This window comes from Halichoerus grypus, chromosome 8 (assembly GCF_964656455.1).
Source record: "Halichoerus grypus chromosome 8, mHalGry1.hap1.1, whole genome shotgun sequence".
Classification (NCBI taxonomy): domain Eukaryota; kingdom Metazoa; phylum Chordata; class Mammalia; order Carnivora; family Phocidae; genus Halichoerus; species Halichoerus grypus.
In genome coordinates, this window is record NC_135719.1 from 22,351,630 (window position 1) to 22,495,070 (window position 143,441).

General features: G+C 45.4%; 1 protein-coding gene and 3 long non-coding RNA genes across 13 annotated transcripts in view; 3 read left to right on the forward strand and 1 right to left on the reverse strand.

Moving 5' to 3' along the window:
- Nucleotides 1–10,662: 10,662 nt before the first annotated feature.
- LOC144382856 (uncharacterized) lies at nt 10,663–45,736 on the reverse strand. Of its 3 annotated transcripts, none has more exons than XR_013450300.1 (4): nt 40,279–40,374; nt 24,562–24,652; nt 19,723–19,869; nt 10,663–12,030 (listed from the first exon to the last, which is right to left on the reverse strand). It is a non-coding gene; the product is annotated as an uncharacterized LOC144382856 (long non-coding RNA). The 3 variants fall into 3 exon arrangements; XR_013450301.1 differs by lacking the exons at nt 10,663–12,030; nt 40,279–40,374 and adding exons at nt 19,310–19,615; nt 43,895–45,736; XR_013450299.1 differs by lacking the exon at nt 10,663–12,030 and adding an exon at nt 19,310–19,615.
- On the forward strand, nt 42,890–55,899 carry NR2F2 (nuclear receptor subfamily 2 group F member 2). 5 transcript variants are annotated; one of them, XM_036082888.2, is made up of 3 exons: nt 42,890–43,279; nt 51,123–51,650; nt 54,420–55,899. In XM_036082888.2, exons 1-3 carry the CDS (start codon nt 43,237–43,239, stop codon nt 54,692–54,694), a joined length of 846 nt encoding a protein of 281 aa, XP_035938781.1. In that variant the 5' UTR covers nt 42,890–43,236; the 3' UTR covers nt 54,695–55,899. The 5 variants fall into 5 exon arrangements, with proteins under 5 accessions (XP_035938781.1, XP_035938780.1, XP_035938783.1 ...); XM_036082887.2 differs by lacking the exon at nt 42,890–43,279 and adding an exon at nt 48,933–49,534; XM_036082890.2 differs by lacking the exon at nt 42,890–43,279 and adding an exon at nt 50,782–50,881.
- A 15,683-nt stretch (nt 55,900–71,582) lies between these two features.
- On the forward strand, nt 71,583–111,856 carry LOC144382739 (uncharacterized). Of its 4 annotated transcripts, XR_013450121.1 has the most exons (5): nt 71,583–71,737; nt 106,139–106,379; nt 108,711–108,792; nt 110,479–110,629; nt 111,320–111,856. It is a non-coding gene; the product is annotated as an uncharacterized LOC144382739 (long non-coding RNA). The 4 variants fall into 4 exon arrangements; XR_013450124.1 differs by lacking the exon at nt 110,479–110,629; XR_013450123.1 differs by lacking the exon at nt 106,139–106,379.
- A 26,927-nt stretch (nt 111,857–138,783) lies between these two features.
- The window catches only part of LOC144382740 (uncharacterized), a 13,422-nt gene continuing 8,764 nt past the window's right edge, over nt 138,784–143,441 (forward strand). Inside the window, exons 1-2 of the long non-coding RNA XR_013450125.1 lie at nt 138,784–138,918; nt 141,549–141,645. This is a non-coding gene — a long non-coding RNA (uncharacterized LOC144382740). The remainder of the gene's footprint in view (nt 138,919–141,548; nt 141,646–143,441) is intronic.

Consider the following 143,441-nt stretch of genomic DNA (forward strand, 5'->3'; position numbering starts at 1 on the left):
CCACAGGCCTTCCTACCTACCCTCTGCCCCTGGCCTCTCCACATACAAGAGTTCATCTTGTACCCCATTTGGTACATATTCTGCTATCACCTCAGCGTTCTGGAGAATGGATATTTCATTCCTTTGCACTGATTACTTCATTGACTTGCATAGCTCCAAGTAGACAAGAAGCTCTTCTGGTTTGAAGGTTGAGAACACGTGACATCGTGATTGGACATTTTAGCAGTTTTAAGACAGACACAAGTTCTCGAACACTCCTCAAATCCATAGGAAGGGTCTATATGCCTTCTCCTTGAATCTGAGCTGACCTTACTGACTGGTGGACCCACAGAGTATGTGCGTGGGCCAGCCCAGAAAGAAGGGTTCAGCTTCTACCTCGTTCTCTTCAGATACTCATCTCTGGAGCCCTGAGAAGCCAGGAAAGGAGCACAAGGACGAACTGCTGTGAAAAGTGACCGGACATTCCGGCCAATGGCCCTAGCTGAGGTTCCTGCAAGGGCCAGCATCAGTCCCCACGTGTCAGTGGGGAAGCCTTAGAGGTGACCCCAGCCTGGGCCACCCGCAGACCTTATCCTCATGAAAGGCTGCATGAGACCCACACTGCTGAGCCCAGTCAACACTCAGCACCACGACAGATAATAATAAAATGATTGTTGCGGTTTTAAGTAAATAAATTTTAGGGTGATCTGTCATACAGAAATCGAGAACTGGAACAGACATAGTTGGTTCTCAAAATATCTGTTAAATTTAATTTAACAGCAGGGGCGCCTGGGTGGCTCAGTCTGACTCTTGGTTTTGGCTCAGGTCATGATCTCAGGGTCGTGGGATGGAGCCCCACATTGGGCTCTGCCCTGGGCATGGAGCCTGCTTAAGATATTTTCTCTCCCTCTCTGTGTGCCCCCCCCCCCCCCCCCCCCCGCTCAGCGCACTCTCTCTCCCTTCCTCCCTCTCAAAAAAAAAAAAAAAAAAAAAAATGGAATTCAACAGCAGATAAGGGAAAGCAGCATTATCTCTTGATCTTTTTCTCTCTCTTTGTCTAACCCTCCAGCCACTATCTTTTCTGTTCCTTAATCAGGTTCTTCTTGTACCCTGGTCCTTTCCCCATCCCATTTTCCTTCTCTCTCTCTCTCTCTCTCTCTCTCTCTCCAACTTCGGAATTCTCCCCTTTTCTTAATGGCCAGGGGACCTGTAGAAGTGAGAGCCACGTTCTCTCCATACCTATAAAAGGCTTCTGTTTTCTCTTTTTGGCACAAATAAGCTTAAATCCTTTAAAAAAAAAACAAAACTGTTCCCATTTTTTCATTCTTTACTGACTTTACTCCTCCTTCCTGAATGATCTCTGGGTCTTGTGTGCACTTTTTAGGTTGTAAGAACTACGAATAAGATACTCTCCCCAGTGATGACCTTGGCTAGACTCTCGGCCCCCTCTGGGAAGCATTATTGTTTTGGCCACCCTCGGATTTCTCGTAGCTGTCCTGCCCATCGGCTGCAGGAGTCCTGACTCGCTTCCCCAGCCAGGACAAGGATCTGCGAGCTGCAGCTGCATCAGGGGCTTGGATGGGAAGAGAGCAAGCAGGGTGGTCAGGATCGCTGTGAGGATGCCCCCCGAGGACAGCTTCAAATGAGGCCTCCCAGGAGGGGTGCCCAGACGCTGTGGCCTGGAGACCGCCTGGTCACCTTGCTCAGAGAGGGGGTGACCCGCACAACGGTCACTGAGCAACTGATAAAGCATGGAGGCTGGGGGACAGGCAAGAACCCAACCAGGAAGGTTCTCCTCCCTCCGTGGAAGGAAGTGCCTTCCATCTGTGCTGCCCCTTGGGGGTAACCTGCGTCACCCCCTCAAAATGTCACCTGGGACAAGCCCCGGTGGGTGCATGTGGCCAGATTCGTGCCCTTGCACACACGCACAGAACTCAGGGGGAGCGCAGAGCAGCTCCACGGAGAAACCAAGAAGCGTCCACCAGGAATGGCAGGCATGTTGCTACAAAGACCGCGTGCAGGGTTGGCCGACTGCGCGAACGGCCGGCAAAGTAACATCATCTCAGGTCAAGGAGAAAGCCCCACAGCCCAAAATAGCCACCCTTCCCAGTTGCCACAGGCTCTAAAATTATACCATTGAAGATTTATTCCTTTGCACACCTCATTTTCATTGGGGGTCGGTCCTGCACGGGGGGGGGGGCAGGGTGCGGGGCAGCGGAGGGGAGAACCCACAAATGTCTTCACATGAAGGTGTAAAAGGCCTGCCAGGTCCACAGAGTTCTGTGGGGGCGGGAATGGAGGGAGGTGTTGAAAGGGGAGGAAGAAGGCAGAGGACGTGTGGGTGAGGGAAACCAAAAGGAAACTTCTCCTATTTCAGCGTTTTACCCAGAAGGAGCCTGGCTGGCAGCTACCTCATAAAACCGAGGCCTGAACAATTTGCCAGTAAATTTGAACCATGCATGTAAACAACGCTAATAATTTATTCCTTGAAATGCCTTTCTAATACATGATTATGCAGAGCTGCATAATCTACTTCAAACTGCCTAAATGGAAAAAAACAAAAAAAGTAAATTAAGGGGCAATTAGAAAGAATAACAGGAGGAAGCATGAGGAAATGCTATATGCCTATCATGCTGGAACGCAGAGGGAAGCTCCAAGCAGGTAATCAGATCATTTCAGCCAAAGCCTCCATTTTCTGGGGGGGAAGGATCCCCTCGGAAATTCAGGCAAAGCCTCTGTCTTTTTGTACAGAAGTTTGGTTAACCTGACCCCGAAGGACCAAGCAGTAAACAAAATAAAAGCAAGCAGTCACTACTGGAAATACACCTCCGGTCCCCTGTGTCACCTAGCAACAGCCCCCACCTGATTCCATTTTTATTTTTTTATTCTTATTTTTTTAAAAAATTGTTTTAAAGTAGGTGCCATGCTCAGCGTGGAGCCCAATGCGAGGCTTGAACTCACGACCCTGAGATCAAGACCGGAGCTGAGATCAAGAGTGGATGCTTAACCGACTGAGCCACCCAGGCGCCCCCACCTGAATTCATTTTTAAAGCCCTTAAGAAATAGGTATTATCGCCCCCCCTTCTACCACCCTCCTATCGCTCCCCCTTCTACCACCCTCCTCACCTAAGCCACTTCTGGGGTAGAAAGCTAAGTACCACGGATGCCACTAATGAGCTTTAGGCAGAGGCAGGGATAAAAATAGGGAACAAAGAAAACCAGGAAGGAGAAAAACGAAAGGGTGTTCAGGGCTGAGAACAACCCGTTCCCTCCAGAATGACCAACATTTCTACACCATTTGGTAGTTTATAAAGAACTAGCTCTACATAATTTTATCTCCAATGCTCCAAACCCCATGAAGCAAGGAACATTTTTTTTTTTTAAGATTTTATTTATTTTTTTGACAGAGAAAGAGAGAGAGAGCACAAGCAGGAGCAGGGGGAGAGGGAGAAGCAGACTCCCCACTGAGCAGAGAGCCTGACACGGGGCTCGATCCCAGGACCCTGAGATAATGACCGGAGCCAAAGGCAGACGCTTAACCGACTGAGCCACCCAGGAGCCCCAAGGAAATTTTACTCCCATTTTTATGAATGAGAGCACTTTGGAGGAGAGAGCAGGTGACTTCCCCAAGGTCACACAAGGAAAGTAGCTGGGGACGTGGGAACGTGGGAAGGGCTTGACGCTGAGCCTAACTCACTCTATTTTTTCTACTCCAACAGTCTTTGGAGTTACAGGGCATAGGGATTCAAGATATGTTACTCCTGGGTCTATGAGTAACTTACTGAATGATTTCTGAAACTACAATTTCCCTCCTCAACCTTGATCCATTCATTCACTCAGTGAGTAAGGATGGAGTCTCGCCTCATGCCTGGCATTGTCTAGGAGCATAGGTTCACCTTCATGGAGATAGCATATAGATGATTCCCTGATGGCCAACTCAACTGGCCCCTTTTCAGAGAGCGGCTCTCTGACCATACAATCTGAAATGGCCCCTGCCATCCTCTGCCAATCACTCTTGCCCAATTTTCCCATAGTACTTAAGACCACCCAAAACCATGTAGTTCATCTTTATTCACATTATTTCTGCTTGTCTTCTCTAGAAAATTAGGTCTTTCAGAACAAGGACCCTGCCTCACTCAAAGCTGTCTCTCCAATACTTACAACAATTCCAGCACACAATACGTGCTTAATAAACATTTGTCCATCAAGTGACACTGAATGTCAAAGAGACCTTTCTTCCGGGGCCTACTACGTGTCCAAAGTAGTATGAGACCGTTTAGATCAATCATCTCATTGAATCAAGATGATATATGCCAAAAAAGGAAACAATATGAAGAAGGCAGAATTTTAATAATGGCGGAGTCCTGGGAAAAATTAAAGCTGAATTTGTAATGCCTGGACCTTGGGCCCCTTAATGCAAGAACAAGGGCCATGTTGTGACGTGAAAAGGTAACAAATTTAAAATGAATAAAAGGAAATACTTTTTTTAAAACAGCATATAATCTACCTGTGGAATTCACTGCCGCAGGATATTATTGAGGCAAATAGTCTAGCAAGATTCAAGAAAGGATTAGACATTTATATGAATAGGAATAATATTGGCAGTTACACTAACTAGGTTAAAAAGTTACAAGGCATGTCCGTCCTGGGCTCCAGGGCATAACTGTTCACCAGCTGGGGTGAGGAAGGAATTTCCCCTTGTGATGGAGCATTGCAAAATTGGCCAGATGCACATTGGCTCATATTTTTGCCATCTTGTGTAACAGAGGCAGAGACCACTGCCCAGGGGAAGTTCCTGAGAAGACAAACCAATGACCTCTTACCCTGGTATTTTTGACTCCCTTCTTTTTTTTTTTTTTTTAAGATTTTATTTATTCATTTGAGACACAGAGATACAGAGAGAGAGAGCAAGAGCAGGGGGAGAGGCCAAGGGAGAGGTAGAAGCAGGCTCTCCGCTGAGCCAGGACCTCGACTTGGGGCTCGATCCCAGGACCCCGGGATCATGACCTGAGCCTAAGGCAGACGCTTAACCATCTGAGCCACCCAGGCGCCCCTCTGACTCCCTTCTTGCACAATCCCGAACAACAGGTACAGAGAACACATAAAATCTTTTGGGACTCATACCTGAAAATGTTTCCATTTGGGAAACGGTGAAAAATAATTTTCTTCATCCTGATGGTGAAAAGATTTCATGGAATGAAATCAGGCCCCAGCGGTAACCTTATTAGTAGCACAGCCAACCGTGCCTGGAAGGTGCCCGCCTGAGCATTTCCCAACCTCAGCACACTGGAGTCCTGGGAGAATCTCATCCCAAGTCCTCATCCACCCATTTTTCACATCTGTCTACCATTGCGCCTTACACACATGCACTTGGTCCCTGTATGTTTAATGTCAGCGCATTGCTGCAGGTGTGGGAAATAAAGCTGCTCCTAGGAATGTCCACTAACATTCCAAACTTTTCCCAATTACACTGCCAGGCACAGCCGTGGATTCTCGGTGATGTGTGGCTTGCATTTTTTTTTTTTTTCATCCTAACATGGAAAATCCAAAAGGCGGTTGTTTAGCCATGCGTCCAAATGCAAGCGTTCACAATAACATGCTGTCACTTTAAAGAAAACAGTGAAACTAAGTTATTCATTATACTCACTTTACAGACCTTATGCAGGTGTAGACAAGGCTCTGAAGAAACCGTATCAGTGTCCGAACCGCTAACGAAAGAACATTCCCCAAGTCATGAGACAAAGAACATTCTGCAAGCCAAAACACAGAGGGAAATTTTAATTTAAATCCTCAAACCAGCAATAAGCCTAAAAGATATCAAAAGTAAATAGACATAGAACAAAATGTGGCATACATAGAAATAAACGTGTTTTTACTGGAGACAGACATCATCGATGCTATTAATATTTTCAAATACGTTCTCACACAGAATAAGGTAAGAACCACTGGTCTAGGCCCTAGTCCTCAAGATAATTCTCAAGTCACTCTGGGCAAAGTCCTTTCCACCTAAATGCAAGATTTGCTTCATTTTAAGATTTACTTCCTTAAGTTGGCAGAAGAATATTAATTGGATTGTCTTAGTATAAGATCATACTTAAAGTATCTAATTCCCATCCAGAGAAAAGACCTTAACTTTTAATTGTTGCTTCATATAAAATACCTGTCATTTTATTGGCCGGTTGCAGATAAGCTTTTTCAACTTGGGCTATTTCTCTTGGTCTAAGCTTTGCTATTTACTTTTCCATGTGATTACCAGAAGAGCAGAGTTTGTCAGATTTGTGTTTGTTGGTGCTGGGTTGTTTTTGGTTTGGAGTTTTGGGGTTACTTTCTGGGGGGCAGGGGTTTGGTGGCTAATATTTGTTTTTTACTTAAAATTATCCACATATCATGAGGAATGATAAGTTAGGAGTGTGAGCTCTGTAGTCAACCAGGACGGGGTTCAAATCTCACACTAGCAGTTTGACCTCATATAATCCAGTTAACCTTCCTCTCTCCTCATCTGTAAAATGGAGAAAAAATAAAATCTAGCTTAATCTAGCAAGCACACCAAAGGAGGCAGTGACTACAAAGGATCTGACAGATTGCCTGTCATATATTCAGTAGACAATAAATGTTATCTATTATTATGACTGAGCATAGTTTGCCCACGTATCTGTAATCATTAGGAGTATATATCCTATTCCGATGTTATGACATAATTTGCATATCAACATCAGGAAAATATTTAATAGTTCCATTGCCCATACTGTTAGGTTTATAGTAAGGCTCTAAGTACTGTAACAGGAGTTTAAATAACATCTTTGAGGGGCACCTGGCTGGCTCAGTGGGTGGAGCATGTGACTCTTGATCTCGGGGTCATGAGTTCGAGCCCCACACTGGGTGTAGAGATTACTTAAATAAATAAAACCTTGGGGACGCCTGGGTGGCTCAGTCATTAAGTGTCTGTCTTCGGTTCAGATCATGATCCCAGGGTCCTGGGATCGAGCCCCGCATCGGGCTCCCTCCTCAGCGGGAAGGCTGCTTCTCCCTCTCCCGCTCCCCCTGCTTGTGTTCCCTCTCTCGCTGTCTCTCTCTGTCAGGTAAATAAAACTAAAAAATAATAATAATAATAAATAAATAAATAAATAAAACCTTATACATAAATAAATAAATAAATAAATAAGTAAATAAAACAAAGAACATCTTTCAGCACTCTTTTTGGTACTGAGAATGGATTCCAAGGAGTAAAAATATTTGATCAAGGGTTACGAAAATTTGTATGGTCTTGACACACACTGCCAAATGAGTTTCCAGGAAGGATTTTGATACCCTACCACACAGCTTATATAAGACTCACTTTTACCACTACCTGGTGAACAATGGGAATTGCCACATATCAGGAATAAAAAGGAAAAACATTAAAAATCACAGAAAGACCTTGTACAGTAAGCTTTTGTCTTTCCAGATCTAGCCAAAAAAAAAAAAAAAACAATACTGTGAGCGGTGCAAATTTTCATGCCCTCCACATCTGCCTGTTTCCTTCCAAGCCCTTTCTCGAAGCATTGTACTCCACCTCTCAGAAATGTCTCGTCCTCCAGCCACACACCTCGTAGTTTTCCAGCTGAGTGAAGTCAGAGGGGGAAGGAGCCGGTTCCTCTTCGCTGCAGATGCCCAGCGGTCCCGTGGAGGTCGGCCATTCAACTGCCCCCCACTGGCATGAAGACCGCACAGTCAGGAGCAATCCCAGAGGACATGCAACCTGGTGAGGCTAATATATAAATATGTTCTCGCAAGGTGGAGTGATGTAGAATGACACAGCCCACATCTGACCACAAAACATAGACGGTGTAACCCAATGAGGTGTATCACCTGAGCTCTAAAAGGCATATTTTGAGGAGGAACAGTTGGTTTGTGCGGCTTTGCCAGATACCTAAATAATACCTGGTTTTGTGGGAAGAAAGAAAGAAAGGAAGAGCAAAAGGAAAGAAAAGAGAGGGAAGGAAGAAAGAAAGGAAGGAAGGAAGGAAAAGAAAGAAAGAGAGAGAGAGGGAGAAAGGAAGGAAAGAAGGAAGGAAGGAAGGAAAGAAGGAAGGGAAAGAAAGAGAAAGAAAGAAAGAAGAAAGAAAGAAAGAAAGAAAGAAAGAAAGAAAGAAAGAAAGAAAGAAAGAAAGAAAAAGAAAGGAAGGAAGGAAGGAAGGAAGGAAGGAAGGAAGGAAGAAAGAAAGAAAGAAAAAGAAAGAAAGAAAGAAAGAAAAAGAAAGAAAGAAAGAAAGAAAGAAAGAAAGAAAGAAAGAAAGAAAGAAAGAAAAAAAGAAAGGGAACACTTTGGCCTTTGGTAGTAAATTTACCTCACATAAAAGGTGAGGGATTGACAATGTTGAAATGGAAATTTTCTAACTCAGGGCAACCGAAAAGTGGCTTTTCCTTGCCCCTTCTACACCAATGTCCTGATGACACCCTCTTTAAGACTCTTGAAACAAGTCCTGAGGAGCCCCGGAAGTTCATCTGAAGTCCGTATGGGCATTTTTCTAATAAGAGATCATCCAACCCCCCGCTCGTCCACATAAAACTCTCCAAGGAGAAATCTCTCCCCAGTTGCTATCACTGATAAGGCTGGTTCAACTGCTTCTCCTAGCTCAGCTACAATGCAGTATTCACATAACAGGCACAAATCAGAGTTGGACTCTTTCGACATTTGTGGATGGCGTGGCATTATTTGCTAAATTCCAGAACGTGGTGCTGGTTAAACAGGCTGAAAGGATTAGTTACTCCAATGATGGGGATCATTGGCATGGCCTTTGGTCCTTGCTCCATGGACGTCTGCACACCTGGGCATGAAGCGTCCCCACAGGCAGGCAACAGGGTTGGAGGAATAAAGACTCAGCCTCCCATCACTTACTACCTGTGTGACCCTATGCAAGAAATCAACCACTCTGGGCCTTGGCTGCATCTCTGTTAACTAGAAATAGTAACACCTGCCTTGCACAGTGATTGCGGGGCAAGCCCCCGTGCCTGGTACTCAGAGGTTGTAATGTACACACACACGCACACACACATATGTGAATACATGTGCATGCACTTGAGTTTTTGAAAATCAATTACTCCTCTCCATCTTTATAGCTCACAAGGTGATTTTTGAAAAGTCAATCAAGAAAGGAAGGAAAGAAACAGATTTTCCTCTCCAACAAGAAAAAGCAATTAAACGTCAAATATTAACTGTTCCTGGGAGTAAATTTTTTTAATGGGTTAAAGGCTTGGCCATTACAGGCCTTCAATATGTAATTTCTAAGAAAGGACTAGGTAATTTTTTTTTTTTAAATTAAGTGGAAGATAAAATGCTGGAACCAGTGTATCTCTTCAGAAACCACTTTTTTATCCATTTTCCAGAGCTTCCCAATTGCATCACGCCTTTTAAGAGACCCAATCTGTTTAAACAGCACTTTATTTTAAACCTTCACTTGTGAAAAGCACTGATTTATGATAGGGCTGATTTAAGCAATGGTGTCTTAAGCAATAATGATTTCAATTATAGGACTTTCACCAACGTGCATTATTCTGATTTACTCTCCCCTTCTTCGGCATGTTTATTCACTTAAGGGAGGGAGTACAGGTAGGCGGGGTGTAATTTTGAATAGTCCCTGGACAAATTTAATATCAGAAAGGAACGTATACACAGACTGATGTACCCTTTTTGATGATGTGAATGCATTGTATTTTAATATGCTCTGACAAACTCGAACAACTCCCTGATGGGCTCCTACCCGATATCATTAGGGTTATTTAGAGCTCCAATCCTGCTCTGTTCCCTCTGGGGCATATGGAAGTTGTAGGAATGTGCACACTACAGACTCCCTCCGAGCATAGTACAGTCTCGAGCTGGAGAAAACCCTTAAGCTCAGTGTTAGATCTTTCACTCATTCACATCTAACATCAATAGAACACATATCAAATATCCTCTCCTTACCTGAGTGCCTATCCCGTGGACCAGGCTGGTGAGGAAGAAATTCATGTGGGATACATTCCCATTAAAATCCCCAACAGCAATTGGAACGGAAAATTCCAATCATACCTTGACAGTTTTTCCTCCTTTCATCAGATCAACTTTATAGATTCCTTAGTTCGGTGCTATTAATTGGACTCTTGCATGATTTACATCTAGCTCTTAATCTCAGCTATACTATGGTGCTGTAGCCTTTACGAGAGCTGACCAGCAAATGCTTTATGCATTAATCCCTCTGCAAAAATCACCTTAATAAATTTTTAAACTTTTTTTTTTCTTTTGGAATTTAGAAGTGCCAAGACACAAATGAAAGTGTTTGGGTCCAGCCATTAGAATTTTCAGCTTAGCCCTTAAAAAAATGATGGACCTAATTGCTTTACAGAAGAAAATCAGATCAAAGTCAAGATTCTTCCTTTTTAAACTTTGTAATTATTTCTCAGACTCCTCCTTGAAATGCCTTAAAAATACTTCCATTGAAATGTCTATGGGCTTCTCCCCTCTTCCTTTCAAATATGCTCTGTCTTGACTTTGCCCTGTGGCCTTCCACTGCCCTCTTTGAAAGGAAAGTTCTCAAACATCATCAGCACTGGCAGGTACAGAGGCAGACAAAACAGGTGGCGTACTGCGCTAACAACGAGGCATCGCACCGTTTTGTTTTTTTGTTTTTTTTTTTTAAGATTTTATTTATTTATTTATAGGACAGAGAGAGACACAGCGGGAGAGGGAACACAAGCAGGGGAAGTGGGAGAGGGAGAAGCAGGCTTCCCGCCGAGCAGGCAGCCCGATGTGGGGCTCGATCCCAGGACCCTGGGATCATGACCTGAGCCGAAGGCAGACGCTTAACAACTGAGCCACCCAGGCACCCCGCATCGCATCGTTTTAAACACAGGATTGGATACATTCTGTAGCTCAGAAACAGGCAATTACAGGAAACCTCATTTCCTTCTTTGCATAAAATTTCCCCAGCCAATCCTTAGCGCACAGATCTCCTTTCTGTCCTCTCCTTCCCAGCCTGTCTCCGTAGCAAGCCCACGTCATGTTTCCCAGCAAGCACGAAATTGCAGCTAACATGCTCCAACTGCTCTGGGCACTGGATGTCGGGGGAACATCAGAACCTTCTCATTTGCTTTACGCGGCAGCCAATTCTTACAAGGCTACGGACTCCCTTAGTTAGAAGCTACCTTGGTGATTCTCCTCCACCCCCTTTGTTTAACAAATGAAGGGGGAAAGACCCAAGGAGAGAAAGTGACTTGCCCAGGCTCCCACAGCAGGGCTCTGTGACTTACCCTCTGGTGCTCTTCCCACATCCACTCACAGCCATTGGGCGGGACCAAGAACAGTTCTCCAAAATAGAATTTCACTTAGGCGTCACCATAAAAACGGATTTATTATAAAAGCACTGATGGGCCCCCATTTTGTGCTAAGCACCCACTTCATGTCCCAAAACTTGACAATGACCCGAAGGCATTCTAATCCTAATTCGGTCACCTGCTAATGATTCCTCCTCACTAAGTGCGTGCATAGAGCGACCACTGACTGAACATTGCAGAGACGGTGAAAGCTGGGAGGAACTTTAGAACCTTCATCCCAACTTCTCGCTTTACAGAGGACGGAACTGAGGCCCTGAGAGGCCTGAGAGCTAGTTCGTGTCCGAGGTGGTCTAGAGCCAGTTCATGTCCCAGGAAGTTCTAGAGCTAATTCGTGTCCGAGGTGGGTCTAGAACCCATGATGCCAATCACTGAGTCATGTTCTCTTTGCTTCAGTACATTCATTTAATTCAGAATACAACCTACCATGGGGGCTCAATCTATCACATTGATCATCAATCTCTTTTTTGTGACCCTTCAAGTAAGTTAGTTTGTCCCTATGCTCTGCCCCGAAGCTCCACTTTAATTTGAGGACTACTCTCTGAGTACTAAAGTCCATGTAGGATACGTTCCCATTAAAATCCCCACCAACGGGGCGCCTGGGTGGCTCGGTTGGTTAGCAACCGACTCTTGATCTCAGCTCAGGTCTTGATCTCACGATTGTGAGTTCAAGCCCCGCACTGGGCTCCGTGCTGGATGTAGAGCCTATTAAAAAAAAAAAAAAAAAAAATTGTCACTAGCAATTGGACGGTGGTCCCTGGAAAGCAGAGTTTAGCTGCTGACACAATAGAACTACAGTGACTGGCACCAAATGCATGGGAAAGGCGTACACCCGTACCTCTAACGCGTTCCAGATAAATCCAAAGAATTGATGTGATAAGCCATGTCAACAGAAACACCACGAGCAGTGTTCGTACCTTCACCATACTAATGGAATTTTTAGGGTTACCACAGATCTATTTAAAATAGTAGCTGCTGTTTATATATATTTTCAATACTCTTGTAAATCAACAGTGTTCCATAATCTTAGCTGAAACTATAAATGCTAAGTGGACCCATTAAAGAAGAAATGTTAGATCTTCTTTTTCTTTTTTTAAATATGGTCTTCCAGGAAGCTGCCTTTGGACATAACTGCAGAAAATTAACACAATAAGTAAAGCATTATCGAAGAGCTATTAACTGATTACACTAATAAAAACCAAATGGGGGCCTTAATTCTGCCCCTCTGGGAGAGAAGGACAGATAAAATAAACAACAGAAAAAGAACACAAAGTAAAGGATAATTGACTTTAAACAATAATAATACAGAAACCTCCCATCAAGTAAAAAAAAAAAAGAAAAAATCCAGATCGCTAGCTTCACTTTGGGAAAGATAGAAGAAAAACTTTATCCTGCCTTGTTAAGACCTAAGTTTGATACTAATAAGGGCGTTTTCCAGGCTAACAAATTGGAAAAATTAAGGGGGGTTGACAAGGAAGTTCTTAAATGCCTGGCACATAGTCACAATGACTATTTTACTATATTATCAAAATGAGGAGGCCTTCTGGTCCTGCTCAGAGGCCGTTGAAATCTAAACATTCAGAGCTCATACTCTATCAGGGTGGGATGGAAAGCGGGGCCCAGTGATGTTTGGCATTCACATAAATGGCCAAACCAGATAGAGAAGAGGAGGACTAAGGGTTTCCACTGCCTTAAGGTGGAGACTGGGGGCCTTTAGAACCCATGGCACATACAGCACTACCTGTTGGCTAAATCCTGAAATTCTTTTTTTTTAAGATTTTTATTCATTTATTTGAGAGAGAGAGAGCACGACAGAGGGGTACATGGAGAGAGAGAGAAGCAGACTCCCCGTTGAGTGGGGAGCCCGATGCAGGACTCGATCCCAGGAACCTGGGATCGTGACCCAAGCTGAAGGCAGACACTTACCCGACTGAGCCACCCAGGCGCCCCTAAATCCTGAAATTCTTAAACATGCTTGGGGTTAACTCTGTGTAGCAGAGAAAGGTCTTTTCTTTCCATTTTATTATCTATAACATGGTCCATCATCCTGCCTTCAAACCTAGCCAGAAGCTTACAGTTTCTCTTAGTAAGTGCCTGATAGGGGCCACGTGTCTTACCAGATGCTTTACACTCATCGTCTGTCATTCTTACATTATACTTGCAAAACAGGTGATGACCCCAAACTTAGAGTTGCAGAAATGGAGTCTCAGAGTGATAGAGAGACCATTCAACTTCCCACGGTTATTAGGCCTGACTCCTCTCCAAAGGCATGCACCCTTCTCCCTCCACATAGGTGACCCCCACCATTGCTAACTGTTACTGTCACTCTTTCTCAGTCTGTTTTTACATATTGTTCTAACCCATCTAACCCACGGAACCAACCCTCTTAGCATGGCATCGGCAAAATCCCAGGTTCTTTTTGCTTTTTGCTGGCAAAAAGTCAGCAAATTCAAATGAAATAATTCCTATGTGAGAAAATAGTTCAGCATTTTCTTAAAATGCAAACATTAAAAACAAATTCTTCCACAAGACGCTAACTTTTAAGTTGGCAGAAAATAGCCTGGTCGTTTCATATGATGTACTAACTAAAACAGTAGTGGTTCGGATTTGTAATGAATGTGTTGGTCTGAGAACTGATCTCCCACAGTGAAATGTGGATGATAAGAAAAAAAAGCATCAGTAGGTAAGAGGTGGGGTTGTCTGTATAGAGATAGAACACTTTTATGTATGAAAGGGTAAAACTTGGGGTGCCTGGGTGACTCAGTTGGTTAAGCACCTGACTCTTTTTTTTTTTAAAGATTTTTTTTATTTATTCGTTTGAGAGAGACAGAGTACAGGAGCAGTGAGGAGGGCCAGAGGGAGAGGAAGAAGTAGACTCCCTGCTGAGCAGGGAGCCCTGTGTGGGGCTCGATCCCAGGACCCTAGGATCATGAACCGAGCTGAAGGCAGATGCTTAACCGACTGAGCCACCCAGGCACCCTGGCATCCGACTCTTGATTTTAGCTCAGGTCGTGATCTCAGGGTCTTGAGATCAAGCCCCACACCGGGCTCTGCACACTGTGCAGAGTCTGCTTGAGATTCTCTCCCTCTCCCTCTGCCCCTCCCCCAGCTCACGCTCTTTCTTGCTCTCCCTCTCTAAAATAATTAATAAATAAATAAATAAATAAATAAAATCTTTAAAAGAGAAAAAAAAGAAAAGGGTAAGACTTGTTAAGCTCTGGGCAGAGAGGGTTGGGAGACATCCAAGTGGACCAGTGAACAAAAGGTTCAGGAGCGAGATAGCCATTTGAAGCCAAAAACACTTTACAGAAGCCAGAGTTCTTCAAAAATACAATGTATTCAGGCCATCAAACTTAGTAGCGAAATACTGGAGGCGTGTCCAATAAAGAATATTTTAAAATAATTTGAAAGTTCTAATCTTTTGCAATAAGAGGAAAAAATGAAGAAATTACGTCATTTCGAGGAAGAGGAAAAAATTATCATTATTTGCAGATGATAATATTTACCTATATGGTTCAAAAGAATCAACTGGCAAACTTTGTGAATAAAAAGCAGGAAAGTGGCAAATGCCAAATAAAAATATGTACATAGGCAACTTTCCTCAGCAGTTTTATAAAATTTAATAGAGAAACAGGATTCACAACAACAATCAATAAACTCGAGACTATATTGAGATATGACATGAAGAAACCACAACTTGGCAGAAATTTGCAGGAAAAGATAAATGAGAGGCATGTTTTACTTGTAGCCAAGAAAACTGAGTATTAAGGACTTCAAGTGCCCACACATTAATGTATAAATTGTATTCACGTACATTTTGAACTGGATGAGTTCTTACAGAATAATAAAGAGGGGAGTATAACCCAGAAAACTAATTGTAAGGATGACAAACTTGAATTACTGGATATGAAAGCATAGTCTTAAATTGTAATAATAAAAAAAGGGAGGGTTTTGGCTGAAGAAGCAGTGGAGATATGAAGATAATGAAATAAAATTGAAAAATACAGAAACAGGCCCAATAACATACAAGATTGAGATCAGTAAGGAAAAGAGGCTTCGGTATATAGATTCTTACTACACAGACCAAAACAAATTCCAAACAAGTAAGAGATTTAAACATTTTTTTAAAAAATAGTCATAAAAGCAGTAGAAAATGTAGATTGATATTTATCTGACCCTGGGATGTACAAAGCCTTTCTGAACATAAAAGCAGAGGAAGAATGAATAAAGGAAAATATTTATGTACTTGGATTTATAAACATATACATTAAAAATCCATTAACTATTGGGGCACCTGAGTGGCTCAGTTGGTTAAGCATCTGACTTCTGACTTCAGCTCAGGTCCTGATCTCAGGGTCATGAGATCAAACCTCGGGTCTGCTTGGGATTCTCTCTCTCCCTCTGTGTCTCCCCCTACTCGCATTCTCTCTCTCTCTCTCTCTAATAAATAAATAAAATCTTCTTAAAAAATCCATTACAATTAAAAATCAAATGATAAAAAGGACAAAATGCTTGCAGTGCTTGATAGTGAAAGAGTTAATACACTTAACATGTAAAGAAGTTTTACAATTTAACAGAAACTCAATTTTGTAAATTTTTAAATAAATAAAAGTGTAAATAACAGGCAAATTACATACTCACAAAACAAGCCAAATAGCCAAGAAACATGAAGAAACTTAGCATCACAAATAATCAAAAAAATACAAATCAAAATAGGATTCTAAGTTTCTTATCTTAGTTTGGGGAGACTTAATGATGGTTTTGTGAATTCTGCATTCTCATTCACTGCAGGTGGGAATATAAATTGGCATAAACACTTTGGAGAGCAGCTCTGCAAATCTTAGACAAGAAAAAAAAAAAAAGGCTTTTTGACCCAGGAATTTTGCTTATAGTAATTTCAAGAAGAAATGGAGATACACACAAAGATTTTATAAAGGCCAAAAGTTAATAAACCACATGAATATCTAACCAGAGGTAAACTGAATTATGATACCTACAAATAAGGTAACAGGATGCCAACATAAAAATCATGCTTTACAATAGTTTCAACACAGGAGCAAATACTTATTATGACTTGTCAGATGGGAAAACCAAATCACAGGGATGCCTGGGTGGCTCAGTTGGTTAAGCATCTGCCTTCAGCTCAGGTCATGATCCCAGGGTCCTGGGATCGAGCCCCGCATCAGGCTCCCTGCTCGGCGGGAAGCCTGCTTCTCCCTCTCCCACTACCCCTGCTTGTGTTCCCTCTCTCACCGCATCTCTCTCTGTCAAATAAATAGATAAAATCTTAAAAAAAATTAATCACAAACTAGTGGATGATAGCAGGGCCTCAATCTTACTTTTCAAGCATACATGTCAGTAAAAACGTGGAGGGGCACCAGTGTGGCTCAGTGGGTGGAGCCGAGGACTCTTGATTTCAGCTCCAGTTGTGATGTCAGGGTTGTGGGATCGAGCCCCACCTCCAGCTCCGAGCTCAGCATGAAGTCTGCTTGAGAGTCTCTCTCCCTCTCCCTCTGCCCCTCCCCATACTCTTGTGTGTGGGTGCATGCTCTCTCTCTCTCTAAAAAAAAAAAAAAAAAAAAAAGTAAAGAAAGAAGTAGTGGGACTATAGTCTCTTTTTTTTAAAGATTTTATTTATTTGACACAGAGAGAGCAAGAGAGCACAAGCAGAGGGAGGGGGAGAAGCAGGGTCCCCACTGAGCAGGGAGCCCGATGCGGGGCTCCATCCCAGGGTCCCTGGATCATGACCCGAAGGCAGACACTTAACCGACTGAGCCACCCAGGTGACCGGACTATAGTCTATTTTTATTTATTTCTTCACGTGTTTCCACAATTTCTAAACGCTCTACAATGGACATGTATTACTTTTGCAATCGAGAAAAAATTGCCTTGTGTGTTTTCACTTCTAGTTTGCCGGAAGCGTGGAAGCCTACAGGAGATTGCCCAGAGAGGGTGCTGTAGGAAAATAAAGGGGAACCCAGGCTGCAGGGCTGCTCCAGCCGGTGAGTCTGTGCCTTCACCCTATTCTGGCTTTTTTCTGTTGTGGTGGCTTTTTTCTTTTTTTTTTTAATCTGTTCTCAGAAAGTTTGCAGCTTCCCCCACTATTTTATTTGCTCCTCCTAGGAGTGACAGAGCAGAGTGTTCCAACAATACTTACTGTATTTTGTGTCAGGGGCCTGTGGGTCAGCAAGGTTATTAATAAACATAGCCTCTTGTTCTAATTTAGGCCCCTTCTCTCCTCCGTGCCTCTCCTCCTGCCCTGCTTTTCCTTTCGCTTCTCTTTCCGTCTGACCCTCTTCCCCTTCTCCCTGATACCAAGGATTCTGCCTTGCCTCTCGCTCAACTTCTGGCACTTTTCCCAAAACGCTTTTCTGATGTCCTTGTTGGTCCTGTTTTCATGCGGAATTTCATTTTCGAGGAAACACGCCGTGTCCTAAATCGATTCCATGCAGGCTGATGTGATACCATGATTGGCCACACCCGGCTGAGTGGAGGGATCCCTAGAACTGAGGCGAACTGTGGTCCAGCCGGGGGACTACCTCGTTTTGTAAAAAGAATGTCCGTTAAACAAGATTCACCGACACAAAATGAGCCAGACTTGAGAGGCCCTATGGTCAGCCCCACGCAAAAGAAGTGAAGTGGGAAGGCACAAGGCAGCTCTAAATTCTATTATTTTTCTTATTATCTCGGATAAGACAAAGAACATCTAAGGAGTTCCTCGTGTATATTTGAAGTATGTGCATATCAATTTTCTTTTCTGTTAAGAGCTTAATTTACTACCCAAACTTCGAGTAAATCTTGTATTTTTGCTGACTTGATTACCTGTATTTTGCTGACTTGATTACCTCACTACCAAATTCGTAGGCCCAAGCTCTGCAAATTCCCTGAACTTTGTACAAATCCTGTTCAATTATTTTTCACTGTCAACATTTTCTTTATTTTTTAAGCTTTATTTATTTTGAGAGAAAGAGAGAGAACAAGCGGTGGGGGGGGTGGGCAGAGGGAGAGAATCTTCAAGCCAACTCCCCACCGACAAAGGAACCCTACCCGGGACTCGATCCCACAAAGCTTGAGATCAAGAACTGAGCCAAAACCAAGTCACTTAACCCACAGAGCCACCCAGGCACCCCCATGGTCAACATTTTTTAACTGCAAGTTCAAATCAGAGAAGATTACTTTGTGAACTGAAAAAGTCAGTTCCTACACACACACATACTCACACAGGTCTGCACGTGCTCTTTCCAAACATATTAAACTTCAGTTGTTACTTTATTCTACTAAACACAATATTGCATCTCCTATCAGAGCTTTCAGGGAGTTACATGCACCAGTGGGAGTTTACTTAACAATGATAAAGCAACAGTTTTATACGGGAAAATATGTAAAAAGAAATGCATGATTCTGTGTTGAATTATTCATACTTTTCAAATTAACCTATTGCACTTTTTCCTGTTCGAGAACGCGTTAGTTTTTAAAAATGACCTGGACTACCTTTTGTAGAATGAGTGGAAGTCTTTTGGGGTGATGTAATTTTTTTAACACATGATTAATTCTACTCCCTACTAGGGTCCTCATATTGAAGAAATGAAAAAAAAAAAAAAATGAAGAAATGACAGGAAAGTACATTTATTCCAGAGAAAGATAGTTTTCTATATCTAAATTCATTATCACAAAACATACCAGTTTTATAGCATTAACAGAATTGTACCCAACTTTTGGTCTTTCCAAACTGAGAAAGAAAATCTCTGTGCACTTTGAATGAATTAGGCATTCGACTTCTTAAAATGGTCACCCCTAACCACTGTACATTAACAGTCAGAGGTGCAAGGATCCTAAACTCAGCTAAAATCTCCATTGGAAGTAGCCATTAATCAGACTTGACTGAATGTCTAATTTGGTTCCTTATTTTTTATTTTTTCATTTTCCTTTTAAATAGATCACTCTTATCTTCTCTATAACAACAATCAAAGGATGAGTATAGCTTTAAATGTGTTCTGTTAAATGTGTGGTCATTTGTCATTCATAGAATACTATTTAATTAAGTCATTTTCTTTAAAGGCAGTATTTTTCTTAATAAACATAGGCTTGCATGAGCATTAACTTATGAGACTGTGGTGGGGAAGAAGAGAGGAAAAAGGAGGAAGAGGAAGATTTTATTGAGTGACTACTACGTATCATACAGTGTGATACCGCATCCATTCATTCAACAGATCTTATGGTGTGCTGAGTGCTTCACACATCTTTTTTGGTGTCGTCCACACAGCATCACAACAAAGAAGATATTAGACACCTCAGGATACAGATGAGAAAACTGGGGTTTAGAGATGTCAAGCAGCATACCCAAGACACACAATTAGTGTGGCACAAAGCAAGGATTTGAACCTAGGCTCTGCTCACCAGACAACAGCATTTTCGATGATTAGGAGTAGTAGACTTCATTGTTGGCAATGGCAAGGACTCGGAGTCGAAATTAAAATCCTGAAATTTCCTGCATGCTTGAGATCAGTGATGCCCGATCACTTATAAGTTCTGATGTGGGGATGTCTGAAAGACCAAGAAAGAGCTCCCAGAGAATCATGTTAGATAACATGGCGGACGGCACCATGAAGTGACTGACGGAGCAATTCCCACGTTAGCATGACGATATGTGTGCTACTTATCAGAACACTCATGACACTGTGTGACTCAAATGGATAGACCAGTAACTTTCAAAAGCGGGGCATCTTTGTACTCTTGCCTTATATATTTTAAATATTCTATATTTAAAGAGGGCCCTTGGTTCCAAGATGTTCCTTTACAGTTTGATAAATAAATGTTCTGAGGATCACCCATGGGGAATTCTTCCCTCACATAATAAGGTTGGATGCGAAGCATTGTTTTATGCCCTGTAGCAGGCCTTTTTTTTTTTTTTTTTTTTAATGCCCACTCTGTTTTAGCTTCTTCCAAGTCCCAGCCTGGGATCGGCAGGTTGTGGGATGAGGATAGTGTGGCGAGTGTCAGGCTACAGTTCTTAACGCTCTAGGGATAAGATTTCTTACGAAAACTGGCAGCTTTTTTGTTCTTCCTCCGCCTTTTTAACACATAGCCAGGTCTCTCTGTTTAGCTGCGCCCGCTGTGGTTGTGACGGTCCCGGGCTAAATTTATGCCGCTGACGAGTCCCATTGAAGTGGCTCAGTAGCACGGAATCAGTGGGAGTTGTGCGTATATAAGCCCCGGCAGACCTTGGCCCACTGAGTGTAATAGCATATCTGCCTTGGGAGATTATGGGTATGATACGGGCGATGCGTAATGCATAGGGCAGTCTGTGTACAAATTTCAAATGACTTGCTACACCCCTTTAGGATGGTTGCTGTCAAAAGTATTAGCACTTTACACACACAACAACCACGTATCATATTACCGGTGGCCCCTGCTCCCACAGAGTGGCTCCTCCCACGTCTCCCAGTAGGTAATTGCTTCAAGGGTACCTATTGAACACATACAAAGGAGAAAACACTGGTGAATTTCCTTCTTTGAGCCCGACTGTATTCATATAGAAGGAGGAAAATACCGAACGTGTTTAAAATTAGCATGGACGGAAGTTCAAAGGGAATTACATGGAAAAGAGATCTCGGAGAGATTTAAATTTTCAATCCAACAAGAACCGGATTTAATATACTGAAGCTGAACCCAGGGGAGCGTTATGTTGTTCTGTGCTTAAATCAAGACCTACCCTGATGTTAGCACTTAAGGTTTGGGCGGTAATGGGAAGGTAGGGAAATGCAGGAACTTCCATGCCATGGATGATGCTTAGGACATTTAATTTTTCGAGCAAGTATTTTTGAATGAGTCTGCCCAATGCTGGGGAATCTGCAAAAGTTTAAACAATGTGGAGATCTGACTCAGGAACACTAGCATTCTTTGGTTAAGCTTCTTTTCGTGTCCCCTCTCAGCTTGGTGCAAGCAAACTAAGCAGAATCTTTTTTTTTTTTCCCTCAGTTGAGACTGGACTTACACGTGTGACTATCCTGGCCTTCCGTGCTAAACAGAGACGATAGATTAGCATCACGAAAGACACAGGTGACACTGGTGATCATTCACAGAAAAATTAGCAGCAAAATAACCACCATGATGATCGTCTGAGGTTGAATAGACGTGACCTCTTTCCATAGTCAGGATCTTTTTTATAATAATATTGAAAATCTGGGGGTGCCTGGGTGGCTCAGTCGTTAAGCGTCTGCTTTCGGCTCAGGTCATGATCCCAGGGTCCTGGGATCGAGCCCCGCATCGGGCTCCCTGCTCAGCAGGAAGCCTGCTTCTCCCTCTCCCACTGCCCCTCCTTGTGTTCCCTCTCTCTGTCTCTCTCTGTCAGATAAATAAATAAAATCTTTAAAAAAAAAAAAAGAAAAGAAAACCTGTTAGCATTAGAAACCCTAGCATTGATTATATTGTCTGCTTGCACCAGTGTCCAGAACACTATGGAAACTCATTTGTCTATTTACCCAGTATATTGGCCCCAAATATATTCCAGGCACAGTATTAGTCTCTAGAGATACAGCTATAAATGAGATACTGGTCCCTATCCGTAGGGAGCTTGTCTTGATTTATTTTCTTTATATAATAAATAGTACATGCTACGTGCCTGTCACTAGTCTAAGTGCTTTACATATATTAACTCACTTAATCTTCAAAACAACCATATGTGAGAGTTACATTATTATCCCCATTTACAGATGAGGAAACTGAGGCACAGGCAGATAAATCAGCATGCTCACGGTCACACACTGGTATATCAGGAGACTCAGGATTTAAACCCAGGCAATCTACTTCCAGAGAGCCTACTATTAATCACTGCTTATGAGCTAATTGAAGAAATAAACCGGCAACTATTCTCAACATAATGACTAGTGACATCAAAGACCCTAGAAACTCCAGAAACCCTGGCTTCTGCAATATTCAGATCAATGATTGGGCAAAACTTTGTAAAAGACGGGCACCTGGCTGGCTCAGTGGATAGAGCACATGACTCTTGATCTTGGGGTCATGAGCTCAAGCCCCACGTTGGGCTTGGGTGTAAAGCTTACTTAGAAAGACAAAACAAAACAACAACACACAACTTTGTAAAAAACCTGCTAGTCAATTTGTAAAGGAACCAAAGATGAGACAGACAGACTCTATAAGCTACCAAAAAGCCAAATCAAAATGCAATTTAATGGGAATAAACATAAGACGATCTTAAATGCAATAAATCCCCTGAACAGCCCTACACGGCTGAGATCTGACTCCATGGCTGAGATCTGACTCCATGGATCTGACTCCTCCCTGACTCAGGACTCTGTTCAAAGCCTATCACATGACGTGGTGGACAGCTCTGGTCATGAGACTTCTAAGTATTTTATTTGTTGCTGGACACTTCTTAAGAAAATCTGGCACACCAAGGCCAACCAAAGAAAACAAAACCACTGAGTCCCGGTCATATGTGGAACTGGAGAATTTTGCCAATAAAACAAAAGTGGTGGCCTTGAGGGGGTGAGGAGAGCAAAAGTTATCTTCCAGTGTTTGAAAGTCTGTCGTATGGTAGAGGGATGAGGTTGAGTTATGCTGCTTCTGAGGACAGAATCCAACCCAATAGAAAGATGGTCCAGAGACACAGATTTTTGCTCCCATGGAAGGAACAAAAATTTCTAAAAACAAAGTTCCAACAGTGATAGCCTTGGGGAGAGTGAGCCCTGCCCCTCCCATCTCTCTAGGGGGCTGGCCCTTCACCCAGACCTTCACACAGATATGCTACCTGCCTTAAATGTACAACTCTTACAAATTGCTGAATCCATGTCAGCCTGGCCATCTGCCTATCTCCAGACCACTGGCTTCAGTGAGAAGCTGGACCAGTGTTCTCCAAGCTTCCTTCTAAGGAAAAGACTCAAGACTTCTTGATTCCATTATGGAGCCTTGAATTCCGAAACATTTTTAAAACCAGTTACCCCTGTTTTACAGATGAAGAAATATCTCACAGGGACTGAATAACTAATGGAATCAGGGGCAGATAAAATCTCCCCTTTTATACCTCGATTCCTGCTCACACTTAAATCACTATTTCTACACAACCAACCTCAGCATTGTTCCAGAGCAACTTAGTCCTAACCTTATTCTAGAAAATTGGTCTGGTCCCCAGTGGCCACTAGATCATTTAGCTGAGAGCTTACTATCATTTCTAAGTTAATTTGTGAGTTAATTGTAAATGTCAGGAAGCTCTGACACTGCAGAAAATGATAAATTATTGAGATAAACCAGGGTCAGAAAAATCCCTGTTGGTTGTTGATCAGTTTTTATCAGAAAAATGTGTTGACGTGGGAGGGGGACTGGAAATTGCATCAAATAGGAGTTGTCTCAGAAGACAGCCTCCATTAAGGGGACACCGGATTCTTGAGTTAGGAGACTGCTTTGAACATCAAAATTCCCATACTACTCCACAGTCACCACCTCCATCATGTTTTCTCCTAAATGACTATCCAATCTAGAGAACTTGAAAAAGAACTTGAAAATCTCCATGCCTGTGGATATTTCCAATGGGATGGTCTAAATGTGGTATTAGAATGGTTGGATTATACATCTCTGAAAACATATGCATCACGCCTATCGGTAAAATAATGGCTTGTCTTTTCCACACCGCTGTGTTTGGCAGGCCTGTGCCTCCCATTTCCCCTCCTTGCTGTTTGACCTTTGTGGTTCCTTTCACCCGCAAGGTCAAGCCCTTAACATCAGGATTATGTTAAAAGAAAGACGAAAATTTTCGAAGAAACTTCTGGAATTATCAGGGTTACTCCAAGTGGGGACTGGTCCTCCTTTGTAAAGGGAGGAACCTAAATCTCAAGCCCAAATGATTCAAATCCCTACCAGCCTCTGAGTTTTGGACCAAATGGTGCCTCTTTTTTTTTTGCCCACAACGGCTATCCTGGCCACCATCTACCTCTGACCATGCTCAGCAGCGCCGCTCTCGCGACGTAACTTCATGATCTCCCATTTGCTACTGATTAATCTATGGTATTTTGGAAAATGGACCTAAACTGGAATGCTATGGTTAACTAACCAAAAGATGTCAAGGAGCCTTTATTTTTTAACTTCTTTTGCAAAAATGATTTTGGAGGGGTAGCAGACTGAAAAACGCTATCATGACCCATCATACACAGTCAGACCCCTCCCTGAGTGATAAAAGAATCCACTGCTTTCATTGCAGGAATGTAAGACTAAATGTCTTACCTGGAAGAAAACATTCAGTTCCCCATCTGATGAAGCTTTAGGGCAAACAGCAACCAGGCTTTTCTATCCGCTTTTCTCTACACTCAGACACCTAGGTCAAAAGAGAAGTCAAGTTAGGCTGAAATTTGTGTAATTTACAATCTCCTGCCTGTGGGCCAGAGCCAAAGGGCTCTTGGCTACAAAGTGTAAACAGAGCATTGTTGCCTCTTAATGTGGGTAATTGGTCCCAAATGCTGTTGCCACTTTTCAGATCAGACGCTTTACATACTTTTTAAAGGACCTGGGAATTTTCTCCTTTGGCAGGGAAAAGTTTGGAGTGTAACTGTCTTTTCATCAGCACTAAGACTCCTATAAACAGCCAGGTGATTTCATCTGGGGGCCGGTAAACACAGGAGGCTTGGGGCCTGCTCGGGGAGATCCATTCTGTTTTCGGATGTTCATTCATCTATCATTTGCTCCCACACCCGAGCCGACATCCGGGTGTTTACCTAACAGGCTCAGCTTCTCCAAGAGCCGAGCAGACAGGGCCACCTCTTAGAGGATGCCAGCCAGATTTCAGAAGCTGGGCTATGTCTCATCTTGGCATAATGTATTCTTATCGGTACGTTCCTTGAGGGTAACGCACCGTGATGAATTTGGCCGAAAACCAGTTGTTTTATGACATCATTTTCTGGGTAAAGTCCTAGGGATGCTATGCAAGAGAAGCCAGTGATTGTGGTGTTCTGGGAGGTCTTAGTCCAGGATTGGGAACAGTCGCGGGGACTATAGGCTGCGTGACCCCGGACAGGCAACATAACCTCCCTGAGCCTCAGTTTCCATATCTATAAAGTGCAGACGGTGATAGATACCTTGCAACTCACCGTGAGGATTAAATTAGAATATGAATATAAAGATTATGGGGCATTCCACATTATTATGATTATAGATTTTAAATATATATATATATACATTATATATTATGTAAAGCAGTTTTTAAACCATATTTTTTTCAGCCTATCTTTAAGTCAACCTACACAAGGCAGGGAACAAAATTTGTCTTTCCTGTGAAATCTCTTCAGGATTCCAAGAGAATATAGCTTTCATTATGGATCTGGCAAGTCATTGACAAAAATCTGAGTTCCCTTAATTTGCCTTTCTCTTAGAATTTCCTTTTTACCTATTTACAATATCCTTCATGACATTTTTAAGTCTTCATTTCTCCTCTAAATATTTCTGGAATCCTGTTGAGTTCTACATTAACTAATGTTTCTCCAAGTTTTACTTATTTAGTTTTTATTATTTTTTAATCTTTCCTCCCCAATCTCTCACTGGGTCATTCTTGTACTTTTTTCCTTTAAATTCCATTCCAGGGGCACCTGGTGGCTCGGCTGGTTAAGTGTCAGACTCTTGGTTTTGGCTCAGGTTGCGATCTCAGGGTCATGGGATGGAGCCCCAGGTCAGGCTCCGCACTCAGCACAGAGTCTGCTTCAGATTCTCTCTCTCCCTCTCCCTCTGCCTACCTGCCCCCCCTCCACGCACTCTCTCTCTCTAAAATAAATAAATAAATCTTAAAAAAAAATTCTACTCCATTTATCTCTATCTCCTTAGCATAGGGTATCCTACTTACGTCACATTCTAAGTGGAAGCTCCACAAAGACCTACGGGAGATTTGCGATGTCAATTCCCTTCCCACTTCTGGGATGAGGTTAGACAACACTGAGCTTTCTCTACTTGAGCCTTTCCCGTTAAATTTACTACTGTTCTTAGTAGTTTAAAAAACAGGAAAATATCTCTCCCATCCATAGTCTCTAGCAGTTTCTTTCCCCAACAACATGGTAATTCCATTTCCTCTGCAGGGTCAGCATGGCGTGGTGCTGGAGTGCGGATATTCCAGAACCAGACATTCTGGGGTTCAGATCCCCTTCGGGGCCATGTAACCTTGGGCAGTGCAAGTTATGTAACTTTCCTGTGCCTACTCTTTCTTATCAGCAAAATAGAGATAATAGTGTTTGTCTGGTACTATTATGGTAAACCAAGCTGAATCACCACAGGTAAAGTGCTTAAAACAGTGCCTGATTACAGTAAGCACTCAAGAAATGTTGGTTAGCAGTATTTTGCCGGGATTCTCCTTTTTAAAAAATCCTATGTGTATTTCACGGTCAATTTCCCCCTCTGTCTCTCCTAAGTGGTCATCTCTCCACATACATCATTGAAAATTTGCTTCATATACTGTTCTTCCCTACTTCTGAACTTTACAGGAAATGTGGGGAAAAAAAGAAAAAGACAAAACAGCCATTGCAAAAACATCTTCTGGTTCTCTTCCCCTGCCCATCATCTATTCATCATTAGCTAAAGTGGGATGAAAGTTTCGCTATGAAGCCACAACACAACTGTAGTTTACCTAAAGTTAGTGAGTCTGGGTCAGGTTTAGGAAAACCTGGTTTGAATTTTCAGTGAACCTCCTTTCTACTCTCAAATGCCAGAAGAGGATTTATAGTTTCAGGTGGATAGCAAATGAAATTTGGTAAGTTCATCTGGGTTTTACTTTGGGTTTATCATTCGAATGAACTCAAATTTCATGCAGCCTTAATCCTTATATTTATGGTTTTTCTGCCATATTCACCTCAGTTGATAAAAAAAATTTTTTTTAAATAAAAATTGAGACACGCTGTTTGGTATTTGAGCAAATAGCAATATTGCGCAATGTATGCATTCCTTTGTCTTAATGATAAAAAAATTATGAGGAAAATATATTTTGGGTAACGTGCTTTAAGGAAAAAAGCTATTTTGGCAAATATTCCTCCTTCTTTCATACTGTGTTTATTAACCATGAAATTCCAAACTGACCAGATGATAATTAACAAAATTATCTATTTCTGTCGACATTTCAAGATCTGCACTGCATCATCTTTTATCACTGGCTCAGTTAAACTGTGACTTTAAAATCAAATTTGTATAATTTAAGCTTTCTCCATTTTTGCATTTCATCCCCCAGAAGTCAGAAACCCAGACTTTAAACTAGCTAATTTCCTCAAATTATAGGCTAGAGGTTTGAGGAGATTTAAGGATAGATCTTTTATGTCAAAATGATAGGTCCACAGTTTGTGATTGATGATCTTGTACATATAAATGATATATGCCCATTAGATAAAGGGGCCTTCTGGGATGAGAAAATTAGGCAAAAGTGAGCCTAGAGAAATTTCTAAATCCTACATTTGCCGAGATAGGGGCAACATGCTTCCAGCTTCTCTTTTATTATAAGATGAAATAATCTTAAATAACTTGCATATAGAGATTAATATATCAATGCACCCTAAAAAGATTATTAACGTAAAAGTGCATTTTTCACTCTAACAGTTAAGTGGAAGCTTTCTAGTTACATTACTTTGAATATCTACTTCGTAATTTAACCAAACAAAGTTATTCTGGAATTAATTTTTTTCCTTAAGAAATGAGCACTAGATAAAATTCCCCCAAATACTACTAATACCTTTTCATAAATTGACCATATTTTACGTTATTTTAAAAATTAAAACCTAAAAACAGAAAATGTCATGGGTTTTTTTTCTTCTTCTAATCTGTAGTCCCCAAATGACTGCTCATAAAAATAAACTTTACAACATCTTTGAGAATCCCAAAGAAGCCTGGTCAAGATTTTTTTGGCTGGAAAAGAAAGCAGTTTTGATATTCAAAAATTTGGCCTCCCTTAGTCAATCCCCAGAAGGGAAAAAAAATCAGCTAATCTTAGAAAGATGGTAAATTTAAGTGATTCTCTAATCCAAGTTAGTCCTCAATCATGTTTTGAAATATGATCAAACAATAAAGACTGGGAAGAGTCAGAACGTTTCAAAAATAACTCAAAATAGAAAAATTGAGCATTTCTTTAAGAGGCTTTTCTGTTTCTAAATTAGAGGATGAATAGCATCTTACGGGAAAATAGCAAAGTTTGCGCTGGTATGCCCACTTTATGGTAAAACACACACAAAAAAGATCCACTAACGTATTCTATTACTGCACCCTTTAAGACAGTATTAAACATCAGATTTTTGTTGGTCAAGTATTCCAGGTGTCATACTGGGCAGCAAACCCAGCTAAACACGGACACATCCATACACAGCTCTAACAGCCATCCTATAAACAACTCGGCAGGCACGCACACTTGCACACGCATGCGCACACACAAACATGCATCCACGAAACCTGACCAGGCTTTGCTCTGAGTCCCTGATAACTCTGGCCCTAGAAAGAATTTTAATCTACATGGTTTGAAAATAGGGGCCTTTTAAATATGCTGCAAACAATTTGTGATGGTCATCTCTAAAATGCTGCTCCATTATCCTTTTCCATTTGGAATGAATGAGGCTAATTAATTTCAGGCCATACTTGATGAGGTCAGCACCATACGAGGGGTGCGTGCTAGACATTGCTAATCTCTTTCAGCTGAGAGTGATGAATTAAAGATGAAGCATGCCTTTGCAGGCCTAATTTAGAATGTATATCAAAAAACCTACAGCAAATAATACTATACCCTACAACAAAGGAAAACTTGTTCTCTGAGGCTCCCTGAGTTGTGTTGATTTTAAAGACATTTTCAGTCTTCTTTGGAATTCCAGCTGTGGATGGCTGAACCATATCAAGAAAATCAAGCCATCTCTCACACATGGCCATGTGGACAAAAAGTGGGATTAAAGGAAAGAAAGAAGGAAAACAAAAACAAAATACAACAATCAGGGTTTGATCCCCTGTGTATTAAAATTCCACCTACACATTACGCTTTTTTTTTTTTTTTTTTTCCCAGAGCTACCAGACTGACAAAGATCCCAAATTAGCAATACCTGTATTCAAGCAGTGACCACCCAGCTCTGCTGGGACATTTCAAAGCAACATGCTAAATGAGGCAGCCTGTTGTTTTTAAAGCAGATATCCTAATGAGGCTTATTAGGTTTTTCCATGTCTCTATTTTGAAAGCCAATAGAGATTGACCAGGTAGATAATGTGATACCTTTTATTAAGCCAAGAAAGAAATTGTAATACAGATGCCTCCAGGCCAAAATGTTCTTATGAAAGTTAAATGCTAAGCCAACTTCCCAGTCGTGAAAAGGGGAGGTACTCAACTGATCTAAACTCTAAAGAGAAGGAATTAGTCATGATTTCTCAAAGATAACAACCACGAGTCCCTAAGGGTAACAAAGAAGGTGGCACAGCCCAGAGACTAGAGCATACACCTTGCAAAAAATATTTCAGCAAACCTAGCAAGAGAAATCCTGATGATTACCCTAATGATTTCGGAATTTCTAACTGGTGGCCACAACAGCTCTGACTCTATCCCAGTAGCCCTCATTAGAACAAAGCTGCTTCGAATTAGGTCCAATTTACATGCTGAATCAATCTTTCATCCCTTTGATTGCTTCTGAAAATATTTATATTTCTTAATAATGCACATTTTGTCTTGCAACTTCTGATGAAACCCAGACAGGGGGTCCCAAAGCAGGCAAATGTATGTGGAAGGGTGACTGGGGACAGGAAAGGGAAGATAAAAAACACAGGTTTTTCCGACTGGGGAACCATTAGAGAATATAAATCTAGCAAGTTTGGTTATGTAAGCATCAGAGGAGGGTTGTAATAAATACAGATTGGAATATTATAGTGGCCTAATGGAGATTACGGCATATTCTTATTATTGTGTGATTCTTCATTGCAGTTTCGACTATTTGGCTGGTTAACTTAATAGATTTTATGAAAAGTTATTGTGGGATAGATCCAGGAAGATATCATAGTGCAACCAATAATAACCCACATGACCCCTCATATCAAAAAATAGAGTAATACTTATAAAGGATATGTGACCAGATGATCTAAAGTATGTTTTCATTGAATAAGGAACATAGCATTGGGAAGATGGGTTTTTTGGGGGGGTGGGGGAGCAGTGGGAGTGGATTCCTGGTTTGGGGGGCTGAGAGAAAAGGAGCCCACTTTCTCCCTGTCACCAGTCAGCTGGGTGACCTTACATAAGTCCCCTAACTGCTCCAGACCTCGGGTTTTTCTTCTTCTATCTGGGACAGTTTTTCTTGTAAGTTTTAAATTGTATGGTTTTCTAAAGAATGATCATTGTCTTAAGTATTCACTGCCCTCTGGAAGCAGAGAGGAAGAAAGCACAGATCTTGTCTGATGTTAAGTGTCTCCAGTCTGAGGGATGGGGGCCATACCTTCTCAAAGTGCCCTACATGTCCCTCATCCCCACTCACCTCTTCAAACATGGCTGCCATTTCTGTTCCTCATTTTTTTCCCCCTAGGCACCATGACAGAATAAAGCACCCAAAACCAATGCCTATAGTTTCATTGACTCCAATCACCCCATTTTAGAGATGAGGGACATAAAAACCAAAGACACTGAAGTCACACAGTAACTGGTAAAGCTAGAACCTAAACCCAGGTCTCCTTGTTTCCAAACCAAGGTCTATTCGGCTATGACAAACTGCCTCAGAGTCTGAGGGATTTTTAGATTCCAAAAATAAGTGGGATTTCTTGTGACCACCCCATACTACTGAAGACTCCTTACAGTTAGGAACAGGAGCATAGGAGAGGACAGTGGCTTTGAATGTAGGCTTCTTGGACTTGAATAACTTGTCCCCAGTGTAGAAACAATGCGAGTTTCGGGTGAGTCCCTAAACTCTGTGAGACTCTGGGTTTTTGTTTTTTTTGTTTTTTTTTTTTCCCCGCTTGGATAATGGAAATAATAACTGTATCTACCTCAGAGAGCTGGATAGAGATTAAAATGAATATATTTATATGAACGTATTGAGATTAAATGAAGTGGCATATATGTTTCCCATAGTTGTGGTCTATAGCAAATGTTACCTGCTATTCGTTCCATCATCATCATCTTCTTCATGTACATAATGACTAGCAGTAAAGAGACACTGAAAGGTACCTAGGAAATGTAGTTATGAATTCTGGCTGAGCTCCTGTTGGCTCCATGCCTCAGATAACTCTCAGAGCCTCAGTTTACTCATCAGCAAAATGGGAATTCAAACTATCTGCCTGTGAAGAACTGCAGTAAAAATCAAGTGGGTTATGCACACAAGATAATTTTTAAGCAGGTAGAACCTGATAAAACCTCATGGGTTCATGGTTCTATTAAAACATTATTCTTCCTAGGTTGGAAACCCTCCGGATGCCTGGAGTTGGTTAACAGATAATAAAAGAGATAATGCCACTGTTTTACTTCTCAAATAAGCCACCTTAGACATAAAACACCATTAAATCATAAAAGAATAAATTCATTTCCTCAATTATCACCATTATCCACTTAATCCTATTCTACTGTTCTCTACCTAAACTTGTGGTTCTCTCATAATTTTCTCTTACCAGAGGATTAGATAGCAAATAGCTCACAGGGACGAGTTTAGAACAGGAAAACAGCAAACCTACTCTCCTCTTTGCCTTCCAAGTAAGGAAGAGAAATATCTCAAGGCAAAGAAAATGCATTTTTATGAAATATTAAATGCGGGCTTCCAAGAAGCCTTTATACCCCTGTTAAAATACTATCAAACTTTGCTATTGACTAGCCAGCTGTCTGTTGCATGTGAACTTAAAAACGTATTCATTATTGAGATATAATTTTGTTCAAGCTAAAGAAGCATCATGGGCTTGGGAATTGTTTTCTGAGTGGGATTATTAAAGGGTTTGAGGCCTAAAGGTGTATGTCTATTTTAAAAAGAAATTTTCTGATTGCAGATAACTTCTCAATTTGATTTAGTGTCGAACGATAGTGATGGGGTTGATAAGTGAGCGTTCATCGGTAATTCATCTTGTGCTGGTAGAAATTTACAGCAAAGCAGTGCTTTCCCACCAGTGACAAGCCCTATTAATCTTCTTCAGACACATTTCAATAGGTGTCCCCATCTGTGGCCAACATCTAAACACTCTGGCATCGCCGGTGACTTGAAGACACCTTCATTTCAAGTTACACTACTGAAAATGTGATACTAGATTGTACTCTATTTTTTAACCTAATTCTCTCTCTTCATTCAATTAGCCTTTCTTGCCTGGATTTTCTGCTCATGTGTAACATCATTTCCCAGGGAGAGCTCTCAAAGATTTGGTTTCTTAGAGATGCGCAATCTCCTCCAAGGTTAACAACCAACAACTTTTTTACAAATTAAAATTGCATAGATCCCAGTCCTGACAGTCACTGGCCTCTGATTGCATATATCCTTAGAAAGTAGAACCTGCTCAAAGAAAGCCTGCCTGTGCATTTGAGAGGGCTTAGCAAAAGGGGGGAGGCCATAAAATCCATTTGTGTTCATATTCGGAATGCAATTTATTATCCTGATCTATGATGTTTAATTTCAGTGCAGGAGAATGCTGAGAAAAGGAGAGGCAATTAAGAAAAGAGGGTGATGGAAATGCAGCCCCGCGTTCAAATAGCCACATTTACTCAGCAGATTCAGTCCATAGGATAAACCCCCTCTCCTGTTCCTTTGCATCTGTTGGGGGACCTCCCGTTAGGGAAAGAAATGCAATAATCACTTTAGGGATAGATTATTTCTCCTAAATTGCCTTTATTCTACAGGCAACATGCTCTATCTGGCTGCAAGTTTAGTCCCGGCAAAAAATGTGGAGGGAGTGTTTGATTTTGGATTGCACCTAAGTGCTTTTTTTTGTGCCATTTTCAACCTCATAATGGGTTTGGTCTTGCAAAGAAATAGGATTTGAACAGCATTTTTCTTGTGCACTTTAGAAACCTTTCAAATGAGAAAAGTCCCTGACACATTCTTACTTCAGAAAGGTTAGATACACCTGCATAATGAATGGAATTATTCTTAACTTCATGGAACTTTTTGTCCATATGTGATCTGAAATATATATGTGTTACTCACAAGTGTGTGTGTGTGTGTACGATAAAGATATGCATTCTCAAAAAAGTCTCCCTCCCTTCCTGAAATTATTCTTCCCAATGATCCTTTAAGTTTCTTATAGATCTCAATAACCTTATTGTAGGTGGCAAGTTTAAATGTGCCATATTAATAAGTTGTTATCCAAGACAAATTAAGTCCTTATGTGTCAAAAGCACTCGGCACTGGATTATCTACAAGACAAGTATTTATTGAGTAAATGTTCAGTCCAATTTCATTTTAATGTGGCTGACTGTATGTTTCAGCCTCTTAGGCAGAGATAAAAACACTCAGACCTATAACTGTTTGCAACATTACACCTAACTTGTCTATTTCTATTATTGTCTCCTAATTTAGAATATGGAAAGAAGGCTTTTTTGGGGGGGGGGCGGTTGTTGTTGTTCTGAAGAGCAGGGAGAGAGATAGAAAAAGGGCTGGCATTCAGCCTAAAGAGAAATCATTGAAACAAATTAATCCTATGCCGTTTAAATTGACATGGTAATCCATCATCAGAGAAGGCAAACTCTGAAAGCAATCTAGAATCTGCCCTGCTCTTTCACTGGCCCTGGAGGCACAAAGACAGATAGTAAAGGGGGGGGGGGGAGGATCATAAAAGTTAGGAATGACTTAGAAAATAATAAAATTGATTATATCAGCTCTCACTGTCCAGCCTCTGAAAACCTCCTTTGGAAAGGCGAGGTTAACTTTCAACAGTTGCTTTCAAAGTTTGCTTCTAAGTGGTAGGTCATCTGCAGTGGAGTTCCGACAGTTTGCCTCCTTCTCAAGGCTGCCAGGTTGCTGACTAGTGTAACCGCAGCCTGCCGCATTTAAAAAGTAGACCAACTAGGAGCTCTGGCAGGACCCACACTTACACAGAAACTTTCCCTACAGTGGTAAGGGGATTCTTATGTGGGGTTTAGGATTGGGATTTGTTTTTGTGTTTTGTTATTGTTGTTTATTGGTGGGGAGGAATGGGAGGGAATCTTTTTCTTCTTCTTCTTTTTTTTTTCTCCTATAATCATCTTTTTTTACACTCAATGAAAGTGCATGTTATTGTAATTTTTAAAGTATAACTTTCATAACATCTTTAAAAACAGAGGCAAGCCACCATGCCCTGTCTCTTATTTGTGTCTTTTATTTTGGAGGCTGATTTTTCTAATCTTCCTTCGCTTCAAAAAGCCTGTGATGATGATATGTTGTTAAACCTTGTTCAAAATTCATAAATTATATATAAAACTGAAGTGTCACATCCTGGTTGATAGTTAAGATGAAAAAAACCCTTACTAAGAGCTCCATTGTAAAAACAGTGTGCCTGTATTTTCAACACACAGAATCCTAAGTTGTTTTTTTCTTTCTCTTTAGTGTATTTATGTAATGTTTTTATTTTTGTTTTTGGGGGGCAGGGGGGTTGCAGAACCTCGCCTCCTCATTATTGCCTAGACATATAAACTTGAACACAGAAATGAATACTATTTTTAATAATGCATTAAGCTATAAAAGCAAGAGAATTTGAAGATTCTTTTTTTTAATCTCAAAATCTACTCTAACAATAGACAGTGTGTGAAGACAAAAACCCAGATACCTTAGTGCCAAAGGCAAGAAGGCAGAAGGACACGAATATAAACCATACCCCACAGCTGCCCTATTTAAATTTATCTAGGATAGAGTTTCTTCCAGTTTATTAAGAAAACTTTATATGTTCCTGAAACTTCAAAGTAAACATCACACCTCTTTTCTATGAACAGAATTTCTATTCACTGGTTTTTAAAAGAGGGTGAATAATTCTTGCATATTGACTAATGCTTTTTAAAGCACGTAAGCACAAAAGACAAATTAAATGCATTTCCAGGGTAAATAGGAAGAGAGTTAAAGGCTTTTATATAAAATATTCATCCACAGCCATGCCAGTAACAATGTTAAGAGTTATTAGCAAAGAAGAAGGAGGTTTAGATGTTTGTGTGTTTGTTTTAAATAGAACCTAGGAAATTTAAATAGTAGTTCTTCAATAACTGAACATTGAATTGCACTTTCTGAAAAAGATCTGATGCCTTTGATTTTGTTTTCTATTTAGAAACAATGTAGGTTTTAGCAAAATAGTGTATGATTTTAAAAGCCATTAAATCAACCAGTATCATATGAAAAGAATCAATGAGTAAATAAGCATTAAATCTTGGAGACTGAAAAAAATTACTGTTTAGCCCCCACCCCTCCACACCCCCCATGCCCCTTACATCTGACCATGCTCTAACTTCCTTCTAATTGTATGGTAATATGGCAACAAAGTATATGCAAAATGAAAATCTGCATCATAACTTGTGGAGTCAATAAATGAGCTATCAACATACATTCTGCAAAGAAATAGGGTTGCCTAATTTTTTAACTTCCCCCTGACATATGATATGATGTGGTCCTGTCAAGAAATACCCAATGTGACATTTTTCACTGAAGCCAACATTCCCTTCCTTTTATGTTTTCACTTTTGCTTTAAACTGTTTTAAGTGATATCATCTAAATCAATTTACCTCAGTCAAGCACTTCGTAATCTCTTCGATAAGGCTGATTAATTTATTATAAATTGTAATGGACAGATGGGAAAAGTACCTTTCTCTATCCTATATTCAAAATAAAAGGACCAGTGTACATTTTATTTAAATGTTATACTTTGTAAACTCTCAAGATGAAACTTCCTACGCTCAAGGAGCTGAATATCATGTTATAAACATCCTCCACTTAATTTTGAACAGAAGTCCTTTATTTCTAATGCGTACCTTCAACATTTCAAGAAATCAGCCTTTGAAGAGGAGAAATGCAGTTGGTAAATTAATTAATTAATTATGTTTTCTAAATTCACACATAATGTTTTTCTATTATGGCAGTGTGTCTGTCTTTGTTCATCTACTTCTTTAATTATATGCTTTATGTTGAAACTTTTCTTTCAGCCTTCTAAAAACCAGTAGAATGAAAATTAATCCTTAAATTATTTTCCTCCTTGCAAAATGCACCTTGAGTTTGTGGCTAAAGGAAATTAAATCAGATAACCCCCCTTTGTTGTTCTGTTTGTATTTTATTTAAGTACACTGATGCAGCTAATCAACAATATTAATTTATCTGGATACCTGCCTTACTAATACTTTCGCATTTAAGTGACTGGCACTTGATATCATTTGAGTAATGCTTTTTTTTGACATACCAAAAATGAACTGTCATTTTAAAGATTTCATTACCAGGCTCTTGCAAAAAAGGGGAAAAATATAGAATTAGATGATCTTTCCTCACTCTGTCCACTTCTAAATAAGAGCTGATGTCCACATGGCTTTAGATGTCTTTAGAACTTTCTCATCGGGAATTGCCTTGCACTGTAAAATTAAAAGCATGTATAGCCCACATGAGACTTGGTTACATGGGCAACAAGGCTATCTGTTGATCTAGAACCTACTCTCTTTTAATTCTTCAATTCATTGAAGAGTAAAATAGAGGATCATGTTGTTGAATTTTTTAAATATATATTAAGCAAAAGATGCTCATCTTTTGTTTAAATGCCCTGCCAAAGCTGCCAAACTGAAAATTGACATTTTTACTTTGAAGTGTCTTTTTATGATTCTGCAAGGCACAATAGCCTTACCATTACTAACTTGCTTCAGCTTGTATTTCAACAATAGTGATTCCAAGGAGCTCATTCAAGACTCTTTTTTGCACTGCTTTCTGAAGCCAGACCCCTGCATGTACACATGAGTGACAGCCTCTATCTAGTGCTTGAGTATATGAACCTTTAATCCATCAAAAAACTTCTAACACCATAAGAATATATACATACCCATGCGCATACACCTTCATGCAAATAACTATTATATAACTACCCATTAAAATGCCACCAGGTTTAAAGCCAGCAGAATGAATATTTTCCTAATCTCATCCAGATTTTATGGCTATAATTTGGCTACTGGCAAGATTCTAAATTAGCTTTTACTTAAATGAAAGAAGGTAAAATATGTAGTAGATTTGGGGGTTTTGAAACCCCCTCCCACGATAATCTCCTGTTGTAGACATGTTAGAAATATTGTTTAAAGTGAGCTGGGTGGTCAGTTAAATGGAAGAAAATATTTCACTACATTATGTTTTCCTATTCCCTAAAGTCCACCTCCATGGAGTGAGCTTCCTTGATGGATGAGACTGTTGTCTCCCTGAATGGAAACCTGCTTTCCTAGGACGGATGGGGGTGGGGGAGACCAGTGAAGGGCAGGGAGCTCTAAATCCCTGCAACTAGAGTGAATTTTCCTTCCCCGCCCTCCCCTCCCTCCTGTCCTTCCTCTCTGCCTTCCTACCTTCCTCTCTTCTTCCCTTCCTTCCCCTTTCTTGCTTCCTTCTTTGCTACAGCCCCTTTGGTATATTAGTGTAGTTAACCTTCGCTCTGGCCAAGACCAAGAAGGGCTAATGGAGACCCGGTTCGTGACCGCCTCAGGTCAGCGATACTCTAGAGCTGCCATCCCAGGAATTAGAGGATTATCAAGGAAGGAATTTGAGGCACCAATCGCCTCACACCTGAACACATCGCTCCAATCCATTAAGATTCATAATAATAATAATAATAATAATAATAATCCCTTCTGAAAAAACGGTTAATTGGATCTGAAGTTATATTTCCTGTTGCATTGAGGGGCCAAGCAGGGCAACCTGAACTGAATTCCTCAGGCTGCCAAGAAAATCGAGCAATCTGGGGGGTGGAGGGAGGAGGAGGGATAAACAAACAAACAAACAAACAAATAATCTATCAGCTTCTTCAGAAAGAGCAGATTTTTAAGAAAAGGTCAGGTGCTGGAAAAGGAAGAAGAAACGAAAGAGATTCTCCCCTTTCCTCACCTTCCGCCCCTCCTATTCCCCCCAAAATTAGTGTCCTCTTGATTATTTGCAGCTGTGTCGAACCTCGAGGTTTGTTCACAGGAGCCAGCGAGACTCCCGCTTCCAGAAGTGAAAAGCCATTTTCACGCCAGGACTTTGCTGCTTGAGTTTGGGGAGAAGGTCTCCTCTCCCTCCCAGCGACCCCTCCCCCCAAAGCCTTGCTAACTTCAGCGAGCCCTGGAAGCCTTAGCCCCTCTGCCACTTGAGGCTCTTGCACCCAGCCCTGGGGGCCACAGACCGATTTCCATCGCTGGAGCGTGGCTTGATTCCCCCAAAGCTAATTTCCCGCCCTGGAGAGCACGGAGACGCGCTGGGGGCTCCGCTGGTGTATGTCACCCTGCCCCTGCCTTCCTCGTCGGCCTCAGACTTCCTCCCACCTGCCCAGGAGCCCCGAACCTGCCATCCACTTAGCCCTGTGGTCCGCAGCGGGTTCCGCCACCCGGCGGCCGCCCTAGACACTGGGTAGGTGGGAGGGACAGGCAGCCAGCGGGGCTGGGCCGCTGCGTCCTCTTTGGGAACATCAAAGGAGAAAAGGGACAGAGATAAATCAAGGAGAAAGTTCGGAGATGCTGCGGGTCGCGGCTGGGGCGGAAAAATACAACCCGTTTGGGTCACACCTTTACTCCAGGAGGCTGCCTGGAGAGACCGCACTGTGGGGGGACCTGCCACCGTCCCCGCGCCGGGCCTGCGTTCCACTCCGGTGGCCACCTGACCACTGTCCCTCCTAAGCGTGGAGCCCGTGGCTCCCAAGCCCTTGGCCCCGTGGCGGCCCGGGCAACCCTTCCCGGGCGGCGGCCGGGAGAAGCCAAGGCGGGCCGCGGCGGACTCCCTGCGGATTGCCGCGCCCTTGCGTCTCCCGTCGAGTAGGGAGACACGGAGGCCTGCGCCCGGGAGCTCCCTGGCGGTGGTCCGGCCGCCCCCCTCGAGGGCTGCTCCCCCTTCTCAGCCTCGCCAAATCCCTGAAAGCCTGGGCCCCCTTCGTCACCCCGGGGGCTTCTAATCACTCCGTATCGATTTCCCTAACTCTTTTCATCCCGTTGAAGACACATCTTAAAACACTCCAGCCCGGAGTGTGCTCTGGGCTTTATCCACACTAATAAAATGATTTACCCTTCTCTCTGCGCTCTCCTCACAGAGGAAAATCGTTCGAGCCCCGGCTACTTGTGTGTGATCAGTAAATATTTAGTGCGGTGACATCCTCAGCTAGGCTTCGGATCGATTCGGGGACCACCGGGAGGTGCGCACGGTCCGGGCGGGGCCGCGCCGAGCCCGCCGAGAGGACTCCTCCCGCCCTCGCCGCCCGCCGCTGATTTACGGCCTCGGCAACCAGCAAAAGGGGGCGAAAGCGCGCCGGGAAAATTGGCTTTTCAACCTTTTTACTTTTGACATTCAGCCACCTCCCCAGGCTCTAATTCTCGCCTCTTCTCCTTCCCACCGCCCTCCGCTCCCGGCCAAGGGCGCCCTGTGCGCCCCGCGCGCCCTTCCTGCGGCAGCGCGCTGCGCTCGCGCCCCCGCGGCCCGGGGACCACCTATCACAGCCCTGCGCCGCGACGCGGGGAGGCCCAGGCCCCTGCTCTGGGGGTCGTCGCCTTCGGGGCGAGGTGCACTCTGCCCGCCCACACCTCAGAGGGCGGAGAGAGGGTGGAGAGGCCCACATCTCCATTCGCCGAACGAGGAGCCACTCTCGCTACCTTTTCTCCGACCCTCGGTCATGCCCCTATTTCTGAGGCTGGTCCTCGACGCCCCTTGGGCCGGAGGGCGTCGGGTGGGAACTTTGCTTTCCTCGCAGAGAAGCTCCCGTTAGAAGCGAAAAAGCGTTGGGCGTGGATGTGTTGGAAGGGGGGCCTCCTGCCCTGACCTTGGGTGCTAGAGGGCTGCGGGCCCCGCAGGGGCAATGTCCACGTCCCCCCGGCCCTCCCCGCCTCCCCTGGGAGCGCACACTCACTGCAAGGCCGCGCCCTGGACCTGGACCCCAGGCAGTGGGCCCGACCCGGACTCGCCTCTCCTTCGGGACCCGCCACCTCGGACGACTACATTGTCCGAGTAGAGAGATGTAAGGGCTTCTAAGGCTCTAGGTTTCCACCGCTCTTCCGCCGGGGGGGAGGGGGGGGCGCGGCTGGGGCCTGAAAGACTTCAACACTGTTGCCCACCTGTTAGCGGGCCTGCTCTCCTCTCACCTGGGGCCCGGGACTCTGCAGTTCCCTCGGGCCCAGGGAGGAAGGTGAGCGACCTTGCTGGGTCCGCGCACCCCTCCCCAAAGCTAGCGCCCTCTCCTTTGTCCTACTCCTGATTCTCTAAACTGCCTTATCTGCAGACTATATCTTTATACTAATGCATACTTAATTGGTCCGTCTTGACTGTCCATATAAAACAATTTAATTAGGGTGCTTTCTTGCTTTGGAGAGCAAAGAAAAAAAATCTGCCCAGTGCTTATTGTATTTAGCACCAATACAGGCAGAAAATGTAGCACAAGTTTTTGGTTGAAAGAGCACCTCTGTGCCCATTGAAGGGCGTTGATCCGAAAAGACAGAAAGGACAAGTAAAATCGATTTGAAGCGACCCTCTCTGTCCCTTTCACACCATTCAGAAACTCCATTCCTTCTAAGACAAAGACCAGCGCCTTGGGAATTCTCAGGGAAAAAGAGGACTCCAGTCCCACAAGCCTAGGGCACTTTTTAAAAATCCTCAATATTGCACTTAAGACCGGCTCTCGGTTTTCTGTGCCCCCCGCGTGTGGGTTTCACAGACACCCCCTCCGAAGCGCCAGGGAGTATGGCTGACGACACCCCCACCCCTCTGCGCGTTCGGCCTTCTGGCCAGGCCAGACAAGCCTTTTAGGGTTAGTGCAGCCCTCACCTTTGACCCCCAAGATCGGAGTGACTGCCACGGTGCAGAGTGCAGAGTTACAACTCAGGCCAAAGTTAAAACAAGACCAAAAAAAAAAAAAAAAAAAAAAACACTTCTCTACTCCCAACCCAGGGAAACCGGTTCTGGTTCCGCCGCCTGAGCCACCTTACCCAATAACCCCCTCCACCTCAACTTTTTTTTTTTTCTTCTTCTTCTTCTTCTTCTCTTGCAATGAACTGCCCTAGCCACCTCTGAAGGAAGGAACTTAAGTTGTCAGGGCAGCGTCGCTGGGTTGCGGTGAGTTGTCCTCCATAAGGAACCCGAATGCCAGGTTATCCGACAGGCGCCCAGGCTGGGGAAGGCGGTCATCGATCAGACCTGGCAGGGAAGGGAGGAGGGAGAAGAGGAGAGAGGAGGGCAGAGGAGGAGAGAGGCTGGGCAGTGATCACCTTCACCTGCCCGAGCCCAGCCCCCCTGTTGAACTATCCCTCGACCTCCTGCCGGGGTTAAAGGGGGCGGGGGCGGAAGGGAGGTGGCACCCCACCCCAGTTACACAAGTGGCCTCCTTCTATAAGAGAATGAGTTCACCACCTCCCCAGAGAAGCCTCACCATCCATCCACTCAATATAACTGATGAGACAAACCACAAGGAAAAACTTCTGTAGCCCATATTTATGGTATTAATGAATAGTTAAAAAAAGATTTACACTTCTTATGATCAATATTCTGAGTTATTTCCCTCAAAGTATATAATTACAGTGTCTTCAGAGTTTTCATCATTGTTTGAGGTGGCAAAACCATTTGTAATTTTCATTAGCCAGTAAACATGTAATTAACATTCAGCACTGTGTTTAACTTAATTCCTGTTTAAGACAAGGACAAGAAGCAGCCGAAGAGCGTTAGTTCCATTTGTCAAGTCTGACATACATCTTACCATAACAGTTTCCTAAAATAAAAGATCCGTGTTTCCCCATTATTCTTCTCTTAAAACAAAAAAATCCATTAGTTAAAACTGTATTAAAACTGCAAGAGGCAACATAGTTTATTCTCAATTTTGTCTAGTTACTGTATTCCTGCTTCCTTTTTTCATTTGGGAGGGTGGGTGAAGGGAGGGGGCTAATTAAACATTCATTATTTGAAGACTTGAAATTGGGAACCCCTCCCCCCAAAAGAAATAGGTTTCCTCCTCAGGAAAGTTCTAGAATGGGGACTGGGAAGGGGGGGCATCTGCAGGGGAGAGGGAAAAATCACTTGGGGGGACACGAGTTAAAAGTAGAAAAATGAGGATTCCAACGGATTCCTAGGAAAAATGTTGCCCTCCTGTTTCAAGTTCTATCTTTGATCCAGGGTGAGGGGAGCCTGTCTGCCAGTCTGCTAGGCTGCTGCTTTTTCCCCCTCCTCTCCCACCTCTGTTTTTTTCCAACTTGCTTTAGGATTAGCCTCCATCCCTCTCGACCCCAAACAGTGGAATTTGGCTGTGCCTCGGGCCGTCTTGCTTTGCAATATCGCCTATAGTTGTTGGCGGTTTTCTGCTGAGGCTGAGCCGTTTGCTCCAGCCTCCGACTAAACTCATTAAGTTGGGAGATTTTTTTCAATTGGACGGGTGTTTTTAAAGTCTCGTCTTTCCAGCCCCAAACAAGGTGTAACAACGCACTCTTCCTTCTAAGGAATGAGATGAGAGACAAGGATCACTCCAGACATCTCCTACCTACGGTTTGGGGTTTTTTTTCTTAAAGGCGAGGCTTGCATTCCTCAGCAGCTATGTACAAAGCTCCCTGAAACCTCGTCTCTCTAAAGTTAGTGTGCAGGGTTTTCCAAGGCTGAGAACGCCTAATACATGGGGAAGCACTTCCTTGAGGTGGAAGATTTCTCCCTTCACCTTTCCTCTTTTTCCCTGCAGGCTAGTGCCTACTTTTTATCAGTTTGCACAATCGCTTAGATAAACACCGAGGAGGAGATTCTCTTTAATTATCAAAGACACATCTTTTCAGGGGGCCAACAAAGCGTTTATTTCACCCGCCAAACTAAAGGAGAGTTATTCCAGTTTAGAAGGAAGATGCAAGCGGTTTGGGACCTTGAACAAGGCAAATATGGTTTTGGTATGTTTACTTACAGTATTTTCTCTCTCTCTCTCTCCTTTCTCACTTTTCTCCTTGTGCTGTGTGGGGCTGGGGATGACTTGGGGCTTTTCAAAATATCGGTTTGCTAACGTGTATGAAATGCCTAGGACTGTGGTTTCAGAGGTTTGGGGAGGGGGGGCAGTCAATTCAATGCATTGCCATATTTTATTACATGTGTGTGATAGGAGAGGTGGTGGAGGGGGGAAGAGGGGGAAAATACAATTGCAAAGCTGCCAAAATATGATTAAACCGAAGCGTAAAGACTGCGGTGCCTCCCCATCTCCTCGTCCTGTCTCCTCAAACTCATTTCCTTCGATAGAGCAAAACTAAAAGCCAGTCCTATAAGGGTGCTTTTTTTTTTTTTTTCCAAGCAACAGACGACTCGGTTTTCTAGCAAAGGAGCTGCGAGGCTCGCACTAAGTATCAGAATTTACTGTTCGATTTGCCTCTGCGCTTCATTTTGCAACCTTGTGCAACTGACAGCCAGCCAGGCAGGGAGGGAGGAAAGCTCTGCCCGGCGCCCTCGGCCGCGGCTCGGGGAGGCGAGCGCTCGGTTAAAGCTAGGAGGAGAATCGCGACGAGAAGGGTACTCACCATCGAGCGGGGTGGTGGAGCTGGCGTGCGGATTTCAGGCAAACGTTTACCTTTTTGCTGTCTATTGCAACCGCGTCGGGCTGACTTAAGAAGCAATTCTGTGCTCTGTCCAGAACGTTCAAGGAACGGTTCCTCATTTTTAAAAAGCCAGCGAGAGAGACGACAGAGACAGAGAAAGAAAAAGAGAGGAGGGGGTGAGGGGGACGCACATAAACCCAGTTCAAGGGAAAAAAAAAAAAAAAAAACCATCACCTCTCCGCCAGTGACTCGGGAAACGCAGAGGTGGCGAGATCCGAGTCCGGTCCAACCAAGCTAGAGCCAATTAATTTTAAATCCTGAAGAATTATTCAGATTAAAATGTACAGAAGTTTCATTCTCCTATGCCTACGTGAGCTCAAAGTCGTTTCCCTTTAAGAGCTCCTTTTCTTTTAAAGTTGAATTTTAGGCAGCGAGGACTCTTACACTAGGGGGCAGACAGATACTGTACTTGCTCCAGTCTTAAGCAATTTTTTCCCTCCCAGCATATGCTCTGATTTAGCACTGTAAATTTTTCAGAGGACCCAACTCTGACAGCCCCTGGTGATTTTCAAAGTACCACAAGCCAGTGGTTAAAAATTGCATTGACTTGGAAGTTCAGAGGGACACAATGGAAGCCCCTTTCCCTATTCATGGAGCTCCAGTGTGGTGGAAGAGAAAAACACACACAGACTAGATTGAGGGAAAGGAGGAATTCAATGAATCCTGGTGGACAGAACTGGTTTCTACTGAGTTCAGAGTTAAACTCGGCATTTGCTGGGGTCTGTATTCATATTGTGATTTAATTTGGGGAGAATTACAGCCATCAGGCCACTTTCTGCAAGAAAATCATATTCCTGGGTGGGTTTACTTTTCTTTTTTTCTTTTTTTTTTTTCACCAGAGTAAAACAAATGTTTTTCCAACTTTCTCCAGCTAAATTAAAGCTTGCCATTCCTCTCATTAAAATAAATTTACATCTACAATAAAAGACTGGGCTGGATTTTTTTTTTTTAACAGTAACGACATATTGATATTTATCTGTTAGTCTTAAAGCTGTTTATTCAAGGGAAATGAGCATCTCTGAAGAAGACATTTTAAAATATTTTCCCCTCTTTTTTTTTTTTTTTCTTCTCAGTCTGCAGTCCTTTCTCTTCTTCTCTGCAGTAAAATTAACTATAATTGATAGGGTCATTTATTTATTTATTTATTTGGATTTTTTTGATAGCATCCCATAACTGAATGAATCCTAAAATGCAGAGTGAAACACCTCTGACTTTCATGGCAGCCCTGTGGTCGTGTGCTTTAGCAGGCTTCAGTTCTGTAAGAGATTGGGAAATTCTTCATTTTAAATCTGAGACCATCAGAGCGCACTTCAAATACCAAAAATCTCTAAGTGTACTGTGGAGGCTCTTCCTCCTCAAAAATTTCCCACTTCATGTCTGTAGAAGGTGATCTTACTTTGGAAGTGTCTGCACTCAAGAGGCGAGATTAAGATTTCCCTAGAATCAATTATTCCCATCTTCTATGAAATTGAGATGGGTATGCCCATTAGATTTCCTATTTCAACACAGTTCCGCCACATCTCTGTTGAGTTTGCCCCTAATCTACTGACATTTGTAGCATTAGGCAATCCCTTGAATCATAGGGGTTGAAAGGCAAGGAAAAAAAAAAAAAAAACCTTCTCTGAAATGATTTCTTTTCCATCCTTCTGTCCTCTTTAAGAGAAAGTTATATTGTGTCTCTAATCAACCTGAAATTCTCAGCCTGCCTTCTCTCTGTGGCAATCTCATTACACACCAGGTTTATGATAGTTCAGTGTCCACTATAGTTGGGTTGTGGGGTTTTTTTTTTTTTTTTTTTTACAACTTTCAAATAATCCCAGCACCTGCAGCTTTAGTGAAATACGTGATTTCAGCGGAAAAGGGGTGAGGGCTAAGAAGCTTTCAGGAATGAAGTGTAAGGGGGGGGGGGTTCCTCCTTCCCTAAAAACCAGCCCCTGTCTGTCTACATCTTCACTTAGTACCTACCTTGTATTCTGCCTGTGTGTAAAGGGTACTGAATGCAAAGTGCACACCAGCACAGGTCAATTATATGTCTGGTTTATGGTTTTTTAAAAATCTTTCATCTCGTCGATTTTTTTGAACTATCAAGGATGCTTTCCTGTGGTCATTAATTTACCCTTTATGTGTCCATGTTTCCTGAAGCTTAGCGTGTTTTATGTCAAATATTTTAATTGTTCATAAACCTGGTTGGCTTACCAGTTTACAGCTTTTCTCGGTGCAAAAATGTGTATGATGGCGTCAAAATTTTGTTCCATAAATGTTGAATAATCACAATTCACTAACTTCTCATAATCAAACCGAAAGGTTACTGCGTTGAAATATAGTGTATTCTGTGGGGGCAATTCTAGATGTTTGATGTTTAAAACCAAACACCCTGGAATTCAGAGACACATCCATGTTGATGATTTTAGCACATTGAGCAGAATGGCACAGGCTATGAAGTTGTTCTTATTGCAGTGAATCTCTTGAGATAGACTATGGCTTGTGTGTGGTTTTTGTGAGTTGTACTTGGTATTATTCCCAATTTGGAGCAGAATTTCTGGTTGTGTTTTAGTGACTATATGGATGCTTAAAAGGAACTTGAGGAACAATGAAGTTCGTACTCAACTGGTCCATGACCTAGAAGCACAGTCGCTGAAGTCTTTGTCTGTGTACATTGACAAATGTGCATCTGATACATGTGCGCTTACATGTGTGTACAGAGGGTATGCACAGGGGAGGTTGGCAGGCTGCTTCCGCTTGTCCATCAGCGGGCAGAACGGTCTATTCACCTCTCTCCACGATTGGGTGTGTGGCAGGACGTTGGCTTGTGAGTTAGCTATAACTAATGAGAGAGGATAAAGTTGAGGAAAATTGATTTTAATTGCGTCATGACAATGAGATGAAGTCTACTTGGGCTTCTCAGCATCCGAGAAGCTTTATTTGAGCAATTAAAATGTCAGGCCACATACCTGTGAAATGTTAACCCTACAAGGAAAAGATAGACGCTAAACGACTTTTTTTTTCCTCGACAAGGGAAAAAAGAAATAAGCCTCAAAACCAAGCAAGTGATCAGAGTTGATAAAGAGAAGGGTCCACCATCACCCGGATTTGACCAAATCTTTCGTTTGGTAAATGCCTCCAAGCTCGGTTCGCAGCACCTTCCTGCCCCCCCCAACCCATTACCCCTCTGCAAAGAAACCGGGGAACTTTTCTCTTTCTCTGGCATTGTGGGCACAAAGATGCGCCTGGAGTCCCGGGTGGTGCGCGAGCGGCGGATTTCGTGGCATCGCCAAGTTGCGGGAGGCGAAGTCCTCGATTCCATCCAAAGCCTCTCGCGGAGCCTTTAAGAGGCGTTGTGTGTGCGCGCCGCGCTCCTCTCCCCGCTGGGGCGGAAACCTCCGGTGCGGGGTGCGGAGAGCTCGGGGGCCGCGTGCCCGGGGCCGGCCCGGGCCCATCCCCCGCCTGGCGGTGGTGGCGGCGCGGCCGCCCCCTCCCCGCCCCTCTTGGCCCCCCGCGCTCCCCGCGCCGCGGCCGCGACGACACTCGCGCTAGGACCGGGCTGAGCCCGCGGCCGCCATGGCGGGGCCGCCGCGCTCCGGCCAATGACGACGAGGGGGCGGCGCGCGCGCGCCTGGCCAGGCCAACCCCGGCTGCTGCCTTATAAGGCGCGCCGTCACCATGGCAACGTGCGCTAAGTTGCAGCAGTCGTGTCAAAGTTCACTATATAGAGAGCTCAGTGAGCTGATCGCGGAGAAGCCACTTCTGCCAGCCCCGGCGCCTATAAATCGCATTCCCTCCCGCGCCCCCCTTTTTAGCATATTTGATCACTTTGATTCTCTGTTCTTTTCTCTCCGCGGTGTGTGTGTGCGTGCGCGCGTGTGTGTTTTCTTCTCCTCCTCCTCCTCTCCCCGAGTTGCCTCCTTTCTCCGGGTGCCGTGCTGCCTTTTTTCCCTTCTTTCATTCTTTCTCTCCGTCTTTTTCTCCTCCCTCTGCGCACGAAGGATGTGCTTCTAGGTGGTGATCTGCCCTCCTCTCTCTCTTTTATCATTTCTCCCCCGCCGCCGGCGAGTTGACTCTTTCCCTATGTGTGTGAGGCGGCGGCGGCAGCAGCAGCAGCAGCGGCTCCGGCGGCGGCAGCAGCGGCAGCAGCGGCTTCAGCGGCGGCGGCGGCGCTAGACGCGGCGGCTCCGGGCCCGACCCGGCGGCTTCGGCGGCGGCGGCGGCGGCGGCTCCTGCGGCGGCGGCGGCCCGGGCGGCCCGCAGGGAGCGGCGAGCGGCCTCCATCCGGCGAAGGCGGGCGGCGGCGGCCGGAGCGAGCGAGGCGCGCGCCGGGCGCCCGTGGCAGGCGGCGGCGGCGGCCCAGCGCCAGGACGACGCCGCGCAGCGCCCGACGCGGACCACTTTCATGCTGATTCCCCCGGACCCGGGCAGCGCTCCGGCCACTCCGCGGGCCGCCGGCCTCCGCCCCGGCCTGCCCGGCTCTCTGGGCGCGCCCGCGACCGGCGCCTCCGCTCTCCCAGTCCTCCTGATTTCGATGGCTTTCCTGAATGGCTGACTGTGGGCTGCCCTGGACTTGGCCCCCGGACAGTCGCCTCTCCTCCTCCTCCTCTTCCTCCTCCTCTTCCTCCTCCTACTCCAACTCCTCGGCACACCAGCTCTGAGAGCGAGAGAGTGAACGAGAGAGGGAGGGAGAGAGTGAGAGCGAGCGAGATCTTTGGAGAGATTTTTTTTTTTTTTTTTTTTTGCCTCCTACTTGTGTCTTGAAGCCAGACAATCGACTTGCAGCTCTCCCTCCCCTCCCTCTCTCTCCACGTTCTGCTCCCACTCTCTCTCCCCTGGCCCCTTCCCCTCTCCTCCGGGCGGAAAGCCCCCCGAAAGCAACAAAGCTGAGCCGAGGGAAACAAACAAAACAAACACACCGGGCCAGACAAGCAATCGACAAAACTTTGCAAAAGCAGAAACAAAAAAGGAAAAACTAATCAACCTCAACCAACCAGCCCCCGAGCCACCCGGGGCGCCCTCCCGCGCCCTCTCGCACCCTCGCACACACAAAAGGCGGCGCGCCGGAGCCCGAGACCCGGGAGCCGCCGCCGCCCGCAGCCAGGGGAGCAGGAAGTCCGGACGCGGCCCCCATAGATATGGCAATGGTAGTCAGCACGTGGCGCGACCCCCAGGACGAGGTGCCCGGCTCGCAGGGCAGCCAGGCCTCGCAGGCGCCGCCTGTGCCCGGCCCGCCGCCCGGCGCCCCGCACACGCCACAGACGCCGGGCCAAGGGGGCCCGGCCAGCACGCCGGCCCAGACGGCGGCCGGTGGCCAGGGCGGCCCCGGCGGCCCGGGCGGCGACAAGCAGCAGCAGCAGCAGCACATCGAGTGCGTGGTGTGCGGGGACAAGTCGAGCGGCAAGCACTACGGCCAGTTCACGTGCGAGGGCTGCAAGAGCTTCTTCAAGCGCAGCGTGCGGAGGAACCTGAGCTACACGTGCCGCGCCAACCGGAACTGTCCCATCGACCAGCACCACCGCAACCAGTGCCAGTACTGCCGCCTCAAAAAGTGCCTCAAAGTGGGCATGAGACGGGAAGGTATCGGCCTCTCATTTCTCCCCCCCCCCCCCTCGCCTGGGGTCCCGGGGCCCTGGGTGCGTTTGGCTAGCCTGCTCTGGGTAAGGACGCAGAAGCCCCAAGCTCTTCTCTTCGTGTTGCAGCTGAAAGGGGTTTTATACTAGAAGCAAGTTCTGCACTGGAACCCAGACCCCCAAATCCGCATGCTTTGGCCGACTGATTTCCTCCTCTACTTTCTCTTCGGGCTGTTTCATTTTCTTTGCATTGATTGCGAGTTCATTCGAGTTCGCCTTTCTGCGAGGGATGGGGTGTTGTCTGTTGTTGTTTTAAAGCCTGGTTTACTTCTTTGCCTTTCCTCTCGATTTCTCTCTCTCTCTCTCCCCTTGTTTTTCCTGCATGTTCAACATATGTCCCTCCTCCCCACCCCTCTCCCCAGCCCCCACCTTCTCAAAAAAAAAAAAAAAAAAAACAACCTGAGATTGTACTTTTGTACAGGAGGTTCAAATTACAAATGGCAATTTTATGCACTTCGCCGTATTAACGCTGCTGCCCGGGCAGCGCTCATGTGACCCTCCGTGGATTAACATTCTGCTAAAAAAAAAATACCTCTGTTTTCTTTTTTCCTTTCACTTTTGAAAGGAGGAGAGCGCGATAGGGAGCAGGGAAGGGTGGGCGAGGGGCCCTCGGCGGCTGCTTTCGCTCTGCGCGAGTTGGGTCTTTGTGATATAAAATTCGCCGAGCGCCGCGAGCCGTGCTCGGCCAATGGCGCGCTCGGCGCCGGGCGCGGGCTCCGGGCTAGGGCGAGCGAACGCCGGGCTTTCTTTGTGTTTCTGCGAGAGCGACTCTCCCGGTCCGGCGTCAGATAACAGCCCGAGCCCGAGCCTCGCCAGCTTTCCCCGGCCCTCTCGGGCCCTACCCGGGCTGCGCCGGCGCCGGCCGCCTGCTCCCCGCCTCTCCCCGGCTTCCTCTCGCCTCGGCCGGCCTCTCTCTCCGCCCTCTCCCTCCGTCTCTCTTTCTTCGCGCACACTGATTAGGCTGCCGCCAGACCTCGGCTTTCCGCTCGTCTCTCACCGGGGGGTTCCCCGCCGGGCTGGGGCTGGGGCTGCGGGGTTTGGGGGAGAGTTGTTCCGGGGTGGCCGCAGGCCGTCTGGGGTGAACCCTTGTGTCTTTTGCAAAAGCGTCTCACCCTCCCCCCCAGGCTCGCCCCTCCCGCTCCCTCTCCTCCAATCAATAAGAAATATCAGCTGTTTAGCAGTAAAGAAGAAAGATGCCCCCAGAATGCTACATCCCGCCCACAGTGCCGGGGACCCCGAGGCAAACTGGTCAATTCTGGGTCCTCGGCGGCCCAGCCCCGGGCGGGCCTCGGAGGCAAGTGTGCGGCTCAGGCTGCCAGAGCCTGCCTGGGTGGTGGCTTGAGGGGAGTGCTGCCGGGCTCCCGGCGACTTCCAGGTCTGTGGCCCTGGCGCGCTGGTGAGAGGGGCAGGCCTGCCCATTCCGGCGCGGCGCGGGGTCTGGGTCAGGTGGGGGTCGGGCTGGGGCAGACCCTGCCGGGGGAGCTGGGGAATGAGGCTGGTCATTAACTGCGGGGTGTCTCCTTTCCTCCCCGCAGCGGTGCAGAGGGGCAGGATGCCGCCCACCCAGCCAACCCACGGGCAGTTTGCGCTGACCAACGGGGACCCTCTCAACTGCCACTCGTACCTGTCCGGATATATTTCGCTGCTGCTGCGCGCCGAGCCCTATCCCACGTCGCGCTTCGGCAGCCAGTGCATGCAGCCCAACAACATCATGGGCATCGAGAACATTTGCGAACTGGCCGCGCGGATGCTCTTCAGCGCCGTCGAGTGGGCCCGGAACATCCCCTTCTTCCCTGACCTGCAGATCACCGACCAGGTGGCCCTGCTTCGCCTCACCTGGAGCGAGCTGTTCGTGCTGAATGCAGCACAGTGCTCCATGCCCCTCCACGTCGCCCCGCTCCTGGCCGCCGCCGGCCTACACGCCTCACCCATGTCCGCCGACCGAGTGGTCGCCTTTATGGACCACATACGGATCTTCCAAGAGCAAGTGGAGAAGCTCAAAGCGCTGCACGTTGACTCCGCCGAGTACAGCTGTCTCAAGGCCATAGTCCTGTTCACCTCAGGTAGGAAGGAGCCCTGCCCTCTCCTGCCCAAGGACTCCTAGCTCAGAGTTAGGGCCCCGAGAACTTGGGAGTCCCCAGAGTGAGCCCAGCCTCCCCCTTGAAAGGCCAAACTGTTGAGTGCAAACTTGGGAGTGGGAACTTTGTATAGGTGCTGGGCCTCTCCAGGCCCGTCCAGGGGACTAGAGAGGAAGGGTGGACTTCAGGAAGGTTGCTTCAGACACGAGCTCGAAAAATGGGCCATGGGAAAGCCTCTGGGGCCTGCCAGACTGGGATGCATGTCCCTGCTCCCTCCCTCAGCCCCGGCCTTCTGGGCAAGCTGAGCCTGTGCAGTCTCCCCTACCCCATGGCTCTCTCTCTGTCACCCTGGCTGAGCCTCCAGGAGATGCCTCTGAGCACTGGTGCTGTCCTGGCATCCTCTCTGCAGGGGAAAGTTTGCCCCTGCAGGGGAAAAGTTTGTCTGCTAACCCAGTAGGAGTTGGAGCTCCAGGCAAATCCAACCTGAGGGCAGCAATTTTCTAAACCCTATTCTTATTAAAACAGTGCAGACCTGCCAGGAGAGGAGGAAGAGTTGTCAGGAAGGGGCAAGAGGAAGAAAGGGGCCATCATAACTGTTCAGAATGTGTGCAAGGGGTGGAAGACTCTGGCCTCCTGCTTCCTCTGCCCAGGCAAACACTTAAGGCAATTTTCGAACAACTCAAAGTGTATGCCAACTTGGGCTGGATATGCATGTTGCCAGAGATATAAAACCATCACTGACTGCATTATGAAATCTAATTAGTTTGTATGTAGTTTAACCTGTGTGAGTAATAGATCTAATATTAATTAACTCTTGAGGCCAAATGATTTTTGAAGGTGTCCGGCTTTCCACTTTGGGCCACACCTGAGCCTTTTGGCTGCCTCCAGGCTGAGTTCAGCCTATCCCAAGTGGGTGGAAATCACCCCCTCCACACTCTTGGTCTAAGTTGTCAGCTGATCCCTTTGTCATGCCTGAGAGGGGAGAGGGGTTCCTAATTCAGAATAACAAACATTTGGATGTTGGTAGGGCTTGGACCCTAGAAACTGCAGTTTCCACAGCTTGTAATCCGGACATTAGGAGAGCTGAGTAGTTCCTGTGGCAGACAAAAAGACCCACAATCTCTTCTTTATTGTTTGAAGGAAATCTGGGGACCCCAATCATTAGCTCAATCGATTGCAGATTCTGAGTCCTTAACCCACTGTCTGTTATACGTTGCTGTTTTTCACACATAACCCCCCCCCCAACAGCCACCCCAAATTCTGCCTTAGAAAGTCCTTAGGTAATCAGTTAAAGGGCAGTGTCTGGGCAAGGAAGAGCTGTATGGAGAGAGGCTTGGATCTGGAGTATTTTTCTCAGGGGAACTGTCATAACTAGAACATTTGCTTGATGCAAATGTACAGGCAGGATATTCCCCTACCCCACAGCCACCTTCACCCCCATCCCACAACCCTGCTACACCCAGCCCAACATCCCAGATGATGGGGGTGTTGTTAATTTCTCGCTATCATTGTTAGCTCTTAGCCTTACCCTTGGTCTTTCAAGGAAAGAAATGCCTGATACTGTCGTAACAGTTTAATTTATTACTATTTGCAAAATGTAGAGGCCTGTGTGGAGAATGCAAATCGCCTCACAAAGAGATAAAGGTCCCTCTTATCTGATTCATAGGGAGACACACAGTGTACCAATGCAGAGGGAGGGAGTCCTATGCAAACAGATCTTTTAATTCCTGACCACAGACACCTATGCATTCTTTACATGCGGAGTCCTAGATACACACACGAGGAAATTGCATGTGTGTTCTGGCTCTTGGGCTGGAGGCAGTGGCGGCTGTTTTAAGGATGCACAATATGCATGTGTAGCCCCAGTCTTGTCTGGGGAACCCAAAAAGGTCAGGTCACAACCTGCACTGCCTTCACTGAGAAGCCTCTCTTTTCAAAGGCACTTATTGTATTTTTCCCATATCCGAAAGAGAAAAGTGTTTTCCTGAAGATAACAGGGAGGGGTTTCTTCTTGGAGGGACCTGGGTTTTTTAAAAAAAAAAATAAATAAATACATAAAGGGGGGTACGAGAAAAAGGGAGAGAGAAGAAAAGGGGGAAAAGAAACAGCTCAAATGAACAGAGAGATCACAGTTTGCATGGCTGCCCTTCAATAGGGCTGTACTGACAAGATCAGTTTTAAAGGGCCACTTAAATCAGTTTCAAAGACTGGAGAAAAATGAGTCGCCCTCTTTGGGGAGAATCTGAGGCTGGGTCGTGGACGCCATTACTAGAGGCTGGGCCAGGTTGTTGCCCTCCCCCCCCCCATATAATTATAAGCCAAACTATTATTTACAGAGGAGGAGGGGGAGGAGCCCTGGCAGTTTTGGTTTCATCTGTTTGTCTGTCTGTTTACTGACTTGAGCCAGATTTCACCCAATGCACTTGGCTTGGGCCTCCCAGTGCCCAAGTCTGAGGACTGGGACAGTGAAAGCCTGCAGTGCTCAGAGCTGTGTTTGACTTTAAAGCAAATACCCCAGGATCATCTCGTGCTCTCCTTCCCCCCCTCCCCGCCCCCCAGCCAGCTCCCCTCCGCCCAAGTTTTCAGTACAGAGAGGCACTTGCTTCAACTCCGGTTGGGGCAGTTTGACCGAGCCCTGTACACACACCTCATGTGACCCATTTCAAACCTCTTAATCTGATGACTGAATTCTTCTTCTTCTCCTCCTCCTCCTCCTTCTTCTTCTTCTTTTTTTTTTTTTTAACTTTCTTCCAGATGCCTGTGGTCTCTCTGATGTAGCCCATGTGGAAAGCTTGCAGGAAAAGTCCCAGTGTGCTTTGGAAGAATATGTTAGGAGCCAGTACCCCAACCAACCAACGCGATTCGGAAAGCTTTTGCTTCGCCTCCCTTCCCTCCGCACGGTCTCCTCCTCAGTCATAGAGCAATTGTTTTTCGTCCGTTTGGTAGGTAAAACCCCCATCGAAACCCTCATCCGGGATATGTTACTGTCCGGCAGCAGTTTTAACTGGCCGTATATGGCAATTCAATAAATAATAAATCAAAATAAGAAGGGGGAGTGAAACAGAGAGAAAGAAAAGGCAAAAGACTGGTTTGTTTGCTTAAATTCCTTCTGTTAAGAAAGGATATAAAAGGATGTTACAAGTTTGCTAAAAGAAGAGAGGGGAAGAATTTAATGGACTGTGAATTTCAAAAAAAAAAAAAAGACTGTCAAATGAACTTTTACAGAATGCATTAAAAAAAAAAAAAAACTCCTGTGTCGGTCAGAACAACTTGCTACTTATCATTTTTGTATAAAAAGGAAATTAGTCTTTTTCTTTTTTTGGTAAATTTTTGAAAAATATTGCTAAAAGTGCATTTAAGGAGATTGGGAGAAAATTAGCAGAATGGAGAAAGTAAGTCTTTTTTTTTTCCAAATTATTAATTGTCCTGTGTCTATGTACCTCTAGCTGTTCTTTTTTGTACTTTTCTGGTTCCAAACCAGTTTATTCTGTGGTTCTATAATAAGTTTTGATATAATCTTGGCTTCTTAAAAACTGTGTAATCCTTAAAATATATGTTCTGCAAGAATTAAAACTGAGTCCATGAAAATATCATAGGAAGACATAAAACTTTAAAAGGCAACTCAAAGATGGTGGAAACGCACTTACAAGTGGTGACCAAAAATTTTAGGTGAAGTTGAGCACTCTTAATCTGAAACTGGAGGAACCACATACAACACTTAACTTCCCCAACCCTGCCCTCCCCCCAAAAAGACACCATGACAAACCTAGCTTTTTAAAAATATTTTAAGAAAGAGAATGAACTGTGGAATTTATTGGCAGCCAAGGAATGTGTCCAAGACACATGCTGAGGTTTTGAATAAAAAGTGAACTTTTGTAATTTGAATTGGGTCCCGCTTAGTTCTTGAATTGTTACGAAAATCCTATATCTGTTTGTATATTTGCAAACCCTTTGTATTATAATTGTTGATATTTTCCCTTTTTAAAAAAATACCATTGAAATCAGCATGACAAAATAACACTGTTGGCACTTATAGGTAACGTGATTGATTCAGTATCTTAGAGTTTACAGTTTGTGTTTTTAAAAAAACTGAAGGTTTTTTTTTAAGTGCAACATTTCTGTATACTGTAAAAGTTATAATAACTGAACTGTTTGGTCGAGTCTTTGTGTGTTATATTCCAAGGAAAATTGAAAGTATTCAGAAATTAAAATATTATTTGATATCTGAAATCTGCTTGGCTGTCCCCACTCACTGTCTTTCTCATCCAGAAGAGCCCCTGTGAGCTCTCGCTGAGCCAGGCCGGGGGTCCATTTGTTTACTCCCCTCAGTCAGTTTGTTCAAAGGTGGACTAGTGTATTTGCCTGTTTAATTTGGGTGTGTGTGTGTGGGGGGGAGAAGCTGAAGTTAATGGTTTATCTATGGTTTAGGAAGTGCCATACTGATATAGTAAACCACCCCCATTCACCTAATCCTCCTTTTAATTAAAAATGGATTTTCCAGGAAAAAAAAAAAAGGCCCTTATATTTGTCACACTTAAGTGCCTGCTTAGGGAAGGTATTGTGGAAAGTATTAGAAATCTTGAGATCAGTATCTATTTTATGATCAGAAAAAAATACTGTTTTGTACATTTCTGACAGTTAAGCAAAAGACAGTTCTAGCAAGCTAATCACAGCATTGTAAATAGAGGGCAGTTGTTTGCAGTGAGTTTTTTCTTAAGTAGGTGTGATTTTTAAAAATACTCTGTGGTTCTCATCTAGCTTGGTTGTTGAGAGGATTTCAAATTCAGTGATATAGTTTAGAGCGCTGAAGGGTCTGTTTTTAGTGTATATATTGATAACTTGCCGTTGGCCTGCCTTTCCCCTCCCCCCTTTACGTTCATTCTGTGAGAGCATGACCACAGGTCAAGGGAGTCTTTTCCACTGGAGTTATGTACATAAAAACACATCGACATTTTGACATTTCGGATTGTGTAGATACAATCTGTACTGCTCTTGGGATCCTTTGTCCTTAGAAGCCAAATTAAGAAAAAGAAGAGAAAGAAAGAAGGAAGGAAACTTTACAGGGTGTGCTGATTTGGAAGTAGTAACTATTTTGTTTTGGAGGTTTTTTTTTTTTTTCCTCTTTCTCTTTTCCTGGTTTGAAGGAAGCTCAGTGTGTGGGAGCTTGCAATTTTGTTCTTATTGAGGCTTTACAGCACCCCCCCACCACCACCATACTTCACTATGTTGTGGTTTAATTTGAAAAGCGGGTGGGTAGGGGAGGTGGAAGAAAAGGGATCATTTTGTAAAGTGTATTAAACTTTGATACTCAGTTCCAGTCAATACATGTAGACCAGAAAAATCTGTCTGATTTGTGCATCTGAGCAGAGTCCTCCATCTGACCCCCAGCTTCTTTCTGTAGATATATACATACATAAATATAAGTATGTTCTTAGGGCAGAATATCGCTGACCTTTTAGCTCGAGGTTTGTCGGTTGTTTATTTTCTCCTCTTGCAAGTGCTATCCATGTGAGTGTGTGAAGTTTCTCTAATAAGTAAAACACAGGCCCTTTTCCTTGTTTGTTTTGTGTTAGTTTATTGTAAACAGCCATTTGTTGTAAATTATTATTGGCATTAAATTATAATTTATGATTTTCAAAGCAAAAGACAGTCCCTGTTTTATTATGCTTTAAGCATGTGTTCTAGTCATTGGAAATCTCTCTCTCACTTTCTCTGAGTTTCAGCAATGAGCTTGGGGTCTGCAAGGCAGAAAAACAGGACCCAAAATTTTTCAAACGGTTAAAACAATACCCCTTGTATATGTTTAGAGTGGCCGGAGGAGGGTCTGTTTAGAGTCTTGAGTTTGGTTTAAGTTTATTGCATTTAAAGAAAGTTTTTCTTTTCACGCTGAGTTAGAACAAAAGATCTTTGCTGCAACTGAACTGGACAAAAGACGAGGGCTGGGACCCAGCGAGTGCGTTCTGTGTGAAATTGACGAGATCTTTAAAAAAGCTGCTAAACATGGCGACTCTTTCCCTTTAAGTGTCTCTTTTTCCTTGCTGGTTTTTTTTTTTTTTTTTTTTTTTTTTCCATCTGATCTGAGCTCGCTTTATTTCTTTTCCCAACCCGCTCCTCCTCCCTCCTCTTAGCGCTCGGGGGTGTGAGAGAACCCAGTTAGACGCGAAATGCAACAATAGTCCGAGGAGAGAGAGAGGGGCGATCGCTGCTTCTCGCCACTTTCAAACAAACCTGGGGGAAGACTGAGCTGGGGGTGTGTGTTGCGGGGAGGGGGGGGGCGGAATGTAGTCCGTTCGCTCGGCTCGCGGTCGCCCTGCCTCGGCCTTTCAGCATTAGTTCTTTCTGGGCCGCGAGAGGCTGGGGCTCAAAGTTAGCGGGCGACGTCCGGGGCTGGTTCCGCGGAGACGGCCGCGTTTGCATCCGGCCGGCTTGCAGGGACGGGGGCCTGGAGTTGGCAGCAGCTGCGGAAAAGTGCTTGCCCCCCCCCAGCTCCCGCCCCCCACTTACGTGCGGCGGAATTCTGCCAGCGCCCCCGGAAAGTCCGGGGTGCCGGGCGCGCGGAGCTGCACTCCCTGGATGTGCACGAAGCGGCGACAGGCGGGGGGCGGAGGCGGGGGGCGGTCAGGGGGAGCTCGAGCGTGTGAAACTCTGCCTCGAAGCTCGCTTTTGACTTGGTCCTATGAGCTGAGCCAACATGGCGTCTCCCATTGCACGGCGAGCGCCGGGCTGCCAGGCACGGCAGGGCCGGGTAATAGAAAACACATTGGTTACCAAAAAGAGAAAAAAAAAAAAAAAAGGGGGGGGGCGGCTAAAGGCCATTCCATCTGCAGGCAGAAAACCCTCTTTTAAACTCTTGCTGGCGAGTGAGTGCGGTCCTCGATTATTCTGTAATTAAAGCAGCAGAATTCGCAGGGAAAATACTGGTAACGCAGTATCCCCTTCTCTTTTGCGCCCCCCACCCATATAATTAGGAGAGTTTATTTCATGTCTCCCTTCCCAACAGGAGCCAAATTAGAAAAAGCAAAAGTCTGTATCCTCAAAGCATCTTAAATGTTTGAATGGTATAGGGGGAGGGGGAGAGGCCAGTATTTACAGACCTGGTCAGTGCTCGCGCTCATTAATGCAGGGGCTGCGCCGGGGTTTGCGCCGGCCGGGTCCAGCTGAGGGGGGGGTAGTGGAGGCTGGGCTGCGAACCCCGCCGGGCGTGGGCAGAACTTGCTGTTTGCCTGTCAAAGTTAAAGCAAACGTGGCTTTCCGGGCGGAGGGCTGGCTGGGGGCGCGCAGCGGCCGAGAGCGGGTTCCGGGCGGGTGGTCGCAGGCCCTAGAAATGTGTGAGCCTGCGTGGATGGCGCCCCTGGCAGGAGCGCGCCCGCAGCGGAGGATCCCCTTTCTTTAATAGGTTTGAGCAGGCGAGGCCGGCCGTGGGACAGACTTGGCCTCCCAGAGAGGGTCTTCAGAGGGCCTCTGGAGAGACATTGGATTGGCCCGGGCCGAGCTCTCAGCGGATGGGGGGATCGCCCGTTATGTCCAATTCCAGCCCCTGCCCGGGCCTGGAGACCCCTACCCTCAGCCGCCTGGGAGGGAAGCGAGGTACTCTCTGAATTCCGGGCCTCGTCAAGATTTATTGAAGTTGGGTTTTAAAAAACGTGCTTCAGATGATTTTTCCCATTTTCTCAGATTTCAAAGGCTCCCTGCAGTGCGGCTGCCTAATTAATGGTGAAATTCAACTAAATCTAATTATGCAGTAATTTTAAAGCAGTTAGTGCTGGGCGTTGGTTTGTAATAGGACCCCAGTTTTTTAAAGTTTGCTTACTGTGTTGGTTTAGGGGAAAGCCATCTTTTGTATGGCAAAGAAAGACGGGGAAATAGTTTTGCTGCGTGAACCGGAGGGCTGAGCACCGCCCCCACCCCCTCACCTCCATCCCCATCCCTGTCTCCTGTCCGCGCTCTCTCTCTCTCTCTCTCTCTTTTGCCCTCTCTCAAGCTCAAGCTCAAAAGCTGAGCGAGGTGCTCACCCAGCAAAGAGACCCATTTTCATAGCCAAAGGGGAAAGAGATAATTTTTCATAAGGAGACACAAAGGGGCTTGGTATCTGCTCTCCTGGACCCATCTGTAAGGGCCCGAAAACAGGGAAGGGACTCTCATCTTCTCTAATAGAGAACAGATTTCCTCCCCTTAACATCCATTGTCATTAAGGCGAAAAGCTGACTCTTGGAGTTATAAATCTTATCGTCCTTCTGATAACACACTTGTAATAAGTTAGCGTCCTATTCAAAGTGAATTGTAAAACTGCCTCATTTAATATGGCATCTGTGTCATTAAAACTTTTATTATTTTTTTCCCCCTCGTGTCTTGCAGGCCTGGCATTCCGTCGAGCTCTGAGGTGCCTATTGGGCCTCTGGGGTAGGGCCAAGGGGGAGAAAGGTGTGAGAGATGGGCTGCCTGGTTTCAGCCTCTGCATCTTAGTCTGGGGTGAGAGACCCCTGAGGCAGAGAGGGCCTGGGGGGGTGCTGTGTCCCCCTTTCCCATCCCCCGGAGCGGCCCCCTCAAAATGACGTTCCTTGAAAGAAACATGCTTGTGATTAGCTAAGCAAACACATCTGCTTTCGGAGTTGGGCCTTCGTTAATTAGCTGAACAAAGGGCCGTTTTGCTTTTTACCTTTTGCTGGGGGAGAGTGTGTTATTTCAGGAGTGTCGCGGGCCCTCCTCTTTTCAATTGCAGCCACGACGTTAATTTTATTGGGATTACTGATGGGAAATGAGGTGGCGCAGGCTTCCGAGAGGAAAAGCTTGATCATTACCCCCTTTGGAACTATATTTTTCCACCAACCTCCTGCTCGCGAGGAGGGGGTGGGGGGGCAAACTGCGCAGCAAGTTCAGAGCAATTGGAATCAGGCTCGCGGTACGCTGATCTCGGGTGACAGAGCGTGTGTTGGAGCTGAACTCTATAATTTGCGCTTCTGTTCCTTTATTAGCCCTGGACAACGAACTAATGAGCTTTGGCCCAGCACAGTGTCACTTGTATTTATTTTCTTATGGCAACTTTGAGATAGCGGAAGTGTTCCTTACCAAGAGCCAGGGAGGGCCGGGAGTCCTGACCGCTGCCTTCCTGGCCCAGGTCGGTGGCTGTGTCCCAGGGGAGCAAGGGCACTCACAGAACTGATGAAGCTTGGCGACTGGGCCTTTAGATGAGGCCTTGGGGGCGCTCAGGAAGGCGTTAGGCCCTTTCGAGGCCCAGGCATTCCTGCAGGCCCAGCTCCTGAGGTTGAGGTCAAGGGAAGCAGGGCAAAGTCCGGGGCAGGTCTCCAGGCACGAGGTGGTCGTGGTGCAAAGGTGGCCTGGAGCCCTTCTGGTGCAGGAAGGAGGAGGGATCCACGGGCATGACTAAGTCAGGCCAAGGAACCCTTGGAGCAGCAAGGATACCGTGCCCCGTGGCCACGGGGACTGCTTTGTGCTGAAGGAAGCCTGGCTCAGCAGTCTGGCTGTTTTGGGGGATGAGAGGATGCTTTAAGGGAACTCTTAGGGTCCTGAAGTGCGGAGGCTCCTCTCCCCCTAGTTTGGCTGCTCCAGGCAGGCTCAGTTGGAGAGGCCTGGAATAAAGTAAAGGAGGTGTTGGGGGGTGGGGACAGAAGGGGGTCGATGGAGGCAGCGCAAACATCCCTTGTGCCCTGGTAGAGAGAAAAGGAGCCCCCCACGCTGCCAAGTGCGTGGGGGAGGGGGGCGCCAGGGAAGGGGAAGCCCAGGGAACTGCCAAGCGAGCGGGGACTTCTCCGCTCCGCAGCCCGCGACTTCCTGTGGCTCTTGTCTTGCTCCCTGCCGGGCAGCCTTTGCTAATAACACCCAGGCTCTGTGCCCCTGCCCGCCCCATCTCTCCTCGTCTCTCCTCGCTTTATCCCTCTGCCTTACTACCCCCTCCCCACCTCTTCCTTCCTTCCTGCAAATGGGTGTTAACGTGGGTCTTTATGTTCTGTCTATAACTAGGATGTAATCACGCGCCCCATGCCTCTCTCTAAAAGCATTTAATAAATGTCTATTAAAGCGCTACAAATGTAAGATGAATTTAGTGGCGCGGCTGCCTCCCTGAATCCGAACGGTAATGATGGATTTATCAACGGGGATTCGCCTTCAGCACAGCGAGGGAGGTTTACTCAGCAAATATGTCGGCGAGCACCCACCCAAATACAATCATTTGACCCCCCGCGGGCGCTAGCCGCCTCACCCTTTCTGCCGGGCCAGCGCCGAGCAGGGAAGACCAGAGGGGCATCGCCCCTCTCCTGGCCTCTTGCCCCCTCCTCTGTCTCCTCTCGGCCTGCGGGTCTCTTGGAGGGCGTGGGGGACCTGGCATGGAGGTTTGGAGGTGGGGAGCTGGTGGTGACCGTGTTAGATCACACGATGGAGTGTGGGCTGTCTTGGATTTGCCGGGAGACATCAGTGGGTGCTCTCCTGACCCTCTTGGTTTTGAAGGGGTGGCAGTTGTTTCAGTCTGCGAGTGGGCTCTTGAGTACCCTGACTTGGACCAAATCTTAGGTCATGGTTTCCTCGCTGGATTTGCAACCCAGCCCTGGGCACTCTTCTAGGGGAGGCAGCTCCAAGACAGAGACCTCGGGCCCCAGGCCCTCAGAGAGGCCCCAGTGTGCCCAGAGCGGGTGCCCAGCACACCCACCTTCCCTGGGCTCCCTGAACCCTGCCAATCCAAAGCAGAGGCGGCTGTAATCCAAGGTTACCGTGTAGGCTTAGAGGCGGGGGCGCAAAACTCCCAAGTCTCTTCCCCTAAACAGATCAGGCTTCTCTCCCACCTGCCCCAGCAGAGCCCACCTGGCCATTTTCAAGTTTTTGTGGCCGTGGATTTTTAGAATTTGGTTTGGACTGTGATCGTTAACACACACAGCCCCAGTGACCACCACCTCTTTCTTTTTGTCTTTTATCTTTCTTTTCGAGGGGGAGGAAAGTGCTAGCCTGTTCCATCAAGCCCAGTTCGCATTTGCTTTGGCCTCTGATTTCTCTTTCTTCTTTGGAAATTTCATTGAGATGTCTCTGTACTTCGCTTGTCAGTTATCTTTGTTCCTTTTAAATAAAGGGCTTTTAAATGGACTTATTGCTCCCAGCGTGGGTTCCTCTCTCTAAATGTTAGAAAATTGTGCCATCTACCCGCTATGCCGAGTACTGTCACACTCGGAGACCTCGGGGACCTCCGGGCCGGCTTCAATGCTGCCGTGTCAGGGGCCGCAGGCAGCAGGAGGAGGGGGCGGCTCACGTGGATTTTTACAGATCTCCGCCTGCAGCCAGCCCGCGTGGCCATGACAGGGCACGGCCCGCAACCGGCGCGGCCACCAGCTTGATGGCGGCTTCGAACTTGGCGGCTGTGGCTGATCTCCGACCGAAGTGCAGGCGTGGCTGGGACCCTTCTCTTCTCGGAGATGCCCAGGGCTCGGGAGGGGTTGGTGGGGGGGCCGCGGGGGCTGGTTTAGACGAAACAGCCGCTGGGGGTCGGGGAGAGCGGAGGACAATGGGGAGGGGGGCCTGCCGGGGAGGGGCACGGGCCGATTTCGTCGCGCAGCTTTGGGGAGCTCCTGCCCGCCTCCAGTTCTCCCTCTCCCTCGGGAGAAGCCGGGCTGAGGCCGGAGGAGAACGACGGCCGCCGCCGAGTGGCTTCCCAGTCTCGGGGAGAGGAGAGCTCGGGCCAGGCAGTTTGGCTGCAACTTTCAGCTCCGTTTCCCAGGCTAGAGAGATTTCTGGTGTCTTTTGGAAGGCCAGACCTTGCTTTCCTTTAGGGCAGTGTGGTTTAGATGGACCGCGTTTGAACAAGTCAGATGGCTGATGTGGGGTCTCCTCACCCCGACCCCTCCTCTGCAAAACGTCCCTCCCGCAACCGCAGGTTCTTTTTTGAATGAGTTAAAATGGATTAACAGTTTAGATTTTATTACGTGGCTACCTCTCTCAGATGGGTTCTTCTTATTTTTTTTTTTTTTAACCCATTAGGAGTATTAGCTAAGATTTCCAAGTGTCAGCTGGGCATTTATGCTTGTGGGGGAAAAAAAAAATTCTCCGATACGGTTTATGACTTTTATTACATGTTTCACACTGTTCGAGAAATGAAGTTTTAAGCAACATACAATTAAATCTATATTGCTCTTTGGAGAAGGGCCAAGGAACTCGACAATCAATTAGTTTAGATCTTTTTGATACTTGTTGCTAAAATCAAAGTGTAAAACTACAGCCTCAAGGTATAGCTGCTCCCTCATTTTCCCTAAGGTCATGGAGCCACCACCGCAGGAGAAATGGCAGTTGCTTTTTCTTCTTCCCCAAGTTGTTTTTCCTGATCATTCTGCACAGATTAGTCTTTAAAGAACCAGGCTGTTTTCTATGTTTTCCTTCTTTTTCTCCCTCTTACTGCAGTCTCTCATCTGCCTTTCCATCCAGGTTTCGTTTTTAAAAATACATTTGTATTATTTGAAAAATGAATTTTCCATTCACCCTCTCACCGCCCCCCCACCCCCCGCCCAACACTAAGAAGGGAAACTGCATTTAATAACCACAATAATACAGTGGTTTCTAGACAAAGCAAAATTATATTCTTTATAACCACAACAGGATGGGGGTGGGGGGATTCTCTCTCTCTCTCTCTTATTTCTGTCTCTTTAAATAAGCAGCTTAGGAAATATAATCTCTGCCATTGACAGAGACTGCTTCCTTCTTGAAGATGCCACCATTCCCACCTCCCTGGCTCTCTCTGGGCAAATGCCTTCCACCGCCTGGCAGGCATCTGCTTGCCCTTGGTCCTGAGCAGGGGTGGGGATGGGCCTATGGAGATTCCAGGGCTCAGGAGAAAGCTTCAGGGTCCTGCCCACCTGTACTGGGCAACTGAGGCAGGGCTGATTCCAAGTTCCAAAGAGAGGCTTGCTAATTTATTAAGTAATTCTCACTTCCCCTCACCTTCTCCCTATAGCCACCCAGTTTCCTAAAAGGATGGGGGAGGGGTCTGGAACTACACATCTATCCCCCCCCCCATTTCCTTTTCCTCTTTCCAGCCCTCCCCCCACCCCCACCCCTTCACCAGCTTCATCACTAATTTAAAAACCCTGTGGCTTTGGGACTGAGCAGGCCAGTCATTGAACTGTCAATCTCCACCAGGATGGAATGTCTAGAATATCCTCTCTTCTCCAAAAACAGGTTCTAAACCAAGTGAAGCGATTGGGCAGAGTGCCCTTAACCTCCCTCCAGAAGCCTTCCTTTTCCTCCCAGGGAATGAGGACCCCGGGGACTGGAGGGACCTTTGCCTCCACCCAGTGCTGTGGGTCTGTTAGGTCGCCTTCGACCTCGCCGTTCGCCCATCCATATGCCACTGCCCTAATTGTAAAGAAGGTCTGGGAAACATTTTCTCTGTGCTAATTTTATATTTCCCCTTTCCCCCTTGCAACATTAAACATAATTTTGTGCTGTCACTGTCACTAAGACTGTGGTTTGTTGATGTCTCTACTTGGAAACACGACCCCTTCGCCTCCAACAGGGAGTCCTCCCCACGCAGCCTCTGGGAGGTTCCCGCTCCATCCACGCCTTTCGCGACTCTCGGATTTCTGTGAAAAGGCTGAGAGGGGTGGGGAGAGTCCACAGCCATAAAGGCCGAAAGGATCCCTACCAGAATCCCACGATCATTTCAAACCCTCTTTCCCTATGACAGCAGGAACAAATGTGTTTTTGATGTGCGTTTGGTTGTTGGCTTGTTTGTTTAATAAAATCCCTGTGTGTGCGTGTGTGTTTTAATGTCTCCATGCCTGTGACGGGTAACCACAACCACTCCACTTTTCAAATTTCCCTTTGAATTTTTTGTTTGTTTGTTTGGGGGGCTGTCCTCTTCAACTTGTCTCTCTGTTCTTTAGCCCTCCTCCCCACCGTCCCCACCCCACCCCCATATATTTTCTCTGGCTAAGCAATAATCCTCTGGCCAAGCAATAATCCTCTGCCCCAGTGGCCGAGTTCCTGGAGGTAAAATCCATTTGTTCCTTGTGTTGCCTCACCAAGGCCCAGTTATCCGGGGCCTTTGGTGGCAGACTGGAGCAAGGGAGATGAAGATACTTCTCATTTCCCAGGCCCTGCTCCTCCCTCCTCGAATGTGCCAGCCTGGGGGGCTCCACAGTTGAACAAATGCACCCAATGTCTCTAGATTTGCTCTCTGGGCCTGGTTGCCGTTCTGCCTGCTCTCACTTGTTTTCCTTTTTCTTTGGAGGAGCTGCTAGTTACTCTCAACAACAGGGTATCAGAGCTCCTTTGCACCAAGACTGGTGGGTTTCAGAGCGATTATCTCATTTCGCTGGTACAGAGCGAAGCCGCTTGCAGCCCCTGGGTCAGGCATTCAATGGAAGGCCCATGTCACAGACCCAACCCGAAGGTTAATTTTCCCTCATTAGCATCTCCATAGTTCTGTCCTTGCACAGGATCTCAGGTCCTTGCCTGCTGTCTTCTCCCTGCTCCCCCCTTGAAGTCTCTGGCACATTCTCTCTCTCTCCTGGTCCCCTCTACACAATCATACATTCTGCAGATTCCTATTGGATCCATAGACTCTAATCATTGAAAACCCATCTCATCAATTTCCAGTTTGCCTACTTTTATCCTAGAGCTCCTTTCCTCCATCCACATCTCCCTCTCTCTTTCTTTCTCTCTCTCTCTCTTTCCCCTCCACCTCATTTACAAACGTATTCTGCTTTATTTGAATTAGTTCTCTTCTCCCCTTTTACTTTATCCCTCCCCCCCCCCCTTATTCTTTCATTCACTGCTAGTAAAAGCAAAAGATATAAAATGGCAAAGTTCAGCTGCGTGTGCATGGGGGGAGCCAACCATCCCAGCCACCTAGAAAGAGGCTGGAGATTTGTAATGACAGAAGAAACAACAAAGAAAAGAGAATTGCATTTGCGGCTTAAGTGGGCGAGTGTGTTTGTGGGTCTATATCTGTGTGTGTTTTTAAGATTTCTTTGAACTGCTTTTGTGCTGACTCCACAGAGGCATTTGCCGAAGCCAGTCACGGTATAGGAACTTTGAGTTAACCTCTTATATCAAATGAATCTTTTCATTTAGAGACCAATAAATCTCAATCTCTAGCTACCTTTTGTAGCCTGAGCTCAATGAGACAAGACTGAGGCTTATAATAAAGACCAGATAAAGTTTGCCAAAGTTATCCACCCCCCCCCCCACCATCCTTTTTTAACCAATCTAGAAAATTCCCCCATCCAACAAATGAAACTTCAGGGAAGTAGCAGTTTTTCCTCAGTGAGCAGAAGGTTGGAAATTTCTTTACCTTTTCACAGCAAGCCTGTTGACTGAAGTGGCTTTCCAAGCTCAGACATTGAAATGATTTATAGTTTTTCAACAAGTCATTATTTTGGTGTGTTGTTTAGGTGGGGCTGAGACAATCTAATAATCAGTGTAAGACTGGGGAAGGGGATTGTCTGTGACCAAGCGGAGAGTTAACACCAGAAACATGAAAGCCAGTCCGGTCTCCAGGGATGGAATTTGGGAAAGAGCCTGCACACGTCTGCTCCTGGGCTATAAAGAAATACATTGTTAACAACAACAAAACAGACAATGCCCTGAGCTCTGCCTTGATTCAGAGCTGAGCTACTTTCAAGATTTTTTAGCAGCACTGTTCATTTTGATGGGGTTTCTGGGCCATTTGAAATTCAACCTTTAGCCAGCCTGCTCATGGGGTATGGTTACTACCCTTATGATTTACTACCCCTCCTCCTATATTTTCTTTATTTCCTGATGGCCCCCCACGGGGCTAATCTTTTTTTTTTTTCCCTTTCTTTTATATTTTCCAGTTTTGTTCTCCCCACTAACGACTCAGTGTTTTTCCTGTTTCTACTGATCACTCATTTGCTTCCTTTCTCTCTTTCCTTCCTTAAGAGACAGAGGAAAATAAAAAGAATGGGAGGGGGATTTCCAAATGGTTCCTCTCTAAGTGTTATTAATTACTGCTACAAGGCAGGCGATTCTTAACTAATAACAAAGTTGTAAATTACCACTGACTTTCAAATATTTCTCATTTGTCAGCTCTGATTGACTTGATTAATATTCCGCTCTTTGAAATAATTTTAGCCACACTTACGATCAGCTTTATCCATGAAGCAAAGAGCAGATCGTCACCCCTGCGCGGGACCCTGCCCCTCTGGTTTTACTCTTCATGTGAAGTTTTCGTTTCCATCCTGAGGCCTGATCTGGACTGGAAAACAATTGCTGGAAAGGTTCACGGGCAGTTAAAACTGCAGGGATGGAGTGGACTGGCATATACCTGCAGATGTTCAGTGATTTATATGTAATTTCAGAAACACTGTCGAGGAAATTAATCCTATTGAAAAAACCAAACAATATCATTTCCTAGGTCTCCTGAACATTTTTTTTCCCCGCCCTCCAGATTCAAGGCTGAAGGAATGGACCTTTAAAGGTTTCCTAAATTCAGGAAACCCACCCAAGCCAAGCCCCATCTCTTTTTATCGTCCTCCTTAACATTTCTAGGAAAGAGCCAGCCTACTCTCAGCTCACCTATCAAAGATGGGGATTACTGGTGGGGGGGGAGATGTGTTTGTGTGTGTGTGGGGGGGGGGGGAGCAGGGTCAAAGGGGTTCCCAGGACAGGAGCAAAGGGAAGACCTCACATTTTGGGAAGGGGGTTGTATTTTCCAAAGTCCCCTTCCCCTTTCACCATCATATCCAGAATGCAATTTTCGAAGCTATCAATACCCGCTGCCTCCAATACCTCTCGAGTTTTAATCTTAATTATATTATTAAGTGAAGTACTGTGCTGTCAGGGAATTGAACATGATTTATGACGTTGGCCTATTAAAGGATCGATTGTGAATATCGCTACTATCATCTATCAATATTCTTAGGCCAGGGGTATTTCTCGCTCTACGGTTGTTATTTGTAATACCGAAATGATAGACTGCAGGAAAAGACTATTTCTTCTTCGCAGGACTAGCTTTCCAGGTGCAGCAGGGAGTCCGTGTGGGGAGGCAGGAGACTCTGCCTGTTCCAACCACATCTCACACCCAGAGAGATTCTAAAGATTTTTTTTTTTTTAATCTTAAAACCAGTGAAGTCTCCCTTAGGTCTCCTAGAAGAAGGAAAGCCGGAGTCGTTTTTAGGGAAAGAAGTAACCTCCGTAGGTCGATATTAGGGACGAGCGTTTTCTAGCTGCCAGGTGATTTGCAAGGAGACTAGAAAGAAAAAAACGGCAACGAGGGGGGCCCCCTTTATACAAGGATATCTGGATGGGGGCTGGCGGGGAGGGCTGGGGGCAGACTATATATTTTTGGAGCAGATGCCCTGGCCCTGCCTCTGCCCTTGGACTCGGAGGCGTCCAATTTCTGGGATCAATCAAGGCTCTCTACTCCAAGCCACGCATGCAAGCACACTTCTACCTGCCCCCGCCTCCTCTGCATAGGTGGAGGCGGGTGCGAAACGCGCCGCGGCTGAGCCCGAAGGAGCCTGAGCGCGGAGGCCTTTTGTCTCCAGACAGAGCTCAGCGCCTGCTTTTTTCCACCCTCTCGGGGCACGGCACGGGGTCACCGACGAGTCTCAGCCCCTGCTTTAGGGGGATGGGAGGGGAGGCAGTGAATGCAGCAGAACTCCTGCTCTCGGGAGCGGCCTCGGACCGCCAGCTGGAGAAACCCCGCGGGCTGTGGCGGGGCCGGGAGCGGCCTGAGTGCTCCCAGGGCCGCCCGGCCCGCGCCCTGCTGCTGCCCGGGGCGCGCACCAGGCCTCGGAAGCCGGAGACTCCCTCCTCGGCTGCCGCGGCCCCGGAGTCGGTCAGGCGCCCCCCTGGCACCGCGAGGGAGGCGCACCTCGCCTGGAGCAGTGCGGCGGCGCCCTGGGCGGGAGGAGGCGCAGGACGCGGGGCCCCGGGCCTGGCTGTGAGCCTGGCCTCGGCTCGCCGAGCGTTCGCCATCCGCCCAGGCCTGGCCTTCGCGGCCCTCACTGCTCAGTCTGCTTTCTTCTGGCGTTCCAGTGCGAAGAAGTGGGAATGTCACTGGAACCTGTTTGGCCTTCCCTCTGCCCGGCCACAGCCGATCGCAGGCAGGGAGGGAGGACGCCTTGGCCCCGCTCCTGGCGCCCAGCAGCGTCCCGCCTCTCCTGGCCCGGAGAATACGGTTCGGGGTAGAAACCTCTACCCGGGCCACCCAATCGCACCTACCTAGCTACCTGCCTGCCCTATCCCGACTTCCCTGCTCCGAGGCCTACCCTTGGTCACTATGGTTTGCCCTCAGATTTGGAGGCTCCCAGGGCTATGGGCACAATAACTGGTACATAGTAAGCACTCAATAAATGCTGGCTGTTGTAATCATGAGGCACATCAGGTCTCCTCCGTCGGCATCTCAGTCTCTCACAGACCAATCATTGCCTAGCTGGGGTCCCCAAGACCCCTACTCATGCCCAGGGATTGGCCAGCTACCCCAGCCCCCTCTGAGCCCTGGAGCCACAGCCCTCTACCCTAAAATGCCTGTAAAACACCCGAAACCTCTGCGGTTCTTGCCCCAGGGTGTTCGTCCAGGCCTGGGCCACCGGGAGCAGAAGAGGCTGAAGCCTGAAGCAAATGTTAGCGGGTCCCTATTGCAGGTCAGCGCCAGGGCAGGGGAATTTCGGCTAAATAAGAACATCCTGGGACAGGGGATGGTGGTTCGTCGTTTAAAAACAAACCATAAAAAAGGGACCCTTTGGTGAGGGACAGAGAGAGAGAGAGAGAGTGTGTGTGTGTGTGTGTGTAAGGAGGGGTGGGGATCAGGGGCAGGCCGAGGCAGGAGGAGCAAGAGTAGATGAGTCAGAAGCAGCGGAATGACACCTTTTTCTTCCAGAAACAATTATCTGGGTAAGCTTTTAATCGCCAGGCCGAAAGGAATGAGTTGTCGGAGACAGCGCCACTCAATATATGTACAACGCCGTGTAGCCGGGTTTTGTTTTACGATCTTAAATAAATACAACTCCGTCTTCCTGATTCTTCTTATCAGTCATACTAAAAGTATCGTTGTTGTTATTTTGCAAACAACATTTCAGTTCTCGACGGCCCTTGGAGCAGGCCCGGAGCCACGCCCAGGACCGCGATCACTTGCTGCGCCGCGGGCTGGGACTTCGTCCCCTCATCAGCGCTTCCCTCCCCCACCCCCCAGGCTGATGGATATTCTTGGATGTGGACCCCTTTAAAAATGACAAATGTCTTGTCAATACTGACCATCCATCCTCTCTCGCTTTCTCATCGTTTTTCGGCGCGAGGAGGGACCCAGGCGCAGGCCCAGCGGCGCGTGTCACGCGGCCTGCATTGTACCCTAATCGCCAAAACCTTGGCCTAATTTGCAACTAATATATCTCGAGCGAAGGAGTCGGCGAGAAATCAGTGGCCCAAGGAGCTAGATTTAAGCTTTGGAGGGATCGGAAATTAAGGAACTGTAAGGAGGATGTGATTCATATTATTCTCCCTCTCCCCCTCCCACACACGACCGTAAGTCTCCCCGCTCGGCCTTCGGGGACGCGGCCCTGATCTCTCCGCGGCCTGTGTCCCTGTCGCTTGCTTCTGTCGCTCCGGACCACTGTGTCTGGGGCGCCCTCCGCCTGGCTTCTCCTAGCCCCCGGGAGGAGGCGCTGGTGCCCGGGTCGGCCTCCGGTCCCTCCCAGCCGGCGTCCTGGAGCCCCCATTCACAAAGCTCGGCTTGGAGGAGGCGACACACACACACACACACACACACACACACACACACACACACGCACACAGAGCGAAGAGGGGAGTTTGATCTTGTCTCATTGGCGTCTCGGGCCTGAAAGGAAAATCGTTTGGGTAAACAGCCAAGCTTCCAGGCTTAACGCCCGGCTCCCGCCCCCGCCCCTCCGCCCCCTCCCGCCTCCCCCACTCCCCTTCAACCCCACCCGCCACCCACACTCCGCTCCGCAGCCGGGCCCCGAGCGAGCTCCGCGCGCCCGGGCGGGAGCCGAGGGCTCCCCGGGTTCAAAGGGCCTCAGCCCCGAGGGAATGCCCTCCTCGCTGTGCCCCGGGGGGCAGAAGCGGACTGCAGGGCGGTGGGACCGGCCTGGGCCACGGTAGGAACCGCGAAACCTCCCGCTTCCCTAAGTAGAGCTCGTCCCGGGGGAGGGCGCCGGGGAGATCGGAGCCCGGAGGGACCTTTCCGCCAAGACCAAGCAGAGGCCGAGCCCGAGTCCGGGCCGCAGGCTGCGCCTCGGCGCTCCGCGCCGGCCCCGCCGGGGCACCCTGGGCCCACCAGGCTGTCACAGGCGTGTGTACATGTGTGGCACCACCACGGGCGGGGCCCGTGAGCCTCTGCAGGCCTCGCTGCGCTCCGCACCCCCTTGGGTGATTACCGGGTCCCCACCTCCTTCCGAGCGGCCTCGGCTCCAGGAAAAGCCTTTAATCAGATATTAAGCGTTTTCCAAAGTTTGATTCTTTCCAAAGGACAATTCTTCAGCTAACTGGCTGTAAGCATAATTAATAGTTATTAACATGCAAAAAAAAAACAAAAACAAAAAAAACCCCTCTGTGGTGCTTAAAAGGATATTGGTCTCTCTCTAGCTCACTCTCAAGTTTGGAGAGAGCACTGAAATCTGAAAATATCCTGATCAGATTATTAGACCTGATTCTATGGTATTTCCCCTCCTCCCTTTCTCTAATGGAATTCCTCTCTCTTCTCCCTTCCTCTGTCTCTCCTGTTCTCACTCTTCTTCTCAGGCTCAATCTCGCTCTAATCCAGGAGTCATTAGCAACACCCTCTGGCTACATGTTTTGCATCAGTGAAACATTGTGACATAGTTGTAATACAAACTCTGCCGCCTTGCGCTGCATCTTGCGGTAGGAAGTGTAATAGCAATAAAAATCATTTTTCATCTCCAGGCATTATTCCGTGGGAAAAAAAAAAAAAAAAAAAAAACAGAAAATCTGAATGTGAGAAGAGGAGGGGTTGGGAGAGAGAGAAATGAAGGGAGGTAAAGAAGGAGGGAGGGAAGGGGAGAGGGAGAGGGAGAGAGGCAAACCTTTCTAATTTAGAGACTCCCCTTCTCAAAACTGTAGGCAGGTAGATTGAAGCATTTCATTTTCTAATGCTCTACTCTCTTCTGTTTTGGTCCCTGTTCCTCACTGTTGTCCCTCAGTGGATCCCAGGACCCTCCCAGCTGTTGCCTTTTAGCTCCCAAGATCTCTCAACAGCTTCCTTCTCCCCAAGGTAGCATCCCTCCAGGCAAGAAAACCCCAAGACTCCCAGAGACCAGGCCACCCCTCCTCAGCTGGCCAGGGTGAGGGATCCTCATTCAAGTCCTGCGAAGAAATTGGGGCCTCTTTCCTGTTTGGTCTGTCAAGAATCTAGCTTGATGGAGAAGGGATAAACAACAAGAAAACCAACTTGGTTTTTTTCCTGGCCCAGCCCTGTAGTTTTTGAGCAAAGGTGGGGGACTCTCTGAGAGTCTCCTAATCTGCAGTGGGGAGCGTTGGTTACAGGGCAAGGGAGCACTCCCTCCATCGCCACCCTGTGAACTTAGGGAGGGCAAAGATTCAAGAAAGGGTCTGTATGTTGGGTTTGCTCAGGCAGGAAAATGCAGGGGCTTATACATTACCACGTACACACTCTCCCCCACCCCCATGGTCCCCAGTTCAGTCATCATTCTGATGACTGAGCTCCTTAAAACAAAACCAAAAACAAACTTGTAGTTAAAACTACATTAGAAAAAGGACTATGCCCCCCTCAAAACAAAGAAACTGCACAAATTCTCTAAGGACCACAAGATAGACTCCCTGCTTTTAACACTATGTTTGGAATCTTCACAGAAAAAAAATCTTGTTTCGTGAAATTTGTTTTTACCTATAACATTTATCTCTGGGATGATGCACTTTGAAAACAAATTGAAGCAAAGACTCACCATATAAGTGAATTAATGTTTCTGTCTATTTTTTAGTCGTGGGGGCTTAAGAGTGGGGCAAACCTCTTAAGTTGCCACCTGGATGAGATAGGGTCAAATGCACTGTAATTTGTACCTCTCGCCGTTGCTGCTTTCACCTGCCGACAGGTGTATATGTTTAGGGGCTGCATTTTGTGGTGACTTTGTCAGCAGAGCCCAAGGCTGTGGGGGTACGAGGTTTGGTAGGCTCACCACTGACATGGCCTGGCAGAGCCCCTCTAATGTCCGACCCACCAGAATGACTGAATTTGGGTGGAATTGTAATTGGGAAGGGATGACTTCATAGGCCTCCTTCGAAATATTTGCATTGGCCTCAGGTGAGTGGCCCGCACTTGGCGGCCCGAACTCATGGCCTCCAAGAAGACATCTCTCATTTATTTTATCTTTCCTATCAAAGCAGCGTCACTGCTTAGACTCGGTGAAATTGTACCTATATATTTTTCTCTTTCTCCTGTTATTTTCCCTTCATCCCAGTGCAGACATTGTGCGATATGTCAGTCACAGATAATAGCTTTTAACCGATTGGAAGAAGGCCTGTGCGTTTCGGCTTCTCTTAAGGTTTTGATGAAGGGGAAAGTCCGGTGACGGTCAAGTTAGGCGGCAGAAGGCTGGGAGCATGGCCATGCAATTCCAGTTTCCGCAGCGAGGTGGCGCTCCAGGGTACGGCAGCGCACCGAGCCGCCGGCCGCCGACGCGTTCCCGCAGCGAGGCAGTGGCCGCCGAGCCAGGTTCCCGCCGGCTTTCTCTCGCCTCGGCACCGAAAGTCGGAGAGCACTGAGACCCTCTGGGCCAACCGGTCCGCAGGGTGGGCGAAGGCCTGAGGCCACGCCCGGGGGCAGGCTGGCGGCGGCAGGGAGCCAAGACCCGGCGCACGGTCCCGGCTCTGTTGCTCCGGGGAATCTGCGAAGTTCGTGTTCGCGGTGGGACCCGGGCGGGGCCGACGCGAGGGTGCGGGGACCTCAGAGCCTCCGGGACCCGCGCGCGGGGGTTCGGCCTCTGCCCAGTGGGGGGGAGGCCAGACCCTAACACGCCAGGGAGTCGCCCAACTCTTCCGCCCCAGGGTCGGGAGACTTCTTTATTTTTTCTTGTTTTAAGAAAAAATAAAGGAAAGAAAATCTTATGCACTTTATACTGCTTTGTCCTCCAAACTAGGCAGTTTTCCTGTTTGCTAGGTTTTTCTTTTTTTTTTTCCTGTATTTTTCCTTTCCTTCCCTTTTCGTTCTTTACTTTTCCCCCCTTCCTTTTCTAGCTTTTCCTTTTCTTTCTTTCTTTCTTTCTTTCTCTTTCTTTCTTTTTTTTTCTTTCTTTCTTTCTCTCTCTCTCTTTTTCTACTTCTAAGAGATGGTTCTGTGTGAGTGGGTGGGAAAAAGAGAAAGAGAAGGGGGGTGACACCAGCCTTAGAGGACCCAGCATTGGCAAATGGCAGTAAAATTGAAGAAGAAACTATTTCGATTTATTGAACGCACTTCCATCCTTGCGATTTCGTTTCCACACTTCTGCCTTCCCTGGCCATCTAACAAGCTCTAGGTCAACGATGACCAGCACGAAGTGCCTTTCACGCGGACGTACTCAACCTGTGGTCGTGGGGGCCATTTAAAACCGTTTTTGAAACGATAGAAAAAATAATAGTAATAGTCAAAATGAGCATCATTTCCATTCTGAATGAATTTCCTCATGGGTTTGCAGCCCGGCTCTGCGAAGCGGGAGCAAAGCGAGCAGCGTGGCGGTTAGGCTGGGCCCTCTTTTCAGCAGTTTGTTGCATGGGAACGCCTTGACCCAGGACCGCCGCCCTCCGCAGTGGCCTTGGGCACCCGGCCTGGGCCCTGGCAGCCGCTGGGAAGCTTTGCCCAGAATACCGCCTACTCCCTACCAGCTGCACTTCTTTTAGCCGGTATTTCTGGCCACCTCACCTTCCTTGAAGTTTTCTAGTATAAATGCAGGAATTTTCGGCCCAATTTAGAAGTCTACAGAAATCCAGAGGGTCAGGTCATTAGGAATGTTAACGTAGCGACCAAGAATTATAAACATGATCTAAAAGTCTCTTCCAATTCATTTCTTCAAGTATTTATTTGAGTTAAGTGATGAAAAGTGACAGTTGTGAAATAGACAGCTTTTAAAAGTAATGGAGTCAGATGAGGCTTTAACCTGTCGATTGCTATAAATCAACTTTAAAAAAGACGAATGGAGAATATTATTTGGGCGCCTAGCAGCCAACATTTGCTGTGCGAGCTGTGGGTCCTGGAGTCGGCCTGCAAGAGCTGCGGGCTGGGGGTACCCCCAGAGGCCCTGCGCCTGGAGGGTGGCCCTGGGGTGATGGAGCCAGCCTGAGACCCGCGATGTCTGAAGAGACATTTTGTTGGGGGCGGGTCTCCATTTCCGCTGAGACTTCGACCACGGATTTGGGCCACCCTAGTATGTCTGGGCAGGTAACCCAGCCTTCAGTACAGTTGGAAATTCAGGAGACTGAATGGCACGATATAGATGGGCATTTAGCCTGGCCAGGGCCTGAATGACACCCTGGCCTTACTAACTCTTTGGAAATGGTGGTGGCGGAGTTGGGGGAGGGGGGAAGGTGAGGAAGATGAGCAGGAAATCGTATTTCCCTGAGGCTCTAGGGGTGGGGACATTGGGTTCTCAGTCACATCAAATGGCCCTAATCTGGGAGGGAACTCCAGGAAGGAGACGGACTGCGCCAGGCATTTGGAGGTATCCTGATGGGGGAGAAGGATCTCAACTCTGCACCTGCCTGGGTCAGAGTCCAGATACGGTTTCTGGAGGGTGAACTGGTAGGGTGTTTTAAAATACATTTTACGCACTTTCTTGTAGATCTCATTTCCCCTCAACTGCAATTTTCATTATAGCCAGACTTGGGGCATGGCCCTCTTCCCAGTGACTTCAACCTCATATCCCTATCCCATCCCAAGTCTGAGCAGGAGAACATGCCCGGGGTGTCTGGCCTTCTGGGTCGGCTAGTCTCTCTTTCCTCCAACGCTTCCCGGACGTGGGGAGGGTACAGACGCTTCCCCCTCTCCTTTGCCGCCCTCCGTCGTTGCTTGTTGGACAGGTTGGTCATTTAGCGTCCTCGCCAGACTCCTGGAGCACCAGCAACAGGTGCTGGTGCACATCCTCGCTTGACGCTCTTCCACCCGTTTCTCTCTCCATCCTCATGTCTGCGTCAACCCGTTTGACCGCGGAGAACAAGCCACGGAGGGCGAGAAGGCGGTGCCCGCGTCTTTGGGCAGGTGCCTGGCTGGGTGGCTCTAGGGACGGTCTGTGGCCCTGCATTCGCCTAGCTCAAAATTCCCAGACTCTTGACTGGAGGCTGCAACGCCGAGGACCCTCTGAGGATGAGACCCCGGAGAAAGTGGGGCGAGGGGGAGGGAGAGTGAAGTGGACCACGCCCTCCCCTGGGACAGTCCCTAGCTTCTGGGGGGGGGGACGGCTAGCTGGGCTGGTGGCTCCCTTCGGCCCCATCCTGGCCTGCGACGCCTCCTCCCGGCCTGGGAGCCTGGTGCGGACCTCGGGCACCATCCCCTCCCCGCTTCGGGTCCGATTTCCCTTTTTTTGGAGACCCGAACGTGGGAAGGGAGGCTCCCGCCCTATCTGCGCCCAACTTGCCCTCCGGGTCAGCTGGGGCTGGAACCTGCGCGCCCGAGACTCCGCAGTAGGCTACGCGGCCACCGCCCCCGCCCGCCCCGCTGGCGCCAGGGTGCCCGGAGTCCCAGGCTGGGGCGCCGAGGGCGCGGGGGGCCTCCAGGACCCGCCTGGGTGGAGGGTGGGGAGGAGGGACTGCAACTGCCAGCTTCCGGCGGGGCGGGGGGAAAACTCGTCGGAGTAGGCCGGTGGAAACTCCTCCTCCACTCCGCCCCGAGGCAGCCAGGACTCGGCTAGCCGCGCGTCTCCGCCCGCCCGAGCGTTTCCATAAATCAGGCCCCTGGCAGGCTGCTAATGAGCTCAGGGCGAAAAGAATAGGAAGAGGGAGAGTCCGGTAGTGCTCGGTGGGGTGGGGGTGAGAGCGCAGTAGGTGGGAGATCAGAATTTCCCCGGGACCTGCGGGCCACTGCCTGGGGCACCTCAGCAGCCCCCCGCGGAGGCCACTGCAGATCACTTTCCCCCAGCCGGGGCCTCCGAGCTGGGGCCTCCAGATCACACGCCTCCCGCGCTGCGCGCACCCGGGTGTCGGACCTGGCCCGCCCACCCACGCCGAGGCCCCCTCTCCCACTTGCTGAGCAAGCCCTGCGTTAATTAACTCTCCCCTCGCCCCCTGCAATATCGGAAGACTTTCAAAACTCATCCCCAAGTGTTTCCTCCTTAAGCCTGAAGCCTGCGCTTGGAAGAGCCGCCAGGAAAAGAGGGAGCTGGGTCTGGAAGGAGGGTCAGGCACCTCAAGGCTTTGGGGTAACAGCCCCCCCCTCCAAGGATTGCGGGTTGTGGGATGGGACGCTGTAACCCTACTCCTCCTCCCCCAGTGAAAAGGCAAGACGGGGTCAATCAAGATAAGAAATAACACTAAAGTTGGATTATTGATTTCCATGTAAATCCGGAGCAGAGGACGCGGCGAGTGAGAGTGATTTCTGTTTATTTTCTTTCTGTTCCTCCCCCACCCTTCTCCCAGCCCGCCGGGTTTCTGCGCCCCTCCCCGTCCTCTCCGCCCTCCGCCGGGAAGGGACTCGGCGATGACATCACCGCGGAGACCCGCGGCCTCCCCGCCCCCGGCCCCGGGACCCCGGAGCGGAGATTGACAGGTGTCGCTCGCAAGGACAATGCCTTCCAGGTGTCACCGTCACAGTCTCATCCCTCCTAACCCGCCCTCTCTGCCCCCTTCCCTTCCAGTTCTCCTACCCACCCCACCCCCCTCCTTTTCTCCTCTGAGGGAAGCGCTCTCCTCCTCCCCCAGCTGCTCGCATCTGGGGACCGGGTCCCGGGTCCAGAGATGCGGGCCGTGGGCCCGCACCCAAGGGCAGGGGTGGCGGAGATTCCGCCTGCTGTCTGCCGCAGGGTGGCCGGGAGATCCCAGAGCTCCGGGAACGGTCCAAGCCCGACAGTGGGCAGAGAGGCAACGTGCGTGTATTTTAAAGGGACCAGCGCGGTCTCTGGACTTCCTGCCTTCGCTCTCCACCCGCACCCCCCACACACATAATATAACAGACGCTAAAATAATCCTGCCATCTGGCAAATCCCAGATTTGGCGACCAAGCTCCGCAAGCAATGGCGAGGTGTCATCCCGAGAGTAGGTGGCTGGTCTTGCCCGACTCTCCGGCCGGACCCACTTCCCCCCATCCTTGCCCTGACCCTGCCGACTTTGTGGAGCTTTCCTGCGTCCGGATCTGGGCAGCGGCTCTGGGGGGTAGGGAATGGAGGTGCAGGAGTTGGGAGGCTTCCGATCTAGTTTCCACCAATACTGCTCAATGAGCTAAAACCCAAATTCGGCTTCATTATGTAACATCGAATGTAATTTATAGCCGGGCGGCCTGTCGGCGGCGATTTAGATCATTTGGTACTAAGGATCACACTTACTAGATTTCTTCAAAGCCGATGCGGGTTTTCTTTTACTTCCTTTTTTTCTTTCTTTTTTCTTTCTTTCCTTCTCCTTCTTCTTTTTCTGTGTTTTTTTTTTTTTTTCTTTTTAAGGAGGGCATTTGTGTTAAATTGCCCAGTGCTGGTGTGATAACTGTCAAAAGTTTGACATCAAAGGAGCTAATATTATTCAGTTACCAGAGAAGCTGTCTGTCTAAATAAGAATATCTTAATTACTGCATCACAAAGGTAGGAAAGGGGTCAGATCTGAAAAGGGGAGAGGCATTCAGCCGCTCCTTTTGATGCACTATCTATATTAGACCGATGCGCTGCTCCTAATCAGGCCTAGTCCGATTTCCTTTCCTCTCCCCGTCGGTCCTCTGAACTTTATAACTATATGTAAACACGTTGTCAGTGGGGACCTAATCTTCTCGGGTTCTTATTAGAAGAAATTTCTATCCTCTCTCGTTCTAGATTAGGCAGTGGAGTCCGCTCCGTCAATGAAGGGACTAAGGTTTCGTGGACAATAATGTGGCAATTGTTGATGGTTTGTGACCCATAAAATGTGGAGGTGACTGTTCTGGCTTTGGTATGTAATTATGCAAAACACTTTCCATAAAGACTTGCCATTCGATCTAATGGCAGTCCCTGCGGTCTATTTCAAAAAGGGAGGGTCTATGTACAGAGAGAGAAAAGTAACATTTGTTTTAACACAGGTTTTATGGGGGGGATGGATAAATACAAACACATCGCAACGCCGCCCAAAGTATTTTTTGGAGTCAAATTAAAATAATTACGAAGGGGTTTAATAAGTTAATGATAGCAACACGGCCCATCCAAACACAGAGGGGGGGCAGTTCAGGCAATGCCCACCACCTCCCGACCTGGAACTGTACTTGGGGGTGGTGATTCACCTCCTGCTTGTGTGGGGCTGGCGTGCAACTCTGTCTCAACTCAGTCCACCTGGGGGCCCGGCTGGGATCTGAGATTGGGGGAGGGGAGGGGTGGGCAGTGTCATCCACCCCAAAATCTTGTCTGTGGAATTATTTGGCAGAGGGCATTTTAACAAAGCAGCCCTCTCCCAAGTAGCTCCCACCTTTCCCTCTAATGTCCCCAGTGCCCCAGGATTTAGGGATCCCAAGAAAGGCAGGTAGGAGGGAGTGCCTGACTCATTTGGGTGAGAAGTCTAAACCCTGAGCCCACGCTTAGAGCCTATAAGCACCGGGGCAGAGTCCCAGCTGCTAAACCACCTTTGTAAGGCACCTGAGGTTTTGTTTTGTGTGTGTGGTTTAAAAAATAAATAAAATAAATAATGGAAGGAATTTAAAAGGGCCTGAGGAGGAAAGGTGGAATGAAGAGGGTCATCACTGATCCCGACCCAGCTCTGGCCGCTAGTTAAAAGCAAGCGTTTCTCTGTCACCTCAAGGGCCCCCATCCCGCCTGGATCGGCGCCCCCCCCCACACACCCAGAACCACTCTGCATCTGGCTCTGCGGCCTCGCCGCCCGCCACACAGTGACACTGCAGTGTGAGCCGGTGACAGGGGATTTTTCAAGGGGGAAATGATGATTAAAAGAGAGAATCATCTAAATATCAAAGTGACACAAGGGAGACCTGGAAAAAAATATTTAAGCTAATGAAAAGCAAATAAAGAAGGAGGCACTTAGGCTGGGAAATTAAATATTATGTTTAAGATGGTGCTTTTGTGCGGGCTTGAAGATTTCCGATTCATGTACACATAATAAACACTCAGGTTTGTCATCTGGAGGTGCAAATCTGAAAGATATTCCAACAAATGAAGTGCTGGCAGAGAGAGGAATAAAGAGATCGGCGCCTGTCAGGGGTCAGGCAGCCTGAGATTGCTTCTAGAGATCTTTTGAAAATTTCACACGATTGAAGGCTTAGGGGCTTCACTGCGCTCGCATTTCAAACTCAGATCAGTGGGATCACAATCAAAAATAGAGGTCTGGAAAATTTTGATGCAAAGATGGCCATGGGCTGCAGGGCTTCTCTCACTAGCTCTCTCTCTCTCTCTTTTTTTCTTTCCAAGACAGATACTCTGACATGGCTGTGATCCTTTGGATGACAGAGTTGTCAGAAAAGAAAGAGAAAATTGCATCTTGTCTCGTAACTTCATTTTAGTCAAAAGGAATTTAGGGTCTTATTTCCAATAAAAGAGGGGAAAAATTATTCTTTTCTGGCCAGTATAGGACCATAGCTCAAGAGTTTGGGATTTCATAATTAATGATCTACTCCTGGACATTTAGGTTTGGCTCTCCTCTTCATTCGTCTGGCTTATTAAGATGATTTCTCATTTAGGGTGTGTTCCTGCATTACACTGAAATTTCTTACCACTGACAATTGTATGCAAGATCAGGTGTATAGACCTGAGTATACACTTACATATATGTATGCACACACAACTTTAATCTAAACCCGGAGACTGGCCTGGCTGTCTCTTATTTCATGGGAGTTAATGCTCACTCATATTTTGCCCACCCCCCAAGATGTCAGCACTTTCTGGTTCAAACAGGGCACAGAAAAATCAATTGTCTCTGTGATTGATCCACCAGGGGAAAGAAAATAAAAGGAACTGGGGAGGGGGAGTTCTATGAGAACAGATCAAACTAAGGAACTCTGAAATGGGACCAGGCTCAGTAGAGGCAAAAAAGCTGATTAGACAGTTAGGGCTGGAGAACACTTTTCCAACAACCAGAAGGAATGCTGTGTATACCAAAAGAGGAAATCATCTCAAACAGTTTCTACTGGCTTAGCGAACTTCAGGAAGAGTAAAATGAGGACTAATTTATCATCACTTTGCCAATTTTAATTTTTAGCTGGCTATCTTAGACAAACAAGAAGGTATTTGGGGGAAATAATCTGAATCATAATTTGGTTTCATCAGCTCTGAGACCAAGATGAGCAAAAGTAAGATTCTTAAGAACTTCCCTTAAGTGCATATATTAGGAGATCGCTCCTGGGGAGGAACCCCAGGTGGAAAAGAGGCCAATAGAAAGAAGGTCTCCTGTTCCGAGTTACCGACTCAAACCGTTAATAACCTGTGTTCTTTAACAGGTGGACAGAAACAGAAAAGTTTTAAGAGTTGCCCTGACTGGTTTTACAAGTTCAAATCCTTGGCTCCTCCAGCGTCTGTCGTTTGGGGCCGCGGCTACGAGCGCCCCAGATTTGAGGCACAGCGGGAGGACCCCGCAGGTCGCTGGGCGGTGGGACAGGCCCCAGGTGCTGCAGCTCTGATCGTGCCCGGCAGAGAGGGAGAACTCGGCCCCGCGTGCCCTGGGTTTGGTGATTCTGGAAGGAAGGCGGAGAAAAGTGGAGTCTGCGTGCCCCTCAAGTCCCATATTTAGAGCTTTCGCAGACACCCAAGTGGCCAATTCCGGCCGCAGAACTGCCCGCCCTGGAGGCTTTGGAAAGGGCGGCCCTATGTGTGCAGGGCGGCCTCGACCCTCAAAATATGCTTCTCCATCCCTCCTCTTCCCCCAGAACCACAGTTACAGGCATAGGCAGCAGGTTCCAAGTATAACTTTTAAAAACTCGAGCAGAGATGCAAACGAAGGGGAACTTTCTCTTTACAGAAGGGCCGCCCACAGGGCCCTCAATCTCGCTCTTTCTCTGTCTCCCACCGTGGACCAAGCCCCCCTGCTGGGCTTTAAAAGCGAGGTTTAGTGCAGTGAATACACTACGGGGCCTTTCCTGGCACCCCGAGAAGCGCCTGGAGTGAAAAGGGGCCGGCAGGATAACCAGAGGAAGCGGGGAGAGTCAGGAAGGAGGAAGGGGGGGACTCTGCCTCCTCCGGGCATGAGCCGCGCCCGGGCCCAGCGGGGACCGCCGGCGTGCTGAGTGCCCGGGATTTCCCCTCAACCAGGCCCGAGAGGGATTCCAGGCTCCTCGGGGGGAATGTGGGAGGTCTTGGGGGTAATCCTTACTGCAGAATGCAGAGCTGGCAGGAGCCTCCGTAAAAAAAACAAAAAATCAAAAAACCCCCACGCCAGTAGCGAAGCGGTCTTGAGGGCTGCCCGCTTTGCCCGCAATCAGAGGGGTTTTCTCGGACCATGAGGGGAGGTGAAACCTATGAAACTCGGACCCCGCCAGGAACCCGCGCTGAATGTCCTTTCTGCAACCACTTCACCAGGAACTCCAGGGGCCGGGACAAGGGTGACGACTCCAAATCACAGGCTGCCGGTGACGTCTGGTTATACTGATGGGTCCTCGTTTCCTACCATCGCCAGCCCCGGGAATTGAGGACACGCGAGTAACCTTCCTGTCGCTGTCCCATTCTCGCCTTACAAAAGATAAATAAATAAGTCAGAGCCCAGCGGAGAATTGTAGACTAGAGGTCAGAGGCTTCACGGAGCTGGAGAGGAACTCGGGTCTCTAGTTTTTAAAGCACACAAAGCCGAAAACAACCCAACGCCTCTGGCTGCCCTTGGGCCAGAGCTCAGTGCGTCTCGGGCAGTGCGGGCGCCGAGCACTTCTGCTCCAGGATCATCTCGGGCCAAACCCTGGGCTGGGCCCCGCGCGCCTCTGCCTGGCTGGCATCGAGTTAGGAGACCCTGTTTGCACCCCTCTTTGCAGCTGCTGAGCCTCCTCCGGCCAGGCTGGCCCTGGGGGCGCCGCCCAGGTCAGGGAAGGTGCGGGGCTCAGGTGGAGAACTCAGGGCCACTGGCGGCTGGGCGGCCACGGCCGGAACCCCGTCCCAACGCCTATCTCGCGCGCTCTGCCCTCTCCAGGAGTGAAGCACTAAAACATCCCCGGGTCTAGCGAGTGCTGGATAGGGCGAGGCGGAGCCACCCGAGGCATCTTCCGGCTGCGTTATCACTGGCGCGGAAAACTGAGCATTTCCAGCGTCGGAAACCTCCCGTGGCTGCTGGAGGAGGCCCGCCCCGCAGGGTCGGCGAGAAAGTACTCGAATTCCCACGCTGCCATCTTGACCTCTTTTTAAACAACATCATGAAACTAAAAACACCAATCGAGGCAACGCGTTTCTTTCCGTTTTAGTATGACATAAATAAAATGCGCTTTTAAGCCATCTTACTCTCTAACTTCAAGGGAGCCAATGTTAATTTTACCTTTATTTAAATGATTGCCGAGGCTGACTTGTGAGGGATTCTCCCCCTCCTCCATCCCTCCCTCCATACTTTGGCATATGGAGTATAGTAATGATTTACCACTATCCTGGAAAGTAAGCAGCTCTTTCTGGCCTCGTCCTCCCCCCCACAACACCTTGCCTCGTTTTTGTGGATATTGTTAATTTCACGGAACGCTATTTAAAGTTTAGCATGAAATGCACCTGCCACCACGCGAATGGCCAGTGTGTCTGTTATCTCCAAGGAACTCCAAGTGCGGCGCACTAGGAACAGACCCGACTTTTCCTTGGGTGCCTCCAGCCGATGCCACGGGAGATTTAGTGGGCACCATCTCCTGGTAGGAGGCTCCCTGACCTAAGCCCAGCCATGTACCCATGCACGCCCAGGTGGCCACATTCCCAGGCAGGCTTTGCCACCGAGGACTAAAACTCTGCTCCTTGGAGGCAACAGCTAGAGCGGTGGAAGAAAATGCGAGGAACTTCGGGCGATCTTTCTGAGGCCACGTCCAGTTTTTAGGATCTCGTGCCAATTTCTCAGTGTGTTTCTGTCCAGATAGACTAAGCACTTTGGAGTTAATTAACCTGAGGTCCAGCTACAATTAATAGGGAGCGAAGAAAAGACGGAAAGAGTGGGACTTTGTAGGAAGAGCGGGGAATTAAAAAAAAAAAAAAAGGTAACGTGGTTTAGCCGCATTCCTTTGCACCGGTCGGTCACAGTTAGTTACCGACTTTCCAGCTGCGAGGACGATGTGCTCCATTTACTGTAATTGAATTGCTGTTATAACACCTTTCAGGGGGACAGCAAAGCGTTTCAAAAAAGTTGTGCGCGCGGCCTGCGACTGCCTGTCCTCTTTCCGCCGTCGCCAGCCGCCCACCAGGCAGAACTGCCGCGCCGGGATTGGGGGCATAGGGCTTGACGCGTCCCCGGGCGGCGCTGCAGGAACCTGGCCCCTGGCGAATCCATCCCGGGCAGCGGACGTCCCTAACCCGGCCGGGCACCCCGAGTGGGCTGGAACTCGAAGCTGAGACTGAATGAGGGTTAGGACCTGGAATTGCAGAAACTGGGAAAGTCAATATTGGGGTCGGGAGGGAACTCGGCACTACCAAGGCCTTTGCCCTCCCTGTTCCATTGGACGTGGATTCTCAGCCCTCCCTGCCTCAGCTGGAGGTGCTTGGGAAGCGCACCCTCCACCGCTTCCTTCCCCCAGCCTTGGCCTGGCCTCTCGGGATACCAAATCGCCCCGAGGAGATAGGAAAGTTTCCTGCCCCGGGGCTAGGAGCCAATGGTTGGGGCCTGATGAGGAGATGCCCCTTCTTGTGCTCCCCCCACCCCACTCAGACTCTGATCAAGATCCCTGGCCTCACATGTCTGCCCTGGGGGTCGGGGCCAGACGTTGGAGCCAGCAAGATTCATCATCTCCGTTTCTCCTGCAACCTCTGGCCTTTCTTGGGCCTGTGGAAACTTCCTTCACCCCTCTCACCCTTGGGCGCATCTCCCTTACCCCGCAGCAGTGTCCTCGCTGTGACCGCAAGGCCAACACTTTTCTCTGGAACCACTCATTCTGCACTGGCCCCTCTTTTGCGGGCTGCACACAGCTTTCTAGGCGCAAAGAGCAAAATTTAGAATCATACGATAACCCCCCCCACACACAGCCCCCCAGCCAGGATCGCCTGGCCTTCAACGCACCCTGAAGGGCAGCAGGTTGAAAGAAATGGGGAGGAGGGGGTAGGGGGATCTCCCTACTCCAACGCCCCAATAAGATCCCCATGGCTAGTTTAAAGGCCAGGAAAAGGGAAAGGCGAGTACTAGAGGCTGGATTGTGCCTCACAGGCCCTGGGAGGTGACCAGAGTGAGGCTGGGACCAGCGCCCTGGGTACCCCACGGACCTGAGCATTCTCTGTCTCAGTTGCACAGGTCAGCCAGAGAAGGCTAAGACATTCCCTGCCATGCTGGGCTCCCCTCTCTGTCCAGTGCGCTGCGGGGCAGAAATCAGTTAGGCTCAAAAGAACTGTCCAGGGGAGCTTGAGGCTGAAACCAGAGGCAGGACAGGCAAGAAGGAGCAAAGCCTTCGGTGGAGGAGAAACCACCGTGGTTGGCCCTCTGCAGCTGGGTGGGAAAGCCTTATGGCCTTTGTTCGGGACTCACCTAACCTGTGTGTGTGTGTGTGTGTGTGTGTGTGTGTGTGTGTAGGCACGAGGCCAAGGAGATCTTGAGAGGACATGGAGGGGGGAACTTGGCATCCACCACATGCATCAATGTGACTCCGATTGAACTTTTCTTTCCCTGAGAGATCTTCAGCCTCCTCCGGGGTTTGCTAGACCTAATGTGTCTTCGGAACCAAAAAGTCTATTGCTCTTGGAGACATCCAGCAAGGTGAAGGAGCATGCGCTCTGTGGTCCTAAGAGCTGGGGGCGCATCCTCTCTCCACCCAACAACCCCACCGCTTACATCTACTTTTCTGCAAAACCAAATTCTTTTCCTTTCCTATGTGGTCAGGAGATGAGGTGTGCAGAATTCCCTGCCCCTGGACCTCGTGGTCTCCTGCAGCAGCGATCAGGTGGAGATGGCATTGGGGAGCTCAGTAATATGCAAGAATTGGGAAAGTGGTTTTGATCAGGAGACCTTGGTCTGCGTTGGGGGTAGATTACTTCAAGGCTCAGTGGAGGACAGAAAAAAAATAGGACCCAGTCCGCATCTGGACCCAGTTTTCTCTTCTTGGAACCGCGGGTTCTTGGATTTGCACCTCAGCGTCCCCTACACCGATAGTCCCCCACTTGCCTCGCTCTGCATCTGAATGGAGGAGACACCCAAGGGAGAGAGGGCTTCAGAGCCCCATAAGGAGTCAAGGGCAAAACCTCGTTCTTCTTGCCCTGGATCAATAGCAAGACCTAGGTGGGTCTGGTCAACAAAAGACCCTTCTCACCCAGGACCGCAAAACTGGGCTTGTGATGTGTGCCTTGGCTCAGGCCCACTCCTCAGCTCCATCTACACCTGCTGCCTTTGTCCACCGCCCAGTCCTGATGAAATCTATATGCAGTCTTGACCCCCCTCCCATCTCTAAACTTTGCCCAGCAGTGATTTTCACCGGGCATTAACCTTTGGCGTTAACCAAAGTCGCTTGTCAACAGCTAGAAAGATTTTTTCAGAAAAGACATGGAGAAAATAGAAATAAGGGGACAGAAATGCATCACTGAGCCCTGTAGATGGCCAAGCCCCTTACCTGCAGTTATCTCTTTACATCCTCACACACCCCTAAGACACAGGTACCACTATTGACTCCTTTTTTTCTGCTGGGGAAACTGAGCTTCAGGGAAGTTGAGAGCCCTGACTAAGCTTAGCCAGCTAGCAATATGCCAGGCCTGGATGGAACCAGGCAGACCTTACTGGAAGCCAGCTTCTGTCCCAGCCTGGACTCAAGAGAGAAATCAGCTCACTTGGAGAGCAAAACGGAGCCTCTCTCTGGGACAGAGCAGTGCCCTTCCCTGGAGACCTGCCCCAGTCTGCAGAGAGCCAGGGAGAGGCCTCAGTGCCTGAACCCCTCAGCTGAGAGTAGTAGGCATCCAGGTCAGCGAATCCTCTCCAAGCCTGCTGCTTCTAGGGCTGAGAGTCATGATCTTGCACTTTCTGTATTTTGGGGATGAACCAGAGGCGCTTACAATGTCATGTGTCCCTGAAAACAAGGTAGGAGATAACCATTTCTTTTTGAGGTCCCGTTAAAAGAGCACTTGCATTTGTATGTAAAGTGATGAGGGGGTAGAAAGAGGGAAAAAGAAAAGAAAGCACCGAGGGTATGGGGCATCACTGGGGCATATTTATTCTGGGAGATGGACCCAGCCTAGGGCATGGCAAACCTGTAATTTGCAGCACCAAAACAAGCAGTAACATTTCATCACTCCAACATGCTCCCTCTTGTGATGGGGAGAGACATTGATGTAAATACAAGGAGAACTTCCCCTTTACTCAAAAGCCCCATTTCTTCGTGGAACCCCAGAAGAATGTTCTCAGGTTGGAACAGAGAGCTGTCCATTTATGTCACCAGAAGGACCTGTCTGCAGGTGCTAGTGGAAGGACAGATAGCAAGGAGGACATCTCCCCACTTTTTCTTTTTAATCTACTTCACAAACTTACATAGTGGCAACGATAGAGAGCCATTAACTGTCCTACCAAATGGGGATGTGTAGTGTTTGACCCAATCATTTGTCTTTATTTTTTAAGTTTTTCCTTCCTCAGGGTTCTCATGAGGGTGGTTTCTGAGCTAAGCAAGTCCATATTCAGTGAATTTAAGAAAATACTCTCCTTAGACCCCCCTTTTATTCTCTATAATGATATACTTATAGTCTCTATAAATATATACTCTCTATATTGCTATTTGCTTGCTTTAAATACATATGTATTGCTTTAAATAAATATATTAACGTATATGTTATATATTATTAAGTAAATAATGTATAATAAAAGCAAGCAAGCAAATCACAAATGAAATCTATGGTGGTTGTCCTGATCATAACCACGTAGACCTACTCACAGCAAATGGAAGCAAGTAGACGCTTATGAGGATAATTCTCTCTGTACCCTATACTTCTAATGTAGATCTGTGGCATCCGTAGTTAACTTTTATCTGAAGAACCCCTCAGCTGTGTGATCCAGGCACGTTCCTACTTCATTTATTTATGTCATTTATTTATTTACTTAGAGCGCAAGCAGTGGGGGAGGGGCAGAGAGAGGGGGAGAATCCTAAGCAGGCTCCACACCCCGCATGGAGCCAGGTGCTGGGCTCGACCTCACGATCCTGACATCATGACCTGAGCCAAAACCAAGAGTCGGCCATTCAAATGACTGAACCATCCAGGCGCCCCTATTTATGTCATTTAACTTACCTCTTGCAACAAACATAGGAGGACATCATTAGTTATATCATCCCCATATTATAGATGTGGGTCCCGAGGCACAGAGAGGTTATGTAATATGCCCAAGGTCATACATAGCTAGTCAGTGACAAAGCCAAGGTTAGAACCAAGACTGTTTCACCATGGAGTTTTTGCTAATGAGGTCGATATCACAAAGTTGTCCATTTTGGCTATATGCGAAAGCATGTCTGGACTTCAGGATCTCTTCTTTAGGGGGCATGGGTGGATCGAAGGGTGGGGAGCGTGAAGATAACAGTATTCCTCCTTCCCCCAGTTGTCTCAATATTCCATTTCATGACTGTCTTCAAAATTATTACTTCCTTAGGAGATCCAGATGTTTTTCCCTGTCTTAGGTGCAATGACCCCTGTGTAGGTCTCTACATTCAGAAAGTTGGCTGTTTGTTTGTTTGTCTGTTTTTTGTTTTACTGATCGCTTGGGATCATTTTCTCATCAATGAGAGGAGTCTTTGCCTGTTTTTTTTACAAACGGGGTGTGACTGCAGATGCAAACCATGGTAGGAAACTGTCCTTGAGGAGTAGGACCTATTTGGATGCTGAGATGCTAAGGAGCCAAAGCCTTGTCCCCAGGGCAACTGTGCAGGGTCCTTCTACCAGAACCCACTGACTCAAACCATAAGTTCCAGCCTTGGTTCTCAGAGGTAGGACAGCCCCAGATTTTTCTGCGTATCCTCTTTGGCAGATCCGTGGGGCACTGGGAGCCAGCTGACAGTACATATTCAGCCAAACAGAAGGGAGAGTCCAGAGCAAAGCTACCTGGTGATTCAGATGGAAATTTGGTAACCTGGTGCAAGCTGTAAGTTACATCTCCATGAGACTAAGCCATCTCTGGAAGGCCGAGCATCTAATTAATATTTTGGGGGCCACTGTAGAATCAGTGTACCTAGTTAGTCATTATTATGATGGTTCAAAAGAGCAGAGTGACAGACAGTATTCAAATCTCCAGTTTGCAGGAAGGAATTACCCGAGTGTGTGTTACTCATCTGGAGGGAGGTGGTTAGCTTGGGTCAGCCAGTCCTCGGGGAACGCAGCTAGGCAAGATTGGCTGTGTCTACTTGGTTGTACCCCAGGCCTATATACTGCATTTAGAGCTCCCTGGCTTGGCAGATGGGTCCTGGGAGGAAGTAGAAGTGTGGGGAGGGCCATGGGCGTAACATGGAGAATACAGAACCTAGTAGAAGGGGGAAGAATGGTTATCTTCCTGCTCTTTGGGGAATCTTTCTCACATATGCATTTATTTAACACCCACCTACCGAGTAGGTAAGATGTTCCCAGCCTAGTGCAAGGCACTTGTAGACACAAAGATTAATAAGTCATGGGCCCTGGCCTCAAGGCATTTTCAAGTTTGTGGGGGACAGGCAAGAAAATGTGACCTAATCCACTCAGACAACTGATACAAAGAGCTTTGGAAGCTTGAAAGAGAGAGTGGTCCCTCCTGCCACGGAAAACTGCCTGGGAAAGACTTCATCGTGGAGGTGATCTGACCTGAGACTTAGCAGATGCGGCAGGTGAGGCAGAGCAAGGGTGGGGACAAGAGAGAGAAATAGTAACGCCGTGGAAGGAAGCGCGGGGTGCAGGTAGAGAGGGTCAGAGCAGGTTCTTCTTTCTCTGAGGGATTAGTCAAGGTCATTACTCCCTGGCTTATTGGGGTTTGTGTAAAGAAGCTGTAGGTTTCTCACACAGTTAGTGTGTCTTCTGCCTCCTTGTCCTGTTCATGGCAGGGAGGAGTGGATGAAGTTGTTTCCCAGAGGATGGAGTTTCGTTTTAGTCCACCCGATGAGCCACATTTAGACTTCCTTCTAGAGTGAATAAATTCAGCTGCTTGTGATCTGAGCATTTACTGAAGGTTTAAGACAGAGAGAAGGACCCATAAAAGTAGACAAGGTTGTGGAAATATCAGAGGAGATTAGAATGTTGAGCGTTGCAGAAAAAAAAAAAAAAAAAAAACAACCCCTGCCAGAATGTAATCCTAACTTTGCAAGTATGCCAAAAATACTGGTACCATTGACTTCCTCTTGGGTGCCTGCGCTTCTATCAGAACAGATGAAACATGCTGTTTTGGTTAGTTTTATGTGTCTCTCTCTCCCTTGGGGCTGGAAGCTCCTGGGAGGCTGGGAGTATAGCCGATTCACTTACGGTCTCAGCCCCTGGCGCAGTGCCAGGCACATGATAAGAGCCCAATACCTTCTGAATGAAGGAATGATGTGAGTTTAAGAATATTGGTTTTTCTTTGGTGTTAATGATAGTTGGAGCATGTGAATGTTTTGTTTTTTTTTTTTTTAATTAAAAAAAAATTATTTAAGTAATCTACACCCAGTGTGGGGCTTGAACTCAGGACCCTGAGATCAAGAGTCACACGCTCTTCCGACTGAGCCAGCTGGGTGCCCCTTTCATTTTGGCTTTTTAATTGTGATTGTACAAAGTAGTAACAATTAAAACTAGTTCTTATAAAACTAGTTTTTGTTTACAGTGGGACTAGCCTGCTGAAGTGAAGGGCAAAAGCACAAGAGATATTAAACTGTGTCTTCTGCCTCGACCTTGGATAGTCACCTCCAAGAAACTTAACAGCCACAAGCTTGAAAACCACTGTGCTAGAGGCTTCAAATTCATGTCCAGTTTGTTGCTTTAGTTACTTCTCAGCATGATAGGAAGGCTCGACCATGCTCACTATATTGGTCTTTTTACGGTTCAGAGCAATAGTAAAATCTCATGTAACCAAAACTTTATTTTGTGTGTATGTTTTATTATGGTTGTTGTCATTTTACGTATGGTCTGTACATTGGCCAAGATGCTTTCTCAGTTGGGCTAAAGTGTGGTTAAGAAGACACCTTGTTCTTCCTATGGCTCCCATATAACTATGGGTGACCTGAGGAATGGCAATAATCTGGATTCTTAAAAGTTCGTACCTTATGGCCACTTGCCCAGGGAAAGGGCAAGATCTATGTAGGAAGACAGATTAATCTAAGATGTTTTGATGCCCTTCTTTTGTACCGCTGTTCTGGGTGAACATTCTCTAACATAGTCACCAATTAGATCTTGGAAGCAAGCATGAAGAAAAGCATAAAATGAGATCAAAACATGATCAGCTCCCTTTGAATTCTACCTTATGTTTTAGCCAGTCTATTGGCTCCTTGGCTTGGAGAAATTTCAAATTCCCACTGGCTTAGTGGCAAGACATCTTCTCATTCTTCTTTTCCAAATACATTCTCCCTTAAAAAGAAATAAAAGTCCTCCCCACCACCTCATTTCTCTTGTGAATTCTCTTTTTAGAATTCAAATTGCAAAAGAATTCACAAGTGAAATAGAACACATTTTTGAGCACTATGTTTACTGTTGTTCATAGCTCCTGGGAGCAGCAGAAATTTTCAGTAAAGATGCTTATAGCTTTTGTTTGCTTTGAGTTGAGGAGGCCATGTTTGTTAGCCTTGATAATCATCTCAGAGATACTGACCTGTGTCTTGGTACCCAGACAGCTGAGATACTATAAAAATATCATCCAACCACCAGCATATAACTCAAATAAAGACAAAACTTTGAGGGCTATGGGTCTCCAGGGGCAAATATCAAACTTTCCTATTAGCAATGTTAAAATATGTTCCAGAAAGCCCATGCCAATAGAGTCCAGTGGATTGGATGCACAAATGCAAAAGATGGGAAATCCAACTTTCGGTCAATTGCCAGCCAATGGCTCTGTGGAGACCACCAAATGTAGAAACTTCACTTTTGAGACTTTGATAGGAAGCCAATGTAATACCTTCTTCTGGGGCGCCTGGGTGGCTCAGTTGTTAAGCATCTGCCTTCGGCTCAGGTCACGATCCCAGGGTCCTGGGATCGAGCCCCACCTCGGTCTCCCTGCTCCGTGGGAAGCCTGCTTCTCCCTCTCCCACTCCCCCTGCTTGTGTTCCCTCTCTCTTTGTGTCTCTCTCTGTCAAATAAATAAATAAAATCTTGAAGAAACTAATACCTTCTTCCACCTTGGAGAATTATGTTCATGCATACATGCCTACACCTAAGAATCGAATTAATTATTACAACAAATGAATTGATCCAATATTCCTAATTCAAGCATTTCTAAGAAATGGTAAGGAAGGAAGGAAGAGCTACTCCATCATTATGGAATAATTACAAATAACATTCTTCAGCCCATGATTGTCGTTATTAGCTGCAAAAAAAGTGGGAGGAAAATGAAAAACTCATCAACTGTTGAATAGTGACTAAATATCTAGATGTTCGAAAATTTTCATACAACTCATGGAACATATTTCCTACTTTGCAACCAGAGGCTTGGCTTTGTGCACGTAGATCCAATCTGTTTTTCATTCAGGGACAAAACAAAGGGAGAACTGATATGAAATTCTGTCTCTTGCTGAGAAAAGCAAAGCTGAGAACAAATAGTTAATATTTACCTGTCAGGAAAGCAAGCATTTCAGAGCCATGAGCTGTTATCTTGGTGTTATTCTGAAATTGAAAAAAAAATATATCAAAGTAAAGTGAGTTATAGAAAAAAGGTTTTCTTAGATTTACCCCGCCTGATGCGGAAGCACTTAAAAAAGGTACAATGGGATGAACAGTGTGTTATACACAACTAATGAATCATTGAACACTACATCAAAAACTAATTATGTACTATATGTTGACTAACTGAACATAATAAAAAATAAATAAAAACAAAAAAATAAATAAAATAAAATAATAAATAAATACAAACAAAAATAAATAAAATAAATAAATAAAATAAATAAATAATAAATAAAACATAAAAACAAATAAATAAAAATAAATAAATAAAAACAAAAAACCAAACCAAAACAAAACAAAACAAAAAGGTACAATGTGGGCTATCTAGAGAAGGATTTTGCGTGAGGGGACAATTATCCAAAACCTGAAATTATAAATGTAGAAATGAAAAAGCTAAAGAGTGATTTAATTTAAAACTTGGGCTGCTACTGTATTTCCTTTTGTATGAAGTATGGCCACCTGCGCTGGCTTTATTTGTACGAAATGGCCTTTAATAATCTTCCATGGTAGTCAATGAAAAAATTCTTCCTATGTCGCCAATTTAGCGAGCATAAATTACTGAGAACTTTATATGGAATAAATTATATTCTTAAGCCTTCTCAGATGTGCAGCCAATAGAGATTTTATAGCAGAAAACGAAATGCAAAACTTTGCTCTAAGGGGAATTGGTTGCATTTGGAACCTTCTCTGGAGTTGCTTTCTCTCTACCACTGCGAAGGGATTACTGGGGCTGCATTCCAACCTGAGGCTTCCTCGGGCACACGTGGCTCTTCAGAAACCTGCGTGTGGTTTCCTTCTTGGATTTGAATAAAGCGACAAGGAACATTGCAAAGTGAACACAGCGGTGGGCCCAAGGAAAGTAAATGAGGAACTCCACTGGGGTCACAGACAGGACAAAGAGGGAAGGTGTCACGGACCCCAGATGAGCCTGACTTTCGTGCTTCTGTCGAGAACCCTGCGCTACCACCTTTTTTTGCAAAACCATTGTAAGTGCAATTCATGGGCACTCATAAATGCAAGGTAAGTTTAATTGATTTGTGGCTTTCCACATTGCTGACGATGAAGTGGGGCTTTGGCTGTTGAAAGGTGAGGGGAGCTTGATTTCATTGCAGAGATGAGATGCCGCATTCTCTAAGCTGACAGATGGATATTCCGCTTCAGAATTCATTATTTGATGTGAAGGACAATAGTGAAAATCTGAATCTGCTGAACAGTTCAACAGGTCAAAATACAGACCATTAAAAGTTAAATGAATTGGAACGTTGAAAATCATTGGCAAATACATTTATGTGGCAGTTTCTAGCTTTCCTGATGATCTTTTTTGATAGTCTTTTCTGTGTCATTTGGAGTATCCCCGCACTCTCTTTCAGCCAGCCACTGGAGTGCCCGACCAGAACTTTGGGTCTATGCTGTACCTTGACACTGGATGGAAAATAGCATCCTCAGCTAAAGACACCAAGTGTCTTGGTGGGGGAATTGGTGCTTTCTCCGTCTCCCATGGATAGGGTGAGAAAGAGGAAGATGCTTACCCCCTGGACCCATGTCTAATTAGTCTCCCTTCACATCCCAAGCACGTGGCCATATATACGAACAGAAAAGTAAGTTATAAAATAGCACAGGGTAATTGTCATTAGTCAAAACATGGACGAGTACCTAAAGCCAATTTTATCAGTTTCCTCTCCAATCAGCTCCCCTCCATGGTTTTAAAATTATATCCAGGGATTCCCAGAAGTTTCTGTCTTTGGGAAGCGGAGCCTGGTTTTCAGATATGACATAGAACTACCTTGGAGACTAGGTAATAAAAAGCAAATTGTGGCTTTTGGTTTGGATGCATGCCCTCTCTTTTTCTTTCTCTTGGATCTCTGGCTCTGGGAAGCCTTACAGAAAGGCCCACGTGGCAAGGACCTGGAGTCTTTGGTAACAGACAGCAAGGAACACGTAGGTGAGTGAGTTTGGACCCAGATTCTTCAGCTTCCGTAAGTCTTAAGGTAACCTCTGCTCTAGCCAATAACTAGACCACAACCTCACAAGAGACTGTGAACCAAAAGCACCCCTCTAAGCTCTTCTCAGATTCCTGACCCTCAGAAACTGTGAGAACGTAAGTGTTTGTTGTTTTAACTTGCCAAGTTTGGGGTTAATTTGTTACACAGCAATAGATAACTAGTACCTCCCTAAGAAGTTGCACAGTGTCTGGGATTGACTAGAAGGCTAATAAATGTTTGTGGAGAGTATGAATTAAAATGAATAAATTTATGGAAAGTTTAATTTATATCCTTCCACATCTTTCCTTATCTTATAGCCTCTTTTAAAATAGCTTCATGGAAGAGTGTTTCTGAGGGAGGATCTCTTTAATTATTAAAAGTTCAGTCATTCTGCAAATATTTATTGCTGCTAGTATTTGAACGACTCTTTAACTATGAAATAGTTGTGAGCCCATTTGGACATCTGCCAGGCTTTTATAAGGAAATATTTATTGAAGCTCTCTCTGCAAGTCTCTTTGCTTTTATGTAAGTTAAAACCCAGATTTGGGGTCAGGTAGGTAGACACAACTAACCCGGACGAGTAAAGGGTTAGTGGAAGGACAGAAGTTATCTCTACACTGACATACTCAAGGTATTCATGGGTATATAAGTACTTATATACTCAAGGTATTATAAACAAGCTACTGGCCAATCACCAAACTGAGGGATATGAATAATGCAAGGCACTTAACAGTTAATGAGAGCAACTAGCAGAGGGATATGACTCACATACTCTCTGTGGTGATATATGACTGCAGCTGGCCTTTGGGTCAGGTAATCGGGCTCAGAATCCCACTTCTTTTATTTACAAACTGTGAAAACTTGAAGAAGTCACTTCATCCTCTGGAACCTCATTTTCTTCATCTATCAATCAAGCAAACACAGAGTATGGTATAGGATTTTTTAAAAGACAAGGTACGAAAAGGTTTAGCTTACCACCTGGCATGCAGTAGGTACTTCAAAAATTGTTAGCTACTTTCTATGATAAGTTTTTCTGTTTCCTGCATTGTTAGACCACTTTCCTGCCCCCGGGCACCTCTCTGTCTTTATCCATTAGCAGTATGGTGGGATTGTCTGAAAATCTAGAGACAAGAAGTGTGACTAAAGCATATTTGGGCTTCTCTGCTACCCCAGGAAGAGCCTGGCGAGATGGGATATGTTAACAGTCTATAGGACTGGACTCTGGAGAAGATGCTGAACATTCAAGCTACTGTCCTCTCAGCTGTGCATGGCCTTCCCTCCAGTTTTGGTTCTGCCTTTTGACTGGTCTCCTTAATGCATTTGGAGGCTCCTCTTGCACCATTCAAAGTGACCTTGATGGTGGGTCCTCCATATATCTAAGTTGCAATTCTGAGGTTTGAGCTCTATGGGTCATTGCAGAAATGGCTCAACTAGAAGATTTCAAAGCTATTTAGTGAGGGAATCAAGTCAAAAAATGGTTCTCTTGCTCATCGCTTGGTTGCTTCACCTTGGCTTGACCATGCTTGAAATTTTATGAGACTCCCTGCATATTCTCTTCCCCTTTCTCTTTATCATGTTAAACTTGCTCACTTTGCCAGTTTCCTCTTCTATTCTCATCCACTCCTGTAACGTCCCTCATTTCCCCCTTCCTCTTCCCCTTCTACCTGCCTACCATGCGTGATGAAGTAAGGAAGAATAAAACCAGGAATAGGTCTGGAACCACTTTGCTTCCTTCCTTTCCTGCCTTTTACTTACGCATGTTATGTGCTTCTGTTGTAAAGACACGTCGAAATTTGCCAAGCAAATGAGCTTTTATTAGGATGGATCCAGCTATATTTTATATTTTAGGTAGAAGTCTAGGGCTTCTATGAATGTTGATAAAAAGCATATAAGTCTTCAGGTAACATGGACAAAATATCTTTCTTATTTGGCTTGCTTCCTTGCTCCAAGTATACTGTTATTCTCAACCTTTTTGTATTTTCCTTGAATGGGTCTTCTGAGCTTTCAGCAAAACATGAATACATAAAATTTACCATACATAAACCAGTTTGAATAAACTTCTTGGTTTTGAGAGTAAAGATACAATGAGCACAGCCAGGAATATGATGCTATTTATTAAAATGTCCTTACTATGCAAGTTTCTTGGGCCACATGTACAAATAAATATGAATGATACATTAAATGTAATATCTAATTATAGTAAATCTAATGTGTCTGTTCTCTACACATTTACATTAACATATGTGTATTTCAAGTTTGATATCCATTTTTCTGATATTTAGTGAGATAACACTCCTTTTAATTTTTTTTGAAGTCCTGGTAGGAGAAATTGGAAGACACAGTCGAGGACATCTTTAGAATGCCCTCTCCTGAGGGCAGAGAAACTCCATGGCCTCTCCTTATGCCCATCTCTTCCTATAATTATAAAGGAAAATATCTTAGCAGATCTATGGGGTTCATGGCTTCTTTTTGCTCTAACCCATTGTTTCAACATAAGAAACATACGCATAGCAATTGTAGCAAGTGAGAATGGAGAGAAAAAAGATAAAATTATTTTATTATTCAGGATAAGCTAGGTTATGCTGTTGTAACAAATTAGCACTAAAATATTTGTTGCTTAACAAAACAAAGGTTTATTTCTTGTTCACTCTTCATACCAGTTACAAGAGGGCTCTGTTCCAAATACCCACCCAAGGGGCCGATGATGGAGGCTCTACCATCTACAGTTGAATTAGTGGCATCCTCTGTGTCTCTAGCAAGGGAAGAGAGTATTGACATGTCTCCTGCCCAGACGTGACATGTAACTCTTCTGCTCATATACTGTTGGCAAGAATCAGTCACCTGGCCAAGCATAACTGCAGGGTCTGATAAATACAGTCTTCCCTGTCCCTGGAAGAGAGAGGAAAACACGCCAGTAATGCCCATCACATTATATAATTCAAACCCTGAGGTTTGAGGTCCCTGTGTCCTAGGTCACAAAATAAGCTAATGGCAGAGTCAGTACTAAAGCGCAGCTTATTTGATACCAAGTATTATGTCTGCTGTTATTTTTATAGTAGTTAACTCTTTTCTGTATGGAAGTTGATGGCACAAAAATGTTGCAGAGGTATAGAATATGTCAGAAAAATCATAAAGTATGAGTGAAGAATGATGACCTTACTGTGTTCTTAACTCCTTCTTCTCCTTCTCTGTCTTCTTCTTCTTCCTCCTCCTCCTTCTCCTCCTGCTTCTTCTTCTTCTTCTTCTTCTTCTTCTTCTTCTTCTTCTTCTTCTCCTCCTCCTCCTCCTCCTCCTTCCTCTTCCCCTTCCCCTTCTTCTCCTCCTCCTCCTCCTCCCCCTCTTCCTCCTCCTCCTTTTTCTTCTTCTTCTTTTTCTTATCCACCCCAGCCAAGGCTTATTTTCTGGTTGTGGCTTGGGGGATTTCTAAGCCATATCCCCTAGTACCATGATGAAGGAAATATTCTCTCTTACTCAGGCAAATGCAAATTTTTGACACTAGAAGTAGTCACAGTATCTTCCATGTACCAAGAACTTTCAATTTCACAAATCACTTTTAAATATCTTTTCTTGTTTGCTTCACACATAACATACCAGAGATAAGCAGGTTGAATCACTGACTTGGTTTTGTAGACACCCAGGGCAATGGCATGATATGCTCAAGGTCACACAGCCAATTAATGGGACTACAATCCAAAGCTTTGACTTTTAAGATCAATATTAGAGCACAAGCTATTTTTTTTTCCTCCTTCCTCTTTGCTGGCGTTTTGGATTTTCTGGTGTGAAAGAATGATTAGGTGACTTTCTGCAAATTTCAACAGCTTTGCAGTGACAGAATGAGGAGCATAATTCGACTCTTAACCAAAGTGCTTTTATAGATTCTTATGTTGATACAAATACAACACCTGTTAACATCTGGAAGGTGTTACACTGAGGCTAAAGTTACATCTCAAGTGCTTGGATGTCTTTTGAAACACTGAAAGGGATTCTTTTTGGTTTCCTTAATTGGTACAATGAGGATAATAATTATACCAAAAACACGGCATTAAAAGAGTGCCTGTCACAGTGCCTGTGCTGTATGCATGTTTCCTGTTACTGTCACTCAGCACTCAGGAGTGATCAAGAACAGGGAGGGACATGAAACAAAAGGAGTAAATCCCAGCTCCACAGATTCTCTTTTGATCTCTTCTTTCTATTTCTGAGAAGTTATAAACGTTGCACAACTGATAAATCCCATTGGGCTAATGAGATTGCTTTCAGCTGCAAGTAACAGAACCTCACTAGAAACTGGCTTAATAAAAAAGAGAATGTATTAGCTCACATAATGGAAAAGAACAAGGGAGAGATAAGTGCGCCAATAATGCCCCTAGGAAATATATATATATATATATATATATATATATATATATATATAGGCATCTATCTATCTATCTATAGGCATATATATATATATATAGGCATCTATCTATCTATCCATCTATCTATCTTTTGGCTATATATATATATCTTTTGGCTCCACTTTTCTTTGTGTTGGCCTTGTCCTCAAATAGGTTCTCTTCAATTTGCAACAATGATGACTACCAGCACCTCAAAGATGATATCTTACAAGTTTAGCTTCTTTCTCAGTAGTTGCACCAAACATTCCAGGATTAATACCCAGAGTCTTGATTGGGTCCCATGCCCAGCCTAAAAAAAAAAAAAAAATCACCATTACTTTGATTGGTCAGGGGTAGGTCACTGGCCAACCTATGGAAACAATAGGCAGAGTCAGCCCCAATGGAATCTTAAGGACTGAGAACAGAGAGAGAGGGTGGTGTCTTAAAAGAAAATCGAGGCGCTATTACCTGAAGAAGGAATGGATGTTGAACAGAGAAGAACTACTGGTATCTATTCTAGTGCTCAACAATATGCTTGAGTACGAGAAAATAAGTTATTGTAGTCAAGAATATTATTTTACGTGAAAAGCAACAAGAGTTACGATGCTAAGGACAGGTGGAAAATCTGATGGATGAAATTGGATCTCAAGTTGCTTTCTTCTCTTTAACACTACATTTCCCCAGAAATGTAAAAGATGTGGATAACGTCTTTTGCATTTTCATTTCATATGGGAAAAGATATTGCGGGGAGGATGTATAGGTTACAAAACAAAATTTTGAAACCTTATAAGTGATCAGTCTTCTCCAAGTAAATAAATATGGAAATGCGGGTCTATTCTTTTTTTTTTTTTTTTTTTAAAGATTTTATCCATCCATTTGACAGAGAGAGAGATAGCGAGAGCAGGAACACAAGCAGGGGGAGTGGGAGAGGGAGAAGCAGGCTTCCTGCCGAACAGGGAGCCCGATGCGGCACTCGATCCCAGGACCCCGGGATCATGACCTGAGCCGAAGACAGACGCCCAATGACTGAGCCACCCAGGTGCCCCGTGGGTCTATTCTTTAGATGAGATCATTTTTTTAATTCCCAGAAAATCCCTGTTACTCAAACGGATTTGCCTGTGCTTAATCTGTAAACAGTGCTGGTCCCAACACAACTGTGTTCAGAAGAGGAACCTTGTCTTTGATGTTCTACTCTTCTGTAGGCGCCAATTACTATCTCCCCAAGCCTGGAGCACATGGCTATGGGACAGACACTTCTTTCTTCAAATCACATCCATTTATCTATGTGAGCAAAGTCCATCATTTTTATCCATTTCTCATATCTGGTTTGGGTGAAACTCATTTTCGACTGTCACACATAAAATACTCCCTAAACACCAACTAAATTCCTACCAATCCATCAACAGACTACACTCATAAATAAACCCTATCAGCTGATATTTGTATAGCACATTCCTGTTTCTTAAGTTCTTGCATGTAAACCATTTCACCTGATCATCATGGGAGCTTTGGAAGGCAGGTGGGGCAAATATGATTATTCTCATACCACAAATGATGAAACTGAGATGGAGTGGCCTACTCAAACTAATAATTAATGCAAATCTTCAGATTCCAGACCTCAAGTTTTGCCCACTACATCTCATTATCTGAGATTGGGTGAGGGCAGTAGTGTAGGCTGGACGCTACGTGGTTTGAAAACTAGCTCTGCTGATTGTTAGTTGTGTGTGTGTGACCTTGGGCAAAGTTCTTCATTGATTACTCATCTGTATCATTATTATTATTCCATACCTTATAGGATTCTTGTGATTATTAAATGGCATAATGCATGGACAGTGCTTAGCAGAGGTTCCATATATGGCTCCAGCTTGAATAAGCTAGTTATTGTTAGAGTTGTCATCATGTATCTTGAAATGTAGTTTTAGCCTCCAATCACAAAGGGGAATAAAGAATGGAATCATTCATCTGTAGTGTTCCATGCTTCTGCCTCTATTAACTGCAACTTCCAGATATGGATGGAATGGGAGGATGAATTGCCTGAATCAGTCCCTTACCTTCCTATACTTGCTTTCTTCCTCTTTGTCCTCTACCCCTTCTTCTTCTACCTCTTCCTCTTCTCCTCCCCCTTCTTCTTCTCCTTCGTCTTCTTCTCCTTCTTCTCCTTCTTCTTCTTCTTCTTCTTCTTCTTCTTCTTCTTCTTCTTCTTCTTCTTCCTTCTTCTTCTTCTTCCCTTCTTCTTCTTCTCCTTCTTCTTCTCCTTCTCCTTCTCCTCCTCCTCCTCCTCCTCCTCCTCCTCCTCCTCCTCCTCCTCCTCCTCCTTCTTCTTCTTCTTCTTCTTCTTCTTCTTCTTCTTCTTCTTCTTCTTCTTCTTCTTCTTCTTCTTCTTTTCTTCTTCTTCTATTCAAGTAAAGCAGTGGGAGTAGAGAAGGAACAAAGAAATCCGTAACTGGCTGTGATCAATTAATTGTAAACACCACTGCACTCTGACTGGTATATACTTGCCTTCTAATTGCTTGATTTATTTTTTATTTTCATTCCAATCGCCTACCACAAAGCCAAGTATATGCTATCTGTACTTAAAAAGATTATGAGGTTAATACTCTTTGCATATTCTAGCAGATAAATGTGAACTCTGCAATATGATTGAACAATTAAGTTTAGACTTATATAAAAACAATAGCCATTTGAGTCTTCTTAGACTAACTAAGCCCCAAAGAAAGAATTCCATGCATTTAACTTTGTTTCAGATTTTTCCAATTCAGACTGCATTATAGATTTCCCAGTATTTTTTTTTAAGATTTTATTATTTTTAAGTAATCTCTACACCCACTGTGGGGCTCGAACTCATAACCTCCAAGATCAAGAGTCACATGCTCCTCAGACTAAGCCAGCCAGGCACCCCTCCCAGTATTAGTCGTTTTGTTTTTTTTTTTAAGATTTTATTTATTTATTTGACAGAGAAAGACACAGCGAGAGAGGGAACACAAGCAGGGGGAGCGGGAGAGGGAGAAGCAGGCTTCCCGTGGAGCAGGGAGCCTGATGTGGGGCTCGATCCCAGGACCCTGGGATCATGACCTGAGCCAAAGGCAGACACTTAACCATTGAGACACCCAGGCACCCCCCAGTATTAGTTTTATAAAAAAAAATAAATAAACCACTTATTTCCACACAACCCGGATAGTGGTTCTTCTCTCACATCAGATCTGAATATAACGGTCAGAACAATCATTTCATTTGAGCAGACCCTCATCAACACATGGTTTGGCGGAGGAAAGGCAAATGAAAACAGAAAGCACAGTTCTATGAAGGGGCAGGCTTCCTGTTGATCTTGGTTGCTTCTTTTAGCCATTTGTGGCTTGGAACAGTATGTCAGAAATGGAGCCCAGTGGTGGGGAACAGTGGTGAAAGCACAAGACCAAATCCCTGCCGAGTGGAGCTTGCAGTCTAATGGTGGGTACAGAGAGTAAACAGATATATTGAAAGGTGGTGATGGAAGCCTGGGGGCTGGGAGCAAGTGTATGAGGAGCACCTAACTCAGATCTGAGGAGTGATGACATCTGAGCAGAGGGTGATGGATGAGCATGAGGGAGCCAAATTGGGGTTTGGTGGGGGGCAAACAGGGGCAATTATTGCAGGCTGAGGGAAGAGCTGATGGAGGGACTGAGGGGAGGGGGAACAGCTAGCTGGTGGCAGAGTGCAGAATTCAAGGAGAAATCTGGCAGGAGAGGGGCAGAGGAAAGGGTGGGAGCGGAAGGGGGAGGGAGTACAACAATGGAAACTTCTTGCACTCTTACCCCCAAATCCACAAGACAGGAAATGACCTCCACTGTCCCTCTCTCTCTCCCAGGGGAAACACGACTTCCCTTAAAACCCAGGCTTTCTGGGGACTGAAGGAAAATAACAACTTCTAAGCACGTAATATATACCAGGCAGTTTTTTTTTTTTTTTTTTTTTACTTGATATTGATTTAAATTTACAACAATCCTGTGGAGTAGACTATATTGTTCTACCTATTTTACACATGAGGATGTCGAGGCAAGGGGAGGGAAGTGGTTTTCCCAAGGTAACCCAGCTGATGAGAGGCAGGGCCAGGGCTGGATCCCAGGTAGTGTGGCTCCAGAGATTTTCCCCTCCACAATGAAAGCTTGTGGCAATGAGGTGTCCCATGAGCTGACTCGGGAATGCCTTGTAGAGCTTCCAACACCATGTCACGGCGAGTGATAGAAAACTTTTCTGACATTAACACGGAGATTTATACTTTTATCTTTTTTAGTCTTTATTCAGGACGATGTTTTAATAAAACAGGCTTACAAAAACAAGGATGTCTTTAAGTTCAGATTATAACTACGATTTCAAATTGTGGTGGTTTATCATGGGAAGACTTCCAGAGGCCTTTTATCTTTGCGTTTGCTTTTTCTTTAACATAGGTAAGAAAACTAGGCAGGCCCTTGTCTCTTAAAGTAGCTAACACTTCCTTGTTCTCAGGAGGAGATAATGATGCTTTCTCAGCACTGTGACACTATTGAAAGTCAAAGACTAGGTTTCATGATGACTCATCCAGGATTTTGTTTTGTAATTTTGTAAAGCAATATTTCCCTTTTTCATAGATTGGGTGTCATTCTTTTGTGCCCAAACAAAAATGAAGGCTCCAACCACACCTGAAATACTTTTCTAGTGTCTCTCTCTAAAGCTCATGAATTAGAATGCCAGAGGTACAGTGTTGCTTTAAAGATTTTATTATTTTATTTTTATTTTTTTATTTTTTAAGATTTTATTTATTTATTTTTGAGAGAGAGAGAGAATGTGTGAGTGCACAGGGGGGAGGGGCAGAGGGAGAAGCAGACTCCCTGTTGAGCAAGGAGCCTGATGCGGGACTCGATCCCAGGACCCTGGGATCATGACCTGAGCTGAAGGCAGACATTTAACCAACTGAGCCACACAGACGCCCTAAAAGATTTTATTTTTAAGTAATCTCCACACACAACGTGGAGCTCGAACTCACAGCCCTGAGATTGAGAGTCACATGCTCTATGCCCTAAGCCAGCCAGGCACCTCTGTTTCTTCTTCTTCTTCTTTTTTTTTCAACATACAGTGTTATATTAGTTTCAGGTGTACCATGTAGTGACTCAGCAGTTTTGTACATTACTCTGTGCTCATCATAATAAGTGTGCTCTTTAATCCCCCCACTGCCCCTAGTAACTGTCAGTTTGTTCTCCATAGTTAAGAGTCTGTTTTTTGCTTTTGTCTCTTTTTTCTTTATTCATTTGTTTCTAAATTCCACATATGAGTGAAATCATTGAAATCTTTTTCTGCAATGTTACTTTTGATACATCCGCTGTAGTGCCAAGTGATGTCCTAGAGACTACACATTTCCATGAAAAATAAAGCAAAGAGGTGAGATATTGATTACAAAAGAAAAAGATGCTGAATTTAAACTTGATGATTTCATCAAAGAAGTTTATTACTGACCATCATGACAACATCAAAATTTGCATTGTCTTGTTCATATTTCCAGTGCATTCACAACTTTTGACTAAACTCTACTTTTCATTGGGAAAAAGAAAAGTCATGAGAAGTGTCTTCAGGTTTGGTAGATGTATTCCAAGAATACTTGTCAGAGAATCATATTAAAAAACAAAAACATTCTTCCCCTTCTGCTACATTCTTCTTCTTCTTTCGGAGGGGGAGAAGAACCATGAGAGACGATGGACTCTGAAAAACAAACTGAGGGTTCTAGAGGGGAGGGGGTTGGGAGGATGGGTTAGCCTGGTGATGGGTATTGAGGAGGGCACGTTCTGCATGGAGCACTGGGTGTTATGCACAAACAATGAATCATGGAACACTATATCTAAAACTAATGATGTAATGTATGGGGATTAACATAACAATAAAAAAATTTAAAACTAAAAAACAAAAACAAAAACAAAAACAAAAACAAAAACATTGTGTAATATTTATATTCCCAGAAAAAATGCTTTGATGAAAAAATATTTTGGGAGCACCTATAATTAGTTCCTAGAATTGATCTTTGTGTTGTTTAATGCTCTGTCCCTGTTAAAAAACATTAGTCACATTGGATCGCCTCATTTGATCTCTACATCCTATTTCCTATTTCCTTCCAGGACATGTGAACATGGGCAAACACTTTTTAATTATCCTGATCAAGTGCGGGGTACATCTTTTTGCTGACCCCACTTGTAATCAACTGTGATCTCCTAGAAGCAGGCGAATTGATTGCTTCTATCCTTCCCAACTAGCCAGAAGAGTGGGTCATACATTATCCTGCCCCTTTGAAAAATCCAGCTCCGTGATTGATTTCATGACTGTCTGTGGCAGCAAATTCCTCAGAATGAATTCTACCAGGTGAAGAAGTATTTTCTATAACTTGCTTTAAATTTCTTTAGCATTAACTACGCTGAGTGCACAATCTCTTTCGGGACAATGTAATAAGGATCTATCAGTTTTACTGGCCAGTATCTATCTTTAATGCCTAAGTAAATCTGTCTTATTTTCCAGCCCAGATTTAGTAATTCTAACTTTTGAAATCTCTTGTCGTGAGTGAATCTTCACTGCACTCGATTTCTTGCCCTGCTTTGGAGCTCTGCCATCCCTGTACTACCTTCCTTCAGGTGAGGAAGTAAAAGGTGAAGACAAGAGCACAGGCAAATGTCTGGTGTTTTCCTCTGTGATGCTATCGTACTACTTTCTTTCTTTCTTTCTTTCTTTCTTTCTTTCTTTCTTTCTTTCTTTCTTTCTTTCTTTCTTTCTTTTTCTTTCTTTCTTTCTTTCTTTCTTTCTTTCTTTCTTTCTTTCTTTCTTTCTTTCTTTCTTTCTTCTTTCTTTCTTCTTCTTCTTCTTCTTTCTTTCTTTCTTTCTTTCTTTCGCTTTCTTGCTTTCTTCTTTCTTTCTTTCTTTTTTTCTTTCTTTCTTTCTTTTCTTGATTTCTCTGCACACAAAACGAGAAATTTACCCAAAGTAAGGGAAAACTTCTTGGAAATATTTTTATCTAATTCATACACTGGGGCACTTGGGTGGCTCAGTTGGGGCACTTGGGGAGCTCAGTCGGCTAAGTGTCCGACTCGAACTCAGCTCAGATCTTGATCTCACTGTCCTGAGGTCAAGCCCTGCGTTGGGCTCCAAGCCGGGCTTGGACCTACTTAAAAAAATAAATAAATAAAATAAATAAAATAAAATAAAATAAAATAAAAACACCTAATTCATACACTGTGCGGTGTCTCATCTTATAGCCCTCTATGGCTTGGGCCTTTTTGTTCTATGGGAGATGTCCTAAAGAAGTTCGACACAACTTTGTTCCGGTTTGGATATCTCCTAGGTGTAAGCAAGGCTTCTTTTTACTAAATAAGATAGACATCACTTTATCAAATAAATGGATACTTCAGGCATTCGTTACAAACGAAATAAAATCATAAGTAAAGTGTCTATCCAAAGACCACATTTTCTCTAGATTTTTGCCAAGATGTGCCTCATCTTCACCTGCATGCCCAAATAATATGATTTCTCATGACTTCCTTTTATTAGTTTTGCAATGTCATTGTCAACGTGGAATTATTTGATGACTTAAAACTTTTGCAAAATTTTCAAAACTTAAATGAAAAATTATATTTTAATAAAACATATCTTGTCATTTATTGAGATGTGTGTGGGAAAGACGTGATACTTCATGCTTGTTGACTAAACTGGCTTTGAAATATACTTGAGTTGTGGGGGCCCGGGATGACCAAAAAAAAGGATCAAATTGGGGTACACACTGGAGTAGCAATGATTTTAACTTTATTTTAATTTTGGTATTTCTGTAAAGAGGAGAAAATAGAGGAGGGAGGAAAACGGAGAAGAGAGGCCCATGCATGTGTGTGTGTGGGGGGGGGGCAGGTAATGACAAATTAGGAATGCTTCCACAGTGACACATTTTGGCCTTTCTTGTCTTATTCATCTTCCTTCCTTCGCTTCTTCTCTTCCTTCCTCTGTGTCTTCCTGTCTTCTCTGTTACTCCCATCAAAGATGACTGAGCACTTATTACGTGCAAATATGGCGCTAAGCACTGAAGTATAACGGTAAGCCAGAAGTAGTCCCTGAGGTCACAGAGCAAGAACCAAGCACTCGAAAAACAATTGCATAAAGTGCATTAGGAGTCATCCTTCAGGGACCAGAGCAGCATGGATAAAGCACCCAGGTCCTGGTTGAGGGGGGTGTGAAGATTTCCTGTGGGAAGCCAGGTTAAAACTGATATGTGAGGGATGGGTGGAAGTTGGCTGGAGGAAGAAGGAGTTAGGGGAAGAAAAAGTCATCCACAAAGCAAACAGAGCTTGTGGCATAGGAGCCCAAGGGAGTCTGGCAGGGCTGGATGGGTAGAGGGCAGGGCTCCAGGGGAGGGTTCTGCTTCTGAGGCCACCAAAGCGTGGATGCCAGTGATTCGTTTGAAAACATTAATGACAGTATTTGGGAAACTATTTGGGGACAAGAAGGTGTTCTTTTCCGAAAATCAAATAAAGATTAGGTAGAGTTGTAATTATGACAACAAAATCCTTGAAGTTCTAAGGAACAACTTAGAAATTCAAGAATATGCCAAACATCTGCATCCCCTTCTCCCTCTCCCTGTATGGGGACCTGAATATGGGGTAGGGGCAGCTCAGAGAGACGAGCTTGGTGCGGCAGAGGTTATTCATCTCTAAACAGGCAAAGAAGCTTGCTGGTGTAGAGAGATCTCTCTAAATGCTCCTCATACAACTCAGAGAGACCATAGAAGACACTGTTTCAGGTACTTAATACTTTAATATTAGCTCTCAAAATTATCTTTCTTTCTATCTCTTTCTTTCCTTTCCCTCTTTCCTTTCTCTTCCTCCCCCCTCTGTCCCTCCCCCTCCCTACTTCCCTCCCTCCCTTTCTTTCTTTCTTTCTTTCTTTCTTTCTTTCTTTCTTTCTTTCTTTCTTTCTTTTTCTTTCTGTCTTTCTTTCTTTCTTTCTTCTTTCTTCTTTCTTTCTTTCTTTCTTTCTTTCTTTCTTTCTTTCTTTTTCTTTTTCTTCTTTCTTTTCGACAGAATGGTAAAAGTCACAGAAATTAAGCAACTTTTTAAATTTCTCACCCAGGCTGAGGGTCACTTTGTTGACAATGAAAAAAATTAAAGGTCAAGGTCATGTTCCCCTTGCTCATCTTTTTATTGGTGCAGAAAGATAAATGCAGAGCTCCGAATGCACCTACAGATAAAAGTTCCAGTCCCCCTGCATGCATCCATCCATCCATGTCCCCATGACCCCTAGGATACCAAGGGACATTCAGCTTCAAGTGGGAAAGAAAATTTGCTGGAAAAGACCTCCTCAGAGCTCAGCAGAGCTCTGCCACTGGAGTCCTGACTTACAGGACATCAAGAATGTAGTGTGGGGGTGCCTGGGTGGCTCAGTTGGTTAAGCGACTGCCTTCGGCTCAGGTCATGATCCTGAAGTCCCGGGATCGAGTCCCGCATCGGGCTCCCTGCTTGGCAGGGAGCCGGCTTCTCCCTCTGACCCTCCCCCCTCTCATGTGCTCTCTCTCTCTCATTCTCTCTGTCTCAAATAAATAAATAAAATCTTTAAAAAAAAAAAAAAAGAGTGCAGTGTGGGCCCACATCTTTCTTCCAAATAATTCTTGATGAATTAGCTCAACTTCTCAGTCTAACAGACTGCTTACCTATCCTAATATGTTTTTCTGTTTGGCCTAACAAAGGCAAGTGGTTTTGTGAGATATCTAAGATACAGATCGTCTTTTGCAAATATAAGAATGAATTCTAAAGCTTGGTTGGGGGATCAGAGCGGGGTCCCACACCATCGTTTCATTTCTGGCTTTAACACCCTTTCATGACCAGAAAAAAAAAATGAAAGTTGAAGCAGAGGTTGTATGCCAAATTGCTAAATAACCATAATTCAACCATGTCTACACAGTGGCAGACAAATGCTTTGGATGCAAACAGACAAACTCCGTACAGTCCCTCATAGGACTTAAATGTTTGGAACCATGTTTTTCTTAAAGGGTATCTAGGACACAACTCTTGCCTAGATACATTTTAAATCAATTGGCAGAGAATATTTTCAAAGGACTTCGAACAGAAATTATTTCATTAAAATACAATATATATATATTTGGGGGAGGAGAGGGATCAAGATAATATGTCTGTTAATTCAGATTCAGAGGCCAGTCTTTTATTTAGAGGGACGGTCTCCAACTTCACATGATGTCACTTTAACTGGACAGCCGTGTTTGTGGAATTCCCCTGGTAGGCCAGGTGCTGGTCAGACAGGGACAATGTGGTGTTCACCTGTACCCTGGTTCTCCAAATGCATTTGTTGAACTGAACTAAATGCATGACCTGGCACAGCTGGTGGCATCCGAGACTACTGGAATACCAAGCCCTAGTGTCCATGCCTGAGCCCTGCTATGACTAACCCCTTTCCTGCCTATTTCCTGTTCCAGACAGAAAAATATCCATAACTGGTTAGTCGATTCAAAATAAGAACGATGGCAACAATAATGCAATAAAAACCTAGATACAGCACTCACCGCACATCAGAGACCATGCCACGTCCTGTTATTTTCTGTGATCCTTACAGCAGCTGGAGGGGAGGTAGGATACTGGTCCCATTTCCATTTCACAGCCAAAAAAGGTGAGATTTAGAGAGAAGAAGGGCTCAAGTCATAGAGTGAGCATGGGGTGGACCCAGAATTCAAGCTGGTTTCTGTTGTCTGATCTGGATACTGTGCCATTAATCATGATCCAGACTCACCGGACTGGACCTTAAAGTACAGGGGATTTTAAGGGCACCTGGGTGGCTCAGTTGGTTAAGCTGCCAACTGGATTTCAGCTCAGGTCATGATCTCAGGGTCCCAGGATCGAGCCCCGAGTTGGGATCCACATTCAGCATGGAGTCTGTTTAGGGATTCCCTCTCCCTCTGCCCCTCTCCCTGCTCACACACACACACACACACACACACACACACACACACACACACTCTCTTTCTCAAATAAATAATTTTTTTTTTTAAAGCACAGAAGTTTCTAGAAAAGAAGAGGGATTTCCCTGGGCCACAGTGTATACCCAAAGCAAAGTTGGAGTGGGAGATCTCTTCTGGGAACTGGATCTTTCTTTCTTTCCTCTTCTGATGACTCCATTAAGCTGTGCTGGGATGGTGAGGCCCTTGAGTAGGGTGGGAGAGAGGAAGAAGAAAGACCCTGCTCATTCTGACCCTCTGCCCGGAAGAAGAAAGACCCTGCTCATTCTGACCCTCTGCCCTCTTCCTGTTCTCCTTCCCGCAGGACCGATGGGCTGAACAGTTTTAAAACCTGGCTGTGGCCATTCATTTGGACGACTCCAGCAGACCCACCTGTCCTACAGTTCAACTTCTCAAACCTACCCTGTTTGTAATTCCTCAGCAGGATTCTGAGCTCTGCTGGGCATATTTCGGTTTTACAGTTAATCAGAAAGATTTTGTTCCAAATTTGCCCTAAGTGTGGGCCTTTATTAATGCGATACGCCTCACATTAGTGAGTGCCTGCTTTTGAGCCATATGCCCTGAATAAGTTATCAGGTTTCATTGTTTACCCTTGGTTAAAAAAAAAAAAATTCCATACACTCTGACCTCATGACACCTAAACCCTGCCCGTGCAGTTGAAACAGGAAAACTAGTCATCTGATATCATGAAGGCAAATCAGCTGGTAGATGTGCTCAAATGTTTCCGTTTCCACCAGTGTGTGGGCATTGTGGGGAGCCATAGATTATTAATCAGGAATGTGCAGGAGAGGATTTCTTGTTTGTGTGTTTGTTAATTTCCAAAATAAACCCAATACAAAGAGATACGGCTACAGTGCATTTATTTTTCATTGTTAGCACATATCATTATGTCATCATGTAAGAATTGCTCAAATAAGTAGAAAAAAAAATTACCACATGGATTGCTTAATGCCACCCCTCCCCCCCCCGCCCCGACTCCACAGCCCGCCTGTGGAGTTGTCTGAGAAAGGAAAAAACATGAGCATTAGTCAGGCCCTCGGGGTGAGGAGGCTTCTTACCATGAGCCAGTGCCAGGTTAGTCTGGGTGTCTGCAGTGCGGGCTTTGGCAGGCCACCAGAGAGAGGGCATTTCATAATCCAGGACTCACCCCAGAGGATTCTGAGCCAGCAAAACACTAATGGGAACCCAGGGTGAGAGGAGAGTGAGGGAATTTATTCTGCAGTTCAAAACCTTCCACGCTTAAAGACGTTTCCTCTCTAGCTTTGATTTCTTTTTATTTTAGCTGCTGCACATTTTTTTTTTCCCTCAGATTATATAATGTATCAAATTGTTCGGTCTTCAGCTCCCTTGAATGCACTGTTTCACAGATTCATCCCTAAAGAATATACTGGCTGTTTTGGGAAGAGGTTGGGGAAAGATGGTTGTTTTCGTAATAAGATATAAAAATAATGAACATTTATTGAGCACTTACTTATACCAAGTGGTGTGCCAAAATGTGCATGGGATATCTCAGTAGTTCTCAGAAACATAGAATCTGGGTACTGTTACCAAGCCTAATTGCAGCTGGGGAAACAGAAGCATGCCTGAGGTCACGGAGTAAATAAGTAGCCAAGGCAAAAAGTAAACCCTTGTAGCTTGATCAAGTTCATGCTCTTAAGATCAATTCTGTGTCCCTGCAAATGGTAGCAGCTCTTGCCTTGGTGTCTACCAGGAGCGGTTGATGGGGTCTAGGTTTCCATCTTTGCTAAGTACCTATTCTGCTAACTAATATGTACTTTAAAACTACCGAAAACAAAACAAGACAAAAAACTGCACTGAGTTGGAAGATAGGTTGGCAGTTTCTTACAAAACTAAACATATTCTTACCATATGATCTAGTAATCACATTTCTTGGTGGTTCTGAGTTCCATCTGAGTTGAAGATTTCTGTCCACAGGGAAACCTGAACATGAGTGTTTATAGGAACTTTATTCATAATTAGGAAAACTTAGCATAGCACCAATCAAGATGTTCTTCAGTAGATGAATGGATAACAAACTGTGGTACATTGGACAATAGAATATTATGCATCAATAAAAAGAAATGAGCACTCAAGCCATGAACAGACATGGAGGAACCTTACATGCATATTGTTAAGAGAAAGAAGCTAGTCTGAAAAGGCTACATACTGTCTGATTCCAGCTATATGCATTCTGGAAAAGGCAAAAGGATGGAGACAGCAAAAACATCAGCTATTGCCAGAGGTTTTGTGGGGGAGGGAGGGATAAATAGGTAGAACACAGAGGATTTATAGGACAGCAAAACTATTCCATCTGATACCATGATGGTGGATATATGTCATTATACATTGCCAAAACCCACAGAACATACAACAACACAAAGAGTGAACCTAATGTAAACTATGAACTGTAGCTAATAATCATGTATCAGTATCAGTTCATCAATTCTAACGAATGTACTACACTAAAGCAAAATATTAATAATAGGGGGGAAGGTGGGGAGGGGTGTAAGGTGATATAGGGCCTTTTTAAACTTTCCACTCAATTTTTCTTTTCTTTTTTTTTTTTAAAGATTTATTTATTTATTTTTAGAGAGAGAGAGAGAGAGCATGAATGGAGGGAGGGGCAGAGGGAGAAGGAGGGAGAGAATCTCAAACAGACTCCTCTCTGAGCACAGAGCCTGATTGGGGGCGGGGGGGGCTTGATCCCAGGACCTGGAGATCATGACCTGAGCTGATATCAAGAGTCAGATGCTTAACTGACTGAGCCACCCAGGTGCCCCTCCATTCAGTTTTTCTATAAATCTAAATTGCTCCAAGAAAGTCTATTAATTAAAAACAAAAAAAAAGGGCATTGGTAGTTTGGGTTGGAGGGGCTGGAAAATAGGACTGAAGGAAGATTTTTCACCCTTTCTTACCTTTGCATGTCTTGATTACTTATTTAAAACAAATTAAATTTTTAAAAGCCAGCAAAGGACAGAGAATTCTCAACTTGAGTATGATCCCAAGACTGTGGCATCAAATTTGGCCCATTTCTAGTGGTAGAATCTTGGTATATATATATATACATATATACATATTTTATATATATACATATTTATATATATAAAATATATTTTATATATTTTATAATATTTTATATATATACATATATATATATATATACATATTTTAAGAGAGAGCGTGGAGGGGGAGGCAGGTAGGAAGGACAGAGGGAGAGAGAGAAATTTAAGCAGTCTCCATGCTCATCACAGAGCCCGACATAGGGCTCCATCCTTGACTCTGAGATCATGACCTGAGCTGAAATCAAGTGTCAGAGCCTTAATCGACTGAGCCACCCAGGCGCCCTATTGGTCTCCTGTATTCTTGATGTGTTAGAAATGCCATGTTTAGGAATGACCCACTTGGCTAGAAGGTAGCTGGGGTGAAGTCCAAGGGCACTAGGCTGGAGGTTGCTATAGGTCTTCATGCTGCCTGTTCAGACCCTTCCCAGTTTCACACACTTCCCTCTGTTCCTTAGGGATTCGGTGGAGAGCACACTCTGGTGGGCTAGTTTGCACTCTGAGGTTGCTGAGGTGAGACAATGCTTGGGAAAAAGAGGAGGAAAAAAAGGCAAGAGGGAAAAAGAACAAAGAAATAGAGAACTAGAAACAAAGGAAGGAAGGAAGAGAGGGAAGGTGGGAGGGAGGATGTAATTTTGATGGGCCAGTTAGAAGGCTGGTATAGTTACCCGTCAAAGTCTGGTCTTGGCAAGTGATTCTGGAGAATGCAAGAAGGGTGCCTTCAGATTTTCCAGCAAAGAATAGGGCTGGAATTTTTCCTGATTCCTCTCTACTTCAAACGTTGGAAGGAACACTAAACTGAAAAGGGGACTAGCTCATGTCTGCCGCCATTTCCTCAATCCTCACCACCAGGCCTGGTAGATGCCATTAATCACACAATGTGTCCATCTGTGTGCCTGTCATTTGAGCTGCTCCCTATGGTCAGAAAAGCAGATGACAGGCAAATGCCAGACACTTGGCTATGTGGGTCTTCAGTGGTGACTGGGTAGAGAAGTTATTTTTTCTTGCCTACATTTTAATTTTCACTAAATCTAATTTACTCTTACAGAATAAGGCAGTTATGTTTAGAGAGAATGGAGTGAACCCTATTCCATTTGGCTTTCATGCTGAACTGAAGACATTAGAGGTTTTAAATATCACTGGGCAGTTGATATAGTGGGAACACACACACACACACACACACACACAGCAAATCTGATACAATGAATCAGCAATAGGGTCTATCTAAACAAACTGGTTTCCTTTCTAATCATTCAAAGAGTGTGTGGTTTTATATGCGGAAGTGTTATACACATCCAGTAAAAGCATTATATTTAGTTGTGTTATACATAAATGGTTTAAGATTGGAAATTTCCAGTTCTTGCCAACTCCCCCGGCCCCCAGGGAGATTATACTCATGAATTCTGATCTACAAGAGAATCTCCCAAGCTATGAAATACTATTTTCAATGTGAAATTTTATTCCACATATATATAGACACCCCCCCCCCCCAAGGGCCCAAATCAAACTTAGTTATCAGCTTAATGTGAAGTTCGTAGAGAACCAGGACTGATGGCTCCTTCCCAGGCGGAGCAGATTTTCTCAGAACTGCCTGGCTGAGTCTGCAGGTACCAGGGGCTGCTGGCTTCAGGGTCCCTTTGCGTTCCTTCAAGATGAATCTTCAAATGGCACCTCAGTCTATCCTCATGTATGATTCCCAGAAGGTTTGATCCTGTATGTAGAAGTGACTTTATAATATCAGAAACAATATATTCCAACTCTCTCCATTCTCCTTCAACTCTCAAGACTCATCTCTGAATCAATGAAACACATTCCCTGAGTCTCATTTCATCTGTTTTCTTCAGCAGTAGAGGTAGACTTGGAGTGTCCAGCAGGGGTTTCTCACCCCAACCCAGTGGGATGAATTCATGAGAGGGCAAGGTATTGAGTTATGGTCAGGGCACAAAGAAAGATAACTGGGCATTGTTCTCAGCTTGCCTTCCTTCATGCCAACCTCTACTTAGCCTCTAGATCCAGGCATGAAGAACTGCCAGGTGGAACTCTGGAAGAATGAATTTCTTTCCAAAGTGAGTCCTTCACTCACTTCCACTGGATCTCTGAATGGGGCAACAACAAACCACCACCCATTTACTGAAGGTCTGCTTTAGTTTAGCCACCTTGCCAAATGTCTCACACACATTATCTACAACCTTATGTTATTATTTCTGCTCCACAGATGAAGATTCTAATACTTAGGTTACATTATCATCATAAACAGCATGATGATGCTTTACACTGATTTCGGACTAACTCCTTTCCAGAAACATGGAAAGCGTGGTATTTCACGAGTCCTCAAACAAGTTTGTAAATTAAAGACTATTAATATCCCCATATTGCAGATGAAGAAACAGAGGCTCCGAGAATTGTCGGATGTGCCCAAGGTCATAGAAGGCATTGCATAGAGGTGTAAGAGCCTCGCTCCAAAGCCTTTGACCTTGGTTGCTATAATTTCTGGTGATGTGGAGGAGTAAAAATGAACTAAAAATTGATAGCAGGTTTACACAAATATTTCATTAAGAAGAGAAGAGAAAAGTTAGGACAAAAGAATAGAATGATAAAATCTTGTGACTGGAAGCTTCAAATTTTTTAAATTTGGAAAAATTAGTAATAGTGGTTCCTTCAGTTCCACAGGTCCAGGTATATTTTTTCTTTTTTAAAATTCTTCTTAGAAAACTTTTTTTACTAAACTTAAAACAACTTTAATACTTGTGAAAGTAGAGGTTAGACAGTAAAAGGATGTCAGGTTCTGGGGCATTATAGTGATTGATTTTTTTTCTTAAGAATATGACTCATGCATTGTTTCTTAATAACACTCAGGAAGTAAAAATCATTTGCATAAATAATAACTTGGGATGGTAAGGATTATAGGAGAGATGAAAGGAGAGGTGAATACTTTTATAGATCTGAAGGGCATCACGAAGGTATAATGTGATAAAATGTGATGGTATCCACTGAGGTTAGGAGGGATACTTCTTAATTTGACCAAATATTAGCAGGTATAGCCTCTTAAAGTTACCACCTCCTCACATTCAGTATTAAACACATGTAGTTCATCTGACCTATGGAGGAGGGGATAATAATAATGAAGATAAATAACATAATAAAAGTAAATAAGTTAATTAAAAAGATTAAAAAGTAAGGACACTTTCTTTGAGAGAAGAAAGATGGATGAGAATAAAGCATATTTAACAAAATGTAAAAAACTCTTATTTTATTTTATTTTTTTTAAATTTTAGTTGTTGAGACCAGTAAAAGCATCCTAAGGAAGGCTAAATGCCTTTCATGGACTTTTATTTGTGCACTTAGAGTATAACGTGGTCAAGCACAAGATGAGCTTCAAGAGAGATGCGGTTGCATATGGCGCCACTCAGAACAAAAAGGGCATTAGCCTGCTTAAGTTTCAAGGACCTGTATCAATCTTTCTGCTTCCAGTATCTCCATTTCTGCCCCCTCCCCACTGCCAGTACTCACATGCATCACGGGGGGAGGGAAGTTTATTCTCCATAAACAATTCGCTCTTTGGCCACCCTTTGAGCGTGCCAACCAGGTTGCCAATTCTGATGTAGACACCTGTCCATTTGGAACAGGAATGAAAACAGCCACTCATTTCCTAGAAACCATCAAACACCCTGTCAGCGAACAACAGCTCTGCATTAACTGCAATCTGGGCAAGACACGAATGGGTCATATTGATAGCCAATTGCCAATCCTCCAAGCCGTTCGGTTTCCTTCAGATTGATGAAAATTTCTAATTCCTTTGCTACAATATAGTTTGAGGAGGGTGATCTTCTAATCACAGTGAGAAGCTGTTGAAACTTTAATTTGGGTTATGCAATTGGGTCTTTAAAACAGTGCTAATCAGACCTTGCTAATAAGAATCCAAGGTCAATCCATATTTTAAGGTGTCTTCCTGAGTGACGTCTTCATTGTTCAAATAACAATGAAAATGATTTCCAACCACATTGCTCTTGGATTCTGGAAAATTTCAATAATTTCAAACAGAAGCAACTGTATTTGTGTGTGTGTGTGTGTGTGTGTGTGTGTGTGTGGTCTTGGGGGGCTCTTTAGCCCTTTACCTGTTCTTTGTTTTTGGTCTTGTAAGACACTGGCCTGGTCTTTCTAGGGATGGCATCCTCATGTATCTTGGATGAAAAATATTTTAGGTCAGAGCTGCTTACCACTTTCAGATGAAATGTCACCATCGAAGCGAACTTTCTGAGAAGACTGGGTCCCATGTTTAGGAGCTCCCGTCTGGCGGAGGCTGGAGACTAATGTGGGCTTAATGTTGTTATGAGCCAGGCGGCTGAGCGGAGTAACAATACGAGTCTGTTGGACATGTCTTCTGGGTTGTCACGTTCAATTTGCACATGACCTCCTGGCCAAAAAGTGGGAAAGAAGTGGTAGAATGTGGGACTGAAAGCTCATATTATTGCTTTGACAGCTTCACTCATCTAGAAGTAATGCAAAATGCAATTTATATTTATACACTCTGACCTCCTGCGCAGAGAGGGAAAGTATCTAATGATGGGCCGAGGTAGTAGAGGAAGAAACAGATCTCAATACAGCTGGAATTTGTCTACATTTTTGCGTTTCAACCATTCAATTACAGTCAAAAGATAAATGAAACACGAACAGGGCACTGGTGAGGTGGTGACACAATTATCTTATAGTGACTGGGTTCTGGCTTTGAGTCTTGGCAAAGGTGGCCACAACACGCCTTATTTCACTGGAGACAGATAATCTGCCTGCTCCCACCGGACAAAGGCCCTCTGCTCGGAGGTGCATCATTATGCCCATCAGAGAGGAAAAAAGACACCAGCGAGTCAGTGACACTCCAGATCTGCATTTGGAAATTCTTGAGAGGGGCTGACACGTTAATCCTATTAACCAAGATAAATCAAGTCAGGCCTGGTGGTAACTGGGGCATTATTCACTTTCGAGTGGAAATAGGCAGTGGGCAGAAAGCACCATTTTCTTTTGTGCATCGGGAAATTTACTGGCTTTTACATGCCCCCAAATAGCTTCATTTTGAATAGAGCTTATGAGCTAACTGGGGAGAATGGAACTGTAATAGTCAAAACCCTCAAATATGTCCTCAGTGTCTCTGAACAGCGTTTGAAATGAATAAGGTGTCTAGGGTTTACAGCCTCATAGTTTCTACAAAAGTAGGACACACAGGGGAAAAGGAGTCTGGCTTTGTCCAGAGATTAAAAGGGACAGCAATAATCACCTTCATAAAAGCGGTAGCACCCACAGAACCCATGGCAAACTACAGATACCCAACAACAGGGGCCATCCTAGAGCCCCACACATCAAGCTTGAGAGATAAAACAAAAAGAGAAACGAGGCATAGCAATCAACAACACTGGAGAGTGTTTCTGAAACGACTGCTCAGACCCAAATGCATTTTCTGTCTTCTTGCTATTTTCTCTTATTTTTTTCCCCCCTTTGGGGGGATTAAAAGCCTCCATGTCTTAAGTTTGCCCAGATATATGAAACTTCTCCCCACTAGATCTCACCAGCGCCTGCCCAGCAGAAGCCAGAAATGCATTTGTTTTTTCTTAACTACAAAGAATGGACTTCTCATGTGGAGGAATCCCGAATAGCCCCTACTCTCAAATCAAATGTTTCTACTTTCCGTCTCTTATCATAGTTTGGGACACAAATCTTCCTTCTCCCCCACTCCCCCCCACTCCCCCCAAAAAGGGAAATCGCCTGCAGAGTTCAGCTAGCCATTTTCTGCAGGTTTTCTTGAGGGGCTAGAATGTGGTTTGGGTTTTTCAAGTATTGTTTTGAAGGTTTTACTAGCTTCCGGGCTAGAAAGAAATCAGCGGAGAGTGTGTGAATTGGGGGAGGTGGGTGGGTACAGGAAGTCGGGAATCTCAGTCGGCCAGGCCTGAGTCCGTGGACATCTCTTGGAAGCACCCCTGGGAAGGTCAGGGCGGCAGGCCTCGGGAGCAAGATAAGGGAAGGCTGTTTCTGCTTCACAGCTGGATGAGAATAACTTCACAGGCTCCTCCTCTTTGGGGCGGCGGTGACCTGGATGAAGAGTTCTGGGGCTGGATATGGGGCCTCAGGGGTCAGGGAGGGGACACTCACACCATCTCCAGGACTGGCCACCCTACTTCCTTCTTTCAACAAATAAACCAATGACAAAATAAGGCAGCAAGACGATAGTTGTAGGGATTCTAGTCCTGCCACCCTCGCCTGCCTTCCTAATCCTCCTCCCCAAAATGGGTGACATCTGTCACAAATGGTGAAAGATACATGAAAAATATTCGGTCGATTCCATGTCTTCCATCGGCGATCTCGGGGAATTCTAAGGTGACTTCTCTGGGGGGTGGGGTAACTCAGGTTGGATGAAATGGGAGAGGGGGTCCTTCTAAATACAGAATGGCTGCTGCTGGAGAGGGGGTTCCAGACCACCCGGGACCGGGGAAAGTTCGAAGCCAGAGTTCGCTTTCAGGGACGCTCACCCCTGCCGTGAAGATCACGCACCCTACCCAGCGGCCTGTGGGACACCCCAGCTCCCCGCCCTTTCGGGCTCCCCATCCCTGGTGAGGTTACATCGCAGGCCGTGGGAACCCTTAACCTTCACATATCGGATAGAAAAATCTCGAATACATGTTACGAAAATAACTACAGGATGAGTCTGACTAATTAAGGAAAGGGTTCGGACCAGTTAAATAACCAGCCCAGTGAAATGCTCCCAGGATGCCGGCCCAGGTGACCTCAGGATCATTCTATTTGTCCCCACCCCGTTCTGTTCCTCGAGGTCAGGCTCACCCCCCACCCCCACCCCATTAAAAAAAAGGAAGAAACGAAAAGCGCAAACAGGCTCTTCTCATTTTGAGGAGCACGCCTTAGCCGCACGTGTGTGCACCGCCCCAGAAGCCCAGAACTTTCTCCCAGAGCCGGGCCCGGAGGCCGGAGGGGGGACAGAGGGGCGCCTTCGGGGGCGGGGGCGCCCCCCCCCAGCCGGGATCTCGGGAGCCCCGGGCCGGCCCCGCAGGAGTTAAAGCCCGAGGCAGACAAAAGGGAGGCCGCCGAGGCTCCTTTCCTCGGCTATCAGTTGAAAATAGAACCGCTGCCCTCTGGACTCTACCTCCCGCCAGAAAGGGCATTTTATTACAGGTTATGACAAGTTGCCGAGAGACACGGAGAACTCAATAAGAAGGAGCGGCAAGCGGAATCACAAATGCTCGAGATGTTTGGAAGACAGAGCGAAGATGGCTTCAAATGATAGGTGTGAGCAGGACTCGGGATGGAATGTGCGGGCTCGGCCCGGGTGGGGGCCGCGGCGCGGGGCTGCGCTGGGGGCCGGGGCGCCGCCCGCCCCCCGGCGCCCGACAGCCTCCGGTGCCCCCGACCCGACCCTCCCTCCGGGAGCCACGCCGCCCGCGCCATTGGCCCCCAAAATTCGCGCCGCCCCCCTCCGCCCAAATTTGTGTTTTAGGTTATAGGCAGGAAATCTGCATTTCCCTCTCTCCGGGACACTGTTTCTTTGGGGACCTCTGCGACAATAGGGATGTTCATCCTACAATCTACGATGTGCCCCATACACACTTGCATTAGATTTTCTTTGAGTTGTTTTGGTTTGCCTCGGAGTTTACATCCTCTCGCCTAGTTAAAACAGAAGGAAAATGAAATCAAGCAGACTTCTATTTTCTCCGAGGTGGGAGATGCGTCTTTGGGGGTTTCTGCTAAGTCAGCACCAGAGCTGTAGCTGGGGACTCAGGGTCCCTCTGAAGAACTGATTTTGCAGGGTGGGGAACGCGTCCTCCTTCTCCTTCGCCCTCTCCCTGGCAGCTTTTCAAATGCTTTTCATCACCCATCGCCAGTGGAAAATAGTTCTGTCTTTGTGACTGCTCAGACCTGCAGAGCCTTGTCTTGCCCTCCACTCGGAGTGGAATAGGGGACCCCCCAACGGAACACAAAGCCAGCGCCCCAAATGGAAGTGAGCTTGCAAGCTTTGGGTTGGTCTGAGGATGCCAGTTGAGTTGGGGGTGGCGGAGGGTAGTTATCTGGAGAAGTGTGGGAGAAAAAGAGGGGGGGGGACAACTTGTATCCCCAAACGGGTGATACATTTATCCAAATTCCATTCCCATCTTTCAAATCTAGAGAAGACACGGTTAGTAGTTTCAAAAGGAATCCTCCGTACAAAATTCGTTTCTTTGAAGGGCTCGAGCCTAATCAAAGCCAGAAAACTAGAAACTTTCTACCAGCAATACTTAGCACACTGTAGCAAAACGCTTAAAAACAAAAACAAAAAACAAAACCCCCAACCCCTACAGATGCTTCTTTGCCCCCTCCCCACTCCTGGTTAAAAAAATATGCAAATAAAACATGAACCTCTATCCTGGAGGAGGAAGAGAGAGTAGCTAAACTGCAAATAGGTAGCTAGTGTCCATCAATATTTCCCACTCTCTGAAGAGGGTTGGGTCCTGCGGGGTGTTTGCCTGATGATTGAAGCGGATAAAAGGTAACAACCCAACAAAGTTCTAGGGAGTGGCTTTTAAATAGGCGGTTTCTTGGAGTGATGATCTTGGACAGATCTTACCCTTCCCCCGCACCCTGCAACAAGACCAGCGCAAACCCAACTTAGTTTTTCCAACCTCAACCCAATCTTTGACTCTTAGTTTTTTATTTTTTCAGAACTATTTATTCTCCTCATGTCAAAGTATGCCTGATTTTTTTTTTTTTTATAAACCATTGTTTGCTGTTCCCCTGGAACTTTCAGTTAACCATCCCTCCCCCCAACAACTTTGTCAGACAGATAAATAGATCTGTATTTCAGTGTTGCGACTACCAGTTCAGAAGGTTCATACTAAAGCAACTGAGGCTGAAAAACACATTGTGAGTGCCCACCGTGGGCATCTGCCGCAGAAACGTGCTAAATTTAAAGAGCCACTAAACTGAGTGGGCAAGGCACCTGGAAAATAGATCATTTTTATAGCACTGAAATCACAAAATGAATGCAATAGGAGATACTATTTTTCTGTCTTGACGTGTGCCATTAGTGATAATTGTACCTTGAAGATAAAACTGTGCTGCCCCAAAGATCGACTTACTGTGTTCTTTTTGTTTGAAAACTCTTCAGAACTGAAAAATGCAAAATAGTTGTTCCTTATATGACTGGCCATCAACCACCCATCAGCTAAAAGGTCTGCGGAACTCTTGGGTTCTTTTCACTAAATAAGTCACACATAGAAAAAGTTTTAGCCCGCATGATGGAAAACCTTCCTCTAATGTTTGGCTTTTGAAAAGACTGGGAGAGACAAATTGTAAACGAAATCACTCCCTGGGTTGGTCTGTGTAAATAGGAATCCTTACAAGTCTGCTGGGGCAACGTGAGCAACAGGGAAATGCAAACTGCGCTAAACATAGTGCTCATTTCTGCATTGGGGCAAAGTCTTACCACATAAGAATCAATCTATTCAATCTTTATCTTTTTGTTCTCTCTTCCTTTCTGGAATCTGGATATATATATATCTCCACACAGACTATCAATTTGTCCTCCAGAATCCAACTTAAATATGCTTAAAACTTCATTGATTTCACATGTTCTTGTCCTTTCTCTATACTGTGCCCCTCCCTCTTTCTGGAAACAGCCAATATTGAGAGTAAAGAAAATCACACATTTCAAACACTGCCCCCCCACCCTTCCAAAAAGGAGAATAGAGATTTAAGTAGAAGATATGTGAAGCTGTCACCAACAGTGCCATGAGAAAAAAAAAAAAAAAGTTGTAAAAATAAGAAAGGTCATCTGTAAGAAAATTAAAACGAGAGCCTCATCTGTAACTGCAATTGACCTGGCAGAGGTGCTCTGTATTGTGGCCAAAGAAAACGAACAGAATTGCCACTTGGAAGAGAGTAAGAATGAAGGCACTGGGGAGGAGGCAAGGGGACAAATGTGTAAGGAGAGGTAAATGGAAATAAGCAAAGTCCCCAGGAATATGTCTTGGCTCCCCTATCTTTACAAATCTTCCAGGCAGCTCGGAGAAAAGCTGGAAAGCAGGGCGAGCAAGATCGGATAGAGAACTCTGATTAAGGTTGGAACTGCTTTAGCCCCCTCGTTAAGAAGAGCGGGGACATCTCTTCTTATGGTTTTCCTCCCTTCTGAGGCTTAGAATAATAAACTCAAGTGGCTGCCCGTCAGCCCCTGTCCATCTTCTTTAGCAAACTTGACATAGTGGAAGAAATATGACACGTGAATTATTAAAGAGGAGCTAGTTGACTTCTAACCCTGATTACTTTTCTCAGACCCCATTACCTGCACATTTATCCAGCAATATACTGCAAGAATTACAGGGCGTGCAAGCTAGAAGAAGAGAGGAAAGAGCGAAGCCAGGGTCTGTGAAAATATCAGGGAAAAGCAGGGTGTTTTATCTTCCCATTTGCCCCACTCCAGGGATGTTACAGAAAACAAACCACTCTTCTAAGAAAGAGTTCAATTTCTCCGTCCAAGGACACAGAGACAGAATTTAAAGGATCTTCAGCACGAGCCCTTCCATCTGATTCCCATTCCCTTTATGAAGAACTTTTCAGGATTTTAATTTTATCTTTAACCTGATGGAAATTAGTTCTTAACTTTATGAGCCATGGCCATATCCAGGGCTCCTCTATTCCTCATCTTGTCCGTCCTCCTCTCCTTTTCAATTCAACTTGTGTTTTTGCCCTCCCAGTTGCAAACACTTCTCAAAAGGGAAGAAACACGTTCTCTGCACTTTTAAAGGTAGCCCCAAGACCCTGCATTGGGCGCTTCCAAAACTTTAGAAAACATCCAGACCCTATTTAATTTAGGCAACTGATAATATTATAAAAATCAGCAATAATCATTCAGGCATTCAAACAAAAGTTTCTTTGTGTTAATTAAGCACCCATTATCCCGTGGGCTTGAGTAACTCGGCAGCTGCTGGTAGGCTAAAACAGGAAAGGGACAGAAAAGGAACACTTTGGGGCTTCTTCTTTTAAAATGAACAAGAGGAGAGGTGTAGTCAAAATAATAATAATAGTAATAATAATAATAGCAATAATTTTGTCCTTTAGGCATAGATTTCTATATCCTGTTGCCAGGGTGAAGGTAATAATTGAATCTATCCCAAATCTGAGTGATGGAGTAGTCAGAAATGACTCCCATCTGACAGAAGAGCCAGGAGGCAAGTGATGGATACTATTGTCCAAACGTGACCCTCCATTAACACCACCTATCAGCATCTGGATCCTGTCACTGTGTCCCATCCCAGAGCCAAGAGGGCCGCCTGGCATATTCCAAGTGCTTCGAGGGTTTTCAGGCTGCGCTCAACCTTGCATCAACTAAATGGGTGGGGAGGCTGACCCAAACCTTGCTCCCTCTATCTGCACTCGCCTTATTACCCCTTTTCCAGGCCCATTGTTAGGCAGCTTCTGGCAATTTGCTCCTTATCGGGCCTCTGTTTACGAGGGCTTTTAAAAATAATAACAAAGGGAGAAATGGTATTAATATTAATTAACACAATAAAATGAAACAGTTTTGGGAATCCACCAAATGAATCATCTCGTTGTCTAATTGGAACTGGAGAGAAAGGGGAGGAGGAGGGGAGGGGAGGGGGACTGGAGGGGGGAAGGGGGAGATACAGATGACCTACTGGGTGACAGGCACAGGTTGGAAGGGTGACATTTTATTGTAAGCCTCCCAATGAAAGGAAGAAAAGGAAGGGACCAGTCAATTTAATGCAGGGACCAAGAGTGCAAGAGTGTTGCTAAGAGACAGAGATGCTGCTAAAGTTCTATCAGAAGCACTACTCTGACCTTATGCAAATAGAGGAGGCCAACTCTTTGTGGAACGGCTGAAAATTCCACCCCCTGTGTCAGCAATACCTGGCATCGAGCCTTTTATTCAAATGTTCTCTAAAAACACACACAGAGGATGTGACAAAGCATGACACATTTAGGGGCTGTAAAGAAATAAAAGACGCAGAAAAAATTGGGGGAATAATAATAATAGTAATAATTTTTAAAACCCAGGGAAAAAACCAACACCAGATCTTCCTGTGGAAATGTCACCCATCTTTACCTTCTGGTACTGTCGTTTTCCTGTAGCTGAAAAGTAACCTAAAGATTCAGAAATTGCCTTCTCATTGCAGAAATAGAAGCCTATTAAGATACCACAGTGGCGCCCAAGTAGTGTCATTAATTTACACCCCAGGAGCATGGGGAGGGGATGGTGTGAGGGTGGGTGGGCAGGGGGGTGTGAGAGCCTAGTGCAGATTAGAGAAATTACATCATATGCACCCCCTAACAAAATAAAGTATGATTTCGCTTCTGTTTTAACTATCCCCTCTAGGATAGGGTTAAATGCAAGAGGGGAGGGGAGTCTGGGGGCTCATTGGGTCTTCCAGGAAGTTGCCTGTTCTTACAGGTGCACAAACTGGGAAGGCCGGACACATTTCAGAGGGTGGCTTGAGGGCGTCACTCAAGTGGGTGGGTCTCGGGCAGGACTAGGAGGTGGGTGCCCCTAATCCACTGGCCTGGGAGCCCTTGCAGAAGGGGATGCTCTCCCTGGCCGCTCCTCTGTGTCAGATCATGAGCCTCCAGCCCACTGTTGAGAGAAACCCTATCCTAGGACTCAGCGTGGCCATCTTGGAGCCTCTGGGTTTGACACCCTTTGGGCCACTTTAGGCGGCAGGACTTTGGGGTTGCGTTTGTGCGTTAGTGCTTCCAACAGTCTGGGCCAGATTCATTCTCTTCCTTTTCCCTCCTCCCCTTTTCACTCCAAGTTAGCACTCATCCCTTTCTGCTAGGTTGCACAACTCTGGAAAAGGAACCAGGTTTCTCAGGACCATCTTTCTCCCGGGAACTTAAGGCGCCAGTCCTGAGAAGTTGTCAAACAGATGATACTCACGGTTCTTGGGGGAATTTTTTTTCTCCCCAGGGCCAGCCCAGCACTGCAGCTTTGCGAATTCCTGGGGCTTAAAGCAAGGAGTGGAGGGAAGCCGGGAGGAGAGGGTGGCCTCATACACCTGCACCCCCCTCCCCCGCGGCACCACGAGCCTCCACCTAGGACCCGCTTCAGCCAGAACACCACAGGACCTGGAAACTTCCGCCGGTTCCTCACCCGCCTCCTCGCCCCCCAGGGAGTGCGATCTGTAGAGCCCTGGAGACATCTGTAAGTGAGGGCCAAGCACCGACACGCACAACTTTGCAAACTCAATTTAACCAGCGAGCTTTTTACCCACTTTATTCCCTCCCTCACTTTTGATTTCAATATTGATAACATGCCCACCGTTTCACATCTTTATGGTAATAGTGGCAAATGAATTCATTTAACGACTTGGGGGGCGGGTGGGAGCGTTTCAAGCGTTCAGTGGAGGATAACTTCCCAGGGCAACTTCTCCCTAGGACCCTCCCACTTCCCCTCTTAATGGTGGGACTTTTCATAATGTGCACAATACTATTAAAATTTCATATTAGCAGTGTGTATGGTGAACTTTGTAATGGGAAATTCAATAGCTGCTGTAAATATTAATGGAATATGAAATGAAACCACAGCCTCAACCAGCCCTGACAGTAAAACCGAGTGAGCATGTGGCGGCCCCGGGGCGAGAGAGGCCTTTCCTCTTGTCGCTCTTGCTTTATTACATTAGCGCGGGCCTCCCCGCGCCGGCGTGGGCTCAGAAGCCGAGGCGCCGGGTCACCCATGACAAATGTCCCCGTGTCTCGCCAACCGGCCCCGCCTGGCCCTGCCACTCCATCTGCCCAACAGGTCCCCGGAGAGTGCTTGCGGGTGTCAGTTTCAGGTAAAGAGCTCTTGAAAGCGCAAAGTCTCCAAAAAGGTTACAAGGATTCCAGCGCCTTCTCCTAGAGTCCCCGAGGCCCCGGTCGCCGCCACCGCCCGCGGAATCCGCACCCGTGGGGGAGGGGGGAACCCCAAGCGAGTTTCTGGGATTGAAAGCGCTATTAGGGCAGCGGGATTCCTCCGTCCTTCCCTCCCTCCCTCCCTCCCTCCCCGGGATCTCTCCCCGCCTCCCTTCCAGAAGACCGGGCCTCCGAATTGGACGTGGGGCTGGCTGGGTCGGGCGTCCGCTAAGGGACGGGGTGGGAGGGGGTCCAGGCCGGTCGCCCCGGTCCGGGCTCGGTGCGGGGTTTCGATCGGTCGCCTTCTGCGCCTACGAGGCCGGGGCCGCCCGGGAGAGGCTGCGTGCGACATTGGCGGGGAGGGGGGGAGGCGGTTCCCGGGGACCTAAGTCGCTCGGACCCCAGGCCCCTGGGTCTCCAGAGCAGCCCCTCGCCGGCGCGAATCTTCGGAAACCCGGAGGGGAGGGCGTGCGTGACCGAGGGAGGAGCAGCGCGGGCGGCGGCCACTGACGCCGGGATTGGATTGGTTCCGAGCTCGGGTCGCCGCCGAGGAGGGTCCGGGGCCGCCCGACGCGCTGACAAACGTGGCCGTCAACACCTCGAGCTGCCCGGGCGGGTTATTTCAACAGGCTGGGGAAGATCGGCATTTTGAGTGGCAGGCGACGCCTTTCCTCACTGCCAGTATTTCTGCTGCCGCGACGGCACTTAGGGGAGCTTAGTTTTAGATGGGACATTAATCTTCACTTGTTAAGAGATAGCCTGTCAGCATTTACCCGGGGCTCTCCCCCTCCCGGCAGCCGCGGCCCTCCCCGGCGCTCGGCCACTCCCCAGCGGGCCCAGCCACAGGCGCGCGCCGTGTCGCAGGTCCACGCGCGACAGCTCGGAGGCCCCCGGGGTGAACCTGGGGCCGAGCGAACGTGTGGCAGAGGCCGGGGGCGCCAGCCGGAGGTGAAAGTCCACATCGACTTCAATTACAGCCCAGCCTGGGCCGGCGCTCCAGAGGGTCCTGGCACCCACGCCGGGCGCTTTCACCTGTTTGTCCTCCTCGGGGACAGGGTTTTTCTGAAGCCACGAAGCACACGCGCGCTTGCACCCTCGCTAACTCAAGGCAATTGTCTTCCTCTTTCCCGAGTCCTGGCCCCCCCCAAGTTTCACCCGCGTGAAGTCATCCGCGATCTCCCCTTTCCCACCAGCTCTATATTGCAGTCACTTTTCTAAGTTCACTGGAGCCCCCCGCCATTTGAAATGATTTCCTGTCCAGCACCCCCCCCCATTCACCCCCCTCAATAAATCCGGAATAGTTTTCCCTCCTCTGCTCCAGATGCTGGCAAACTGCTGAGCTGAAATGAGCTGAAAGGAGAACGGAATTGAAATAACATGGGTTTGCTTTTGCATGACTTCCCTGCAGGAGTAGTTGCAACAGGGTGTCTAGGTTTTCGAGATCCGTGGCAAAGCTTCGGGTGTGGTTTGCCTTCTCACGGACCCTCTGGCCGGTTCCTCCACCCCTGAGGCTGTTATTCGTCCACCCCCTGGGTAGACAGCTGTGACTCCCTGTTTCTTTGGCCCCATTAAATCCGCTTCGTCCACCCGAGATCGCGCAACTTCTTCCCCGTGCCCTTTAAAAGAGTTACACTTTGGAAGAAGACTTAAAAAAAAAAAAAAAAAAAAAAAAAGGACAAGAAATGGATATAGGTTTTGTAAGTGTTAAATAACTTTCCCAGCGTGTATTAAAGGAAGATTGTATTTTATCAACAGCTGATTGATGCAGCGGTGTGATCCTGTCGGTTTGTCTATAGTATCATATTTATTTAACCTGCTGAGGGACTGTGTTCGGGGGCAGCCTGATCATGCTGACAAGAGCATGCACATTACACACTACCCCAGGTATTTTGATTGATTGTTCCCACCCCAAAGCCTTTGGTTCATAATTTAGCACAGCAGGTTCTGCATCACAGACTAGGTTTCAAAAAAAAAAAAAAAAAAAAAAAAAAAATCCCGTAAGAGATTTCAATGAACAACCACTGCCAAGAAACCTTTCTCCACCTGCAACCCCCAAATATTTTAAATACCTCCTGAGATGGTTCAGTTTGTATAGTTACAGGGCACGCCACCTTTATTTACCCTGGTTCCCCCAGTGTAATCAGATTATTCATTTTAATGTGTGGCTGGACGAACATTTCCTTACTGGGGGGATGGCTTGGTGGTGGGTGGTGTGGGTGGCGAAAATGTCAAAGAGTGTGGGCTTCTCTTTCTCTTCTCCTTTGCTCTCTTTCAATAACAGGTTTGGGATGTGGAAGCAGGAGAAAGGCAGACAAAATGGTTCTTTCTTTTTTACAGACGGTCTCCTGAAGTTGTGTTGGGAATTAGGTCCTAAGTCCTTTGGCAGCAGATTTTACTAGTCTTCAATGACCGCCCCCCCAGACCCCCCCAACCCCGTGGGTGAGGAAAGATTTTTTCCCCCACAAGTATAAACTGTTCATGAACTTCCCTAATATTTGGGTCTTTTCAAGTAAATGATTCGAATAATCTGGTCACACCCTAGCGGTTCTGAAATTAGCTCTACCTACTGAAGGACCAATGAATAATTACTCCCTATGAGATTTCTGGAAGAAGGGAACTTTCTCCTTGACTTTTTAAAAACTAACACCAACAGAGTACAAATGGGTATGTGTACTGACTCATTTTGCTTGAAAAATATTTCCAAAATGAAACACATTTTTCTGTGCATCTTGTTGGATTACTATTAATCTGGTTAGCAATGGTTTTGTGTGTGTGTGTTTGTGTATGTGTGTGTAAAGGTAAAGTTTCAGATGTGTGCTATTTTTCAGTAATAGAGGTACTGTTGTTTATCGTGTTTGGTACTTTTACATTTGTCCTTTATAAACTCTGGGGATGACTCGTGAAGCTCGCAAAGGCAATCCTAGCACTATTATGTATCTCTGTCCATCAGAGTTTCATTTTGTCACTCTAGATCAGATGGGAAGGTCATTACCAGTGTGGTTAATTGCATAAGGGTATAATGTTGCACCAGAGGGTGAGGATTCATAGCATTTTAAAAAGATGTGAAGTGCATAATTACTCCCCTCCCCCCCACAATAAGTCAGCACATCTAAAGTAGTTATTTTTCTCAACAGCTCTTAGGTTAACATTGCAGGAAAAAAAATCTTGTATACCCCAGTGATGGCAGCAATGGCAACATTTGTAATTAAAACTTCCTTCCTCTTTCATCCATTCATCCACTCATTCATTCATTTCCCCTCCTTCTTTAGTGTTGTTATTCACAAAAATGCATCTTTGGGCTTGATTGTGTACTTTATAATGATGGTAAGGAGATTAATCAAGTGTGATCTATACTCTGCATTCCAGATAATATTTTCTTTTAAGTGTCCTTTATATTTGGGGCAGGTTTGGAAGACTCCGATGTTATACCGTATTTGCTGATAAAATCATGTTCAGCAATTTTTTTAATCACTTGATATTGCTATTTATCCCTAGATGGTGTTCAATGACAAAAGCCAAAATATTTGCGCAACTCCAGGACATGCATCTTTCTGCTGAGAAAAGCAGTCATTATCAAAAGTAAGTACAGACACAATATCCACAGAAAAAGTGAAAGGTAGGCTGACAAAGGAAATATTTACCTATGACAGAGTGTCAGCCAAGGGGTACTAAGGCAAATCAAGCAAGGTGGAGAAAAGGCCAATTTGTGGCAAACGAAATCTACACATTTTAATTAGTTGAGCTAAGGAGTTTTGAGACACCATGTGAATCAATTTGCAGCCATTTTCTAAAATGTGTTACAAATCATCGGTTTGCATTGAAAATAAACCTTTTAAAAACCATCCACCACCAAGTTTCTTGAATAGAATACAATGTGTATTACCCCTAATAATGAAAAAAAAAAAAAAAAGAAAAAAAACCTCTACATGTTGTCTCCTGGGGAGACAAATAAATTGGGTGGGACCCCATTTCTTTGCAGGGGGAGCACTTTTATCCTATTTAATATGTATTCACACACAGACACATCTACAAAGGAACTTCTTTGAAGTTCCGCCACTACTTAGCTCTGCAGCCCTGGGCAAGTTACTTAATTTCTCTGTCCCTTGGTTTCCTCATCTAGTGAAGTTACAATAGTGCCTGCTTCGGGCGGGGGTTGCTGTAAGGAGTGAGTTAACACATGAAGCTCTTAAAGCTGTGTCTGCTGTATATTTACTACTAGATTGGCATCTGCTATTATCATATATGCATTGGGGTCTCATTAATTTTATTACTGACGACAGTGCTTTTAGTTACGGTCACCCAGGATGTTGTGCCTAGACTCCACAACTTCAACTCTAAATATCCAGTGGTTCTATTAAGGCATTGCAACTCAAACTCGGGCTGTGCTGAGCGCAAAACTGCCCCTGGGGCAAAGTGATTACTGTCCTTGTCCCTGCCTTCTGAGGCCCCCAGAGGCACTAAGTCGCCGGCTTTGTAAACAGTCAAAGTAAAATGCAGCTCCAGGGCGTGGTTGGCACGCCACTGAACTGTGCATCAAATCACAGGGAAACTCCACTAAGAGCCTATAAGAAGGCAAACACCTATGTGTCTGACTTCTCAGCCACTCGTTTGGTAAGGATGCCGACACACCCCATCCTCATTTTACCGGATGTGCCTAAGTCCTTCGTGGCATATTTTAACATCCTTTGGGTTTTAGGATATTCTTTTTGTTTGTGGTAGGCACTATCCTCTACTAAGCTGTTCGAGTTGAAATTTAGTTTCAACAGAAAGGGATGTTTCCTCATATGTTAGAATGTTGATTAAAAACTAGGATCTTGATGTGAAAAGGAAAGAAATAATATATCATTTCAGAGTTTGATTTTTTCACATGTTGAATTTTGAAATTAAGACAAAGCCCATTTCAGTGGGGAATAAAATCAGCATTACCTCAACTATGGAATATCTTTCTTTATGTTTTTAAGTTGCTCTATTGCCTTTCCCGATAGTAACTCAAGATCTGAGCTAAGTGAAACCAGAGTCCTTAAAAGGCGGCTAACGGCGTCCCCCCCACCCCAACACCCTCCCAGTCACTCTACATGGATACAGATATGACTTGCTTTTGTTACAGTTAGATCACAGAAACTCAGGTACGAATAGTTTTCATTTTATGTCACTTCCCAACGAAATCTTGCAAACAAGCCCAGACAGGAGCCGGTGTTTTCCTACACATGTTAACATTGACCTTGCCACTTTGAACCACACCCCTCATCTCTTTAAATCAGCATTCCACATCCTACTCACATCTTTTCTTTTCAACCTGCTCCATGGTGTAAGACAGTCTGTTTCCACTCTGCACATATGCCAGAAATGTGTAAAGACCTGAGAAGCTGGACTTTGGGTGAGGTTAGGATGCAGAAAAACAAGCATTGTACTTTGCTCATATGCTAAGATGTTGGGAAAGATGGCTAAAATATGTCCTTCTAAATATTATCTGTCATTGCTCTACTTGCTAAGAGAAGTGAGTCTCAGATGTTTCAAATCAGCTTCAGGGTTAGATGTTTTCTCACTTTTAATTAAGTTACTCTTTTAGATCAGGGAAAGGTAACTTTAGTGAAATATACATAACTTTCTATGTGTCTTTTTGTGGTTGTTTTGTAGGCTTGGAAGGGATCTTTGACTTTCTCATATTGGGACAAACAACAGCTTCAAAGTTGCCTATGATGTACTAAACAAAGATATGAGAACTCCCCCAGATATGACGAAGTTGTTTCCTGTATGCGAATGTTGAGATTTAAGGAAATATCATGATTCCCCTTTAACTCACATATAAATTCTTTTTTTGAACGCTGCTCCCTTTGAGATTTGCAAATAGTTAAACCAGTTTACACAGTTCTTTTTTCCCCCCTTCCTTTTAAGTATAGCTCTTAAGTAAGCAGACACTTTAACTTGCCTTCTTATTAGACAGCTTTTTCTTTATTGCTTTTTCATAGCACAGCTATCAAAAATGAGATAATGTGCAAGATCTGGGACCTAATCAGCTTTCTAGCTGAGTTTAAAGAGTCCAGAGGCTGTTTAAAGGTAGCTCTGGTTATGTGTGAGGGCCTACTGCAGTGTTTGCTCTGCCACATTTTGATGGAGAGGGTAATGTGTTTGCTAGATAAGGCAAAAGGGACTAGCCAAAAAAGCAAGGCTCTGTTTGATAAACCCTGACATATTTAGCCATTTTTCTCCCACATGAAAGGAAGCTTTAAAACTCCAAGGAAAATAGAGGTGTCCACTCAAGCACACTAATGTTTATCGAGACAAAAAAAGTAAATAAAGAAAATTGGCATCTTTTAGTCTATTAAATTAATTAGCTCTAGAGCTTATCATGAAATTGAAAAGCTGGATAAAATACAAGTCTATTTCTTGTTGTTGTTATTTGATGTGAAAGGTGAGTTCTTTACGTCAGTGTACTTTGAAAAGACAGTTATTTTGTTTGGCTTGTCTTGCTCTGGTAGAAGACTTGAACTCTATACGAAGGAGCTCATGAGCTGAAGTTACACTTTTATAATGCCGATCAGCATGGACTTGGGATGAGAACTCAATCTGAAATTAGTGTTAAACATACATGATGACATTCTTTGTTAAGTGATCTATAGCCTGAAAACAGATTTATAAAGCCAGAATAAAAATATGCCACCTGACATCTACTAATAATTAGAGGTCAGTTCTAAAAATCCAATTAAAATAAGTTCATACATAAAGATGTTTTAAAATAAAATGGCTTTACAATCTAGAATGATGTGAAAGTGCTGGAGGTGAACTATTGATTGCCTTATAATAATTTTTCTTTTCTAGAAAAAGTAAAGGAACAAAATATCAACAATCTTCAGAAAATAGAGCTGTCTCTCAAAATAAGAATTTAAATGATGGGGCGCCTGGGTGGCTCAGTCATTAAGCGTCTGCCTTCGGCTCGGGTCATGATCCCAGGGTCCTGGGATCGAGCCCCACATTGGGGTCCCTGCTCTGCAGGAGGCCTGCTTCTCCCTCTCCCACTCCCCCTGCTTGTGTTCCCTCTCTCACTGTGTCTCTCTCTGTCAAATAAATAAAATCTTTAAAAAAAAAAAAGAATTTAAATGATGTAAGTATGAAGATCATTTGGGGCTCAAGTTTTATAGTGTGATCACTGTCAGTTAATTTAGAAGGAAGTATCAATCCTAGATCAATATCTTAGTAAAATTTTCTACTTTTTTTTTAGAAAAGATACTTCTTGGATTTCTTGTCTTTCTAAAGCACAAGTATTTGATAAACCGAAAAAGTGGCCTCAGAAGATTAGTTCACCTATAGAACATTTTATTTTATTTATTTTTTAGATTGTATTTTTTTAAAGTCATTTCCACACCCAACGAGGGGCTCGAACTCACAACCCCGAGATCAAGAGTTTCACGCTCCACAGACTGAGCCAGCCAGGTGCCCCTATAGAACATTTTAAAATATAATCACGTGAATCTTTAGAACTGTGTTTCTTTTATATATTAATCATTTTAAACATTTTTTATGGCTCCGTGTTAATAATCTATATGAGTGTAGATTTTTAGATTAATTTAATGTCAACTAGGGATTAATGTGAATTAATTAAATTGACTGTATCTTCTTTAATGAGAAAAAAAAGGATTTAGTTTTAATACTGATGATCTTAATAAAGCTTCTCTCTACTTATCTGTATTTTCTCAACATTAGGAATTATTTTTATTAGATGGTGAATTAATTTAATAACGGCGGAGTGGCAAAACTTGAAATAACTCAAGTGATTGCAAACTGACTTTGCTATTGTTCTTGAAGCTGCATAGTTACACCAAGTAACTTTCAATTAGAAAAGACTCAATTTGCTGAAGCTGTTTAAAAATAAAAACATATATTGGAGTTCACACTTACTTTTCTTTTGTTTCTTTTGAAACAGCCAACAGAATTTGAAACAGTATCTACAATGTAAGGTAAGTAATTGTTGAACACACTTGACTCCACTCTGTAAATGGCTAAAAAGTCACATCTTATAAACGCATTTCCAGTAAAATGATTGTCCGCAAACATGCAGTAACCATAGAATAAAATCCTAGGAGAAGTCTGGGAGGCCTCGGAAATGAACTCATCACTCTGTGACAAAGACACAGAAATTCCAAGCACGTATTTGGAATGCATGGGTTTCATGATGTCTCCTGTGTAAGATGCGGAAAGAAGACGAATGTTAGCAGAGCATGCCAGACCACTCTGTAGTGTTTATTCTTTATTTTGGGGGGCATTCACTGGAATTATAGGCTACAGTTCTTTTTTAAATTAAATTTTCAGGGGAGCCTGGTTGACTCAGTCAGTTAAATGTCCGACTCTTGATTTCGGTGCAGGTCATGATCTCAGGGTCTTGAGACAGAGCCCAGTGTCAGGCTCCATGCTGAGCGTGGAACCTGTTCTCTCTCTCTCTCTCCAAAAAAAAATTAAATTTTCATTTATTTATTTATTTATTACTATTATTATTTTTAAAAGATTTTATGTTTAAGTAATCTCCACACACAACATGGGGCTCAAACTCATGACCCTGAGATCAAGAATTGCATGCTCTACCAACTGAGCCAGCCAGGTGCCCCTCATTGGTTGATTATTTTTAAATGGAAGATGGAGGAGGAATGCAGGGAGAACAGGGGCCAGCAAAAATAAAACAAACCAAACCCCAAACTGAAAGGCAAACAAAACAATCTAGGCTCTTCCCCCACCCCCACCCTGTTTTTCACATTCCCATATACAGCCTATATTTAATGGTCAAAACTTACATATAGTCCCCAACCCCTCATGAAGGCTCCTCATCAATGAATACAATGCTGTCCTCTTCCCTATTCTGCCAGGACTCTAGTCTTTTGTTTAAGGGCCTGACAAGCTCATTCCCAATGCCCTGGCACTTATGGGTGGACACAGTGATGGATCATGCATTTGGCAGTGTGATGCTGGCATCTTCCCCAGTTCGTCATCCCACCAGTCAGATATGAGGCTGGGTTTATTTGTTTATTTTTTAAAAGATTTTATTTATTTGTTTGAGAGGGCAAGAGAGTGCATGAATGGGGGTGGAGGCAGAGAGAGGGAGAAGCGGACTCCCCACTGAGCTGGGAGCCTGACTCGGGGCTGATCCCAGGACCCTGAGATCACGACTTGAGCCCAAGGCAGACGCTTAACTGACTGAGCCCCCAGGTGCCCCTGAGGCTGGGTTTAAAACAAATTAGGCAATGATATGCTCATTAACTTTAAACCTGGAAATATAGTGTTCTAGACCAGGAAGCTCCCAGTTTAAAAAGTTTTGTGCCCAGATCTGGTTGCCAAATGGTGCCAGGCCAACATAGCTTTGACTAGCACAACTGCCTTGTACCCAGTTCTGGCTTTGCCGGCGCAAGATTGGGTAATAGAATTCACTCTCTGTGTTGTTGAGAATGTGAGAAGGGATCCAAAGTTCCTAGCTCTGTGTCTGACACAGAATAAGATATTCATAAAAGACTAATCTCATCATCGCTCCTAAGGATGATGACCTTAATGGATCTCAGTTCAGAAACAAAATAAAAATCAGTGGAGAAACTGTTGGGGTGGGATGTGCAAAATGTCCTAAAAGAGTTTTCAAAGGGAATCAGGTAGAAAACAGGCATTGCAGGTAGTGGATTTCACCTCAGTGTAAGAAAGAACTTTCCAATAATTCGATTGGCTTAAAATCATTTTTAATGGCCATCCCATCTGTCAGGGGTGGCAGAGAGAGGATAATTGGATTATACTGAGGTGGAACGGATCAGTGTTTCTTAAACCTGGTTGCATGAAACGGAATCACCTGAGAAACTTTAAATATCCATGTCATACAAATACGTGAGACCTGTCTTCCAGCACAAACACAAGCACGCCATTTGCAAGTGTAATTTCTGGTATTTGTTAGAAATGAGACCCTTTGGGGACGCCTGGGTGGCTCAGTTGGTAAAGTGTCTGCCTTCAGCTCAGGTCCTGGTCCTAGGGTCCTGGGATCGAGCCCCGCATTGGGCTCTCTGCTCAGCGGACAGTCTGCTTCCCCCTCTCCCTCTGCCCACCCCCCCCCCAACTCGTGCTCTCTCTTTTTCAAATAAAAAAATAAACAAATAAATAATTGAAATCTTAAAAAAAAAAAAGAAATGAGACACTTTGACTACCAAAACAAGTCCACATAAGAGCAAAATTGTTTGCTTTTTGGTTTGTTTCCTGTGAAACTCAGTAAATCACTCTGTGTCTCCCTTTTCCAAACAACATTCTGATGTGGGAGAAATCTCATGAAAATAAATATCAAGGCCACTCACAAGGGAAGCAGATGCAGAACCATAAAATGGAGGGTATCCCCAAGCCAGGGTTCTGGTTCAAATTATTTTTTCTTTTAATAAATGATATTGTAACAACAGCTACCATTTATATAAGACATTATTCTGTTCCTAAATTGCTGGCTGATTTTTCCTAAACTCTCTGACACAAGTTTTACTTCTCTGAATGAGGGATGGAGGAGTTGAACCAACTCCGGACTGGTCATTCCAAATGCACACGGGAGCCTGACGGGGTCTCTAGATGGGTTGTGGGGACCCATGATAATTGGGACTCATGGGGACCATGGCAAAATGGAGGGCACAGACTATTCTAAAGAGGGGTGCCACTCTTTGCCCCTTGTTAACTGTGGCCTTGTGGAAATGCAGATTTAGTTTTATCACAGCTTTTGATTTTTCAAGATAACCTAGTAATGCCAACTTTCCAATTGTGAAAGTGGCCATTTCAAATATTATTTTGCAGTTCCAGGCGGAGAATCCTGGAGGCGAGATGTGGCTTATGGGTCACTAGCTTCTTCCATCTGGACTGGCTGAAGGCCACAGCTACCTTCTATCGTTCGCATTTTCTGGAAGTACTTCTCCAACTTTGGTGTGCGTGAGAATCACCCGGAGAGCTGTTAAATCACAGACTTCTGAGTTCCACAGTAAGAGACTCTGATCGGCGTTTCTTACCAGTTGCCAGTTGATACTAAGACCCACACTGGCTAGTGACTGTGCAAGCAGGGAACCAGTCATAGTATGGCCCCCTTTGCCTTGGTCACTGTTGGGTATTCTTTTGATTAATCCAAGGAGTCTTCCTCGCTCCTCTGCTTCTCCTGTTGCCTTCGCTCCCTGTCTCAAGATGACCCCTTAGGGAAGGTTGTAGCTGGTAATTTTGCATTAGGACGGGGAAGATGTACAGTACTGATGGGGTTAGATTCCGCCTTGTTAACTTGGCAGGAAATGCTCAATCTGTTTATTTATTATTATTATTAAGCATTCTGTAAGCTTAAGGTGTACAGCATGTTGATTTGATACATTTACACAATTTTATATATATATATATATATAATTGTGTAATATATATATATATATATATATATATATATATAATCATGCAACATGATTACCACCACCGCATTAGCTAACATCTGTAATCCCATCACATAATTATCATTTCTCTTGTAAGGACCCTTAAGAATCCAGTTTCTTAGCAATTTTGAGATACATAATACAGTATTGTTAACTATAATTACAATGCTGTACATTAGATCTCCAGAACTTATTCCTCTTCTAACCACAAGTTTGTACCCTGTGACCAGCATCTCCCCATTTCCCTTACCTCCCAGCCCCTAGTAACCACCATTCTACTCTCTGTCTCTATGAGCTAGTTTTGTTTTTCAGATTTCACATGTAAGTGATATCATACAGTATTTGTCTTTTTCTGTCTGATTTATCTCACTTAGCATAATCCCTTCAAGGTCCATCCATGTTGTCTCAAATGGCAGGATTTCCTTTTTTCTCATGGCAGAATAATATTCCATTGTGTGTGTGTGTGTGTGTGTGTGTGTATATTTCATTGCATTCCTTTGTATGTGTATATATTGCATTGTATATATATAATATATATACATATATTATATATTCCATTGTATATATACATATCAGAGCTTTATCCATTCACTTATTGATAAACACTTAGATTGTTTCCATACCCTGGCCATTGTGAATAATACTGCAATGAACATCAGAGTGCAGGTATCTCTTGGAGATCCCGCTTTCATTTCCTTTGGGTATATACCCAGAGGTGAGATTGCTGGATCATATGGTAGTTCTATTTTTAGTTTTTTGAGGAACCACCATACTGATTTCCATAGCGGCTGCACCGATGTACGTTTCCCACCAACAGTCCACGCATGTTCTATTTTCTCCACGTCCTTACCAACACTTGTTATCTCTTGTCTTCCTGAGCTTAACCATTCTAACAGGTGTGAGGTGACATTTCACTGTGGTTTTGATTTTCATTTCCCTGATGATGAATGGTGTAGAGCACCTCTTCATATACCTACTAGCCATTTGGGTGTCTTTGGAAAAATGTCTATTCAGTTCCTCTGCCCATTTTTAAAATTGGATTGGTTTTTTGGTTGCTGTTGTTGTTATTGAGCTGTATAGATTCTTTATAGATTTTGAATATTAACGCGGTATCAGATATATAGTTTGCAAATACTTTTCCCCATTGTATAGGTTCCCTTTTCATTTTATTGATGGTTTCTTTTGTTGTGCAGAAACTTTTTAGTTTGACGTAGTCTTGCTTGTTGCATTTGCTTTTCTTGCTTCTGCTCAATCCTGTTTAGAAGATAGGGTCACCCGTAAACACTTTGTGGACAACCAGCTTCATAAATAAGTATATTCAATGATACATGGGTGATTACTCAGTGCCAGGCAATGTGCAAGGTATTTTATCTATGCTACCTAGAGTACTGACAACCTTTTCGGAGGTAGATATTCTCATTTCTAGTTCACTGAATTTCAGAGACATTAAATAATTCATCTTAGATCACACAGGCTCTAAATAGGCAGGAGAGAGATTTAAAGTATCACTTTCTGGGATACTTCCAAATTTATATGCACACATAGTAGTATAACTTGATATAGTATAATTAATATAACATAAAAAATCATACCTTACCTTGTAAAGGATGCAAAGTGATTAACGAAAATGTAAATTATATTGTTAAATAAAATAAATTAGAAGCAAATAAAACAAGAAGGAAAGGAAGATGAAGTACAGAATGGCATTCCATGAAGTCTTATTCCCTTGCTAGTAGTGGGTAATGACTTGACTCTGAGCTCATAAAGTAAGGGAAGTCTCTAAGAGCACCATGTTACGGGGTGATATGGGCCATGTGAAGGCAGGGTGGTCTCTATCCTTAGTCCAGGATGCCCTCTTGGGCTTGTGACTGCCTGACAAGTCTACCAAGGTGCTTATGGATCTACCTACACCTGAGATCTACGAAGACATGGGTGATGCTTATGAAGAACAGTCTTTGCTATCGACCTACCTACAGCAACCTGCAAGGTATTGTAAATATGAAGCCTGGGATCTCATCCATTTAATTCCATTCATAATCTGTCTGACACAACATTGTAGAAAGACGGGTTTTTAGTTAAAACAGTACCATCAGGTTGATGATAATGCTTCAGATCAATTGCTTTAAATTAAATACACAATCATGTCCTCCATACACTTCAACACTGGAAGTCTGCCTTTGTTCTTCCATTTCTTTTGTTTTAGAGTTCAGTACATTTGGTTGGTTGACAAAGAGGGAGAACTTTGCGGTAGATGATTCCAGAAGAAGAAGAAACAAAATGAACCATGGGAGAGAAACAAGGTAAACACAAAACAGAAATGTTTCTTGTTCAAGGGCAAGGAAATACTCTCACATCAGAAATAAAATTTCTACAGAGCTTATTTGCAAGTTTGTTCATCTGGAAATGAGGAGGTTTGTGTGCTATTGACCTCTATAAGTTTCTTTCTGGCTGTATCCTTGGGAAGGCATGATTCAGACCGTGATGTGATGGCATTGGGGTGGGCACAGGAGAAAGAGGGAGTAATCCTCAGGACGCCACAACCAACCATCCACCTGAAATGTGGTTAGGCAGCTCATGGGATGAGACGTCTCTCATTCTCCTCCATAGCCCTGAACAGCGAAGATCGGCCCGCTAGCTCAGAGCAGGGAGTTCAACCCAGGCTGGGAGACATTTCCAAGGAATTTAGATCTTCTGCCAACTGGATGACTTAAGTCATCTCTCAACATCTCGTTCCAATTATGAAGCCCATGTGGTGTTGTCAGGCATTAATAGGGAGACTGGCCTGGGTTTTGCTCTGGGGTTTGTGCATCTGCCACATCCATGTTTCCTAACTTCATCTGGGTTTCCAGAAAACATTTGGCAGAGGTCATCCCCTCAAGCACTTGACTTTTTAAATTAAGTTTCGGGTAGTGACTTCCCAATCTGAAACCATGTCCCCTTCTATTTTGGTTTAAGCTTGTTGTTTGGTTAGTGCAAATCAAGTTAAAATAAGCAGAAACAAACAAAGTACCTTTTGAGACTCCCTCATATGGCAGGTGCAATAGTTCGTCCTCATAAGATTGACCTCTGGCTTCTCCGAAAGCTGAGTTGGCTTGCCAGTTCTTCAGCAGACCGTGCTCGGGGATTCCTGGGATCACTACATGTCTCTTTTATATGCTTTGCTTTGGATGTGGTTGTTTCTATTTAAGATTGTATAAGCAACTGGATGGCTAGATGTACATTTTAAAACAAATAAACTTTTTTTTTTTTTTCAAGAAATGATAGTATCAAACCCAAAATAAATCAAAGCATACATATCCTCCAGCCTGTTTAGTTTGGGGGCTATGCTGGTGGGATGGTAGATATATGCTGCATTACTGAACCCTTTTCCTTTTAAGTTCTGCTAGTTCTAGCTTCTGCCTTGATTCTCCTGGGAAGCCAGCTCTTCTCTACAGTCAGTTCTTGGGGCTCTGGTGGAGCTGCCTCCATCCTACTTCCTTGGCCATCGTGATTGGTCCAGGGCTTAGCAAGTGGTCCATTAGAGCCACTCAAAGCTTGTATCAATTAGGATTAAGTTTGGCTTTCAATGAAAGACATCCAAAATGAGAGTGGCTTAAATAAGATACATTTTATTTCTGCCTCCTGGGTAAGTCCAGAGGTAGACTGTTTAGAGCAGATGTGCTAGCTCTGTTCTAGACTGACTTTCTTTCTTTCTGTCTTTTGTAAAGAAATTGACATGCTGATTCTTTTTTTTTTAAAGATTTTATTTATTTATCTGAGAGGGAGGGAGAGAGAGAGAGAGAACAGAGAGCAAGAGCATAAGGGCTGGGGCAGGGAGAAGCGGACTCCCCACTGAGCAGGGAGCCCACCGCGGGGCTTGATCCTAGGATGCTGGAATCATGACCTGAGCCGAGTGCAACGCTTAACCGACTGAGCCATCCAGGTGCCCAAGACATGCTGATTCTGAAATTTACATAGAAATGCAAAGAACCTAGAATAGCCAAGAACATTCTGTAGAAGAAGAATACAGTGGGAGGACTTTCAGCATTTGATTTCAAGACTCACTGTAAAATTATAATAATTAAGCAGTGTTGTATGGTATAAGGTAAGACAAATA

What these genes read in the sequence shown, in the direction of transcription:
- NR2F2 (XM_036082887.2), top strand. Translation starts at nt 49,093, where the DNA reads ATGGCAATGGTAGTCAGCACGTGGCGCGACCCCCAGGACGAGGTGCCC. An exon ending in AGTGGGCATGAGACGGGAAG is followed by an intron (nt 49,535 to 51,122) that starts GTATCGGCCTCT and finishes TCCTCCCCGCAG; the next exon opens with CGGTGCAGAGGGGCAGGATG. An exon ending in CATAGTCCTGTTCACCTCAG is followed by an intron (nt 51,651 to 54,419) that starts GTAGGAAGGAGC and finishes ACTTTCTTCCAG; the next exon opens with ATGCCTGTGGTCTCTCTGAT.